Source organism: Lygodium microphyllum, chromosome 29 (assembly GCF_053477565.2).
Source record: "Lygodium microphyllum isolate KBCC chromosome 29, Lygodium_microphyllum_v1.1.10, whole genome shotgun sequence".
In the NCBI taxonomy this organism is placed as follows: domain Eukaryota; kingdom Viridiplantae; phylum Streptophyta; class Polypodiopsida; order Schizaeales; family Lygodiaceae; genus Lygodium; species Lygodium microphyllum.
This window is the reverse complement of record NC_141163.1, coordinates 61,820,611-61,964,789: the sequence shown is the minus strand read 5'-3', so window position 1 is coordinate 61,964,789 and position 144,179 is coordinate 61,820,611. Positions and strand designations below refer to the sequence as shown.

The 144,179-nt window shown below is 42.0% G+C and overlaps 1 protein-coding gene across 4 annotated transcripts; it reads left to right on the top strand.

The window, feature by feature from the left end:
- The first annotated feature begins 42,156 nt into the window (after positions 1–42,156).
- PK3 (serine/threonine protein kinase 3) lies at positions 42,157–136,160 on the top strand. 4 transcript variants are annotated; one of them, XM_087671709.1, is made up of 7 exons: positions 42,163–42,431; positions 42,530–42,807; positions 78,323–78,465; positions 107,953–108,096; positions 131,334–131,522; positions 132,174–132,298; positions 134,985–136,156. In XM_087671709.1, exons 2-7 carry the CDS (start codon positions 42,615–42,617, stop codon positions 135,205–135,207), a joined length of 1,017 nt encoding a protein of 338 aa, XP_087527835.1. In that variant the 5' UTR covers positions 42,163–42,431; positions 42,530–42,614; the 3' UTR covers positions 135,208–136,156. The 4 variants fall into 4 exon arrangements, with proteins under 4 accessions (XP_087527836.1, XP_087527835.1, XP_087527834.1 ...); XM_087671708.1 differs by having other exon boundaries at positions 42,163–42,807; positions 134,985–135,245; positions 135,455–136,154; XM_087671710.1 differs by having other exon boundaries at positions 42,157–42,807; positions 78,326–78,465; positions 134,985–136,160.
- Positions 136,161–144,179: the final 8,019 nt, after the last annotated feature.

Genomic DNA, 144,179 nt, shown 5'->3' with positions numbered 1-144,179 from the left:
TGAGCGTGTGGATTATGTGTCACTCCTACAGGAGTTTAGGGATATATTTGCATGTAGTTATGATGAATTGAAGGGGATTCCCCCCTTTTTTCCTATACATATGATCCCATTGAAAGAATGTAGTAAGCCAATGAGGCAAAAGATTAGATATATAGCTTTTGAGTTGAGAGGGACTCTTTTTGAGGAATTGATGCATTTAAGAAAGGTTGGTCTGATCTTTCCTATTGAACATACAAAATGGTTCTCATTGATGGAAATAAGAAAGAAAAAGAACAATCAAATTTGCTTGTGTATCGATTTTAAGGAATTGAATAAGGAGACAATGAAGGACTATTATCATTTGCCTTGATCAAATTTTAGAGCAACTCAGAGATATACTCTTTCATGCACTATTTTACAGGTTATATTCATATGATTATAGTTGAAGAGGATAAGTTAAAGACAATGTTCATTTTTTGTAGTTTTGCACACCATGTGATGGCTTTTGGCCTACATAATGCTCTTGGTTCTTAGCAAAGAATGGTTGACAAGACATTTGCTAATATATCCCCTAAGGAGCTGAAGGTTTTTATAGATAACTTGGGGGAAACTACCATAACGCATCATAGATAGCTGATTGTTCTATGCTTATGCTTTGAGCAACGTCATGTGTATTGCATTGCATTGAATCCTTGAAAGTGTGTATTACGGGTGCCTTATGGTTTGCTATTGGATCATGTCATGAGTCAATTGATATTGTCACACAGACCCTGAAAGGGTGGTTGTTATTGTGGCCCTAAGCCCACCCACTCACCCTAGGGAAGTTCACAGTTTGTTTCATTTGTGGGGTATTATCATTCATTCATTAATGCATTGGTTGAACATTTGTTACCCTTGACGAAACTTTTATCTCACAACCATATCTTTGAATGGATAGAAGCATGCAAAGTAGTGATTGAAGATGTTGAAATGGAATTATCCAAAGTGTTGGTTTTAAAAGCTCAAAAAAGGAGTGAGGTTTTCTATATATTCACGAGTGCGAGAAGCCATAGTATTAGTTGTTGCCTATCCCAAATTTGGGAGGCACACCTATTGACCTCAGCACAAGAAAAGTGAAAAAAAAGGGGGGAAAAGTGAGAAAGTGCAAGTTGGGACCTAAAAGCGGAGGCCCAGAATGAAACTGGACACAACAAAAGAAGCAGGAAGGGAAACGGCCGAAAGCACAAGGGCGGACTTATCTTCTTCTCTCCTTCTTGCTTGCTTGTGTGTGCTTGAGAGAGGGAGTGTGAGAGTGTGAGGGAGCGAGTCTGTGAGGGTTAGGGATTAAGTATAAGAAACTCTCCATCATCTTTGTTGTTCTTCTCTTATCTTATCTTGTGCCGCGCTGCTATGGAGGATGGAGATTAAAGGTGGAGGCTTAAGGTTGCTTGAGCTTGCATCACAAATCGTGGAGATATTGGTGTGCTTGAGGGAGGAGGCAACTCGTTTGGACATCAAGGCAAGTTCACTACACCCCGATAGGATCCAAGGTGCATTGGCTAGGTGAGAGATAGCCATAGGTGTTCGCTTAAAATGCTTGACAAGAGAGCATGTGAGCTTGGCACTATCTATCTATCTCGAAATGGTATTAGAGGCATGAGCCTCAAAATGGTATTAGAGCAATGAGCCTTGAGAGCATGTGAGCTTGGCATTGCAAGAGCTAGAATAGGAAGACAAAAGCCGACTGTCATCTGAAGCCTATGAAGAAATCTACCCTGCAATAGTGGGTGGCAGCCATAACCAACACTTGAAGGGTATGTATCAGTGAGTTTTGGAGGCTATGTTTGTCAGAGCCTATTGAGGAACCATTGAATCTATATCTACATAATTTAGTAATTAAATATATACTTAGCCTAAGCTTAGTGCAGCCTAGCCTAAAATGGCTTTAACATAGGCAAGCGTAGCCAACTATCCTGGCTTCACATATCCTAAGATGAATGAAAACCAATGAAGAATCATGTTTAAGAAATGGAAGAAACCTCTATTGTGCATTTAAAAACTCCTCAAAATACCCATTCACACGTCCATGTTCTCACATTTATACTCTTGGCTCTTGAGTTGCTAACTTATTCATATTGTCAATGGATAGATGGATGGGAAGGTTTCTCTTTGTTGTTGGCTCCTAAGATTTTAGGACTCATAAACCTATGACATAGTCTGCTATGAGGCACGTCAAATGAGTGTTAGGCTCTTAAAAGCCAGATGAAAAACTCGTTAACTCTTCTTGCAAAGTTAAGTCGTGTGTGGTTTCTTGTGTGTGTTTCTATTCTTTTGAATCCTTGGAATGATGTTAATTCAGCTTCATACTCTTGATAGCTTGGTCAATAACTTCTCTCTCATTGAGCGATGTTGTAGTGATTGGACTTTAGCTCTTAGTGGTAGCTTGGATGATCCCCCCCCCCCTTTGACTTAGAGTTTGTCCTATGGATAGATATGGAGCTAGCCTAATGTGTGTGTGGCCTAGGTGTGCAATGTGTACCAAGTCCTTGCAATGTCACAAAGCATTTCCTTAGTTTAACAAGCTCCTTGTTGAGTTCTTAAAGCATTATGGTGCTTTCTTTCAATACTTGATTTCATCAGCCTGCAAATCCTCAAGGCACTTTGCGATAGTTTGAATCCAAATTGCACAAGAGTGAGATGTGCAAACAATAGGCATTCTTTCATTCAAAAATTAGGGTGTACTTGTGCAAGCAATACCACATGTATCATAACGAACAAGAAAGTAATGTGTTAAGACTAGTTGTACACAAAGCAAGGACAAGATGCCTAGATGCAATGAGATGTGATTGATGTTATGCAAGGATGGACAAGTGTGTGCATGGAATTAGGTATGTTAAAGGTGGGAACAATTAGTGGCCTTTAAAGTTAGGGCTGCTAGCGATGCATTAATGAATTGACAAGCGTAGGAAAATGAAGATCATCCGGCATGGCACATGGACGAAGAGAATGTTGCAACATGCATTAGGCTATATATGGAAGAGACTCACACAAGTAGAAGGTTCAAGAGGGAATCAAGGGCTTGCAAGGGATCAAGTATCCAAGGGAAATTAGGATTTAAAGATTCAAGGGCTCCCATGCTTGATTGTTAGATCTTCCATGTGTCCCTTTCGACTACTAGTCCCTTGTCTTGCATCCTGAGTGTTGCCTAGTAGAGCAGAGCTATCTCTTATATTGTCATGATTCATAAAAACTGGTAGTAGCACTACTATTGTCTTTGTATTCATTGGTTGTCTTGAGTTTATGAAGGTTCTATGACCCCTCCACTAATTGTCCTCAAGTATTGTCGTTATCACTTTCATCTCTACTAAGACGATTGGGTTGTTTTCATATAGCAATATACATTTGTGTTTTTTTAGTTTTTGAGTACATTTGATATATGTTTTCATTATTGTGACTGTGTCGAGCTCTGCATAAAGGACGCTAAATGTAGAGTAGGATCTCAACGTCCACTTGTGTTGGTTTTGAGTATGACCACACTCCACTCTATGGTGATAGTGCTTGGACACAATTATACATGGTGACCATGGTCATCATTCCTTTGCATGTTAAACAAAACATATATGCGTTTGAAAGGTTTGGTCGATGTAGTTTTGACTCTAGGCCAAGTACGGTGGTCTAGGTTTGAGTAATGCTCCTAAGGCTCCTTCTATCCTTAGCAAGGATGTGTCCTGAGCGCAACAACCTTTTGTAGTTGTGTGAAGGTACCATTTGCATTCCACTCCCTAGATTGGTAGCAAATTCACCCTTTCCCAAATTGCTCCCACTATTCCACTAAACCTAATGAGTCACTTCTTAGCTTCTATCAAACTAGTTGTTGTCCCACCAATACTCCCAACTCAATCCTCACTTTTGACTCCAATAGCCCATCCACCCAATATTTCATTTTTGAAGTTCTCTAGATCTTCCAATGAGGATTTGGATGCCTTTATCTGTCAATTTGATGTTGTGTACATTATCAACTTCCCTAGTCAAGTCAATGAGCCTCATAAGGTTGTCGTATTTGAATTTTTGATGCAAAAAAGGTTACGACTTTTGGCTAATGGGGTAGAGTATGGCTGGCCCACATGGAATGCTACACTCATTGCATTCCATATTAGATTCTAACCTGACAGAATAGATGTGCAAAAGCTAGAAAGACTCCATAATCGTAAGCAAGGAGATTGATTAGTCCATGTGTATACTGCTAAGTTCACTACTCTCAATAGTAGAATTGACCCAAATTCCCAACCAAAAGATGAGATGTTAAATACATTGTATGTTTAAGGCTTCAACAAGCTTATTTAAAAGGCATTTTTTTTCAATGACTTGTTAAAAAATAGCGTAGGCCCATTTAACAAGAAAGCCCTTAGATTATAATAGTTTTTGTCTAAAGAAAAGTCGGGAAAAGGAAAGAAATCCAATAAGTTGACCCAAAAGAACCAAAATGATGACAATAGCAATTCCAATTCTGATACTAATCTAAAGGTAAAATCCAATAACGAGAAAAATCACTCTAAAGAGGAGGAAGAGAAAAAGCCCACCAAGATTAAAGAAGGAGGATAATGGCAAGAAAAGCTTTAAAGAAAAGAAAAATGAGGTAAAAAATCACTAGTACACACAATGCAATAACCTTGGACACATTTAGGCTGAATGTGGCCTAAACTAGAGATGGTGTAGTATTTGTAACATGGTCACTCATAACACCGGGCATTGCCAATACAATGGTAGGTACTAGATGGCTTACACAAATCAAGCTTCTATACCTGCTATCTCTTACACAAATCAAGAGTACCAACAACATGGTGATGGCCATGATATGAATGGTAAGAGAGGAAGAGGCTGAGGTAATTTTTGGCCATTCTCTATACATTATTTCTTTTGCATCGAGGAAGGACATTGGAGATCAGAGTGTTCGGAAGCTCAAGATTATGATACTAAGAAAAGGCAAGGACAAGGCCCGACACAAATGCTTAAAGTCAATAGAGTTGAAATTAAGGGATTGACACAACTCGATGTTCATGTGATAACCTGGTCATGCAATACATACAAGGAAGCTACATTGTGACCCACAAGAACTTCGTGGGTAAAGCAAGAGAAAGTTCATCATCAAGTGGTAGGATGGTCAACAGGAGAGCCGACAACAATGAAATATTCACCCCCTAAGCTCTCATCCGAAAGTTAAACCCAAAAATTGTTTTGGTAGCTCACATGCATGGAAAAATCCTCTGCAGTAGCAAAAGGATAATTGGAAAGATAAAACCTGACACAAATGAAAGTGAGCTGCATTATGATAATTATCCATAGTCTAATGTTGATACCCCGCTAGCTTTGGGAATATAACGACGTGTGAAGATAAGCCACACCCAGAATGGAGTCACTCAAACCCAAAATTGGCCATAGGCTTAGACTCTACAAAGTCAAAACTGTAGTAGGAATCTACACAGGAAGTAGCAACCCCAAGATAGGAGAAAAGAGAGGATTTGCAACCTAGTGGAGTTCAAAATTTAGATGGTAACCCTGGAATTCACAAAGGGAAGTAGCTAGAAGTTTATCCTCAAAAGCAAAAGAGTCGATTACCATATGATAACCCATTTTGCTAGCTCTCCATCAATGCTTTTGAGAAGACCAGGGTATATACTCAAAAGCATTGATGGAGAGCTAGCACAAAGCCATGATGGGTTCCCAAAGCATTGCTACATGCTCAAGGGTTTCACGTGGGATATTATTAGATTTGGTTCTTTCCAAAACCACCTGTAAATCCACCTGCACTGATCACAGCCCAAGTCCTATCAAAATCCAAGAAAAAGAGAAACAGATCCATATGTAAATGTAGGTCAAGGACCAATATGCTTGAGGAGCCGAAACAATCAAGTTAGTGATTGCTAAAAAGTGAGTTTTTGTAGCCCTCAAAAGAAGCTATTTGAAGTTGTTGCTCCACAAGAGCAACCCACGATGTCTGAGAAATCCATGAGTCAAGAGGAGGAGACTGAGTAGCCACTTCGTAGTGATGTTGCTCATGCTAAAATAGAAGGTCCTACGGATGAGACGATAGAGCCCTCAAGTGTTGACAAGCGTTAGCCCACCATTGTTGTTGCTAGTCCATCTTCCCAATTGATGTCTCCCAAACCAAAAGAACCTTTGTCACCTTAACCCAAACAAAAAATCCAATAGCAACAGCCTAGTGTAGTTGCTCACCCAAAGAAAAAGGATCCATAAGGAACAACTAAGAAAATATCAAAGGGATGACAATCTCCCTCTAGGAGAGTTGTCAAGAACATAGCTAGAAATTCCTAGACCGAAATTATTTCCCACCAATCTAAGGATCCAAGTGCACAATATTCTTTATCTATCACAATTGACCAATCCACCAAATCAAAAGTTACTACTTCCAATCTCAAGGTGAAACCCACACAATCACAGCCTTTGGTTGTGACCAAACCTGTCAGTGTAGCCAAGGAACAAACCTCTAGTGCTTCATCATCACAACAAAATATGAACTCTAGCCCAAAGAGCACAATGAATCCAATGATTCACAAATCTTTTTTCTTCTCAATTAAAAGCTCATGTACATTTAAATCCAATTAAGAGATCTCTATGGAGGCTCTAGAATGGGGCAACAAAAGGATCAATCCAAGGTTACAAGTTTCAAGAAACTACATGAAACACTATTGACTTCACTCACTCGTGCACATGTTCATGCTGACATTGGAATTCAGACTATTGAGGATGAGAATCCCTTAGAAAGGCCTTTGGCATGGTTAGAGCAATCACAAATTTGTTGGTGTTATCCAACAATCATGGGAGAAGTCATGAGGAAAACAACCAAGGCAGAGTAAGAGAAGCATCGCTTAATTCATGTGTTCCACCCCCTGGGCAATGTCAAACAAGTAGGGAGAAAGTTGCAACAATAGCCAAGAAAGAAAAAGTTCAAAGTGAGATTGAAAGGAAATGGTATTCAATTCAAGGTTTAGTTGCAAGCTATGTTGGGCAACGAAAGACATTATTCTAGACTTCCCTGCATGATCCAACATATGTAGCCATGCATCTTTGAGAGTGCTTGTGATTGTCCACAATGTCAATATTTCTAAACTTGCTGGAATAGATCCCTTGTGTGGCAAAACTCCTTTCAAAGGAAGAGCTGCACATTGCAATTTGATTGAGACAAAGCAACGTTATGATTGATGTCATCAGATATATTTTCTACCTCACATATGACCATAACTTCTTGATGGCCATGCTTCATTACAATACAATCCCACTTTCTACAAGTGGTTTACCTCAAGCATGAGTGACATAAAACCTCATCTTTCCTCTACTTCTGGCACCATCCAAAATGAATCTTCATTACATGATGTGTAGCAAACTAATGTATATAAAACTTCAACTCAAAAAGATATACAATCAAAAATAGTATGCTTGAGACTTTAGATTCTAAGTCTAAAGCTACTATTGCCCCTACTAACTCAACCTACCAATTAGACCCAATTATGCTAGCTAAATCCCTACACCCTTCAGAGAATGTTGCTCAGACTCACCTCTAGATTAGCCCTACAAAACCTGAGCCTCTTTCTAGCCTACGTGGGCCATTACATATCAGTGGAGCCCCAAGAGGAACACCAAGGAAAAGGGAATTCTCTTGCAAGAAAATCTATCTTGTAACATCAACAAGCTTTTTTTATTAGGTTTTATATGATCACAATGAAGAAAAGAACACCAGGCACAACAAATCTTCATGCAGCATCATGTAGATCTCCCACGGATTTGATAGAATCAACCATATTCTTCAATATCTTCACAAAATCCATCAATAGAACAAAGAAAGCAAAGGAATACACCATCTTTGAATGGAAATACATCACATAGTATTCATCTTCAATGTCTTCATAGTCTTCTCTCTCAATCTCTCACATACAATCACTCTGTTTTAGTAGAATTGGCTATCTCTGACTCTTTCTCTCTCTCTCTCCATCAGTAATACATCATATCCTCACTACAATGCTCAATAATCACTCTCAATAATCCTTCTTAGGTCGTGGATACCCCTCCCAAGAGGTGTGTCTGATATGAAGAGGCACCAAAGCCACTATAGTGTCCTTTCGTAGCTCACCACTGTCACTTCACTTTAGTCTTTACTTGAGTCTTCAACAGCTACTTCTTTGACTTCTTTTAGCTCTTTTGCACTTGTATTCACCTCTTTCCAAGGCTAGAAAACTTTCACAAGCTACACTCTCATCCATCAGAACACATACAGAAGCATACAGAAGGTCTATAGAAGCTCACCAGAGAGTTACAGAAGGTCAACAAAAAAGCATCAGAACCACATAACTCATACCAAAACCATTCCAAACTATCAAAAATCACTCAATAAGCTTTCAAACAATCTCAAACCCTATCAATCAATACCCATCTCTCCTTACAGAGAAAAAATAGAACAAAACAGAAGCTCAACAGAAGCTCAACAGAAGCAATCAGGACCAATTAGAACATATCAGAATATCATCAGAACTTCCCATCTCTACTAATAAACATCATGAGCTTAATAAAACCATTCCAACCTATCCAAAACATCTCAAACCACTTCCAAACCAATCAATCATCTCATAAAATCAACCATTCAGCTCTCAAAAACAACAAAAATCAGCTAAAAATAGGTCATTTCAACACTCAACATATCCCGACACTTAATAAGGAAGCGTCCTCGCGACCCAGGAAAAAGGGAATACAAGTTCATTCAAAAGCTCAACTTTGATCTTCAATAAATCTTTAAAAACAGTCCATCCAACCACGACCCCGACTTATCACTTGTATCTGATATAAAAATACAACGAAAGGAAAACCCTTTATACATTAACACTTCTTATTAAACTGGAAATCACAACAAACCTATAAAGGATATAAGAGGTTTCTTCTTCTTCTGCTGCATCAACATCTTCAACTATCAAACCACCAACACCATCACCACAATTCTCCAAAAATGTGGCTCGCACGAAAGCAAATCGAATAGCAACCACCACGATCTTATTACATAAATTAACCCACAACACAAGCACTACACACAACACAACCATCTGAATGACTCCTCCAAAAAGAGAGATTTATCATTAAAAATCATGCACCATACATGGCAAAGGTATCAATGAAGATGATCCCTCTTGAAAGATTGGTGATTTCGAAAACGATCCATGGACAAGGATTCATCTACAAATGTCTTGGGAGGATTCTGAAAAAACTGAAGGCAGCACATCCTTTCCAACAGGACAAGGTATCTGCTAGACAAACAGAGGGCATGAAAGTACAATACATCCAATTGCTGGGAATCAATGCTCCCATTGTTATTCATGCACAACTTTGGAATAGGCTTTGAATCATTATGAGAATGCCTATGCATATATGCCAAGTACCAAGTAAAATGAGCAGTTAAGCGCACAGAATGATCTGCAGACTGAGAATACTACTGAGCAAAATGCAGATAATTCTGATAAGCCTGACTAGCACTTATCCATTCTCTTGGGATCAATGGCCAATTGATTTGAGGTCCAGTAAGGGAATCATTTGAACTCCAGCCTCGTCTTCGAAGAATCTTCTGATCAAATCCTGGATACCCACTAACCAATTGAGGAGGATTAGGAATAGAAGTGTTAGGAGACGGAAGACGGACTAATGAAAGAGGATGAAGTGATGGATAGGCAAAATCATAAAATGAGGAATGGATTAAAGATGGATTTGCAGAAAATTGAGGAGATTCTGTTAAGAAAGGCGTTAAAAGATAAGCAGGAAAAGTTGATAGAATATCAGGGGATGGGGAAGAACAAGGATCAGGAGGTAGAAAAACTCGATCTTCAATAAAAGAACAATGGGTAAAGATAGGAATTTGAGGAGATCCTTGAGGTTGGAAAAGAAGGGGTAAAATGACTTTTGGGTTAGATTGAAAAAGGGAAATATAAGCATCATACCTATGAGCCATTTGTTGATAATGAGGTAAGCATGGTAAGGATGGGTCTAAAGCTGATCTATGATGATAGGCTTCAAAGAAAGAAGTATCAAATGGAGGTTGATTGGAAAGATAGGCTAAAAGATCCACCCTCAGTTGGTTAGTGTTCTGAGCATGAGCTGAAGCTTTGACCTGTCGGTGATTCAAAATGACAGAATCAACCATAGTGTGCCATGAAAACTTAGGACACTTAGCCACCTTTGAAAAATATCCATGGAACATCTCATCAATCCTCAACTCCAAATGTCAGACATACAAAGAAGCTTGCAATACCACATCTCCGACATACCAAGCCAAATCTTCCTCATCTAGAATCAGTAAATCACCCCTCAAATACATGTAGGACAGAAGCATCGTATCTAGAGTGACAGAGTCTTCAAAAACCATCCTCACGACTTCTATCAGCAAATCAGATGACCAGGCCCCACTCCATCCATCCTCTGGAATAGGTAAATCCATCGTGGAAAGCTTGATATAGAAGGCCAACTTCTGTTGTTGATAATGGACAAAAAAGGAATGATCTGGTGGAACATATTCTTGATACTGCTCAAAGGAAGACCGTAACAAATCCATACGAGATTGCAATCTTTCCATCTTGGCCTGAAATAAGGGACATAAGGTAGCTTGTCTCTGAAGAGCTGCCAAGTCTGCAGGGGATAAAAGAGAAACTGGTTGCATAGGACTTTGTGTATTAGACCGAGACTGAGCCAACTGATCTTTGAGTTGTTGGATTTGAGCATTGTCTGGTCTAAGATAGCTGTGGTGGATTTCAACTTCTCTGCTTGGGCAGCTATCTCCTCCTTCATCTCTTGGCTCTCCTTCTGTAACTTATCCCTCTCCTTTGTTACAGCAACCACTTGAGACCTAGCTTCTGCCAACTCAGCTTTCAACTTAGAGATTTCAGCTTTCTGAGTATCCACTAGCTTAGTCTACTGCTCCATTTGCATACAAAGGTCAAAGAATTTCTCTTGAGCAGAGGCTAACTCAGTAGTGGTCTTATTCAATTCCTCCTTAGACTGTTGAACTTCATCATAAAATGAAGAATATAATTGTTGGATACAGGCAGTCATCGAAAGTTCAATAGAACTCTGGATATCCTTGCACAGGAATGGAATAGCATCTCATGTTACCAGGAGGTGAACATAAGGAATAGTAAGGTCAAGCATCCCATCTCTATGGGCTCTAAAAAGATTTGGCGTCTGAAGGAATGCAGGCAAGCTGTTGCAAGACTGGGCAAGAATTGTCACTGGAACTAGAGGAATAGGCATTGAATCAGCCACCCTCTTGAGGCGTTTTCTCTGAATGACCAGGGGAGGAGGAGAATCATCATCCTCAATTATCACTTCATCATCTTCATTATGAGGCAGAGGAGGAACTTCTGGAGGATCAACTGGAGGTAAAGGAACTTCCTTTGCTGGGGCAGCATGTAGCAAGAAGACATAGAGGAAGGACCCAAATGTAACATTAGTCACATTTCCTCGAGTAGCTCGGATAAAGTGGTGATCCATCTTGGAGAGGAGGTAGGTACTCCAATCAATGGTGATGCCTTTCAAAATCATTCGTGAAGCTGTAAACAACTCCTTGGAAAGATAATGAGATGGTGATTTTGCAGGCATGAACATGTCCTGAAGGAATTGGCATATCTGTTTCCATAAGGGATTGGAAATCATGGAAACACCCACTCCTGACGTAGTAATGACCTTCTTTGGATCAAGAATATCTTGAGTCTGCTTCTGCAACAGCTTCAAAATATCATCATTGGTAAACAACTGTCTGGCAGCAGGGACAGACTCCCCATGATATGGCAGACCAAGAGCCTTGCCTAAACTCTTCGGTGTCAGAAGAACAGTAGTACCACGGACTGGACCAGACCTCTTGATGTAAGAGGTTAAAAACTCATCACAAAGGGAAGGATCATCTGGAACTAGGGGGGAAAAAAGGCTGACGAACTTGGACAAGCCCGCTTTAGCAACAACGTCCAAATCCAGTAACAAAGAATAATCATGGACATCCAAAGGAACATACTAAATCGGGGTAGGAGTACGAGAGGGCGCCATTCAGATGGTTATACACACACCACAAACACAGACAATCAAAGAGAATGTCTGCAAAGCAACAGACAAAAACCAAGGATAAGATATCAACCAAAGTGGTAAAACGTGACTCGACTAACTATCCCCAAGCAAACCACAGCCTAGAAAAAATTCGACATGACCTCTACACATATGCGACCGAAAGCTTCATGCTATGCAACATGCAAACACCCAAATCCCCGAATCAGGCAATAAAGAGAAAAAAAACTACACACCGTACCCTTAACCGTATCAAAGACATTGAACCAAAACATAACAACAACCCACACATATCAAGACCACAACTTTGATAATCAGGTTTGACCATGGAGACAACTCCGAAGACTTCGCGTACCCATCCCACAAAACGAGTTCATTAAAAAGGGGAAATAAATGCAGTGAGGGGGAATTAATTTAATGAAAGGTTAATTTTAGTAAATTATTAAGAAATGGGTGAATTTTTAATTAAGTGATAAACCTTAATAAGAAAACGGCGGTTCCTTCTTAAAATTTTAATTACAAATTATTAGGTTAGAGCGGTACTTTAATCCGAATCCCGGACTTCGATACCCAGACTGGGTCTCTAAATGCAAATTCATTTATTAAAAATTAAGGTGATGTGGAGCGTTTTTTTCCCAGCGCGTGCTCTTGTGACGGTTGGTTCATTTTAACTAAAAATATTAAAGTGCCTCTTAGGCACACTTAGAGCGCGCTAAGTGAACGACTGGTTAATTTTGAGTAAAAAATGGTGTGTTTAGTGCGAATGCTCATGCCATGGTGGTGTTTAGGGTTCATGTTAAAAATTAAATGTGAATTTTGGGGTAGCGAAAAAAATAAAAAATATAAAAGGAAAAATACCTAGAATTGGGTGTATGTAAATGCAATGAATGCGCACTTCTCAATCCCAAAATATACGTCAGCAATCCAAAAAGAACCAAGGTATCTAGATTTTTCTAGAATTTTCAGTTTGTGTTTTGAATTAAAGAGGATTTTGTATGAATTTAGCATTTAATGAAGTATTTTTACCATAAAATAATCATGGAATAAAATGACACATCATTTTCAGCTTGGAAAATATTTCAAAAATAAGTAAAAAAGTTAATGGAATTTTTAGGAATTTTTTTGCAATTAAATTGGAAGTTTTACCATTTTTAATGATTTTTTTTCATTTTGTGGATATTTTTAAAAGAATTTTTTATTTTAAAATTGTCTGAATTTTTTTTCTAAAATTTTCAGTTTAGAAAAATATGGCAATTTACTACAGAAAGATTGGGAATTTTTTTAAGATTTTTCTGTAATTTGTTTTGAATTTTAAGTGTTTTTTAATGATTTTTTGTAATTTTGCAATGTATTTTGAAGGTTTTTGGGTTTTGGAATGAAAAATCCGGGAATATACCCAAGAATAGACTGTGTGTTAGCTACGTGTGAACAGCCGGCTGCACACCACCTCATGGACTAGCTAACGCGCGTCCCCTCGTGTGAACATCCGCTAACGGACTCCCGCACCCGCACACGAGCAATCACGAACACAACCACACGTTCGTGTGTCAAGGGGCTGAGAAGAGGTGTCTATGGGTTTCTACGTGGTTCTTGAATTTCTGCTAGTGCTGCTGGTTTCGGCGGGTGAAAGGGGAGCTTATGGGGGGTTTCTGCAGGGGGAACATGGGCTTATGAGGAGTTTTCTGCAGGTCTGCGGGTGGGACGGGGGGGCTTATGGGGGGTTAGGTGGGTTGTGGGGTTGGTGGGGTGGGTTGTGTGCTTGTGGGGGGGGAAGAGGGGCTTGCAGGGAGGTGGGGGGAATGTGGGACTGTGGGGGGGAAGGGGGGCTTACAGGGAGGTGTTGTGGTGGGCACATGGTGGGGCATGGGTGGGCAGGAGGCCCAACGAAGGCGGGACGAAGGCGGTGGTGGGCAGGGGACCATGACGGCGTCAGAGGCGGACAGGGCGACGGGAGAGCTCCGACGGCGGACAGGCAGGAGGCCACGGGGCCACAGGGCGCGGGCAGGGGACGTCACAGCGGCCATAGGGTGGGGGCAGGGTGCAGCACTCGGCGGCGGACAGGAGCTGCACAGCGGGCACCAGAGGCGAGGCAGGACGCAGCAGCGCCAAGCGAGGAGAAGAGGGAGGCGGCCACAGGGACTCAGGGAAGAAGAGGGAGGGGCCACCCACAGGGCGTGGCGTCCAGGCGAGGGCGGGAGGAGAGGAGGGAGGGAGGAAGGAGAAAAGGAGGAGGAGGGAGAGGGAACTGGAGATGGAGAGGAGGAGTAGGAATGGAGAGGGAGATGGGGGTGGAGATGGAGGGGGGAGATGGCACGCAAGGAGAGGGAGATGGAGAGAGGTGGTTGGGGGGGAAGGGGTCGGGGAGAGAGAAAAGTGGGGGTAGGGGGGATAGGGAAGGGTGCACGGGAGGTGGGGTTGAAAGGGCGCCCGAGGGGTGGGTGGGTGCCCAGGGGTGATGCCCAAGGATGTGGGTAGGGGAAAGGGTGTGGGGGGGGGGGGGGGGGGGGGGGGTGCCCAGGGGTGGGAATGGGTGGCGTAGGGGGACCACGGGGTGCCCATGGGAGGAAATGGGCGGGGTGCCCATGGGGGAAGGGTAGGGGTAGGGTGAAAGGGTGTGGGGGGGTGCCCAGGGGTGGGAATGGGCGGGGTGGGCCATAAAAGAAAGGCGTACCCCCTTTTTACGCCTGCGGGACGGGGTAAAAAAATTTACCGTGACGGGATCGAAATAGGGCCGGGATGTCAGTACAGGGCACGCGGACGAGACTGGGGTGCATGGAGACGCGTGAAATCAAAAACAGGCACGTTCACGCGCGGGATGAGTCGTGCGAAAACACACAAAAATAAAGAAAAATGAATATCTCCCAATCCGGACGTCAAAACGAAATGTCGTAAAAATAAAAACTGGGCAGGACGGCAGGAGGAAGACAGGGAAAATGTGCAACGGGAGTTCCAGGGGGTAAAGGGCGTTCACTGTGTAAAAAACACAAAAAATGAGTCCAAAAACGCAATTAAAAATTAAGATCGGAAGATTCGTACATCGGAACAAGGTGCAGGAAGAAGGAAAAATGTGCAAAAAGATGTGTCTGACAATCCTATCACGTCAAAACATAGTTTCGACTGAGATAAGATGCATTCACATGGAAAAAACCCAAAAAACTGATCCGAAAATAGAATCGAAAATTAATATTGGACAAACCTCTTGCCAGAGTGACATGCAGTAAAAAGGAAAAATGTCCACAAGAAGGGGGGGTACAGTGTTGTCATATCAAAACACAATTTCGGCGGAAGTAGGAGGGATTCACATGCGAAAAACACTAAAAATACGTCCAAAAATACATTGAAAATTTAATAATTAAAAATCCAAAAGGCGAAAGAGGGTGGAGGAAAAAGGAAAAAGGTGGGGGAAGGCATGGGGGACACGACTGTCAAATCAAACTGGAATTCTGATGGAAACAGGGTAGGTTCACATGGAAAAATGGCAAAAGGACGCACGAAAAAGTCTCGAGAAACCGCAAAATTAATATTGGACAAACCGTGCATCAAAATGACACGGAGTAAAAAGGAAAAATGTTAGGGAAAAAGTGGCTATCAGGGCTATAACTTCAGATCACGGTTTCGAAGCAAGAAAAGCATGTTCACATGGAAAACCGTCTAATGTGCGCAAAATGCTTCAAAAATTAATAACTCGAAAACCGTGCACCAGAACAGGGGTGGGTAAAAAGGAAAAATGGTCACTTCAACAGGGTTGTAAAGTCAGATTGGAAGTCCGCTGAACGTAGGGTGCGTTCCCATGAAAACACAGCAAAATAAGAGAAAAAGAGAAATGGAAGAGGAACAGCCCCAAGGGAGGGGGGACAGTGGACGGGTGGGTGGGGAAGGGACCCCATCAGGGTAAAAGCAAGTCATGGCAGAGAGGCATTAGCAGGTTGAGGCATATGCAAAGGGGTATGCAATGTAGACGCGCAGGGAAGCGTCCCCACACTTAAAACCTTAACGGATAGGGTGAACCGAGCAACAGAGACCTAATACCACACAACAGACCAACCGCTAACGTCCCCACACTTAAAGCATGAATGTCACTAAGAAACAGAAGGTGTAGGGTTAGAAAAACTTGGCCCATATTGGTGAGGATAAGGGTTGATTGTCGATGGCACATCCATTGTCGTTGTGGGATGCAGGAGATACCAAGGTTCACTCCAGCACACGTCCTTCGTGGCAAGGACCACGCAGCAGCACCCAGGGAGGTAGCTGGTTGAAGGAATCGCAGGAAATTCGTTGATGGCGAGGGATATTACACTCAACTCACAATCACTCATATGGAATGAAAGAACAGTCACTCGCCCCATGACTAATATCACTCGAGGAAGAATGATTGAAACCCATATCTCGTACCCGGTTTAGAAATCGACAAGGGGGATGGTGCAGAGGGAGTATGCTAGGGTGCACAGCTGATGGTGCATTAGTGCGTCCAACCTGTCTGGCATAAGTGCAAGGAGAAAGGCAAGGGAGCCTTACAGTGTAGTGTACAGAACAGGGTGGTGTGTCCTATGTTGATGGCAGAGACCCATCCCGTGGGTGCATAGGGAAACGGGAACATACCTGACTCCAAGTGTCGTAACATCCCTCAATCTCACCTCTCGGTAATTGATTAAAGAAACTCCAGTCACACTCAGTCCACCCTCTGTCTCACGCTCTGCTCCTGCTGATAGATACAAGAGGGCAACCATGTCCTGAAACCCATTGATGTAATCCTCGCGGTCACTTGTGCAGAGGTTGTATGCCTTGTGCGCATTTGATGGTGCAATTGTGCATCCCGCCCTGTGCCGGCATACGGTGCGAGAAGGAAGGCCAAGGAGCCTTATGGTGCAGTGCACAGAAACAGATCGTGCTTTGTGCATTGAGAGACCCGTCCCGTGCATGCAACACTCCATTCACACTGCTCACCTCTCATTTGATTTGAAGGAAAAGACTGGTCTCTCGCCCCACCCTCTGTCTCACGCTCCGTTGATAATTACAGAGGGCAACCCATACTCACTTCCCCATCCGGTTAGGATGAAAGCTCGCATCACTCGATTGTTTGTCGATGAAGATTGCATCATCAGTCGTTGAAGAGGCATACCCAGGGAGGTAGCCATCAAATCGAACGTTGTGTTGGATAGGAACATGGAGTCTGCTAGAGGACAGTTAGACACTTTGCAGAGAGACCCAGGACACAGCGTACCAAGGGAGGCAGCTTCGGAACTAGATCATGGGGATATCAATTGATGAATCCACTTTCAGGACTGCTGGGTGTTGCCACCTTTTCCACAGCCAGCTTCTCGCCCAAGGGTGTTGACCACCTTTTCTTGAAACGAGGCCTGCTGTGACAGGGAATTTCTTCCTTTTCTCCCATAACAAATTTTTTTTCTTTTTTCCTGTTTTTTTCTTTTCTTTTCTTTTTCTCCTACTCCTGAGGGTGTTTCCACCTTTTCTCGAAAAATAGGTCGGCATGACAGGGACCTAAGTCCTTTTCTCCCATGACCGATATGTATATATTCTTTTTTTCTTTTTTTTTTCTTTCGAATTAAGCAAGGGAATGGTAGAAATACCACTTGTTAGAACCCACCTCGCCACTGCCGCTAGTGGAAAATAGAGGATAAGAGATCAGGGCTGGAAGGTGGGGCTGAGAGGACAGAGGGTTGCGTCCACCTCATCAGGAGTAGCTAAAGAACAGCTATCAGAAGTAGCATCATAAGAGTTAGAGTGCCACGCCAACGGGGGAAATGATCAGGTGACCGTGATTGTCAAGATCCCCAAGGAGGGAAGTACTTCTTCAGGTGATATCCATTGATCAGGAAGGGATCATCAGAGGCATCAACGGTCTGCACTTGGACAGAGCCATTAGGGTTGACAGCAAGTACCTTATATGGGCCCATCCACCGCTATTGAAGCTTGCCAGGAAACTTGCCAAATCATGAATCATAGGCTAGGACCAAATCACCTTCTCTGAACTCCTTGTGCTTGATGAAGCTGGCATGGTAAGCCTTGCGTCGAGCTTGCGTGGCTTCCATGCACTGTAGAGCCATCCTGCGAGTTTCATCCAAACATTCCAAGTGCAGGAGACGGCATTGCAGTGAATCATCGTCCCCCAAACGCTCTTTGATAGCCACTCTCAAAGATGGTAATTCCATTTCAATAGGGAAAACAGCTTCTCTACCATACACCAATTGGAAGGGTGTATGTCATGTTGTTGCTTTATGGGAGGTTCTATACGCCCAAAGGGCCTCTGTAAGTCGATCATCCCAATCACGACGATGTGCGGCAATTGTCCTTGTCAAGATCGAGTAGAGGATGTTCATGACTTTGACTTGGCCATTGGCTCTGGGGTAATAAGGAGTGGACTTGCGATGGCAGATCTTATACAGCTCTGTCAACTCTTCCATGACTTTATTAATGAAATGAGTACCTCTGTCACTTACCAACTCTAGGGGACTGCCAAAACGGGTGATGATATTCTCGTACATGAATAGGGCCACGCTGTTACCATCGTCCCACTTTAGGCTTTAGCTTCACACCACTTTGTGACATAATCTGTACATGTGAGGATGTATCTGTTCTGTTTCCTTCTGGTAGGAGGATCAATTGGGCCTACGAAGTCGATGCCCCACTTCTCAAAAGGCTTCAAAGAAAGGATAGGTTGCAGTGGCATGGCACTGGTCTTGGTGGGTTTCCCCATTCGTTGACAAGCATCACATCTTTTACAGTAATCATAGGCATCCTTATGAATGGTAGGCCACGAGTATCCTGCTAGCAGAGCCTTCCTGGCTGTGGCTTCTCCTGCAAAGTAGCCTCCACATGGCTCGTCATGGCAAGCCTTCAAAATAATCCCAATCTCATCTCCTACAACACATCTTCTGAGCACTTCATCTTTGCCTTTCTTGTACAGTGCACTGCCTAGCAGGGTGTAGGGGACTGATTCTAACATAAGCTTCTTCCTTTCCCGACTAGAAATACCAGGAGGGTACTGTTGGGTTGCCAGCAAATTGACAATGTCTGCATACCAGGGGGTTACAATTTCTACTAGGAATAGGGAAGCATCAGGGAGGTCTGGATCAGTCGGCTCCTCGTCTGCAGTTTGTGGGATACGCGATAGATGATCAGCCAGAACATGGGAACAACCAGGCTTAGTAATCACCTCAAAGTCGAACTCCTAAAATAGAAGGAGCCATCTCATCATTCGTCCTTTCACGCCTGCTTTGTTCATCAGGAAGGATAGGGCCTCATGATCCACATAAAATTTAAAGTGGGTAGACAACAGATAGTGGCAGAACTTCTCTAGGGCAAACACCATTGCCAAGCACTCCAGCTCCATCACTGTATAGTTCCGCTCTCTATTCGTGACTTTTCGGCTTGCATAATAGATCAACTGATCCAGCTTCAAGGAGCCCTTCTGGCAAAGAACTGTGCCTAAGCCTTCAATAAATGCATCAATGTGTACATGAAACTCTTTCATCCAATTAGGAGGTTGCAGAATGGGTGTCTCAATCAGACACTGCTTCAGAGTGTTGAAGGCTATGTCACATTCTTCCGTCCAAGTAAACTCTGCATCTTTCCTTAGAAGCTTGTGCAAGGAGGTTGCCTTTGTTGCAAAATGGGCTATGAACCTTCTATAGTAACCCACATGGCCTAGGAATCCCCTCAACTGTTTGAGGTTGGTGGGTGCTGTCAGAGCTGCAATCTTTTCGATCTTTGCAGGGTTTGTTGATATCCCTTGTTCAGAGACAATGTGGCCCAACAGAACTCCAGAAGAGACCCCAAAGATGCATTTATCGGGGTTGAGGAAAATCCCATACTCCCGGCATCGGTCAAAGCATTGTTCCAAATGTCCCCAATGTTCACGGATCAAATTATAGACACATAAGTCATCCAAATATACCTCAATAAAGTCTTGCAGATGATTTTGGAATGCGGCCATCATGACTCGCTGGAAAGTAGCAGGGGCATTGCAAAGCCCAAACGGCATCACTTGGTAAGCGTAGGTCCCCCATTCTGTGGTGAAGGTTGTTTTGAATTGGTCTTCTTCTGCTATCTGCATTTGGTTATATCCGTTGAATTCATCCAGAAGGGAATAAAGCTCATGTCCTGCCACTGTGTCCAACAAATGGTCTGTGAAAGGAATCGGAAAGTGATCCTTCTTCGTCATGGAATTCAACTTGCGGAAATCCACACATATACGAAGCTTGCCATTCTTCTTGGGTACCACCACGATGGGTGAAACCCATTCACTATTTGCCACTGGATAGATGAACTCGGCTTCCAGAAGCTTTAGCAGCTCTGCTTTCACCAATGTGGAATAATTTGGATTCATTCGCCTCTGTCGTTGATGTACTGGCTTGGCATCAGGCTCCAAGTCAATATGATGCTAACATATTGTGGGATCAATCCCCTTTAGGTCTTTGTAGGACCACGCAAACACGTCCAAATTCTCTTTCAACAAGTTGTACAAAGTTGATAATTTCTCTTCTGGGAGGCTGCTACCCATCTTCGAGTGGCGTTCAGTGCCATCTGCATCCACAAAAGTTAACTGCCTTTCACCTTCTACTTCATGGATGAAGGTCCTGCGGACTGCTTCTGGGTACAGATCCGACTCCTTCAAGGGGATGGTGTCCTCATCTGATGTCCCACTAGAACCAACTTCTTCTCTTGGTGGAGACTTAGGTTGCCTCTGGAGATGTTGAAATGGGATTAGAGTCGTTTCGGGTTTGGTTTCAAGATTAGTTACCTCTTGTTTTGAAGACTCATCTTCTGATGACACGTCCAGGAACATCACATAACAGGGACCCTCTGATGCCTGTTGGGTTTGTGGGACTGGTGCTTGTTGGCATGGTGCATCATCATCATCTTTCTTTGGCAAGGATGGTTGAGGACGGTATGAGCCACTGCTGAAAGACGGCTTGGTCTTCTTAATCCATTTCTTATAAAGATTTTGCATATGAGAAGATCCATTTATCAGACCAAATGGTACCATCGCCATCCTGTCCCACAGCATGAGCTCGTCTGCTTCTGGAACTTCTTCTTCATATGTATCCTCTTCGGGTGGGATAGATTCTTCCGTCTCGCTTTCATAACCTTCCTCTTCCATATCATCTCCATCCTCTTCTGTCTCTGTCTCTGGCTCTGGCTATGTCTCTGTCTTTGGCTCTGTCTCTGGCTCTGTCTCTGGCTCTGGCTCTGTAGGACTTCTGTAAGAGAAGAACAGGTTCTCCCTTTCATCTTCTGCCTCTGTCTCTGGCTATGCTATGGCCATATAACAGGGAGAGCAGTACATCCATGCTTCTATCTCACTGTCAGAAGTGATTTCGGAAATCATTCCTGGTTCAGGTAGGAAGTATTTACCCATTGACAGGGACTTTGCATCTGAGGAAGTTGGCTTACAGTATCCACTGTTAAGGAACGTGCCACTGTTTTCTTGGGAAGGATCTGTTTGAAAGCATCTTCGTCTGCTGATGTTCCATCTGTAGCCTCATTAGGGGAGTCCGAAGATAGTTCCAAGGAGGTGGATCCATGTCCTTTTTTAGCACCATAGAGCTTCAACACCACTTTGTTGGGTCCTTTACCCAAGGTCAAGGTTCCTTTGAACAAATCCGTCCTTGCTCTGGCTTCAAAAAGCCATGGTCTTGTTGGGGGTAAAGGTGCCTCCGCCGTGCCGCCCCGTGTATTACTACACTGACAGTACCTGCCACTGCACACTGCAGGTGGTGGGTGCCCGTCATGTCACTTTATTCTTTATTCTTTTAGTGACAGTTTGAATAAAGGAAGGCCCTGTCACACATTGTGACTGTTGGAGTTCCCATTTCTTGTCTCTCTCTTTCTTGCTCTTGCTCTCCCGCCACAGCTTGCATGCAAGCTTCAATCCTTCTCACCTTTCAATTGGTATCAAAGCTTGGCATTCTCTTGCTCGAGCTCGACTCGGTGCTTCCTGACCTTCGCATCGACTCGCTTCACGCATTGGGTCTCCATCCCGGCAGCCATAGCCGACCTCTCGAGCTCCCGACTCTCCCCGGCTTCCCGAGCTCCATCCCGGTCTTCTTGAGCTTCATCAGGGCCTTGCCCTTGAGGTATTGCTTCAGCATTTGCAGGCATTTGAGTGTATTCTCAGTTTGAAACAGGGCAGGAACAAAGGGCAGCCACTCTTCTTGAGCTCCATAGCTCATATCTTCCCTCCCCTTTGCATTGGGCCTTCATGGCTTGGTATGTGCCTACCTTGGGCCATCATTGAGCCCCCCCCCCCCCCCCAACCATCCTAACTCCACATCATTGGCAGCAACACTCCAGGCCTCAACACGCTGAATATGGTGCCCATTTTCAGACTTTGACTACCACATTTTACAGCTGAATGCTTTGTTGCTCATGGAGCACTCATCATTGGCCTATTTGGAGGGCATTTGAGCCATTTTTGGATGTCATTTTGATGCTTTGGCTTGACATTGAGGTTGGGAGATGATCATTCTCAGTTTTGAAACTATCATTCACTGCATAACAGTGCTGGAAACAAGGCAGCACCCCTGACACTGACATTTGTTGCTTATGCCTCATTCCATTGGAGCTATTTGATACCCGTATGCGGTCTTCTTCCTACCCGGATGTATTGGGGATGTATGCATTTGGTTTGACCATAATTTTGGCTTGAATTTGAGGCTGAAATCTACTGTTTAGAGCAGTAAATACATGCTGGAATAATAGTGGGCTGAAGGTACTTTACATGCTTTGGCACTTACCTACCGATACCGGATGTATGCTTTAAGCTTTGGCATGATGTCTCTGACATTTGGGGACGACTTGGAGCATATGTATGAGATTATGGGATTCTTTTGCTTCACATTAACTCTGTCTTCACTGGCATTTGGACCGACTTGGCATGCTCGTGGACTGCCTATGCCTCATGTCTCTGCTTGACAGTTAGGCTTTTGCATTACATGCTTTGGTTCATGACATATGCTATTTGGTTCATGTATGCCATACCGACATTTGGAGCTTGGATTTGGATGTATTTGAGCATTCCCGGCTTACTTGATCACTGATCTTGGTTGCTATTTGGATGTCATTGAATTGACCGAGAGCTTATTTGGGCTTATGTATTGCTTCATGGTTAATACGACCAGTGCTTCATGTATGTCATGCTCTCTTGGATGCTCTTGATGCATTGACAGGGTCACTTATCACTGGTGCTTTCTCTTGGGTTGTTTGAGCTTCTGAGCTCGCTTTGTACGCCTTTTGTGCCAGTGGGAGCATTTTACATGCTTGCTTGACCTTTGACAATTGCATGCTATTGGAGCACTTACATGTATTTGGAGCAGTTTATGTCTTGAGCAGCTACATACGCATTGAGACTTTGGGATCATGCTCCGATCTTTATGGATATGCATTGATGTACTCTTGGTTCACAGGATGCTTATGAGCTGAGTCTCATATTTGGAACTTTCTCTTTGAGTAGACACCTATTTGTGTCAGGTTTTGGCAGTTACAGGAACACTTTGCCTAGAGTGTCTGGGGGTGTGCCTTTCACTGGCAGATGTTATTTTGACATGCTTTGGTGTTGAGCTCATGTTCTTTTCACTGTCATTGGCCTTGCTTATGTCCGTTTCATGCCGGCTTTGGACCTAGCATTTTTTGCTTGACATTGGATCCTATTTTGGGACAGTTTGCTCTCTAGACTGCATACCTGCAATTTATTACAGCAAGCAGTTATTGGTGGACTGAGGTGTACTTTTCATGCTAAAATATATTGATTTGGTGTACCGCACCTAGTACTAAGTGAGCAGCAACTTTTGGCACACTTTGCTCGCCCTTTGGACCCCGCTTTGGTCATTTTTGGGCATTTTCTGCAGTAAAACAGCTAGCAGTTTTACATTGTCTGTGCATTTCCAGTCTGCATTATGGCGTCCTCTTCGACTGATAATGCCATATTTAACATCACAAAGTTGGATGGTACCAACTACTCTTATTGGAAGAGTCAAATTTTGCAGGTCTTGGTGCAGAAATCTCAAATTAAGCCACTTCGGTTGAGTGGGGAGTAGCCTCAAACTATGGACAATGACGACTGGCTTGAACTTGATGAGCTATGCAAGTCCACGATTGTATTGTCTCTCACTGAACAGGTACATTATAATGTATTTGAGAAAGCACAGAGTGCATGGGATCTATGGAATAAGATCAAGAATCTTTATGATAAGAAAAGTCCAGCAAGTCAGATGTACTGGTTGAAGCAGCTTATGGATCTGCGCATGAAGGATAATGCGACTATGTCTGCTCACTTGAGCCAGTTCCATGCTATACTGAAGAACCTGACTTCGTAGGATATCACCTTTGGAGAGGAAGTAACTCCTCTTTTCTTGCTTGGGACTCTGAATGAGTCATGGGATGTATTCCGCACTGCTCTTTGTGCCTCTAGTGCTACTCTAAAATTGGCAGATGTTGAGAGTGCTCTTCTTCAGGAAGAGGTGAATTGCAAAAACTTGGATGTCTCTTGTGGTAGTCATGCTTTGACAGTTAGAGGCAGGAATGACAGGTATGACCGTGGTAATGGCCGAGGCTGTAACTCGCAGAAGGGTCGGTCTAAATCTCGTGGCAAGTTGCGTAGTAAGTTGCATGGGCGCAATGCAAATGTCACTTGTCATCATTGTGGAAAAAAGGGCCATATTAGACCACAGTGTCATGAGTTGCGCAATGAGAAGTGCAAGGATAAGGGGAAAGATAAAGTGCAGGAGAAGTCCTTTGATCGTAGCATAGTACTTGCGAAGTCTAGCGTCAAGATTGAGGAAATTAATGCCACGCAGACTGAGGAGTCCGATGGTGGTGATGAGTTTATACTTGCAGCTAGTTCTTCTGATGCTTCACACTTGACTGAGACACCTAGTATGTATACACAGTGCTGGTTATTGGATTCAGGTGCGTCCTTCCATGTCACGCCTTACCGTGAGTGGTTTCACTCTTACCGTACTGTATCTGGATGAGTCAGACTTGGAGATGACAGGTCTCTTGATATTGTGGGCTGTGCGATATTCAGTTGCAGTTTTCCACTGGCAGTTCATTTTTGCTTAGGGATGTACATCATGTACCTGCGCTTATGCGCAGTCTTATGTCTGCAGGACAGCTGGATGATGCAGGATTTCATGTATGTTTTGGGGATTTTGCTTGGAAGATTACTCGTGGTGGTAGACTTGTGCTTGCTAGAGGCGCCAAGGCTGGCAGCCTCTATCCTCTTGTTGTATCTGGGTCCTCAGTTGACCATGTTTTGGCAGTGGGTTCTATCCCACATGTATCACTTTGGCATGCTCGTTTAGGGCACATGTCTTTGAAGGGAATGAAAATGTTATCTGGTTTGCAGTATCTTCCGCCTTTGGATTATGCATGTTTTGACTCGTGTGATCATTGTCTTTATGGTAAACAGAATAGGTCTACGCATAAGAAATCGGGTAGGTCACGCATGAGTGAGCCCTTGGCATTGGTGCATTCCGATGCTTGTGGGCCTATGCCTTGCATGTCTATGGGTGGCGCGAAGTACTTCGTTACCTTCATTGATGATTTTTCTAGGAAAGTGTGGGCTTATCCCATAAAGCAGAAGTCCGATGTCTTGGCAGTTTTTCAGAGATGGCTTGCTCTTATTGAGAACCAGACTGGGTATAGGCTGAAATGCCTTAGGACTGACAATGGGGGAGAATATGTCTCACGTGCTTTTGAGCAGTTTTGTGATGACAGGGGTATTAAGCGTCAGTTGACTGCCCCTTACACCCCACCCCAAAATGGTTTGGCTGAGCGCATGAACAGGACTATTCAGGAGTGTGTGCGCTCTATGCTTAGCCATGCATGCCTACCCTGGAGTTTTTGGGCTGAGGTAGTTAGTACGGCAGTGCATGTCATAAACCGATCGCCTTCTAGTGGATTGGATTTCCAGGTTGCAGAGGAAGTTTGGGCTGGTAAGCTACCCTCTTATGCGCATCTCCGTGTCTTTGGATGTGAGGCATTCTGCCATATGCCCAAGGACAAGAGAAGTAAATTGGATCCAAAGAGCATTAAATGCATATTCCTTGGCTATGGTGAGTCAGGAGAGATGGGCTATCGCCTATGGGATCCGCAGGCGCGGAAAATACTACACAGCCATGATGTCGTCTTCCATGAAGACAAGATGCACAGGCAGCCTGAGAAGGTGGTTGAGATCCGTAGAGTGATCTTTCAGGAGGAGCCTAGAGCTCCAGCACAGCCAGTAGTACATCCTGTAGCAGTTCCTCCACAGGGCCAAGGTGTTGGACAGGCAGTTAGACAGGCATCAAAGCGTGTGGTGAGACAGTCTACTAGAGATAGACGTCCACCTGACAGATTTCATCCCTCTATGCATTATGTTTTGGTTACAGATGCAGGAGAGCCTTTCACTTATGATGAGGCTATGCGCAGGGGTGACAGTCACTCCTAGGAGAGGGCTATGCAGTCTGAGATAGACTCCCTGCATAAGAATGAGACTTGGGATTTGGTTGCCTTGCCTAAGGGCAAGAAGGCTTTGCTATGCAAGTGGGTGTACAAGCTGAAAAGTACCCCTGGACACCCTAAGCCGGCATACAAGGCTAGATTGGTAGCAAAGGGTTTTAAGCAGGAACATGGTGTGGACTTTGATGAGGTCTTCTCTCCTGTGGTTAAGATGACCACCCTGCGCTTAGTTCTGGCTTTGGTTGCACAGCTTGACTTAGATCTATATCAGATGGATGTCAAGACGGCTTTTCTACATAGGGACTTGCATGATGAGATCTATATGGATCAGCCTAAGGGCTTTGCAGAACCTGGCAGGGAGCACCCCTAGTGTGCAAGTTGAAGAAAAGCTTGTATGGCTTGAAGCAGGCACCTAGGGAATGGTATCATAAGTTTGATGCCTTTATGTAGTCACAGGGCTACAGCAGGAGTGCTATGGATCCGTGTCTTTACAGAAAGAAAGCCCGTGATGGCAGTTTGCTTATCTTGGTACTCTATGTTGATGATATGCTGATAGCAGGGAAAGCTCATGATGAGGCCTCACATATACTTGGGATGCGCATTAAGCGCGATAGGCATTAGGGGCTTTTGTATCTCTCACAACGGGAGTACATTCATAAAGTCCTTCCGCATGCAGGACGTAAAGCCTATTGGCTATCCATTACCTTCTTATGTGAAGGTATCACAGGCCGATTGTCTGCAGACAGATGAGCAGAGGGCCGAGATGGCCAAGATCCCTTATGCTTCAGCCATGGGCAATTTGATGTATGCCATGATAGCCACTCGTCCAAATATTGCGCATGCAGTTGGTGTTGTGGCATGCTATATGGCTACACCTGGCAGCAGACATTGGGATGTCGTGAAGGGTATCATGAGGTACCTGAAGGGCACAGCAGATATGTGTATTTGCTATGGTAGCTAGGATACAGGGGTCGTGGGATACACTGATTCCGATTATGCAGGACATGTAGATAGTAGGAAGTCCACTTCTGGCTATGTATTCACCTATGATGGAGGGGCTATCTCTTGGATGTCCAGGGTTCAGAAGTGTACGGCTTTGTCTACCACTGAGGCCGAGTATGTTGCAGCCATTGAGGCTTGCAAGGAGGCCATATGGCTAGGCCGTCTAATTGCTGACCTTGGGATTGATGCTATACCTACACTGCATTTAGATTCTATGAGTGCCATTCAGTTGGCTAAGAATCCGATCTTCCATGCGAAGACAAAACACATTGAGGTGAGGTATCACTTCATACGTGGTGTTGTGGAGGACAAGTCTGTTGACCTTGTCAAGATCTCCACTGATGAGAATCCTGCAGATCTGCTCACAAAAAGCCTCACTACTGAGTGCTTTGCCTTCCTCAGGAGATTGATGGGCATTGGATGAGATGTTGCCTTTCCTCATCCCTTGTACCTATGTACATTTGTACTGTCTTTTCTTTTTTCTTTTCTCTCTCACTAGGGCAGATTCGCCTTTAAGTGGGAGGTTGTTGGGGGTAAAGGCGCCTCCACCATACTGCCCCGTGTATTACTACACTGACAGTACCCGCCACTGCACATTGTAGGTGGCGAGCGGCCATCACGTCACTTTATTCTTTATTCTTTTAGTGACAGTTTGAATAAAGGAAGGCCCAGTCACACATTGTGACTGTTGGAGTTCCCATTTCTTGTCTCTCTCTTTCTTGCTCTTGTTCTCCTGCCAAAGCTTGCATGCAAGCTTCGATCCTTCTCACCTTTCAGGTCTGCCCAATAACAGAGGGTAGGATGTACCATAAGAGTTTGGCTTCACCACCAGATAGGTTAGCCAATAATCTCTTCCAGCCACTGTAGTCTTCACATATGGGAGAATGCCCAAAGGCTTGATTCTGCTCTGATCCGCCAGTCTGATGAGCCATTGGGTTGATTGCACACCTTGTAGGCCTAGATCCTTCATTGTCACATCCGTCATAATGTTCACTGATGAGCCACCATCAATCAGTGCATTTGCAATAAAGCAGCCTTCTATCCACACGCCAGTCTCTGGGGTACCCGGATCTAGGAAGGCGTTAGCCACATCCACTTTTTTTTACAGGCTCTGGAGCTTTGTTGGATTTTGTTGCTATTGAGGGAGCAATCCTTAATCCACGTCTTCTTGTCAGTATACTTTTGAACCTTTTGCGGCAACTGGGAGACAACATCAATAATTGTCGGAATGTGAGGTTTGGTTTAAAGGTATCTAGATCTCTGACCAGATCGTATTCCTTAATAGGATTCACTGGCTTCTCTAACCGGTTAGGGAATGGGGCAACACCCATTTTCATTTTCCTTGTTTCTTCCAACAGGGGCATCATGGGGACTTCTTCTGCCACTTGTGGCACTTCCTCCTCTTCTATCCCCTAGACTTTTGGTCTTGTCCCTGCAATTGTCTTTGTAACTCTCTGTGGCACTGTGGTGCTCTGTACGGCACTATTAGGCTCTGTCATGTTCCGTTCTTCTGGTGGAAGATTGAACTTCACTGTTCTGGCAGGAGGATTATTTTCGTTCTGGATAGGTGGTTCCTTCTTCTTTGCACGCGTGATGGCAGCAACTTCCAATTTCACTAAATTGGAGGTAGGCTCTTGGGCCTTGGCCGGACTATCAGTAGCACTATTTTTCACTGGGGCTGGGCTTGGACAGTCTTTTGCAGTGTGGCCTTCTCCTTTGCATCGACTACATAAGGGCTTATAATCCACTGACCTTCTGGGATTTGGACAATTTGGTGAAATGTGTCCCTTTTCTCCGCATCTATAACACTCCACTTCTGATCTTTGACCACTGCCAGACTGTCTTCCTCTGTAACTTTGAGAGGGAAACCTGCTTGGACCGAAATTAGGACCAAACTCTCTAGGCTTGGGTCCAATATCCTGTGTTGTCATTTTGGATTCCAACAAGTTGAATCTTGCATCTTCTTCCTTCCTTCTCCTATCATGTATCTCCTTCAGAGAGCAAATATCCTCTGTATGGTTCTTCCGCAAATAGTAGGAACAGAAGGCTCCAAGAATGGTTGGTTTTCGTGTACATTCAGTGGCTAAATGGCCTGCTTGATGACACTTACCACACCAAGTATTTGATCGCATCACATCTCTTCCTGCTCCTGCCACGTATTCACTTTCAGCGTCTGTAGCTGCTCTGTAATCACATCCATCAACTCCTTTTTTATATTTTCAATTGAGTTAGATAAGTAATTCTTCAAGCTTTCTCCTCCTGAGGTATTGGCAGTAGGGTTCTGAGGAGTCTCTGTAATCACTGCATAAACAGGCTGGGCTGGTGCAGAGGGATCTCTATTCTGATTCTAATTCAGAGCTCCTGTTTGAACTGTTGGCTGTTGGCTCCAGTTGGTAGGGTTCCACTGTTGCTGATGATTTGGCATTGGGAAAATTGGTTGGGACCATTATTGTTGTGGTTGAGGCATCATTTGAGGCATGGATTGTGGCCATTGTGGATTTGGTGCACTGTACTGTGATACTGGGGGCATCTGTTGGTAAGGGTAAGGGACTGTCCCTGGGACTGCATTTGGTGGGTACATCATTCCTGGCATCAGAGGAGGTAGGACTCCTCTTCCTGGATTCATCGCCAATCTAGCTTCCACTTCATCGTACAGTCTTGCACCTTCTATTGCAGCTTGCAGTGTGGTTGGTCTTATAGCTCCACAAACTTACGGACTTCTGGTTGTAATCCTCTGAGAAACACCCCCTTCTGAATGCCATCATCTAGATTATGGTTAGTCCATCTCTTCAGGATGGATTCCATTCGTGAGACATAAGCTTCTACTCTTTCTTCAAAGGACTGACTTAGGTTCATAAATTCCTCTCACATCCGCTCTTCAAAACCTTCACACCTGAATTTAGTGAGGAAAGCCAACTTCAGGTCATCCCATGTACCAAAATTTCCTGTTGCTTGTCTCTCATACCACTGAAACGCCGCGCCCTTGAAAGTGGCGGGGAATATTGCTAACCAATGCTTGGGGGTTTTGGCATTGTTAGCTACACATGCTATCATAAACTCTGCTACATGAAGATCAGGATCTTCATTGTACTCTCCCTTAAAAATTGGCAATGGAACTACATTCGTTGGCCTGTCATCAATATTTCCAGGACGGATCTGGCTTGGAAGTGGACCTCCAGCAGGAGGAGGAAGGGCTTGACGTGCCATTGGGACTTCTGTAAAGAGTTCTGCAAGGGCGTCAAAGGCGGCTTCTGCTGTTGCAAGCTCGTTCTCAGCTTTGATTTTTGCTTTCTCTCTTCTCACGTACCTCTGGACTCGTTCTAACGCTTGCCTCTTTATTGCGTCATTCATCAGGGGGTTGGCTCCACTATGTCGTTAGTGCTCCACAGAGGGATAACAGAAGGCTTCAGTCTCTGGAGGACTCTCTTGCCAACATTTCTTCTACTTCTTCCTTTTCAACGTCTCTAAATTTTGCTTTCATGCCACTGCACAGAGGAAGGTATTCGGTTGTGAAGGTGTCAAAATGAATACGTCTAAGCATTGTGGTGGTGCCATCATCATAGTAATGCCAGCTTCTGATGGTTTCAATAGTGTATGTTGTGAAAAACACTCTGTCTACCAACTTCCAGTGGGTTGCTAATTGGACAAACAGAAGATTATCAGAACACCAAGCATCCCATGTATCTTGCTGTTGAGCATCCACGAACAAATTCCAACTCTTTTCCTTCTTGTCTTTGTGAACCTCCACAGACCAAGACTCCTGAAGCTTCTTCACAATCTCCCACTTGATGATGTCTAGAAACTTCTCAATGAATTCCAAATCTTCCATGTATGGTCATTTTCTCTGTTTCTACTCTTCAGTTTGTTCCCAAACAGTTTGCCACCAAGATACAAGTTTCTACTGCTTCAACAAGAAGAGGAAACTGTCCACCACATAGAGCATGCATCATGATAGTGATGTGTTTCCGCCATTGTGGGATGAACTTCTTGTGGAAAGTGGCTTTGATTATGAGAAATTCCAACTCTTCAATGGAAGAAGGAACTTTACAAACATCCATTGAATTCTTCTCTTCTTGGCAATGCCATTTCCTTCATTTTCAGCCTCTTCTGGTACTTGTTGATGGCAAGATTCCCTGGCTATGCACAAAAAACATGGAGCCCCAAGAGGAACACCAAGGAAAAGGGAATTCTCTTGCAAGAAAATCTATCTTGTAACATCAACAAGATTTTTTTATTAGGTTTTATATGATCACAATGAAGAAAAGAACACCATGCACAACAAATCTTCATGCAGCATCATGTAGATCTCCCACTGATTTGATAGAATCAACCATATTCTTCAATATCTTCACAAAATCCATCAATAGAACAAAGAAAGCAAAGGAATAAACCATCTTTGAATGGAAATACATCACATAGTATTCATCTTCAATGTCTTCATAGTCTTCTCTCTCAATCTCTCACATACAATCACTCTGTTTTAGTAGAATTGGCTATATCTGACTCTCTCTCTCTCTCTCTCTCTCTCTCTCTCTCTCTCTCTCTCTCTCCATCAATAATACATCATATCCTCACTACAATGCTTAATAATCACTCTCAATAATCCTTCTTAGGTCGTGGATACCCCTCCCAAGAGGTGTATCTGATATGAAGAGGCACCAGAGCCACTCTAGTGTCCTTTCGTAGCTCACCACTGTCACTTCACTTTAGCCTTTCCTTGAGTCTAAAGCAGCTACTTCTTTGACTTCTTTTAGCTCTTTTGCACTTGTATTCACCTCTTTCCAAGGCTAGAAAACTTTCACAAGCTACACTCTTATCCATCAGAACACATACAGAAGCATACAGAAGGTCTACAGAAGCTCATCAGAGAGTTACAGAAGGTCAACAAAAAGCATCAGAACCACATAACTCATACCAAAACCATTCCAAACCATCAAAAATCACTCAATAAGCTTTCAAAAAATCTCAAACCCTATCAATCAATATCCCATCTCTCCTTAAAGAGAAAAAACAGAACAAAACAGAAGCTCAACAGAAGCAATCAGGACCAATCAGAACATATCAGAATATCATCAGAACTTCCCATCTCTACTAATAAACATCGTGAGCTTAATAAAACCATTCCAACCTATCCAAAACACTCTCAAACCACTTCCAAACCAATCAATCATCTCATAAAATCAACCATTCAGCTCTCAAAAACAACAAAAATCAGCCAAAAAATAGGTCATTTCAACACAACAATCAGAAACACAAATCTAGAGCATGGTAGCTATGGAGGATGAAAGATGAAGACAAGACTCATTATGACATGGACTTAGATAGACTAACTGTTACACAAGTGAATTAGGTTCCAAGATGGAAGCTTGGACTCATAAAGACATTCTTGTGTAAGATGGATAATGACCTTAACAATGACTCAAACTAATAGTTCCATTACCTTAAAACGAGTGTCAAGTACATGCTTATATAGCATTTGGATAGTACCACTCTGCCTCATTGTGCTTATGGGATCCTGTCATCCCTTCCTAGATCATACATCATATGTCTATCTTCCATGCAAAGCCGCTTATGGGCAAGCCTCTTTTGGGCACACACCCAACCTCTATGGGCATACATATCAAGCTTCATTTGCTATTCTCAACACCCCCTATCAAATGATGAGTTCCTATCCTTACTGGCTTTTGGCCCCCCACATGATGACATGGCTTGGGAGACTAGCTCATAGGCAACCTAGTCAAGTTAAAGCTTGAAACTTTACATCTTTGGTAAGGGCTTTTATATCCACTATGGGAAACAAGATCCACTACGGGAAATAAAGATCCACTATGGGAAATTTTTTATTGTTAGTACCGGAATGTATCTTCTTCATCTTCTTTGTGCATCCTTTGTTTTTCTTGATCTTCTTGGTCTTCTTGGTTTTCTTTGTCTTCATGCTATTTTCCTTTGTTGTGCTCTTTATCCCATTTGTTGATGTGTGGTACGTGCCTTTTGCTCCAATCTTCTTGACACAATCTTTTTGCTCAATGCTTTTGTGATGCATATAAACATGTACATTACTTTGACTTGATAGGACTTGTTGAACCACTACATAGATCTTGGGATACATAGATTTTGGAGTTCCATTTGGCTTTGTGAGGTCATTACATTTCTTTGGGCATACAAGATGGATACATTTTTCTTTTGGCTTCATGACTTGATAGCACATCACTACATTAGCTTTGGATACATAGAATTTTGGGATTTCATATGGCTCTAACTCATGGCTTGACATTACATTGGATTTTCTCTTGAGATCATACAATATCTTGCCCTTCATTTTACTTTCTTTGTCGCTCTTCACTTTGCTTGCAACTTCCTTGACTTTCACTTTGCTCTTCTTGTCCCCCTCAAGCAAAGGTACCACCAACTTTGAGTTTTGTATGATGACCAAGGCAGCCGGAATGTCTTCAAAATTCTTCATGAGAGATATCCATATAAAAATCTTCTTGTTTGTCATTGACATAACTAGGAATCAGTATCCAATGACTGGGAATAACTAGCAATGAGTTTTCTTGAATGTATTAAAACCACAAGTGATGGCAGTGTCAAATCCCACTATGCAATTTCAAAATATACTAGCTTGATTCTTGATGTTCTTATTGCTTGATGTTTGATTCCTCTTGCTGATTTAGAGTGATGCTTTGCTGGGAACTGAGTGACTCAGTGAATCAAAGTAGCATGGACTTCTTTAAGATGAGAGAGGCAAGAAAGTGAAGAGATTTTTAAGCTTAAAAGGAGGAAGCTATGGCTTCCCTCTTAGGGTTTGCAAGCAGTTGGTTTTCCTTCTGGTGCAGCTTGTAGGAGAAGAATTTCTTTGAGATATTTTATGGGGAGAGGGCTTGGATATGGAGCTTTAAAAGCCTTATGGTTTTAGGGAGGATTACTTTATGTGCAAGGAGAACAACCGTACTAATTGAAAACGGTGCAAAACAAGCAGCAATCTCCAATTTTTGTAATGTTGGTGCATAGAGCAGCCAATGTCAGGCTCTGACGTGCCAGATAGTTGTGCCCTAAGCAAGAGAACAAGTCTCTAGGAGAGAGCTAGCTGAGATAGGCTCTAGTTAAGGAGATCCAAGATCTCCAAGTGCTATAGGTTGAGTAGTCTAGCTATGGCTACCAAACAATGAGTGTGAGTTCAAGTGAGAGATGAAGTCATACACTCAACCTAAGTTGAGCAAAAGTGAAGGAGGCAAAAGGACCAGTGTATAGAGCTGTGTCATGCTCACCATGGCTCTGATAATATGTTAGAAACACGGATCTAGAGCATGGAAGCTATGGAGGATGGAAGATGAAGACAATACTCATGATGACATGGACTTAGATAGACTAACTGTTACACAAGTGAATTGGGTTCCAAGATGGAAGCTTGGACTCATAAGGACATTCTTGTGTAAGATGGATAATGACACTGACAATGACTCAAACTAATAGTTCCATTACCTTAAAACGAGTGTCAAGTACATGCTTATATAGCATTTGGATAGTACCACTCTACTTCATTGTGCTTATGGGATTCTGTCATCTCTTCCTAGATCATACATCATATGTCTATCTTCCATGCAAAGCGGCTTATGGGCAAGCCTCTTTTGGGCACACATCCAGCCTCTATGGGCATAATATCGAGCATCATTTGCTATTCTCAACATTACATAGCATGGCTAGTCATTTGGCATAGAAATTCAAATCCTCTAAAATAGAATCACTACTCCAATTTGATGCCATATTCATCACTTATGCTAAGATGTTTGCAATGATTGATTTAGGCCTTGTTGATGATGAGACAAGTCAAATCCAAGTGGTATCGCACTTGGGAAGAGAGTGAATACCTCTACCACAAAATTCTCTTGGTTTAAGATGAATATGCTAAGACCCTTTCTTAGAAGCAATTTAGTCATGTCGATGTATTCCCTCTTATGCTTATATGCCCAAAATCTAAGTCCATTCTTGCAGAATTGGTTTTCTCACTAACTTGAACTTATTTGTGATGTCAATCATCTTATGACAATGGCTGAGCAGTGACATATAATACACTTCAATTTGAAAGGCCACTTCACTGCATTCTATCATCCTAACTCAGAATATGGACTTGACACAAGAGTTAAAATATCACCCATTGATGGAAAAGATTTTGATTGAATAGGAATTTCATATAGCTAGTCTCTTTACAAGACATTCCTTGCTTAGTGATCTGATTACTTACATTTGTGGACTAGCTATGAAACCATTTGACCTAGATGCTTTTGCTAAGCTAGAGTATAATCCAAATTTCTACAAGTGATGGATCCCAAAAAATACAAAATACTAACCCTTCTATATAACTAACCTTAGTTTCCTTGTATATGTTTTTCTTTTGTTGCACTAATAACAACCATAAAGGCCTTTGACTTTTGGAACGATGCTACATCTTATGCGGGAGTAATATGGTGGTGGATGCAAAATAGCAACAATGTCGAATCGTGATGCTTGGGTTATGAAGCCAACTTTGAGCCTTCAAGCTTTCAAACTACAACATGGGAAGGTAAGTTGGTGAGTTTACCACACCTTGAAGCTAGTCTTGTGTTCATTCTTTCTTGGAATAGAGGTGAGGATGCATGGTTAGTTAGAGTGTAGTGTCAAGAAACAAGGTGAGAGATTGTTGCTGAAGTGAGTTGCAACTTCGGAAACAATAGAAGTCTGTCCAATGTCTTAATTGTTGTGCATTTAGCCCAACAATTGCCTTGTTGCCTTGTTGACCTTAGTTTCTTTGTTTGTAGAGATAGTGTTTTTCCAAGATTTTCCTTCCCAAGTGAATACTGATGACTCCCTTTTGGGGGTAGCACATTTTCCCACAATGCCTTTGATTGGCTCACAGTGGAGGTGCTCACTTCTTTGTTGTGATTGTTTGACTTTGATGCTTCTTGTGGCTTGCATGCACAAGCCTTAGGATCTTGGGGTGTTTTCCACCCTTTTGGCACTTCTTGCTCATTTGAAGGCTTTTGGTCTCCATCATGGACTCTTGAGACATTTGTGTATGAAATGCCATGATCCCTACAAATATAAGTATCAAGAAATGTCATGAACTTGACTTCTACAATGATTCAATGCCATTGGCATGAAAGAGTTCTAGGGTTTCATGTGGGTCATCCCAAAGAGTTCTCAGGATTCGAGTGAGGTGATCCTATGATGATTGATCACATGGGATGCATGCATGCTTATCTACATGCATTCATCCCCATCGATTTCTTGGGGTGTAGAGGTCTTTGCTATAGTGTTTTGGCAACTATTGAAACCTCTCCGTCAAGCTAGTTTGGTAGGCATGGGAACGAGACCTAGCTTAGGCACTCATGCCTTATAGTGTCTTCAGGGTTGAAGTGTGCCACCTAGGGGAGGGTGTGAACTAGATCACCTCTAGCTTAGTCGGTTCATTGGCCATAAGATAAATGATAATATTAATGGTGCCATATGAAGAGTACATTTGTTTGAGCCTACCCATGGAAAAAGTAGTAGTTTCCCATGGCTATGGTCCTCCACCTACTCCATGGGGGCCTTAGACATAAACTTCTATATTTTCTTCCTTGCATGCACCTAGGTGGTGAAGACCACCACTCGTACACACAATAGCATGTAGTAAGGGCATTAATTGTCTAGGTGTGAACTCTCCTATGTTTGCACCCATGTCTCCTACTCCTCTCCACTCACTAGTCAAGTCTAGGAGACTTTAATGTTGACATCGTGCAACCCTCTCCATCCAGAACGTTATTGCCATAAGTCAACAGTGCCTTCAAGGCTCACAACTTCTCCCAACTACAATTCATAGATATTGTCTTTAATGCCTTTAGGCCTCACAACTTGTCCAATACTCAACTAAAACTCATTGATTCTTTATTTCCTTTAGGCCTCACAACTACAACTCGTACCATCTGTGGACTAAATCTCCACCTTTGTTCCAATAACTCATTCCTCTCCTTGAAAGTCTCTCTCATCACATTTTCCCACTAGCTTCATGTGATTTTTTTTTGGGCAAAATTTAACAAATTTGGCTATAAAAGAGGTTTAAAATGCAAAAATTTGGTTACAATTTATATGTAGAATACCACTTCTTGCCAAACATGGCTATAAGCTAAGTTTTTAAAGGTATTTTATAACTGAAAGTCACCTACATTGCAATTTAAAGAGGGATAGTACATCAAAATCTTCTCAACTTCCATATATATTTTTCTCATAAACCATCCATTTCATGTGTTGTTTAATATCGATAAGCAAGTGAGTGTGTGAATATGTATGTGTATGTGCCTTGTGTATAGATATGTATATCTTGCCTAAGATGACATGAATGTTCTTTGATCATCAAATCTTTGAGTATATATCTTAGTAGGGGCTCCCAAAAAAAAAACACTATAGTAGCTTCCCATCTTTTTTGTCTCCTTAACCCAGTCCCTCACCTTTCATAGACCTTTGCAATAACATTTTTTTTTAAAAGTTATGTTACAAAAAAAAAGGAATTTTAGATGTAAAAATTTTTAATGTTAATAACAATATTTTTCAAGTACAATTGGTGAGGACCTTATTTAATCCAATAGTGTTGCTAATTTACCTAAGCCTTTCTTTCCTAATTTCTCTACCTTACAAGCAATGATCCAATACCACTAAGCCTTATACACTACTTTTTCCCATTTACTTCTAGCCTAACTCCATCAAAGAAGAGTTTGATAATTGCCTCCCAAATAGCTTGAAGGGCTAGAAATCTAAGGGTTTGGAGACCAATTTGTTTAAGTCTCCCATGTGCAAAACCTTCACAAAATATACAAAAACATATACTAGTGTTGTTCTCTTCCTAAAAACCAAAACCAAGTAGGAACTCTTGCCATTATGGTCTCCCAAAATACATGCATCATGGTTTCTTCTACTCCACAAATATAGTTTCCATAAAAATCCCCCTTTTCTTAAGCCTCTCAATTGTCATAAGTGCTCCCATGACTACTCTTCAAGCAAAAATGCTAGGCAACTTCAAAGCCCAACATTGTTAAGCATTTCAACCAATCTATCTTTAGTGAGATTGCCACTCCCCAAGTTCTTCATACTGTTTCAACTTTGGGGTCCCTCTCAACAAGTAAGGCCTTGATTGCTCCAACATTGAGTGCTACTGGTACTTGCTCGATCCTTAACTTTTGGGGTCTCACTTACCCATTTAGTAGATGGCTTTTCACCTCAACAAATGAGGTGATCTTATCTATAAGTAAATCCCATGGCAACATAAAAATCTTGATCCATGTAAAAGTCTTGGAGAGCTTCCATCTAATCACCCCTATTCCAAAGGGGACCATTGTGGCATCTGACAAAAACCACTAACTAGGCTTGCAAACTCCTTCCTTGCCAAAAGCCTTCCTTTTCTCTCTAGAGTGACAACTACAGGTAGAGTAATGCATGACTAGAATACATTTTCTTCTTCCGAGTAGACTTTGAGTAATACCCTAAACTAGCAACTTAATGGGTTATAGATAATTCCTTGGACTTTAACTATATGAGTTGCCTGAACACAAAAAAATGTCTAGGTTCTTGAGACTCTAAGCCCTGGTCCATGATGTAAGGAACTCCCTCCTACCCCAATACTCAGTCACAAGAGGTGCAATGGTGCCTTTAATGTTTGGCCAAATATGAGTGATAATCTATGTTGTCATGCCATTAAATACTAGAAAATTTGTTAGTTTACAAGCTCTTCATGGCCATAGAAAACTCTATCATCTCAAATAAAGCCTTTGGTAAGGTTCTTATTATCTTTCTAGGATATCACTTAGGTGATAGAACCTAATATTATGTCTAAATCCCATTGCTCACAATTGTTGATGGAGGGAGTAGAAAAACTTTGTTTCTTACCCTTCTCAGATCAATAAGCCAAGTGTCATATTCCATCTATAATACCACTAGACTTTGTTTAAACCTTTTTCTCTTTAGGCTTTTGGTGAACTTTGGAGATACACATTGCAAGTCCAACCCTAGGCTTTTGTTGTAAAAAAGGTTGAGTCTCTTCACAACCCTCATTAGATCTACTTGCCTAAATATTCATGCTCAATGTGACATGCGAGTTTCTTCTACATCTAATTTTCTACCCTTTACTTTTTTGGCTATATGCATGAAAATTAGCTTTGAGCACTCCAATTCTCCTTTTTAGTTTATCACATAGCCATATGCCTCAGAGGAAAATGCATTGTTGAGTGTGGTGTTGCTTAGAAAACACTCTAAGGGATCCTCTTATTTTTTTGCTATGTCTTCATCTAGTATGTAAATGGCCCCTTCAATCGTGTAGTTAAAAATGGTTTGCTTAAAGTTCCTACCATTGGCCACCAACATTTGTGTTGTCTTGTAATTCTGCAAAGCTCAAAAGATCTAAGAGTTAGCACAATATAAGCATGATTAGAAGTCATGCAGCTAAATGTTGCCTCCCTTGACACCACAAGAGGAAGCCAATCCTCTCACCAATATAATACCATACATCAAACCTTGCCTAGCATCTTGAGTGGTTCAAAGATTTAAATGTCAATGGGCCTTCATTCATTTGCCCACATCTACTAAACTTAGTTGATTAGAAGTAACTTCCATGAATTTAAGTCTTCTCTATGTAGCCTGGAAATTGTGGTTGATGCATCAAGATCTCCTAGAATGATGTTAAGATCACCTCCAACTAAGTGTTAGAGGAATCCACATTCCCAAGGGCTACTAGGAGAGTTTACCTAAGCCTAGAATCATTAGCATAGGATGTGTACATGATCTAACCATGGTGACACATCCAAGTTTCAAACCACTAGCTCCTTCTATAAAGCAAGATTAATCTCTATATGTGAATTCCTTGCCACTTTGAGCATGAATCTTATGCTCTAGAACCAAAAACACATTAAAATTCCCAAGAAAGTTCTAATCCCCTTCATATTTAATGTTGCCAATTTAAGATGTTCCAGCATTGCTTCCATTGGGGTTTTAATTATTAACTAGCCTTTCAAAATGCTTATCTTTGCTTTTCAATACCCCTTGGTCAACAAATGAGGAATTGACTAAAACACCATCCTACTTATCTATGTCATTTGCATTGATTTATACGACAAAACCATCCAAAGGTGTAGCTCCATATGATTTGACTCCTTCTTGAATAGTCACTATTTGTATCTTATCAACAATCCATGGGTACTTGATCCAACATATTTAGTTGAGGATGGTGAATTCATTTGCTTTGCCATGGCTGCTCTTAGGAATTGAAGCTTTGTTACAAGAGATTTTAATCTAATGTGGCTTGACCCAAGTGCTCTCTAGCAAGCATGTTTTCTGTTTTGATGCCATTGTTTTCTCTTTGTGAATCCTAATCATTTGCCATTATTAGCATTCTCATGTTTGTTATTTTCGCATCGAAATTCTGGATTATCAGTTGTTAACTTCCTTTAACCACATTAGCTGAAAACAATTTGTTGGCATGGCATGGGTCTTTAGCACTTCATTGTTATCATTTGTGAGGGGGATTCCCTATAGTTATGACCTGAGTGGCCATAGTTACTCCATGCCAGTTTAAATCTAAGTTCATCAATGTATGGGATATTGATGTCCAAGAATTCAAGCTTTTTCCCTTGTGTCCCACAAAAGGTACAACCTATTCCAAAATGACCTTACAAGAGGAGTTATATAATAGCTCACCCAATCCATTAGTGATATTTGGCAAATTGATTTATAGATAGGTCGACAACTTTGAAAATCTCCACCCACACCAGACACTCATATTGGATACAACCACATCTAGTCTAATGGCCTACTATGGCACAATGTACACATATCCAAGACCTAGAAATAGATTCCTTGAGCCAACACCTTTTGGGATGCTTCCTTCTTGTCAAAGGCCACCTCAAAAAAACCAGTGCCTCCATAATAGATTTGAGACCTCCATTCTTTCTCCCTTGCGAAGTGTATTAAACCATGTTGCAACCTCCATGGCTTTAGGTGGCTTGCCTGTAAAGAAATTAAGAACAAATCTAGAGTTGTACATGAGAAAGTTGGAACAGACCTTGTTGCCATCCAAAATTTCCTTCTTCAACAAGCTTTTTGCTCTTTCCTCCATATTCTTCCTAATAGGCTCAACCAAACTCTCAAATCAAGTGAGGGTCTAAGCTTGATAGCTTCCTTTGTGTTGACTATAGTTTCATGTTGCTCTAAAGGCACAACAGAGGTGGTGCTAACACCATTCGTTGCTTCTTCTTCCCTCCATTTGTGCAAGGCATAGCCACACCACCAACATAGATCAATGCAACATTATCATTGAGGCTCTTGTCCCTCATCTTTTAATCCTCTACAAATGATCGTTTGGCTAGTTCCCATGCAATATAGATGATCATGTTGGCAAGTTCCCATGCAAAAAACTGCACGTGCTCATTATGTCATAAATCCATGCATGCAATAAATGTGACATGAAGGGCTCTAATGACACGTGTTGGTCGAAGAGCCAAAATCCCACTTTTAACTACTCTCTTAGTTTCATTACCAAGCTAGTAAAAAATTAGGAGTTTCTAGAGACAAATAGATTTTTTGTGCATTGAGTTTCACAGGTGTGTGAGTTCAAACCCTAGGCCGTGCTTCTCCACCACACAAGGAGGAAGGTTTAATGAGGTTTTCAAGATGTGTCCGACTTAATAACTTATTAAGTCTTGACCAAATCTATATATAATGATCTATATCTAATGATGGAGCTTGACCCAGATCAAAGCAGGTCATGTTGTTGCATTGATGGCGACTTCCATGCACACGCAATGATCTCCTCAGTGAAGGACTGCTGACTCGAATTTCCAATTGCCTGCACTCAGATCTGCTTCCCATATTGGAATTTGGCAGAGAGAACCTCCATCACCTTCCTTCAGGTTCGATCCGGGCGATCAAATTAAAATTAGAGTTACGTGATAATAAAGGGCTCTGTTGCAGTCATTTTTGCACAATCCTGCAAAATTCGTATTTGCAGAATCTCACAGAGCATTGGATCGGCACATACTATGGTGGCACTGCGACCAAAATAGCTACGTCACCCAGTTTTTGGCATCCCCAAAATGGGCTGCACTTTCTCGGGCTTGAATGCCTTGTACGATGCTGTGAGTGGAGGCTCTGATGTCTGGGTCAATGAACGGCGCTTCAGAATGGTCAGACAATTGGGTGAAGGCGGTTTCGCTTTCGTTTATTTGGTTAAGGAGCAGCCAGGAGGACGTCCTGCTAAGAAGCCTACCAACCCTCTATGTGTCAATGGTGAGTAGTACTCTCCACTATATGCACCTAGCAAATTCTTTTATTCTTCCGAAAGAAGGTGTGGCTAATTACATAACTCAGAAGAATTTTACAAAGAAGTACATGTGCTCAACACTCTAGCTGGAGCTGATATGCATCTAGCCAACTGATTATGAAGTCATGCATATTGGCAGTTGGTTTCATGCATTTGGCTGTTGATTATAAAATGACTCGATGGTTGAAGATCCATTAGGAGAGCTTGATAGACGAAGAATTCTTGAAAGATGAAATTAGGAACTATTTAACTTTTGATGCTTTAAGGGGACCATTGTTGACTTTTCGAAGCCTGTTTGGGAAGGCATTATTGCAACCAGGAAAAACAGTTTGCTTACAGGCAAGATCCCTACTATCAATGATATAGCACATGAATTTCAAGGACTACTTAATTTCAGCTGTTAAGGTGATAGAGAAACGCTGTCAATGGACAACATTTGCATTTGGAAATGGGCCTTGAGCATCTAAATTCTGTGGCATCTTTCCCTTTTGGTTTGTGATTTGTCCTTAAAACGTTGAAATGATTTGTAACCTTGTCGATGGCCATGCAAAACGGTAGAGAATGTAAGAAGAATAGTTATAGGGATCCCATTTTGAACTTCTGAAGACAGCCAAGGCTTGAGCTCGAAGTATAAGTTGAAAGGCAAAGGAAAAACCCCAACCCCCATAGTAGAGAGATTGAACGTCATCTTGTCCAGCTGTACATATGTAGCTCAAAACAATGCATGTATGTCTACCATATGGAACTTGTTGAGGGACAAAATTTGGTTTTGATTTCTCATGAGACTGCTGGAGCTTGGTAAAAAAGAAGAAAGCGATTTTATGTTGTTTATAATTTAGTCTAATGCATCTAGGCAACCTAAAGGGCATCCAAGGGAGTATTTCCAAGTTGGCAAACCTGTTGAAGAAGTAAGTAGAGTGGGTCTGGAGAGGATGGGGATGGAGGTGAGAAATTGGTCTTAGGTAGACCTGATTGGGGGCTGTGAATGTGATTCAGAGTGTTAAAAGTAATGCTAAAGTCTAGGTCTAGCTGGTTGGCCTTTTTTTTTTGGTGGGCGCATGTGGGGGTGAGGCATTAGGCTGTGTGACTTGATCATGGTAAGGGTGGGTGGGAAGGGAATTGTGAGAATGAAGCCCAAACAATGTGGTTATTGTCCTAGGCACAAGATGCCAAAGGCTGAACTTGTTCCACAGTTTTTTTTTTTTGGGGGGGCGGGGGGGTTTGCAAAGTGAAGTGCAAACTTGGCATACGTATAGAGATATTGATTGGATTGGGAAGACGTGATTCTTAGAACTTGGGGATGAGAGAGAGAGAGAGAGAGAGAGAGAGAGAGAGAGAGAGAGAGAGAGAGAGAGAGATGAAAATTTTTACGAAAAAAAAGAGAGAGATGAAATGATATATTAACATTTGTAAGAGGCCAAAATGACCTATGAGACCATGAGTTACAATCATTTGTACGAGGATACAATTGTCTGAAAAGAATAGTAAATGGAGGGTAAATGAATAGTGGAAGAAAATTAATAGCTATATGTTAAAAATAGAGAACTCTAGTTGATCATACAATCTCATGGGGGTATAGAGGGCCTAGCTCTAGCCCAAGCAATTATATCCCGTATCCATCTATGAGTGTGTCATTGATATTTGTGCCAAGGTCTAGGATGTCTGGATTGGCCAAGTTGGGCTGCTCCATCAATCGATACCCCCCATGTATGTGTAGATTGTGGTGGTGTCAGAGTACCGTTGTTGATCATCCCTTCTCTGGACTAAGATTGTGACCATGGTGAAGCCTCTTGAGCCTCCATTGTGAAGAAATCTGTAAGCTGCCTCTAGATAGGGTCTTGGTGTCCTAGACCTATTGTTCTCCTGAGGAGTGTCACGAAGCTGCCATATCTCAAGGAGGAAGAGGCCAAGGCATCACTGAATTGGTAAAATCCAAGCCTCTAGATAGTGGTTCAAATCCATCTCTAAAGAGAGAGTAAAAATGACCTTGAGTCTCATAATGTGCTAGGCAGTGGCAAATATAGTGGTCCTTTGTCTTTGGTTCTAGTTGACATATCTAGCATATGTGCTTCTTTGGTGGTATGGATCTATAATTACCAGTCTCAAGCTCTAGCTAATATGAAGAGGTGTGCAACTGGCCAATAGCACATTTGATTCCATGTGAGAGATGGGCGTCCATGTATCTTGGGTGAGTAATAAATCCATCATTTGTACATTGGAGAAGATGTTGTTTGTAGAAAGCCATCTTTGTCCCCAACTTGTACATTGGTTCCAACCATGTCCTCCTGGTGTTCAACTGGGTGAGATCCATCTCGATGACCTTGCCAATCTCTGAACGGCTCAAGGTAAGAGATGGTATGTCGAGGGAGTATTGGAAGGGGGATAGTTTTGTTGGGAGTAAAGGCGCCTCTATCTAGCCGCCCGTATATTACTACACTGATTATACCTGCGCCTGCACACTGCAGGCGGCGGGTGCCCCCATCATTGTCACTTCATTCTTTATTCTTTTAGTGACATTTGAATAAAGGAAAGGTCTGTCACACATTGTGATTGTTGGAGTTCCCACATTGTGTGTCTCTCTCTTGCTCTTGCTCCTTCCACAATAGCTCTTACTCCCGCTCATGCTTCCACTTCAGGACTCACCTCCCTTCAACTGGTATCAGAGCCTTCTTCTTCGTGAGCTCGAGCTTGCATACTCTCAACTTCCATTCGAATACGTGCAACAGTCATCTCTTTGTTGGTAGCCATGGCCACTTCGTTTGAGCTTCCTATCGGTTGCATTTTTCTTGGGTACTCTTTGAGCCTTCTCGAGCAAGTTGGAGCAGCCCCCATAGCCCTCACCTTGCTGGTGCAGCATTACGTTGTGTGAAACAGGCCCTTTTTTTAGCAGCAGCTTACGTTTTTCATCTCCTACAGCATATCTTCTTCATTGGGCAGCTATACAAGCACTTATACACTTGGTTTTGATACTTGGCATCGATCCTTCCACTCTTGGCATTCGATTTGAGTGCTAAGCTTCAGTTTTGGATTGTTATAATGGTCCACAAACTATCATAAAACAGGGCAGCACTTACCTTTGATGTCTACACTCATTGCCATTGGTTGGATGATGCCTGGTTATGCTCGGTTGATGTTTATCAGGGATGCTATGTCATTGCTTGGAGTTGATTTTGGACTGATTTAACTACTTCATTTACTCTGTTATGGCTGAGGTTTGCTAGTTGGAAATACAGGGCAGCACTCTATTTGATGCTTCTATGGTCAGCTTTGTTGGTCTTATGATGCCCGGTCATGTCGAAGTGATGTCTACTTGCATGGGAATGCTATGTCTATGTTATGGGTTGGATTTGGAGCTGATTTTGGTACTAAAATAGCTTGGTTTGACAGTGTATTCATTGTTGTATACAACAGGGCTGAACCTCTTTTGACAGGGATTTTATATGCCTATTGCTTCTGGCTATGATTTGGGTGTTCTATATGGACTCTTGATGTGTACCAGTGATGCTAGTACATTGGTATATCATATGCCCATGATTTGAGGTGGCTTTGATCTTCATTTGAGGGCTGATTTACTTAGTTTTGATAGTGAATTTATTGCTGTGATAACTAGGATTGAAGCCTATTTGTTCAGTGTATGCTCTACCTATTGGTCACGGGTGCTTCCCGGGTAACTCATGACTACACGGATGTATACGGAGGTTGGCACATGTCTTGTATTGCTCCGGAACGCCTTATGAGCTTCGGTCGAGCTCCGTCTTGGTTGGTAGTTGATTGACATTGGTCTATAGTGGCATGCTTTGTGACAGTCATTATGCCTATGGTCTATGCTTGACCCTTCGGTATATGTTTTGATGCATATGTCGGAAATGCATGCTCCTTACATTGTCTGTGTTTAATTGTCACTTGGAGCTTTAGTTGGGCGTTCATTTGCATACTTTGGAGCTCTTGGATACTTATTTGGGTTGTCAGAGATTTGACATTGACTGTTACATGATGTACTGGATGTTATAGGTGATGCTTGACCAATCCCTTACTCTGGATGCTCTGTTGGTATATGGTCTTGGCTCCACGAGGCCTTCTACATTCACATGCTATCTTTGAGCTTGGTTGCTCGATTGATATCGAGAGTGGGAGCTTCAAGCTATCTCTGGATATTGTAGAGCTGGTGGTTTATGCAATTGAGCTTCTTGAGTAGATGAGATTGGGATCTCTTACATGTGTATGCTCTTGATAGATACTTATCTGTATTGGATGCTTTTGGGCTGATTTGATCTGTCTTTTCTTTGAGCATACACTGACCTTTGTAAGGTATTTGGGTGTTTGGCTCATGGTTTAGTTGTATCACAATAGCCAATTGTTTTCCACAAAACTAAAAAGTGAAGTAGAAATAGAGAGAATGACTATCCATGGGATATTTGACTTTCATTGAAGAATTTCTAGACATCATCAAGTGGGAGATTGTGAAGAAGCTTTAGGAGTCATGGTCAATTGAAGTTCATAAGAATAAGAAGGAAAAGAGTTGGATTTTGTTCGTGGATGCTCAACAGTAAGATACATGGGATACTTGGTGTATTGAAAACCTTTAGTTTGTCCAATTGGCAACCCACTAGAAGCTAATAGACAGTGTGTTCTTGAGACCTAGATTTTAGGAGCTGATTTTGAGCGTGCTTGAAGCATTTGAGGCCGTTTTTTGAAGCAAGAAGTGCTCGGGAAGCGCCAAAGACCAAATTTTCATGAAAAATCAAATGGTGGCAGATGACAGTGTTTGTTACATGTCCGCTTTATGCAGGATCTGACGTGGTGGTCATACTTGACTTTGGATCACTGTTAGCTCATTGTTTACTCTCTTTTTCTCACTGCTGTGATTTATTACAGCAAGCTGTTTTGTGTGGAATGTGATGTATTTACGGAGCTTAGTCATGTCATTTTGATGTACTTTTGGTACTATTTGGTGGATAGCTGGTCATTTTAGCAGTTTCTCTTATTTTTAACTTGTTTTGGCTTGTTTATTACTAATTACAGCTGGCTGCTTTCAGCATAGTCTGTCTCTGTTTGACTCATTATGGCTGGTCATCTCAAAGATACGGCTTTGTTTAACATTGCCAAGTTGGATGGCACTAACTATGGGTACTGGAAGTCCCAAATATGGCAGGTTTTGGTACAAAAATTGTAGATTAAGCCACTAAGAAACAAATGTATTAAACTCGAGAACATGGATGATGATGACTGGGCTGATTTAGATGCACTATGTAAGTCCACTATCATTTTATCACTTTGAAGAGGTCCACAATAATGTTGTTGAAGATGAAGATCAGAGTGCATGGAATCTATGGGAAAAGATTCAGGAACTTTATGCAAAGTAGAGCCCTACTTCACAGATGTATTGGCTTAAATAGTTGATGGATCTCCGCATGAAGGAGGGGACCCCATTGTCTGCTCACTTTAACCAGTTTCATTCTATCATGAAGAATGTGCTTCAACAAGGTATTGAGTTTCAGGATAATTTGCATCCTTTGTTTCTGCTTGGTACTTTATCTGAGTCTTGGGATGTATTTTGCACTGTGATCTGTATCAACAAACTTGATGAGCTGAAATTGAAAGATGTAGCTAGTGCTCTTTTGACTGAAGAAATTAACAGGAAAAACAATGATGCTTCTCGCAGTTCACATGATTTATCTGTTAGAGGTAGCAGAAGTGGCAAGAAAGATAATGATCGTCATGGAAAGGACTCTCAAAAGTCCCGGTCTAAGTCACGTGGATGCAGCAAGTCCCATGGACGTAAGTCTGATCTTACATGCCATTATTGTGGGAAAGTAGGACACATACGGCCACAATGCTATAAGATGCGTGATGGCAAGGGCAAAGAAAAAGTGCAGGAGAAATCCAATGATCGGAGCATTATATTTGCAAAGTCTAGTGTAAAGATTGAGTAGATAAATGTCATGCAGCGTGAGGAGTCTGATGGTGACTACATCTTAGCAGTTTCTTCATGTGATACCTCTCAGTTGACCGAGGCTCAGTCTATGCATGCATAGTGTTGGCTCTTGGATTTGGATGCGTCTTTTCATGAATCCCCTACCATGAGTGGTTTCATACATAGTTGTTTGCTTACGATGTACGGTACTGAATCGTACGTATCCGTACAAATTCGTACGTTAAAATTGGTCCTTTTTTGCCACCTCGCCTGTTTGTCCTACATCCTGTGTCCCACGTTCTCTGCGGCTCCGCCTTTACTCCCCCGTGTTCTACTTGCTTGTGTGGCACTTTTTGAGGGGGTAGGAAGCTTTGGATACTTCATCCCACCCCCTTTTCCAGCACCCCCCCCGGTCCTCTTTGGATTCCATTCTAGCTGGCAGTCCCCTCTTTGACTGTTTGAACTTTGATCCTTCCCTCGTCTACAAAAAATGCTTCTCTCCTCCATATTTCCACACCAATTCAGCAAGCATTTACCATTCTCATCTTCCTTCCTTGGATCTTGAATGGACTTGTGACTTGTCATTCTCATCTCCCATCCCCTCTTTCCTACACCCTATCAAAGCATTTACCATTCTCAAATCTCATCTCCCATCCCCTCTATCCTACACCCTATCAAAGCATTTGCCATTCTCATCTCCCATCCTCTCTCTCTCACTCTTGCTCTTTCAACTTTATCCCAACCCTCGGGCCTCTCGAGTCTCCCTTCCTTTCAACTTTCAAGACTCAAGTTTCAAGAGTCGAGACTCGAGCATCTCACTTTCCCTCTTTCTCTCTCTCACTCTCCCTTGGGCCTCTTTATCCGTCATCGACACCATGACTCGTGAGAAGCACGAGGCCTTCAATTTGTACGTGATTCATGTGGAGAGGGATATAAAGAAGTACAACTCCCACCATTGGACATGCAAGTATTGTGGGAAGCGCTATACAAGTGGTGCAACTCAGCTTCTCCAACATCTTTCCAAGATAGGGGGGCAAGTTGCTTCATGCAAGGAGATCCCTCAAAACATCGCAGAGGAGATTCTTGCCAAGATGAGAGGGGAATCCACAAGAGGAGGAGGAAGTGGCTTATCAGCCAACTCCTATGCCTACTAACGAGGAAGCATCGAATGTGGGCGTATCTTCAACCGATGTGGGAGGCTTCTACCATTGGTGGTGGGAGCTCCACATCCCTTCACATTTGCATCCGGCTTTGGTAAAAGACAAAGATTGGAAGCTTATGTGGTGCTGGAGAGATAATCCTCTCTCTCTCAAGCTCCCGGTCATGTGCGTGGATCGGCCACCTTTCTTAGAGAAAGGCAACGATTTGTGGACATTGAAATTGCACACACGGTGATTGAGTGTAATCTTGCATTCAATGTCCTAAAGCAAGAGCAATGGAAGAAGATGATAAAAGCTATTGCCAATATGGGTCCATGTGAAGGATGGGCCAATGTCACGTACAACGACATGAGGACGAAAGAGATTGATGAAGAGAAGGAGAGGATTGATAGAGCCCTTAATCCTATTCGGGCCGTATGGATAAAATATGGTTGCTCCATTCTCATCGATGGATGGAGTGATCATAAGAAATGGGGTATCATCAATATACTCGTCTTATGTCCACTCAGCACTTACTTTTTGTGAGCTGTAGATACCGGTAAGAGGGGGAGGAAAACGACGGACGCATTCATCTACCACCACATTTGACAAGCTATCATTGAGGTATACATTGCCTTTTCAAAATTGTTTCACTTTTTTTCATTATGATAATTGATTTATGCATAACTATCTATCTCCCTATTCTAATTTCTTTCTAATATCTATCTTGATTCTCTCTTTCTCCCTGGGCCCCAAGGCCCCCAACCCCCAACCCCCATCTCTCTTCATTTTTGAATCTTGAAAGGCTCAACTCTCTCTTTCTCTCTCTAACCTCCAAGTATTGTTAGTATACTTATTTGTAATTTGTAAATTGTGGTTGTAGGTGGGCCCCTCAAATGTGGTGCAAGTTGTTACCGACAATATATCGAATTGTCGGCTCATGGGCCGTTTGCTTGAGACCGAGTTTCCCACGATCGTGTGGACTTCATGTGCAAGTTATTTTTTGGACTTGCTCATGGAGGACATTGGGAAGCTCAAATGGGTGAAGAGGGTGGTTCGCAAAGCTACATCAATTGTCACCTTCTTCACGGTAAAGGTAAAGGTGCTTGTGATGTATTGTGAGTATAGCACACTGGAGTTGAAGAAGCCTTCTTTAACTCGCTTTGCTTACATGTGGTTATTGCTAGAGCGTCTTTATGAGGTGCGTTCTACCTTGTGCCAGAGAGTGGTATCCACTCTATGGAATGAGTGGGATGAGCATGAGGCAGAGGAGGCCAAATCCATGCAGCGCTTGTGCCTTAATGAGTAGTTTTGGCAAAAAGTCCATGTTGTTGTCATTGTCGTGACTCCCTTTTATAGGGTGTTACATATAAGTGATTGTAAGGGGTCCACCAAGGGCCTTCTCGTTCACTTCTTTAGAGCGGCATTGGTGGAGGCATGTGCTTGTACAATGATCACAGAGACACAACGTGTATTTGTTTTAGAGAGAGCGGAGAGGAGATGGACATGGATGCATAAGCCCATCCATGGTTTTGCCGCATTGGTATATCTGGCCTACAAGTCGCCGGCGGTCATGGATGATAGAGAGTTCCGTTCGGACTAGCTTGCTTATTTGACTCGTGTGGTCCCAATGGATGACTACAATGCAGTGCTAGAGGAGCTAGGATGCTATGCAGATTAAAGAGGGTATGTGGCTTTTGCTTCTCCCACTTGATGGAGGAGAGAGTCACTTGTGAAGCCTTTATTTTGGTGGCAAAACTTTGGATACGCATTGGAGACCCTTCAGCCTTTAGCCATGAGGGTCCCTACTTAGGATTGCTCTTCGGATGCATGTGAGAGAAACTAGAGTGTCTATTCTCTCATTCACATAAAGATTCGCAATCGGCTTAGCACATGACAGTTAGAGCGGCTAGTCTATTGCCGCACTTACGCTTGGTGAGGGCTATGATGAGCATGGATAGTTCGAGGCAGGTAAAGTTTAAATACTTAACCATAACATTAAAAATTTTTTATTTTAAACTTTGAACTTTGAAGTTTATACTTTACAATTTAGACTTTAGCATTTACAATCTTACATGCATCACTGCATTGTGTAGGTGAATGTTGATACATTCAAGTTGATAGGTGACACTCTTTCGAGTATACATCAGGAGGTGGACGAGGAGGAGATGATTTTTGTAAAGCTCTATAGAGAGCTTATAGTAGCAGATACTCATATCACTCGTAGTCAGTGTGCTCATGGGCAAGGAGTTCGAGTAGGTGGTAGCAAGGGCATGGTCATTCGATGCCCTCCATCATCAAGGAGGGGTGGTTCAAGTGTCTTGCAGACATATGTAAGGTGGGGCTCTAGTAGCTCACATCCCGTGTCTCATGATGACATCTCCCCCTTGCCTACACAACCGCCACCTAGGGAGCCATCAATTGATGATGATGGTAACATCATTAGTGAGGATAAGTATGAGTGTGGCTCATCATCCGATGCCGAGGAGTCATCTTGAGACTCTCTTGATGAGTACTCAAATGGTTCTGATGATGATGATGATAGTGATGCCTCATCATAGATTCATAGGTCTCTCTCTTTTTTGTATCAGATATACTAGACTGTAGTTGTATCGCATGTTTTGCGCAGCCCATGCGACCGTGATGGTTACCCTCACGTGTTCATCTTATTATGTGATTAAATGGCTATTTCCACTTTTAAACATGTATTCTATGATCTATCATTTAATGATTTATGGTTTTTGTTATTTAAAAAATTATCTTAATTTTTTTTCGTACTAATATCTGTTAGCCTGCTCTTATTCAGTCTCAGTCTGTCATCTCCTGGTTGTGAGCTCCTGTCAGAGTCTGACAGGAGACAGAGGAGCTCTGTCAGTGTGTTTTTAGGCTGCTTTAGTCAGCATGCAGCCTTGGGCATTTTACAGCCCAATCTGGGCTGTTTCTGGGCTGACTGCCCATTATTTTGGGCAGTCGGACCAGATCTGGCCATAGTCGGCCAGATCTGGCTGGTCGGCCAAATCTGGCCAGGTCGGCCAGTTTGCTGGCTGGGGGCTATTTATAGCAGCCCCCCCAGTCAGTCCAGCATTCACTCTCTGCAGGTACAGCACTGCTTCCTCCGTCTCTGGCATTGGTGCTGCCTCTGCTTCCAGTCTGTCCTGGTTCCCTCACTGACGCTCCGAGCTGCGTGCAGGGACTGTTCTGTCCATTCCAGTGTATTCAGCATTCATCTCAGTCAGTGCAGACTTTCTTCCTTCATTCTCTGCTTCCTCTCTCCTCTCCTCTGTGTTCGTGTTCTTCTTTCGCTGCGCACTCTCACATGGTATCATCGCCTGATTGAGAGCACGGAGGACGAGAGAAATACCTTACCGCTGCTACCCACAGTTCCACAACAGCCAGGCGATTGCTTCAGGCGGCTGCCAACAGGTCCATCCCAGCCAGGCGACTGCATCAGGAGGCTGTACAGCCTGCGTTTGCTGTACACAGGGGCTGCCACGTCATCCAGTGACGCAGCAACCCTGCGTTTGCTGCCAGGCAACCTCTTCTGCTGCAGGGCGACCTTCCTACAGCCTGCGTTTTACTGCTCTGCAGGTCGTTTCTACCCCCGGCTGCTCCTTTCCTGCAGGCGACCTCTGTCTGGGCTTGTTCCCGGTGCTAGTGGTCTCGATTCTGGTGTTCGACATCAGATCTCTTTGCGTTTTGCAGATCCAGGTGTTTGTAGGCACTCTCTGCCTGCGTCTTGGTGGTTGGTGACCACATTGCTGGTCCTATTTCGTCAGCGGCACAACTTTCTTTGGTATTTTGCAGATTGGAAGATGTCTTACCAGTTTTCAGGCTTTGAAGACTTAGAGGATGAGCTTCTTTCTCATCATTCCTCTGAGCGGAGGCGGGACTATCGTGAAGTTCGACATCGGGAAGACCCTCCTCGCACTCGTCCTTCTTCAGTCCATGCATCTCAGAGGGTTCCATCTACTGCGAAGGTTTCTTCAGTGAAGACTGCATCAGATGTGCGGATGCCTTCCTTGATTCCCTCCATCCAGGTGCCGATTCTCCCTTCCTTTCCGAAGGAAGACAAGTTGGATGGTTCCAACTATTCCCTATGGTCATGCAAGGTGGCTTGCATCCTTGATACCTTTGATCTTTGGGAGCTTGTTTCTTCGCCCATCGACCGACCCCCCGTGAATTCGTCCGATGGCACCTCTATGGACCGTCCAGCCTTATGGGATAGGCTCAAGTCTAGAGCCCGTTCTTTTCTTTTTATGAGTCTCCATGATTCTGTTCTTGTACATGTTCACAGGTTAAAGACCGCGGCGGAAGTATGGACAAAGCTTGCGTCTTTGTATCAGCACAAGACATTTGCCCACAAGATTTCCCTGGAGAAGAAGTTGCGGATGCTCAGTCTTGATGGTTCTTCTTCCATGAAGGAGCACATCACGAAGATGGAGGATATGCGAGGCGAGCTAGCCTCTCTTGGTCGTCTGATATCGTCTGAGGATATGGCGATGATTATGTTGACTCAGCTGCCATCACCCCGTTATGATGTCTTCTACACCAGCCTCATCACTTCGAGGACCCGTGAGACTCTCCTATGGGAGGAGCTTTCCCCGCTTGTCTTGGAGCATGACGAGCGACTCAAAGAGGTGGGAGCCAGTGGCTCCACCAAGGCATTTACGGCTTCCACAGGTGGTGGCAAGAAGAAGAAACAAAAGAAGGAGAAGGCCAAGGACAAGAAGGAGGAGGACAAGAAGGATGCGAAGGAGAAGAAGCCCAAGTGTCCCCATTGTGGGAAGGGCACTCATCCCGAGGAGAAGTGTTGGCAGAAGTATCCCCATTTGAAACCTAAGGAGAAGGACTCGAAGGCGGTCCCCGCTACAACAGAATCTGCGTTTGTGCATCTCTTTGTTGAGGAAGACACTTAGCTTCTACCACACAGGAGAAGCCTTGGCTCGTCGACAGTGGGGCATCTTCACATATGACCTTCCGTCAGGATTGGCTTCAGGATCTTCGTTCCAGAGGGGGTACAGTCACCATTGGTGACAATTCTATAGTTCCTGTTCATGGAGTGGGGACTTTACCTATGTTTTCTGACAGGTGGTCTTCCTCCGCCAAAGTTCTCTATGTGCCTGATTTGGGTTTTAACCTATTATCTGTGCATGGTCTTACTCAGTTAGGTACCTGAGTCATTTTTACTCAGGATGCAGTCACAGTGGAGGATGCTTCTATAGGTGATGCTCTTTGGACAGGTACGCAGGAGGGTGGGCTTTATACGCTCACAGCCTTGGCTGCACGGACTTCCCATGAGCTTGGGCTGCTCTGGCATGCTCGGTATGGTCATTTGAACCTCGATTCTCTTCGCCGGGCTTCTAGGAGGAAGATGGTGGAGGGACTTCTTGATTTCCCTCCTCTTCACACTTTGTGCCCTAGCTGCTTGAGGGGCAAGCAGCATTGGCAGCCTCACCCGCAGGTTGCTTCTAGGCGGGCTTCTTCTCCGCTTGAGTTGGTACATACCGATCTTTGCGGACCTATGGGCACGGCCTCCCTTGGGAAGGCCAAGTATTTGATGCTGATTGTGGACGACTTTAGTCGTTATGTATGGCCTTATTTCTTGGAGTACAAGAGCGAGGCATACTCCCGTTTCTGTGAGTGGCAGGTGTTTGTGGAGACCCAAACAACTTCCAAGGTTCGTGGTGTTCGAGCTGATCACGGTGGAGACTTCACTTCTCACCTTTTCTCTCAGTTTTGCAGGGATCATGGTATTCGGGTGGAGTATTCCCATCCGAACACACCATTAGAGAATGGTGTGGTGGAGCGTGCGAATCGGACCATGATTGAGATGGCCCGATCTATGCTGGAGCATAGGAGTCTTCCTCATTTCCTTTGGGGTGAGGCGGTGGCTACAGCGGTGCATATACGCAACTGCTCTCCGACTTCGGCATTACAGGACATGACTCCATATGAGGCTTTCTTTGGGAAGAAGCCTTCCGTGTCCCATTTTCGCATCTTTGGGTGCGATGCTTTTGTCCATGTGGACAAGAAGAAGAGGAAGACGAAGTTCGACTCTAAGTCAAGAAAGCTTATCTTCGTTGGTTATAGTACGACCACGAAGGGATATCGGCTCTTCGACCCGACGACGCGGCAGGTTGAGGTGAGCAGGGATGTGATCTTTGATGAGGCTTCGGTCTCTGAGGATCCGATTGATGGTTCTATTTCAGATGTTTCTTCATCATCGACGGAAACCACCCCCCCCCCCCCCCCCCCCCCCCCACCTTCTCTCCCTTCACTTCCTTCCAGGATGCCTCTTAGCACCCCCCCTATTCCTCCTCCTTCGGCTTCCCTCTCCCCTTTGGTGGATGTGCCTTCGTCTACTACGAGCTCTTCTACCGCCTCTTCGGGATCTTCACGGGATATACAGCCTTCTTCAGATGCGGAGGATCTACCTTCCCTCGGTGAGGGGGAGTCCCTCTCCGATTTGGGTGCTTTACAGGTTCCGGAGACCCCCCGGTCTCCCTCACAGCAGCAGGAGTCTTTCAGGATTCCTTTATGGTATCGCCGGCTCATGCAGGATTCAGGTGTTACTCACTTTCTTGCTTCTTCTACAGGTCCACGTCGTTCAGCCCGTTTACAGGCCTAGCGGGACAGTTCACTATGTGTGAACTATGCTCTTATGTCACAGATTCTTCAGGATTCCGAGCCTTCCACTGTGGAGGAGGCTCTTGCACAGGATATTTGGAGACAGGCTATGCAGGCCGAGCTCGACTCCATCGAGCGAAATCATACGTGGGAGCTTGTACCGCGTCCCGCGAAACGGAAGGTGATTGGTGTGAAATGGGTCTTTAAGACCAAATATCTTGCAGATGGCTCCTTGGACAAGCACAAAGCTAGGCTTGTTGCCAAGGGTTTTGCCCAACGTGCAGGGTTGGATTACTTTGAGACTTTTGCTCCTACAGCTAGGATGTCTACCATCCGAGTGCTTTTGGCTCTTGCTGCTCACCACCGTTGGCCTGTCTATCAGATGGACGTCAAGTCTGCTTTTTTGAATGGCGTTCTTGAGGAGGAGATTTATGTTTCACAGCCTCCTAGTTTTCTTGTGCAGGGGAAGGAGGATCATGTCTACAGGCTGCGGAAGGCTCTTTATGGCCTAAAGCAGGCTCCTCGTGCTTGGTACCAGCGGATTGACCGCTTCTTTCTACAGAGTGGCTTTGCGCGCTCCGCTTATGATCCCAACCTCTACTTACGGGTTGTGGATTCTCTTTCGGTGTTCCTCATCTTGTATGTGGATGATCTTATCATTACAGGGAGCGACACTCAGCAGGTGGAGCATACACGGTCCATTCTACAGCAGGAGTTTGACATGACGGATCTAGGGATCCTTCACTTCTTTCTAGGTCTGGAGATCTATCAGATGGCACAGGGCATTTTTATCTCGCAGCACAGGTACATCTCCGAGCTTCTTTCGGAGTTTGATATGGCTGAGTGTCGGCCTATTTCATGCCCTATGGACCCTGAGTCCAAGCTTTTGACAGCTGGAGTTCCTCTTACCGATCCCACCCGTTATAGGTGCCTTGTCGGCTCTCTTATCTGGCTGCTTCACACTCAGCCGGATATCTCTTTTGTGGTGGCTTTATTGTCTTCCTTTATGCAGACTCCTACCCAAGATCACTGGCAGGCGGCCTTGCGGGTTCTTCGCTATTTGCAGGGGACTCGATCCTTTGGGATCATGTATGGAGATGGGATTACCCTTTCTGGATGGAGTGATTCTGATTGAGCAGGTGATGTGGATTCGCGACGATCCACTACAGGTTATGCTTTCACCCTTGGATCTGGTGCTGTCTCTTGGAGCAGCAAGAAGCAGCCTACTGTGGCACTTTCTTCTACAGAGGTTGAGTATCGGGCCCTATGTTCGACCGCTATGGAGGCAGTTTGGCTCCGTCGCTTACTCGTGGAGATTGGCTTTTCCCAGACCGGACCTACAGAGCTGCGCGTGGATAACCGGAGTACTCTTGCTCTGGCCAAGAACCCGGTGTTTCATGCTCGTACGAAGCACATTGAGGTTCAGTATCACTATGTTCGAGAGCGGATCGTGGATTCGGAGCTAGTGGTGGTCTATTGTCCTACGGCGGCCAATGCAGCTGATCTCTTTACGAAGCCGTTGCCTCAGGCTTCTTTGCTTCATCACATGCGGTTCTTGGGTCTTCAGACTCTCCCAGGAGTTGAGAGGGGGTGTTAGCCTGCTCTTATTCAGTCTCAGTCTGTCATCTCCTGGTTGTGAGCTCCTGTCAGAGTCTGACAGGAGACAGAGGAGCTCTGTCAGTGTGTTTTTAGGCTGCTTTAGTCAGCATGCAGCCTTGGGCATTTTACAGCCCAATCTGGGCTGTTTCTGGGCTGACTGCCCATTATTTTGGGCAGTCGGACCAGATCTGGCCATAGTCGGCCAGATCTGGCTGGTCGGCCAAATCTGGCCAGGTCGGCCAGTTTGGCTGGTCGGCCAGTTTGCTGGCTGGGGGCTATTTATAGCAGCCCCCCCAGTCAGTCCAGCATTCACTCTCTGCAGGTACAGCACTGCTTCCTCCGTCTCCGTCTCCGGCATTGGTGCTGCCTCTGCTTCCAGTCTGTCCTGGTTCCCTCACTGACGCTCCGAGCCGCGTGTAGGGACTGTTCTGTCCATTCCAGTGTATTCAGCATTCATCTCAGTCAGTGCAGACTTTCTTCCTTCATTCTCTGCTTCCTCTCTCCTCTCCTCTGTGTTCGTGTTCTTCTTTCGCTGCGCACTCTCACAATATCATACCGTACCTTATAAAATCACAAGGTATCATTTAGTACCGTATTTTATCGTACCGTTAACATATCGTACCTTTCGTACTTGACAACTATGGTTTCATACCTATCGCAGTGTATCTGGTACTGTGCGCTTAGGTGATGATCAGTCTCTTGCTATTGTTGACATTGGTGATGTCACTCTACAGTTTCCCTTTGGTAGCACTTTCGTTTTGCATAATGTATGTTATGTACCCGCACTGACTAAAAGCTTTATGTTTGGTGGGCAGCTTGATGATGCAGGTTATTATATATGCTTTGGTGATTCTGCATGGAAGATAACTTGTGGCAGGCTTGTTCTTGCAAGAGGTGCCAAGTTTGGCAGCCTCTACCCCTTAGTTGTATTAGGTACTACTGACCATGTTTTGTTAGTGGGTTCTATCCCACATGTATCTCTTTAGCATGCTCGTCTTGCGCATATGTCGCTTAAGGGAATGAAAATTCTCAGTGCTTTGTAGTATCTTCCGCCTTTTGACTACTCACATTTTGAGTTGTGTGATCATTGTTTATATGGTAGGTAGACTAGGAATTCACATAAAAAGTTTGGTATTCTACGCATGGGTGAGTCTTTGGCTCTTGTGCATTCAGATGTATGTGGACCCATGCCCTGTCAGTCATTAGGGCGTGCGAAGTACTTTGTCACATTTATTGACGATTATTCACGTAAGGTTTGGGTTTATCCCATAAAGCAGAAATTTGATGTCTTCGCCATCTTTCAGCGTTGGCTTGCTCTTGTCAAGAATTAGTCTGGGCATAGGTTGAAATGCCTAAGGACTGATAATGGGGGTGAGTATGTCTCACATGCCTTTGAGCGGGGTATTAAGCGTCAGTTGACCGCTTCTTACACCCCTCCCCAAAATGGTATGGCTGAGGGTATGAATATGACTATCTAGGAGAGGGTCTGCAGTATGCTTAGCCAAGTAGGCTTACCACAACATTTTTGGGTCGAGGCAGTCTCTACTGCCGTGCATCTCATTAACAGGTTACCTTGCAGTGATATTGACTTCTAGGTTGCAGAGGAGGTATGGACAGGAAAGCCTCCCTCATATGCCCATTTGCGTGTCTTTGGATGTGAGGCCTTTTGCCATGTGCCTAAGGATGAATGCAATAAGCTAGATCCTAAAAGTGTGAAAGGCATTTTCCTTAGCTATGAAGATGCAAGTGAGATGGGATATCGTCTTGGGATCTGCAAGCGTGAAAGGTGATCCGCAGCCATGATGTTGTGTTCCATGAGGACAAAATGCATATGAAGCCTAAGAAAGCTGTTGAGATATATGGGGCTATCTTTTAGGAGGAGCCCCTTGCTCCCGCACAACCAGCTAGATAGGCTGCACCAGCAGCTGATCCTTATGGCCAGGATATTAGACAGGATGTTGGATAGGTAGTATAGCCTGCATTGAGGCATTCTACTAGAGATAGACGACCTCCTGATCATTATGAGCCCTCCATAAATTGTCTTGGTTACAGATGCAGGAGAGTCTCTCACCTATGATGAGTCTATGCGCAGGGGTAACAGTCACTCCTGGGAGAGGGCTATGCAGTCTATGATTGACTCGTTGCATAAGAATCGTACGTGGGATTTGATTTCTTTGCCTTGTAAGTGGGTATACAAGTTGAAAAGTACCCTTGGACACCCTAGGCTAGCATACAAGGCCAGATTGGTAGCAAAGGGTTTTAATTTCTCTCTTGTGGTTAAGATGACTACTCTATGCTTAGTCTTGGCTTTGGCTGCACAACTTGACTTGGACTTGTATCAGTTGGATGCCAAGATGACTTTCTTACATACATGGGGACTTGCATGATGAGATATACATGGAGTAGCAGCCTAAGGGCTTTGTAGAGCCTGGTAGGGAATACCTAGTATGCAGATTGAGGGAGAGTCTTTATGGCTTGAAGCAGGCACCTAGGGGATGGTTGTCATAACTCTATAGAAACATAATTTTTATCATTTTTCATTAATTTGTCTATATAATGATTTATTAAATTTATTTCTTTTGCACTAATTAGATATAAAGAAAAGTACGTTGGAGCTGGCCACTGATGAGTGGTCACAGGTTATGGTGGACCCACACGGTGGGTTAGAGAAAAGATAGTTCACACTTCCACCTATATGGCTCGATTGGGCGCCACCAGAACTCACGCATATCAGGGTTAGACTCGCACACAGAAAGAATTGATGCCTTGAAGTGTGGGCTAGATCTGCTAGAATAGACAGTTACAATCAACAAGATGGCATGATCATGAAATGCTTGTACAATGTGCATGTGTGGGTTGAAAGCTTGAAATGCACATTTCTTTGCATAGGAAAGTCACATGAAGATTCTGATACCGTTTTTGCGATGTATACGGAAAAAGCTTTCATATGACACCCATATTGGGGGGGTCCCTAAATTTTAGGAGGTCCCTAAATTTTAGGAGCCTTGAATTAGCTTAAAAATGCTAGTCCTAAAAAATAGGGATGTCATTCTAAAAATAGTAAATTCTGTACTCTGGCTGTGCTTACTAAATTTGGTTGTTTCTATTCTTGACAGTATTCAGCCCAAAAAGGAAGGCCATAGAGAAGAGACAAGTGTCAAGACACTTGTCACACAAGTTTTCAAGTGTCCCACCACTTGTCACATCTCATGACATGTGGCTGGACACTTGTCTTGTGCTACTCCACTTTCCCCTTTTGTACTAGCTCTTCCCTCTCCTATAAATAAGAGCTTGCTTTTCTTCATTCAGCATCATTTTTCTTTGCTGTAAACTCATGTACAGCACCCACAGATAGCTAGAAACTGGCCCCATCCATCCCCATCATCATCCTCCACTTCTCCATTATCAAATTCCTCCATATTCCCTCTTCTATCACTGCTGTTTTACAGGACAGCAAGCCTGTAAATTCATTATAGCATCTCCTTCTCGAGCTCTTTCTTCCATTTTAGCAACAAGAAGCAATCCCTATCCATGTACTGCTGATCAACGATGAAGAAAGGCTGATTTCCCCTCTTTCTTCTCTCATACTGTAAAGAAATCAGTTCTTATCATTGCATAATAGATAATGCATGTGTGTCTGTACATCTTTGCATGATCTTGTGAGAGTGAGAATTACTTCTCCTCACTCTCAGGTTGATTGTAACTGAGCTCTTTCCTAAGGGACTTGGGTTGAGCAGAAATACATTCCTTCGGGGGGGGGGGGGGGTTGCCCATCTTCAACTCTCAATCTTGTCTCCATTACTTTTACATTTTCATGGCTGTAATTTTGTGAGTAATTTTCATTTTCAGCTTTAAGTGTTCATTCTCTTTTATATTAAATCTCGAAAACAAGCGAATATCATAATTGTTAAGCATACTACGTTGTTCGGGGTGTTTACAATGGTACCATAAATTTGATGCATTCATGCAGTCATAGGGCTACAGTTGTAGTGCTATGGATCCGCGCTTGTACATGAAGAAAGCTCGTGATGATTCATTACTAATTTTGGTACTCTATGTGGATAACATGCTTTTAGCAGGGGAAAGCTCATGATGAGCTAGATGCTCTTAAGGCTTAGCTCAAGAAGAGCTTTGAGATGAAAGATCTAGGACATGCCTCTCATATACTTGGTATGTGCATTATGCGTAATGGGTCTCAGGGACTACTCTATCTGTCATCACAGAAGGAGCATATCCATAAAGTCCTTGAGCGCTTCCGTACGTAGGATGCAAAGCCTATTGGCCGTCCATTGCCTTCTCATGTGAAGGTATTACAGGCCAATTGTCCGCAGACAGATGAGCAGAGGGCCGAGATGGCCAAGATTCCCTATGCATCTGTAGTGGGCAGTCTTATGTATGCCATGATAGCCACCCGTCTAGATATTGCATTTGCAGTTGGTGTTGGGGCACGTTGGGATATGAATTGGATAGTCCGCCTCTAACAACCCCTAAGACAACACCACAGGATAAAGACCAAGGATTTTCCCTTAACAAAATCCACGAGATAGTACCATTGAACACATGATCAAATATTCTTGATCACTCACTCCTTACTGAGACTTCAACTCAAAACTTAAGCAGTTTAAACCTTAAAGCTCAGAATTTACCATTTTTAGAGAGAAATCTGATGTGGAAACAACCATGGTTGAGACTCTGACAACACAAACTTTCAGATTCACACAACTCCTATTTTTTAGGGATGGCAGCTCTGTCAGAGTGCAGCGATGCGGAAGCGTGGGACCAAGACTAAGAGAGAGAGAACGCAGAGTGAAGAGAGAGAAAGAGACAGTGGAAGATGAAGATCTGCTGTATAAAGTATGCTGTATACAAAGATATGCAGATATGTACACGAGCGCAGTGCGCGGGGCTGCGTGTCTCCACCTCGACGGTGCAACTTGCTGTTCACCTCAAAGTCCGCTGCAGTCTGCATGATCTCCAACCTGAAATCTGCAGATAGAGATGAAATCTGCACCAGCCTCCAGCCTGAAACCTGCAATCAGTAGTGGCAGAAGACTGCTGGATATCGGCTATAAATAGCCAGAAACTGTGCGCCAAAAATAGGCAGGTTTAATGCAGCCGATTGGTGCAGTGCGAGGTTGGACTGCCACGTGGCAGTCCGACTGGTTAGTTCGACTGACCAGACCAGAATCTGATCGTTAAAACCCCCTCTCAGAGCCTGGGCGGGACAGAAGCTTGAGGGATCTGGCATGTCTTTGAAGTAGAGCCTGCGGAAGAGCCTTCGTAAACAAATCTGCAAGATTGTCCTTCATCTTGCAGTACTTCACAGTGATGGTCTCGTCGAGAAGCTTCTCTATGATGAAGTGGTAGTGGATTTCTATATGCTTCGTCCGAGCGTGGAAAACAGGATTCTGTGCCAAGGCAATGCAACTCTCATTGTCACATTGCAGCAAAGTAGGACAAGTCTGGGAGCAGCCAAGCTCCTCCAACAATCTCCGAAGCCACACAGCCTCACAGGTGGTGGAAGACGCGGCCCGATACTCCGCCTCAGTAGACGAAAGGGCTACCGTGGGTTGCTTCTTGCTACTCCATGAGATAACACCTGCACCCAAGGTAAAACAGTAACCTGTTGTAGATTGCCTGTGGTCCACATCACCAGCCCAATCCGAGTCGCTCCAACCTGCAAGTACAAGATCTGAACCACCTGTGCTTGCTGGATAATGAATCCCTAAATCAGAGGTCCCTCTCAAATACCAAAGTATCCTTTGGGTAGCCTGCCAATGCACTGTCTGAGGTTCACTCATGAACCCTGCCAACAGCCCAACAACAAAACAAAGATCAACACGAGTGTTGAGGAGCCAAATCAATGATCCAATCAACTGACGGTAGCGGGAAGCATCCGCCATGGGAGAAGCTGAATGTGAAGTGGCCTTCCAGTTCGAATCCATAGGAGTAGAAATGGTCCGACAATCCTCCTTTGCAAAAGAAACCAAGAGCTCCTGTACCTATCTCTGCTGAGAGATGAAAATCCCCCTCTGAGACTGATAAATCTCATGGCCCAAGAAGAAATGGAGGAGGCCCAAGTCCGTCATCTTGAACGTCTGATGTAAAGCTGCCTTCGTCTCTTTGACCTTCTGTGCATGATCACCTATGACAATCAAATCATCAACATACAACACAAAAAACACACAACCAGCCTCGGAAGTGTGTATATAAAGCTGCAGATCGGCCTTGGAACGCCGATATCCCAACTGTGACTGAAGGAACGAATCAATCTTCTCGTTCCATGCACGCGGAGCCTGCTTGAGGCCATACAAGTCCTTCTTCAACCTGTAGACTTTCCCATTTGAAGATCCAAAGCCAGGAGGCTGCTCTACATAGATCTCCTCCTTCAAATCACCATTGAGGAAGGTCGACTTCACATCTAACTGGTAGACAGGCCATCTCCTATGGCCGGCCAAGGCAAGAACAGCTTGAATAGTCGCCATACGAGCAGTGGGGGCAAAAGTGTCATGACAATCAATCCGTGGGCGCTGTGCAAAACCTTTAGTAACAAGGCGAGCCTTGTGCTTGTCCAAAGAACCATTGCTAAGGTACTTGGTCTTGAAGATCCATTTGACGCCAATCACCTTCTTATTTGAAAGTGGTCCTCTACCACTTACGACTAGATCAATATCACTCATAGATGGAGATCTACAATTCCAAGTGGTTTACTATGCCTTACAAGTGGTATACAACACTTTTAAGTGGTGTGTATCACTTTCAAGTGGTTTGCTACCATTTATAAAAGGTCAATTGCCACTAACAAATAGTATACCACTTGTAAATTCTTGCTAACTAAACTTGTATTGTAGATCGCTTGTGTATGCCTGCCATGCAAGTGATCATTTACACTTATACATGGTGCACTACCATTTGGAAGTGATACCCTACCATCCTTATAACTAGAGCTCTATCACTTATATGTGATGCACTATCATTTCCAAGTGGTTTGCTATGCCTTTCAAGTGGTGCGCTACCACTTAAAAGTAGTAGATCACCAGTATATCCACTACTTATTTGTGGAGGTGGATCACTTGTTTATGCCCAACACTTCCATACACAAGTGCCATTCCTCTCAATAGCCTCCAACTCGGCTTCCATAGCTTTCTTCCATGGTGCGGACTGTAAAGCCTCCTTTACGAAGGTGGGCTCTCGATCTTGTATAACACGGGTCATCAAACAATAGTTAGAGCAAACAAGCTCCGTAGAATGTGCCTGGTGCCTCCATGACCGCCGTGGACCATCCTGCGGTCCCCACTCCTCAGGGACCCCCTCGATCCTTGAATCATGGAGTGTGTCACGGGCCCAACGAGAAGGAGGCTGGACCTCTCCTCGTCTCTCTCCATCAGCTGAAGACTCTGGGATATCCACTGGTGATAACTCCTCGGGGGTGACCGGTGGAATAGTAGACTCTGTATTGGAAACAGAATCGGAATCAAAAGGTGCGGGCTCCAAAGGAACTATCTCGGGAGCCCAACTCTTCCCTGGATCTCCAAGTACGGGATGCTCCTTACCCGCTGCTATGGCTGGAACCTCCACGAACCGCACATCTCGACTGGTGTACACATCCCGCTTGATGGGATCATACAAATGATAGCCTTGGGACTGAGAGCTGTAGCCAACAAACACCTGTCTTCGGGAAGCTGCTTCAAATTTATCACGATGAGCCTTGGGAATGTGAACATAGGCATCACACCTAAAAACCCTAAAATAAGAAACATCGGGCTTAGCCCCAAAGTAAGCCTCAAAAGGTGTCATCCCATCAACGGCCAAGGTGGGGGATCGGTTAAGGATATGGACTGTAGTAGCCATAGCCTCGGCCCACAGAAACTGAGGTGTCTGTTGGTGCTCCATCATGGTGTGCGCCATCTCGATCACACTTCGGTTCTTCCTTTCAAGAATGCCATTTTCTTGAGGAGTGTTGGTGTTAGCAAACTCTTGGTGAATACCTTTATCTGCACAAAAACGAGCAAACTCATTAGAAACAAAAATTCACCACCCTTGTCGGATTGCAAGGTCTTCAATCTCCGGCCCGATCGGTTCTCCTTAAAGAGAAGCCAATCCTTGAAGTGGGAGAAAGCTTCTGACTTCAATGCCAAGAAATAGGTCCATGTCATCCTGTTGTAGTCATCTATGATCAACATGAAGTACGAGCTTCCTCTCAAGGACTCGTTCCTCATAGGGCCACAAAGATCCGTAGATACAAGCTCCATCGGTGAAGTAGACCGCCGCGAAGCTTTGTTGGGAATCGCATCCCTATGCTGTTTCCCACAAATGCAGGGGACGTATGGCTGCTGGCTCACCACTATGTCCGGCAACCCTCGAACAAGCTGTCCACGTGACACCCTCCGAAGATAATCATAGTTGAGGTGACCAAACCAAGCATGCCATAGTTCTGACTGTGTCCGAGAGGTAAGAAGAAGAGTAGGGAGGGCGGTAGAAGACGTCAATTTGTAGATGCCGTTCTCCTCATATCCTGATGAGAGAACCTTCCTTGACCCACGATCAAGGACTCGCACCGAATCACTGTCAAACTCCACCAAAAGTCCAAGGGAACAAATCTTATGAACCGAAAGTAGATGATACCCTAAACCTAGCATATGCAAGACCTCTGAGGTATGGGTACCACCACGTCCATCTGGAATAAGCTGCATCTCACCCCGTCCTGCAATAGACACCGAAGAGCTATCTCCAATGAGAATCTGCCCACGCAAAGGTCGCAATTGGGCAACACCAACTGATGGAGGAGTCATGTGCCGGGAGGCACCACTGTCAACGATCCACACTCGAGCCTGGGGAGCTGTCATCGCAGCATCAGAAGCATTCGGTGTAGAGTCCTCAATGACAGCTAGATGAAGAAACGCAGCTGATGAGGGTGCAGCCACCGCTCCAGAATCCTTCGTGTCATTCTTGTTGGTGTCCTTGTCTTTATTAGGGCAATCCTTCTTCCAATGGCCAGCCTTTCCACAAATATGGCATGTGGATTCTTTGTCCTTGTCCTTCTTTGACTTGTTGTCCTCCTTCTTCTTCTTTTGGTCCTTTCCCTTCTTCTGAGAGGTTTGACCTGTCAAGGCTTTCGACTTGGAAGCATGCTGTCCCTTCAGTTGTTCCTCTTGGTCCAAGACCATAGGAACCAACTCTTCCCACTGAAGAGTAGACTCACGTCCCAAAGCAATAAGGACGGAGTAGAAAGCACCGAATTGTGGCGGCAACTAGGACAAGAGTGTAATCGCCATGTCTTCAGAGGAAATCGGCTTCCCTGCATTCTGAACCTGCATCTGAAGCTGTCTAAGCTTGTTGATGTGCTCCCGCAACGAAGAAGACTTGTTCACAGACAAGGTCCGCATCTACACCTCCAAAGAAACCCGATTCATAAGGGTCATCCGGTTATACATCTGATTAAGCTTCAGTCATATCTCCCGAGCCACCGTCAAGTGCTCGATGTGAGCTATCACAGTTGTAGTACAAGACAGAAAAAGAAAAGAACGAATCCGGGCATTCAGTTTGTCCCAGTGAGACTGTGCCTTGGCCAACTCCGCATGAGCATCGGAAGAGAGTTTGGACTCATCTCTCATCGAGGGCCGGTCATCTCCTCCTGTACAAGCTCCGCTAAATCGTAGGACTCAAGGATGGCCAACATCATCACGCGCCAGATGTGGTAATTGTCGCCATCGAGCTTTTGATCTACGGGAAGAGCCGGTAAGACAGGCACCTTCCGGTCCATGATCGTCTGGAACTCCGAGTCAATCTTTGTAGACATCTTCACCTGTAATGCCTTCACAAACACAAAAGCAGCCCCCTCTGACTGTGAAAACGTAGCCTGCTAGGGCTCTTTCTTCCACGTCCCGTACCTTCTTCACCCGCTAGAGGTGATGAAAAAACAAAACCTGCACTTGAAAGCTGAAAACTCAGCCTTCCTACTCTTCAAACAGCAGCAAACAGCAGCAAACAGCAGCAAATCCACCAACTGGACTCCTTTCCCGCGCGCCCACGCTCGCTTCAGCCTTGCTCTGAGGTGTAGCCCTCCCGCTCGCCCTCAAACGCTGGAAACGCAGCCTTGTGTCACAATGGAAACTCCTCTTTAGGTTGGTTCTTCACTCAGCCAGCCCTTCTACACTGCTCTGATACCATGTCAGAGTGCAGTGATGCGGAAGCGTGGGACCAAGACTGAGAGAGAGAGAACGCAGAGAGAAGAGAGAGAAAGAGACAGTGGAAGATGAAGATCTGCTGTATACAAAGATATGCAGATATGTACACAGGCGTAGTGCGCGGGACTGCGAGTCTCCACCTCGACGGTGCAACCTGCTGTTCACCTCGAAGTCCGCTGCAGTCTGCACGATCTCCAACCTGAAATCTGCAGACCGAGATGAAATCTGCACGAGCCTCCAGCCTGAAACCTGCAATCAGTAGTGGCAGAAGACTGCTGGACATCGGCTATAAATAGCTAAAAACTGGGCGCCAAAAATAGGTAGGTCGGCTGCATTAAATGCAGCCGACTGGTGCAGTACCAGGTTGGATTGCCACGTGGCAGTCCGACTGACCAGACCAGAATCTGATCGCTAACAAGCTCTATGCGGAAACTGCCCCACAAAGCATGGTTGCCTCAAGCAGTGCAAAATCAATTGCAGATCCTTTTTGTTCTTCTTTTCTCAGAGCACATATAAATACAAATAAAAAACGCAGGTAACCAAAGCTTTATACAACGAATTTCATGCCAATTCAACTACTGCTACAAGCATTTCATTGTTGTAGACATTCCACTACTGCAACAAAACAGAGTTTACATTGATATAGCAATGGATAATCATGATGACTTTCATGGGAAACCAAGTTGGTGGTGTAGATACTGTTGAATTCACGTGTTGCCTCATGCAGCATAGAAATTGCCTCATAGAGCATTTCAGAAATACACTGCTGCTCTATACAGTAAACACATAACTTCTCTGCTCCAAGAAGCACAAACTTGCAAATGGGAGGACATTTTCTTTGATTTTAGATTATCATTTCAACATAACAACAAATACATCTCAACATATCTTGCATTGATGAAGATTTACGGAGCTTCGAACGTTATGAGCTCTAATTCATCATTTTCCTAGCTGCAAAACCTTTCGAATTTCCACCAACTCGAGTCTGTGCATTCAACACTTGCCCATAGTACATATTCTCTGCCACATACCTAGTTTAGATGTAGAGATCCTTTACTTTCATTCTTCTCTCTTGATGGAAAGCCTCACGCAAACAACTAACATACATCACTCTTAACACGACGAAGAACATCCCTCTGTTGTCTCTCACTCATATCCATATATCAAAACAAATTTGCATACTCTGTGCCCTACGCAGCAGTAGAAGAAAACAAGACAAAAGGAAGACTCTTATTGCCATCATTTGAAAACTGAGAACTCACATCAGCCAATTGGCTTCAACAGCCCCATCTTTAATATACCACCATCATGCTCCATGGCTCCGATAACTTCAGCTGCATGACCTCTTTCTTCAGATTTTTCCCTTCTCTTCAGACTGCAAGATTCTCTCTCTCTCTCTCTCTCTCTCTCTCTCTCTCTCTCTCTTTGATATGCTAATTGTCTTGTGTAGAACCCTCTTCTCCTCTCTTTTTTTTATAAAAAAACTCCTCACGTCTTTGCTTTTTCCCCTATTCTACCATGCTGCCCCCTTGCTTCCCCTCGGTTACTAGATGGCAAACATGCTCCCTGCCAAGTCAAATTCCACTTGAAGACTTAAAATCGGAAGCGAGAACATGTTCCCTGTATGAGGATATCTCTTTCTGCATGAGGCGCGTGTCTCAAAATTGAAATATCACAACCACATGTCGAATATGCATGGTACCACTTGGGATTTTCATCTATCAACCCGACTCCCGCTACGGGTAGGTGTTAGAAAGACAATAAAATGATATTTACATGTGTTACCCTACTCGATCCCACACAACATCATGTCCCTGGTCGCTCATTTTCACCCACCATGATTAGCCACCCCCTTGGTTTGGAACACAAAGTGTGAACAAACCTTTATTAAAAGCTTAACAAACATCTGACATAGACAAACTCCTTTTCGTGAAAATTTGCCTCATAGAGCACTGTACAAAACAACTCATAACTTTCTAACTAGGTCTCAGATTGCTGAGCTTCTCAAAGGAAAGTTGTAGCTCTCTTTCCAATATAGAATTGTATAGAGCAACTCAGAGCCAAATTCTTTGAGCTGCTGTCCTGAAACAGCTCTGCATAGCCCGCAGTCCTAAATTTTTGTATGCAGTCCGGTTCAGACATCGACCTTCCAGAGACCATAACTTTCACATTTTTGCTCGGATCAACACCAAACTTGACAGAGACCTTTAGTAGGTGTTAAAATCAACATACCTCAAAGATAGTAAATAATCTGAACATTCATTCCAAATTGATTCATGTGTCCCAACCGGCTATGCCACAAAGAAACACTCGGTTGCTTAGTTATGGCGACAACATAGTTATGCACACTAGATACATGCAAAGGATATAGAGTATCACTTTTGGACTTGGCAACAATGCGGGAGCCCTTACATATTTTCCATTTGCTATCCCCAAAGGTGGTGTGATAGCCTTTATCATCTAGTTGCCTTGTGCTTATTAAGCTTTTCTTGAGCTGAGGTACATGTCTTACATTATGCAAAACAAACACGGAACCATGCTGAAATTCGAGTTTCACACTGCCAATGCTTGCAATTTTACATGCATAGTTATCCCCCGAGTGGACAACACCACGTACTACATTGTAGTCAGAGAACCACTCATGATGTGGTGTGACATGAAAGGACACATTTGAATCAAGTATCCAAGTGTGAACATCATCCTCAGAATTTGCAATCAATGCATGTGTATCCAAAGAAGAAGCCAAAAGTACATCATCGTCATTGTCATTATCATGAGTGACTATATTAACCTCTTCTATTTTCACATTGCTCTTTTTGGCATGCTGGCTGTCCTTGTTTTCAGCCTTGTTGGCTTCATTGTTTTTGTTTTGCCCTTCTCTTTCTTCAGCTGAAAACAATCCCTTTTGTAGTGCCCCTTTTTGCCACAATGATAGCACTCCACATTCTTTCCACGAGATTTGCTGTGTGCTTTGCTTTTAGAACTGCTCTTATGCTAAAATCTACCTCTAGTGTGTAATGCATTTGAAGACTTGTTTGCTGAGTTATTCTGTCTATTGAGTTCTTCCATCAGCAAAGAACTCTCCACATCAGAGTATAACAGTTGAGCATTCAAATTACTCAAAGCTGTCTTGAAAGTATCCCAACTTTCAGGTAGAGTGCATAGCAAGAAGGTAGCTTTGAACTCTTCATCAATATGAAAATCTAGAGCAATTAGCTGCTGAAAATTGAGTTAAACTCATTCAAATGTACAAACATGGATGTACCCTCTTTCATGCGAAAGTCCATCAGTTTTTTCAGCCAATAAACCTTGCTGGCTACACTTTTCTGAGCATACAATTCTTCAAGCCTTTGCTACATTGCATATGTTGAATTTAGCTTCTCAATGTTGAAGAGCAAGTTGTCTGACACTGAGAGCTCAATGGTAGAGCGAGCAAGCTTGTCCAAGTCATCCCACTTGTCTTATTCCATGTCTGCTAGTTTGATTCCCTTTGTTTTGATGGGCTTTACATGTTTCTTCTGCACCAAGACATTATAGCATTGTTTTTGCAGATTGCAAAATTATGGGCATCCTCAAGCTTCTTAATGTGCAAAAGATTATTGCTGTCATTGTTTCCAGCCATAATTTGCAGTCCCAAATTGACTAACTAGTCACCAAAGGCAAGCCCAAATATGACACAAGTGACCACAGTGCACAAGAGTACTGACCAGCAATGAAAATCCCAAGATTGCAGAAATTTTCAGATCTGCAAATGAATTTTCAGAATTAAAAAAATGTCGTTTGCTGCACTTCTCAAGCAATTTCTGACACAATTAGAGACCAAGCTAATAGTTACATGTGAAATCCCCAAAATTTCACTGCAATTTCTGCTCCAAAGGCATTCTCGAGCAAAATTTGACAATTTGGGTCAAAAGCCCCAATTTTTTTTTGAGGATAATCTGTTCAAAATTGCATCAATTCAAGTGCCCAAGTGCATATACCAAGCAATTCTTGCACAAATTGATGAAATTCTGCAAAAGTCCCAAATTTTTCGGGTCTGGTGTGCACAAATTTCACTGAAATTGAAGAAATTTCATTGAAATATGAGAAGCCCTAAAATTTCACAGGCAATTGTGCACTGATTTTGCAATTTCTGAGTTAGGTTGTCCACTTTTGCATTAAAGTCCCCAAATCTGGGAAAAGTCCTAAATTTCTGGATCAAAAATTACACATTGTGCTTGTGCATATGAACGTTCGGCAAAGGGGAGAAGGAAAAATTGTGGAAATTTTACAAAAAATTGACAAAAAAGAAAACGTCCGGTCAACGTGTTGACCTGTCCGAGTGTCGTCAACACCTGCCCGTGTGTGCTGTCAACACCTCCTTGCGTGTGCCTTCAGCATGTTACGTCGGTGTTGTTCGTCCCGTTTGCCCGTTTTGTCAAGCTGCAGCATGTTAGTCTTGTTTGGCGTCTGTCTGCATGGGAGTGTGCGTGCGGCTTGTCTGTCATACCTGCCTATCGAGCCTGCCTGCAACTTGTCAATTGCACATCTTGACTGGCTTGCAATCTGTAGCACGCCCTGATTATCACTCGTTACCTCACGCTAGTTGCCTCACGCCTGTCACCTCCTCTGATACCAGTTTGTAGTTGTGGAGTCTGTGCGTGAGTTGAGCTAAGAGTGAAGGTGCAGAGAGTTGAGAGAGTAGTAGTGTGAGTGGGTGAGCACGACCACAATGGGTATATGGTACAATGACGAATGTACCACATTTAAAGTTTTGAATATATATAAAGTACAAAGTGTAAGGGCGCGTTCAAACCTGAATGTGGTAAAAGGTACAGTGAGCCTTTATTCTCAACAATCTGACACTAGGTACTACCTAGTACTTGTTAGGCATAACTTATTACAACTTTTGCCTTTGGCATCAACTGATATTTCGGGGTCTTGGATCCCACACTATGAAATAATTAACTTGTACCTCACATGTGCAAGTCACATTAGCACACTTGGTTAACTTTTCATTAAATGCTAAGCAAAGCAATAAAAATTCACGTCCTTGTGATAGACTATCCCCTTGAAACCCTTGCAATCATCCTTGATTGCATTGTAATGTGCCAAAGCATGTGGTTCTGCTACTAGAAATACATGGTAGCATCGTAGTTAAACAACATGTGCACCTATTGCTTTACCATACTCATGCCCTTTGCATGTGAAATTTGAGTCACTTAAACTAGTTACTATCCACACACATGAATCATTACCACTATTAACACCATAAGGGATACATCCACATGCCAAAATCCAACATTGTTTTGATCACCAAGGCATTGTAACACATAAACTAAGCATAAACAACACCTCATAGCAATGATGTACCACATGATAGTCATGTAAAGCATATATTAGCCGTACAAAGCACATGTAACTTATGCAATTATAATTTTCTTGCATCGCTTGCAAATATACATTGTATACCATCCATGTATCCCATACATGCCTTACAAGTGTAGATCACATCAAAATGTACATTCCGTGTATTCTATACATACTAGAGCGACCTTGCAAATATATAGTTTTAGGGCGTAGGTGTAAACCATACCATATACACACAAACTCACAATGACTAGTACACTAAATAGTGATTCCAATGGTAAAAATACTATCAATGTATAGTACCTTCGATGCAAATTAAGTACATCTGAGATCGACTACATAATCAAGCTATCCATTACTAGGGGAGTGGAGATGCAACCTACCCATTGAGCATCAAGCAATACTTTGGACCTTCTATGCTTTGTTGAATCTAAAAGAGCTCGATTCAAAATTGGCGCTAAGTGAAACACATCAAGGTAAAGTGCATCACACTGAGGATGATTTGCTAGGTCACACTCCATCCAATTGCATTCTTTCATAGGTGAAACAATGTTGAAGCTTCACCAAGAAGCACATAGAAACTTTACCTCTAACTTTACTTGCCTCAAAACCTCCACTAGGTTCTAGGTCTTTTTTCCTTTACCTCTAACTTTACTTGCTTCAAAACCTCCACTGGGTTCTAAGTCTTTTTCCCTCTTGACCATTGCAATGCTTTATACTTTTACATTGTTGCAATTGTAACTTAACTAATATGCAACATTATATCCAATTGACTAGCCCCTCGTGTGTACCTGACATGCTAGGAGCATCAAATGCATTAGGCAATATTCTTGTTTGCATACTTTGGATCATTGCAATGTGATTGTGCATGGAAATTTGCTTACTAGTAGCTATATCAAGATTCTTTTTCCCATACATTGCATGTATTACTAGCTATATTTTTCCTCATAACTTACACTATATGGAGAATTTGCATGACTAACATTAATACCACGAGTCCCAAGCACTATAACAGAGTGGGCTTCATATATGCATCACTAAAAAGTTGTCACTTTGTGCCCAAGCATCATGCCAACATTGCTATATATGGGGTTATGCATATTATCAGCCATACTTGCATACATTGGGCCTTGCACACCACACTTTGGTTGCTGCATATCATAAGGAGTTGTGCCATACATCTTTGTATGCGGTCCTTGACCCACCATAGCATGGAAACTAGTGCCACCAACAAAGTACCCTGACTGCCCCATCATTGCATACATGTCCTGCTGTCTAAAAAGCATTGGATTGGCACTTCCAAGTTGGCCTTGCATATGTATCGATTGCCCCACTGGTATCATTTTCTTATGCAAACTACCAACATTTGGAACATCATGTTGCTGTATTGGCTCTTCCTTCCGTGCATCTTGCTGTTCCAAAGCTCTTGAAGGCAATTTTCTCTTCTTGCCTTTGTTGCACTCCTTTAAAGGGTTCAAAAAGCACATGAAGTGAGGATCATTTGCCAATTGCACAAACACTTCAGCTGTTGTTCTTATTTGATCTTTAAACTGGTCCCCAAATTCCTCTTCCTCTTGCTAGTCATCAGCTTCTAAAGGCCTAGAAGGGCCAATATTTTGGTTTAAACCAAATTATCAGCTTATTGTTCATGGTATATGCCTTCTCCAAGATCAGACATTGCATTTCGCTAACACTTTGTGAAGTTTCAAATTGAGAGGTATCATTCTTGCTTGATCCATCTCACTATCTGAAGACATTTTTGTTGTAAATGCTCAATTGAATATGATTTCAGCACTAGAGCAAAGTATCTGACCTTCAATTAGGTGCCTCGAGTCCACCAATTCAAGGGATTTGATGGTACCTTGGCAATGGAACCTTGAAGCCAATCTTCCTCCTCGGATAGGGTGGTAATAACCCGATTTAACAATAATTACAGCAAATAGGCAATTCACATAAATTAAAATTCACACTTTACTACTTCAAGACATCTTGTTGATCCCAAAACAGAGTGTCCCTTACAGTGTTTCTTTAACTTTTACTGCAAATGGATGGAGTATAAACGAAATCCTCTAATTTCCATCACTTATCGAGGTGCCTCTTGTTGTTAAAACTGACCGACAAGTCTTTAAACCAATTTGCACCTTGGTTTTCTTAGGGATTGGCTTTCACCTTATTCCTTGAAAGACAAATTAAGCCCCAAATCTTATATGGACTGGTTGGCCTCTTGAATCTCTTTGAAATTTCTCAAATTCATTCTGGAATTCAAGTCTTAGGCCCTCAATTTTGAGCATGTGTCATGAGGAATCTTCAGTTTGGGACCACCAGAAGGGTTGCTGCCTCCGTCTATATGTTGTCATCTGCACCAAAAAGACCTTGGGCTTTTGTTATTTACACTTGGGCTCCAAATTGCTGTAGGACAGATCGGCGTAGCGGCAAATCATATCAACAATATCTCCTTGCTCTCTAACAACCTCCTTCTCTCTCACAATGGTTGGAATAGACTTCCACTAGCTCCCAAAAACATTTTTTTCCACTTGCATAGGCAAGTTTTACCAAGTGGCAGTCTTCTAATCCCCATTTTTAGCATTATCCAACTTATTAAATTAATTCTTAGAGTATTAATTCGAATGCTCTGAAAATTGATTTAATAATTATTCTAGTGGCCAAAAAAACAATTTTATTAGCCAATAATTAAATTGGCTAGGTCAAATTTTCTTCAAAGTATCCCTGAGTAGTTATTAGCTCTTAGACTGGTATTAATTAACTAATTAATGCCTAATTTCTAATGTCTCTATTAACATTAGCGGCCAATAAATTGGTCTAGGCTCAAATCTGACACTACGTACTACCTAGTTCTTGTTAAGCATAACTTATTACAACTTTTGCTTTTGGCATCAATTGATATTTCGGGGTCTTGGGTCCCACATTGTGAAATAATTAACTTGTACCTCCATGTGCAAGTCATATTAGTACATTTAATTAACTTTTAATTAAATGCTAAGCAAAGCAATAAAATTTCATGTCCTCGTGACATTAGCCTATTCAAAGCCTAGAAAACATAGCCATCTTTAAGCTCAAGTTCATGGAGCAATCTTTCAAAGAAATTTACCATGCAATTTGGTGCTGTTTCTCTCACAAACAGAGGGATTTCCGGTGATATAATGGTGAGAAAATCACTTTTTTATTGATAGTGTAGTCCAAAAAGCGCACAAGGCTCTATATCTCAGAGAAGAGGAGAAGATCTCATCCCTAGTGCTGTAATAGCTTGTTTTGATGAGAATCAACTTGAAAACAACACCAATACCTTTTGGTTATGGAGTTACATAGATGCCCTGTTGATTCCCCATGCCAAGAGGAGAAGAATGGCTACTGCCTTGACTCCCATACATGTTGTACTTGCATTCTCCATAGCTAGAAGAGATAAAAAGGGCAACAACCAAAAACGAAATTGGGTGTGGGATACTAAGAAGGGGGGAGAGAGAGTTGCAAATGGCAATACATGCGTTACTAGATGGATTTTTCTCTCTAGAATCTCGTTAAATCACAAGGGCAGACTATTTGACATGTAAAAGTTGCTCATTTGGCGATACTTTCATTGTAACTAAATTCTAAGGTCCAAACTTTCAATTCAGTGAGAGTTTCGCATTGAATCTTGTTCCTTTTGCCCTACCCTTGTGGCACATAGCCCATACACTTGTCCATTGCATACCCAATTTCAAATCCTTTATTGCTGATGCACTAGTGGCCATGCCTAGGGGTACCAAAATTAGAGTCCATTGTAATAAAAAATCTTTGGGTGAAGTTTAATCAAATCATTAAAGTTTATTTTTTATTCTGAAAGCATACCACCCCCAAATCCAACACAGGCATACTAAAAGGCTGATACATGTAACCAAGTAACTAAGCACACTTCTATTACTACATGTATTGCTAATGTATAGTTTTAAAAATGGTAGTCACTACACTAGTAATCAACCAAGCATTGTATAAATCAGAAGTGTTAGCCGCATTGATTATAGAAATTTCAAAGCTCACTGTCAATAAAGACAAAAGGGTGCAACAAAACCAAGGATAGGATGTTTTTGGAGAATGTATTTTTCATGTATCCTCTCAATATGAATACTTAAAACAGATATTGGCATTTAAGCTGCTTCACCTTTTGCTTGCTAAGGTAGTACCCACATGCAACATTTCCCCTCCTTTGATTAGTTAGGACTGAAATTGACCACCTCCAGTAAAGATGACCTCTGAAGGGTTGAGTATGAAGTTGATAACCTTGGTCTTAGTGAGTTCAAGGATTAAGTGGTAATTGTCCAGCTAACATTATAACTCCTCTTCAGAAGGTACTAGTTTGTTCAGCTAACAGTGTAATTCCTATAGAGCAGTTTTTTCTGAGCAATCTGTTGATCTTCTATGGACAGAAACAGTGTGTCAACACGTCTAAACAGTAAATGTTGGCTCTGCCTTCTTTCCTTTTTCCTTGTCTTGGTTGCTTTAATAATCTTGAATCTCATCAGTAGTGTCCTTGGGATTTACATCAGACACTCTGAAATTTTACCTGAATTGTACTCTCAAAGTTTGGCTATCCAGTTTTGTTAAAGCCGTGTAATCATAGTTGAAGACTGCAGTGCTCTCTTCTGAAATCCTCGCTAATTATTTGTTGCAGAAGATGGCATATATGCACTGAAGAAAGTGGTTATACAAACAGAGGAACAATTAGATCTTGTGAAGAAAGAGATTTACATCTCATCTTTATTTAATCACCCAAATTTACTGCCCCTGGTTGAACATTCTATCATTGCAGTGAAGGTACTGTGCTTGTAATGTCAATGTTGTGGTGTTTCCACAGAGCTCCTTATAAGACCTTATGGTTATTTTGGATGTTCTTTTGCTTTTTAGGCTTGTCAGAGATGTAATGACATCAATGCATTATGAAGAGAGGTTGAACTTGAAATAATTGCATAATAACATTCCCAAAAAAGAGGTTGCCAACCACTGTAGCATTTTGTCTTTGTGTGTGGAGGGGTGCTGGAATGTTGCCATTTGTTATGGGGCTTCTCTCTTCCAGATTTGTTTTCGATGACATTCTGAGGTTCAAAATACACTCAAAAGGTTGCACTATTTGATTTCTTTTGGGTGAAGTGTGTGAAGAGGAGCACGTGAGAATTGGGCATGCTATTGCCATACCATTACTTATATACACAGACCAACTTCCACAAGTGCCAAAGAATGAGAGTACAAACTTGCTTTCACATGAATGCCAGCTCATCAAGAACCTGTTGCTAGTACTTAATTACATGATATGTGGGATTGAGAGAACTGATCTTGTCAAAGTCCAGCAGAGTCGTAGACCCTGATAAGTCATAAACTGACATAGAATGCTGCACACTTGTGGGCCCGGGTTGCTGTCTGGCTATGGCATAGAGTAAAACCATAGCTCTACTTCTTAAAGATTGTAGCTTCCTGCAACACGAATACCAAGTCATAAAATGGCTAGGTCATGTGATGAGTATGATGATCTTGTTTGGAGTTGTAGAGGACGCAAGAGATCTGTGCAGCACCATCTGGACTAAACAAACCATAAGTATTGGAAGAGGGAAAAAAAACCTTCAGCTATTTTCCCTGCAAATTTGTGAAGTCCTATGTCATCCCAAGATGCTGTCTATATGTGTGGGGAGACAACCAAAGTCATTCAAGCACTAAGCATCCCCAACATTGCAACTATGTTCTTACATATCAATACAACCATATGTGCCATGGAAGGATCTGTGTGCAGTGAGTTGGTCTTTAATTGTGGACCTAGTTCCTTGATTAAGCACTAGATTATCCAATATAAGTCTCCAAGGCAAGTGGTCTCGTGCTTTGGGGAGGAGACTGGGCCTGCTGACATGCTGCCTAGCATTTGTCTTAAACTGAAGATCTCCTGGAAGGCTTGTAGCAGGGGGTCCTTCACATCCTTACTAGTAGGTGAAGAAGAACGCCTTGGATAGATCATCCTCTCCTTGGCATTTCTGCCTTATCCTGTGACTGAAAAGAGTGCAAAAGCTCATCCTTAGTGAATGGGGAAAGGAATGACCATCCCATCTCATCTATCACTAAGGAATGGGTGGAATCCCACACCAATTGCTTGCAATGGTCACTCAAGCTGAGACAGTTTCCTGTTGGAAAAGCTTTTTGTAGAAGTCATTGGCAAGTTCCATCATCTCCTCAAGCCATGATTGAACCCTCTTGAACTGATCATGTAAGCCAAGGATTTGGTGTTGGCAGCCATTTGTGTCATGTATGGTCATCACCTGCTTGTGAGCCTCAGTCTGAGTCAGACGAGGGCATTTGGAGCTCTAACACAGTGTTTGTCTGTATTGTATCAGTTCTAGCTACTTTAGGTGGAGCTGAAGAATGCTGCAATCTGAGAGCCCCTATAGAACATGGAAGAGAGTAACCTGCCCCTGCCTGGTGTGTGCAATAAATAGCAGGAATTGATGAAAGTTGGCCAACTTGGCGGACCTACTGACAGTTGTCTGCCGACTGCATTGTCCTCCATGGGACAGTAGGCCATTGCTAACTTGGAATCTACAATCTGTTCCCATACATAATGATACCTAACCTCAATGTGCTTCATGTGAGCATGAAACACAGTGTCATAAGGGAGATAACTCGATTAGGAGAGAACTTGATTACAAGAGAATACTCACAAGAGCATGGCTTGATTATAAGACAAAACTCGATACTAGATACTAATAGGACAAGACAAGAACTGGAAGAGGACTTACCTCGTAGGAGCCTCACAATTGGTGTTGGCAAGATTGAAGGGCTTATAGCTCAAGACCCCTATTTATGCTAGAATTGAGGAGGTGTAGGGGAAGCTTCTAGATGATGACATAAGCATCATTGACAAAAGTGATGTCATAAGCAATGTTGATGTAACCGTTGATGCGAGCTTTTTCTAGAACTTCCCTAAGAATTATCTAGAACCTTCTTAGAATTGTCTAGCACTTTCTTGAAAATATTCTAGAATCTTAGAGAAACTTCATGGTAGCTTGCATACTCCAAGGGCTGTCCTTGCTTGAGTGTCCATTACATCACTTGTCATGGGGTCGTGAAATTTTGGGATGCTCTAATCTTGTCAATAACATTTATTTAAGATACTAATCAAATGTGGACAAAAGTTGTAATAAGTTATGCCTGACAGGTATTAAGTGGTACCTGGCATAGAACAATCTATTGGCCACTAATGTCAGTGGTGACATTAGAGACTAGGCATTAATCAATTGACAATCCCCAAGAAAATCAAGGGGAAATTTGGTTTAGAGGCTTGCTGGTTAGTTTTGATAGCAAGAGGCACGTGGATTAGCGGAGGAGATCAAAGGATCTCAATTGTACTCCTTCCATTTGCAATATAAGATAAAGAAATACCGAAAGAGGCACCAATTTTGGGGCCAACAAGGTGTCCAATGTCAAAGATTAAAGTGGCAAAGTGTGTATTTTTAGTTGATGTGAATTTTATGGTTTAATCAGGTTATTTACCATCCTATTTGAGGAGAAAGACTGGTTTCAAGGTTCCATCACTTGGATACCATCAATTCCCTCGAAGTGCTGGGCTTGAGGCACCTGATTGAAGGTCAGAAGCTTTGCTCTAGTGCTGAAATTGTATTCAACTAAGAATTACAGCAAGAATGTCTTCAGATGGCAATGCTTAAGGGAAAGAAAGGCCTATAACCTAGTGGAGGTTTCGAGGCAAGTAAAGTTAGAGGTAAAGTTTCCATATGCTTCTTGGTGAAGCTTCAGTTGTTTCCCAAATACATGCAAAGTGGATGGAAGTGGATGACTTGGCAGACCATCCTCAATTGTTGCAACTTTACTGAGATGCCTTTCAGTTAGAGCTAACTTTAGTTCAAGCTTGTCAAAAGTGGATGTAGTGATGGAAGCGTGAAAAAAACTGCTGTAATAGATTGCTGAACACAAGATAAAAGAGAAACAATGCAAAAGAAAAGAACATTGCACAAAGAACTTAGAAGCAAAGAGATACTCGGGAAATGGAATCCAAATATCAATATATGAAATAGTATAGAACCAATGTGAGTCACTGGCTATGAAGGCATTGGTACTTACTTCCCTCCCTCCACCAGAACTTGTTAGATGATGAATGACAGATGATACATAATGACTGTGGGGAGGAGCCTGTATAAATAGGAAAAAATAATGCCATAAATGATGTTAGGTTGGCCATCATTAAATGTTGGTCGGCTAGCAATCAATGCCATAGACACCATCAAAATGACAAATAAAAAATACCTAAAATATCTAGAATGTGCCCAGTTTTCTTTGGAATACACAAACTCAACCATGAATTGACATATCTGCTAATACCCTCTCTCATATCATGGGTGATCTGATACAAAAGAAGATACACTAATTATGACCCATCATAGTACATACAACAAGGACCACTAGAGTAGAACCATGGATACCCAAGTAGTGGATGCGTAAGCCACCACCAAGGTGTCTCGGAGACAACTTGATGTTGATATCGATCGTATCAGATCTTGAAAATAGAAAAGAATCATAGCAGCTCTCAATATTTGTCAACAATGTCTCGTAGTAGCATATAAGACCAGCCTATCAAAAATGCCTTTCAATATATGTGATCATGGATTTCCCGCTTTTGGCTAGACAACCAAAGTGTCCTCTCATGTGAGCTCAGGCTAGGAGCCAATTCCTCTCTCTATCAAATAATCGGCTCATCATGAATTTGGATGTCAATCCCAGCTCCAAGATTTGAAACTACTAGCCTTTTGGTCAATGTGCTGGGAAACCCCTCTCGAAAACTTGTGCACTTGTATACTTGTATAGATGAGATATACCAACCCCATCTCACCACCCTTTCACACTTTCTCTTTGGCATTGGAGAGTTGTAAGGGATGACTGCATCATTTGTACTAGCAACTTGGAAGGGAGGCCCTTGCAGACATCGCTGGGGCCACAGAGTTGGGGCCTAAACTAGCACCAGGAGATGAGGAAGACTTGCTAGGAGAGTTGTCACCCTTTGTCACCATCCGCTCCTGCTCCTATTGGAAAGCTGCTAATGTCCTGTAGTCCTTTCGAAGGTGTCTCTTCTTGCCACAATAATAGCATGAAGACTTCTTCTTCTTCTGCCGTATGGCAGCCATCTCTGAAATGGGAACAACTGAAGCACCAAGAGGTCATCCTTACAGAAACCTAAAGTTGAACATAGCAAGTCTCCAACATAACACTTGTAGATGAGGAAAGAATGTCAGCATGTTGACCATTAGGAGGAGATGTCCGAGGAGCCATGAGGAGGGATATATATAGAAGATGAAGAAAGACAAGGGATCTACAGGGAGAAAAATATGCCAAAAAGATAGATTCACAAGGATTGCATGAGTTCTTTATAGTAAAGAAAGCACAAAGAGAAAAGATCAACTGAAATTAGAGTGTAGTGATGAGAACACGACAATTTGATGCACATGAACCCTCTCTAAAGCTGAACAATGTATCACAAAAGGAAAATATAGATGCATCACAGCCAAAAAAACAGCCTGAAACCTGTTTCTCAGCCTTGCACAAAAGCAAAAGAGCACAACGCAGATGTTGATCAAGAAAACACAGACACGAGCTGCATTAAATGTAGTCAACTTGCAGGAAAAAACAGGTAGCATCAGCTTGTGTCCCCAAAACACAGATGTGGAAGGGTCAGTAACAGGTCCCTAGCCCTGAAACAACCCCAAAAAATCGTAAACACAGATGACTAAAAATGCTGAGAAAATAGCAAAGAACAGGCCAAAAATTAGCAAAAGATGGCCGTCTAGGCTGCAAATTAGTCACAGCAGTAGGAACAGGTCCAAACAGTCGACAAAAAGTCAAAGTTCAGACCTGAAACAGTGCAAAACACTAGCAGGAACAATGATCCTGCGATCTAATACCATGTTAAAAGTGGATGCAGTGGTGGAAATGTGAAAAAAACTGCTGTAATAGATTGCTGAACAGGAGAGAAGAGAAACATTGCAAAAGAAAAGAACATTGCACAAAGAACTGAGATCAAAGAGATACTCGGGAAATGGAATCCATATACCAAGATATGAAACAATACAGAACCAATGTAAGTCACCGGTTGTGAAGGCATTGGCACCTTCTTCTCTCACTCCACTAGAACCTGTTAGATGATGAATGACAGGTGATACATAATGATTGTGGGGAAGAAGCTTGAATAAATAGGCAAAAATAATGCCATCAATGATGCCAAGTTGGCTAGTAATAAATGCCATAAACACCATCAAAATGACAAATAAAAAATACCTAAAATATCTAAAATGTGCCTAGACCTCTATGGAATGCACAGACTCAACTATAAACTGACAAATTTGCTAACAGGGCTCGGTTAGGTTTAATAGAGCAAGGGTCCATAGCATTGCTTGATGCTCAAGGGGAAGCTAGCACTTCCACTCCACTAGTTTTGGATAGCTCTCGTATGTAGTGGATTTCAGATGTATTTAGTATGCATCCAAGGTACAGTGTTGATAGTATATTTGCCATGAGGTCACTACTTAGTGCACTAGTCATTGTGAGATGTATGCAGATGAGTATGAGTTTCACCTGGGCACTGAAACTATACTTTTGCATTAGTTTAGGCATGAGCTTTTGCCTCAATTTTGAGATTAAATTTTGATTAGTTTCAGCTTAGTTTTTGATAAGTTTGAGGACCGTTTATGGTCGCTTTTGGGATCAGTTTTGCATCGATTATAAATTAGTTTTTGCAATTAGTTTGTGATCTGTTTAAGGTTACATTTGCAGTAGTTTGTGATTAGTTCTCAGATAAGCAAGTGATCAGTTTATGATCAGTTTTCAATGGTTTATAGTTGGTTCCATGGACAACAACATGTTAGTAAATGCCATTGATAATTTCAGTCATGGTTTATGCTGAGAATATGCTTTATGATGGTTTTGAAGTTAGAAGAGTTGAGAAACATGAGGTATGGATACATTCAATGGGTTTCTAGTATCAATTATGGGCTAATTCTTAGTATTATGTGATGTTTATGCTGGTTGAAAATTTTCAGCAAGGTTTGGGGCATATAGCATGTTTAGACAATAGTGGTCAATGTTGTGATTGTGATGCCTTACGGAAATTCCAGTGTAGTATGCTTTTGGTTTGGCACTATGTAGTGCAATTGAGGATGATTGCAGGGATTTCAAGGGGGAGGTTGGTCACAGGGTTGTGAAGTTTTGAGATGCTCTAATCTTGTCGATAATATTTAATTAAGATATTAATCAAATGTGCAAGGTTGTTTAACACATGCGATGCACATGGCAATTATTTCATGGTAACAGGACCGAAGATCGTGAGATATTAGTTGGTGCCAAAGGCAAAATTTGTAATAAGTTATGCTTGGTAGGTACTAGGTGGTACTTACTCATTGTTAGATTTTGGCCTAGAACAATTTATTGGCCACTAATGTCAGTAGTGACATTAGAGACTAGGCATTAATTAATTAATTAATGTCAGTCTAAGGATCAATAACTACTCAAGGATACTTGGAAGACAAATTGGTCTAGCCAATTTAATTATTAATTGGTGGTATTAATTTTTTGAGCATTAGAATAATTATTAAATTAATTTTAAAATTCCGTTTCTAGCGATTGACGGAAGTCTATTTCAGCCATTGTGAAAGAGGAGGTTGCAAGAGAGCAAGGAGAGGCTGCTGATGTGATTTCCAGCCATCGGGAATCAGTTCTACAGCATGTGAAAACAATTTGGAGCCCTCTAGGTGCAGGTGACAGCAACCCAAGGCCCTTTGGTGCAAATGATAGTATATTAGAGGGGGCAGCAATATTTCTGGTGGTCCTAATCTATAGGTGACAGCTTTCATGGCTATTTGAGCATGGTTAAGTTATCTTAGTATTTCTCAGCAATTTGAGCCATTAGAGGAAGGGATTTCAATCACTCACTGTTATAAAACCTAATTTACAATAGAAAATAGAGTTTAGATAGTTGCCTCAGGATGCATGCTTAGAATTGAGAGCCTAGGACTTGAATTCCAGTAGTTGAAATTGAGGAATTTTAGGAAGATTCAAGAGGCCAGCTATTCAATATCAGATTTGGAGCTAAATTTGTCTTTCAAGGAACAGGGTGAAGACCAATCCCCAAGCAAACCAAGGGGAAAATTAGTTTGGAGACTTGCCAGTCAGTTTTGACAGCAAGAGGCACTTGGATTAGCGGAGGAGATCAATGGATCTCAACCGTACTTCTTCCATTTGCAATATAAGATAAAGAAATATCAAAAGAGGCGTCAGTTTTGGAGCCAACAAGGTGTCCAATATCCAAGATTAAAGTGGTAAAGTGTGTATTTTCAATTGACGTGAATTTTATACTTGCTGTAATTAGTGCTTAATCAGATTATTTATCACCCTATCCAAGGAGGAAGGTTGGTTTCAGTACCCCATTCTAGCATCTAGTTCCACGAGAGGTGGTGGCGTGCTTTTGAATAGACCTTGGCTTGGTTGGGTATTGAAGATGAAGCTAGTTTCCACATTTGTTTACTTGCATCATAGCCCCTCCAATGGACAAGATACTGTAATTTACCTTTTGAAACTCTTGAATCCAAGATTTTGTTTACTTCATATTCTTGGTGATCTTTAATTATGGTTGGAGGCAATTGCTTTGGTATTCTTTTAGGGATATTGGATGTATGGTATGGCTCCAAGATTGAAACATGGAATACAGGATGGATTTTCATGGACGAGGGAAGCTGGAGACGATAAGTGACTAGATTTACTCGGCCAAGAATCTTGAAGGGCCCAAGTCGTTGATAATCCAGTTTCTGGGAGGGGCGAGAAAAGCGTAGATCACATTAAAGAAGGCAAACTTGATCTTCAATTTTACATGATGGGTGTTACATGCGAAGCTTGTAAGCATTTCTCTTATATTTCTCTTGAGCTTGTTTGATATGTGCGTGCAACTCTTTATGAATATTAAAGAGGTGTTGAGTTAAGTCTATAGTAGTTGGATTCTTCTCCTACGATCTTACATGATTGTCTATCCTTGGGTGTTGACCATAATTAGCAAAGAATGGTGTGAATTGAGTGGAGGCATGGAAGGAATTATTGTAGGCAAAGTCAACAAGGGGTAATAGATCTACCCGATTGTCTTGATGATAGTTGATTGTGTATCTAAGATATTACTCCAAGACTTGATTCACTCTTTTTGTTTGTCCATCACTTTGTGGGTGATTGACTAAAGAAAGATTCACTCGTTTTCCCAAATGTGTAAAGAGACTTCTCCAAAACCCAGATATAAACTAGGGGAACCGCGATCGTAGACAATATCATCAGGTAGCCCGTGGTGCCGATATGCTTGTTTCGAGAAGAGCCTTTCTATTCTTCTCCATTGACGCTCTTGGTTTTTGGGATAAAGTGTGTTATTTTTGTGGGTCAATCAACCACCACTAAGATGGAATCATACCCTTTGAAAAAAGGTAGTTCGACAATGAAGTCCATGGATAAAGATGATCATGGCTTACTTGGAATAGGTAGTGTTTGAAGAAGGCTATGAGGTCAATGACGAGGGACTTTGGCTCGATTGCACGTATCACAAGGATGCACAAAGTCCTTGACTAGTTTCCACGTTTGTGGCCACAAAAAATCCCTTGAAACCAGATCGATTGTCTTGTTAACTCCAAAATGCCATGTTGAGGGGAGACTATGTCTCTTTTTGAGTATCTCCACTTGTAAAGGACTGGGAGAAATATAGAAGAGTCCTTTGTAATAGAGCAGCCCATCAATCTCCTAGAAATCCCTTTGAGTTTGTTCTTGGTGTTTATGTAATTGTCTCCTTATGTCCTTGGTGAATGAGTCCTTTGTAATTTCCTTCTTGACCTTTGATAAGAATCCAAAGTCTTCTGGGGCTGTGCCGATAACTGCTCTTAACTTCCATTGCTTAGGTTTCAAGATCTTAGATAACTAAATTCTGTTGGTCATGGGCTTCATCACCTTCTTTTGGTGCCAAGTAGAATCTTTGAGATAAAGCATCTGGCTTCTCTTATTGGTGGCCAGGCCTATAGGTAATGACAAAGTCAAATCTAGAGAGGAAACCACTCCATCTTGCTTAGTGATGATTCAAGACATGAGAAGTCATAAAATATTTCAGATTCTTGTGATCTGTATAGATAGTGATCTTATGAGGGGCGCCTTCAAGTAGGTGTCGCCAGGTCTCCAAGGAGTGCACAATAGTTAGAGTTCTTTATCATGAATGTCATGGTTGATTTTTGCAGCAGAGAATTTTCTTGAATAGAAAGCTCTTGGATGAACTCGATCGTCATCACCGATTTGGGATAGAAATAGATCCAAGTGCAAAATTTGAGGCATCTATCTCCATGCTAAGGGGCTTCAATGGATTTATATAAATGAGAATGGGTGCTAAGGTGAAGGCTTGCTTTAATATGTGAAAAGCTTGTTCAGCCTTTTGATCCCATACAAACTTGTCCTTTCCAGTTAGGTTGGTTAGAGGGACAACAATTTCAGAGTAATTCTTAATAAAGATTCGATAAAAATTTGCAAATCCCAAAAAGCATTGAACATCTTGCATAAATGAAGGAGTCTCCCATTCTACCTTCTTAGGGTCTATAGAAATTCTCTTCTAAAAAATGACATACCCCAAAAACTCAACTTTAGTTTGATGGAAAGAACACTTTTCCAGCTTTGCATACAAGTATACTTTCCACAATTTATTGAAGACTATTTTGATGTGATGCTTATGCTCTTCTTGGTTCTTGGAAAAGATCAAGATGACATCCAAATAGATCACAATAAAGTCGTCCAAGTATTCTTGAAAGATATCATTCATCATATGTTGGAAAACCGTTGGAGCATTCGTGAGGCTAAATGGCATGACAATATATTTAAAATGCCCATAACTTGTGCGGAAAAGCTGTCTTCCATTCATCACCTTCCTTTATCCTGACAAGATTATAAGAGCTATGAAGATCTATCTTAGTGAAGACTTGGCTTTTTAAAGTCATTTAGGGAGTTTTGGAATCAAAGGAAGAGGGTAGCAATTCTTGATAGTAATCTTATTGAGCCCTCTATAATCCACACACATACGAAGGGATCCATCTTTTTCTTGATGAATAGAATTGGAGCATTTGCTGGAGATTTTGAATGATATATGAATTCCTTGGCAAGATTCTCATCAACATATTTCCTAAGCTTTGCTAATTCATCTTGGGATAGCTTATAAATGGGGCCGAAAGGAGGTTGAGCTCCTTGTTGTAAATCTATTGCACAATCATAAGGTTAGTGTTTTGGTAGCATGTCTACGTTTTTTTTTCAAACACATCCTTGAACTTTGCATGTTGAGCTGAGAGTGTGTCCAAGCTTTCATCCTTTGGCTTCTCCATTGGAATTGCATAAATAAAAAAGGACGGGTCTTTCTTTGCTTGAAGCATGAACACCTTTGCCCCAATGTATATTAGTCGAGAATTCTTCCTTTTATTATTTTGTATTGGCCTTGGTTCAACCTTTCTAGACCTCCAATTGGTGTCGGGGTTATGTAGTTCTAGCCAAGGTAGCCCACTAACAACAAGACTATTTGGGCAATGGATAATGTTGAAGGCTATATTTAATACAAGACTCCTTAGGGTAACTTTTATGGTTTGAGTCTCATAACTTACACCTCTTGAAGCAAGAGGTTGACCATCAATTACTTTTGCACATACTGACTTTGCTTTCCTTAGAAGTTGTATACCATGTTGCGCTACAAATTTCTTGTCCATGAAGCATGCTGTGGCTTCAAAGTCTAACAAAGCTTGTCCATCTATTTGTCTTCCCTCTAGGTGAATCTTTATTGGTAGCATAAAGCTAAATGTTGGACCTGTAGATAGAAGGAGATTTTTTTGGGTTTCTTGAAGCTTTATCTAACCGCATAGTCTCTACTAAGGCTAGACGTCGACATTTCCCAATAGTGATGGAGTAGTGGCACCGTAAATTCTCATCTTTTCTTAGTCAGGACAATATTAGCTATGTGTCCTGACTGGCCACAATACACGCGTGGTCCATTAATGCACCACCTTGTTTTTTTGGAGTTGTCAATTGCTTGAACCGCGTCATATCGATTTAGATACTTAGTCTTCTTGGACAGTTAGGTCTTCAAAAGTCTTTGTCCGCGTCATATCAATTTGCATAGGCTCTTTCTTAGATACTTAATCTTCTTGGGCAGTTAGGTCTTCAAAAGTCTTTATCATGCTTGAATTCAAAGTGGCTCCTTGATGTCTTTCTTGTCTTTTCTCAAACAGGCTGTTGTCACATTCAATTACTTGAGAGAGAAATTCACTAAGTGTATACATCTTTGGCATCGTGAGAAAAAGATTTTTAACATCGTCTTTCAATGTAATAAAGCATAAATGCCTTAATCTAGGGTAATAATAAAAGGTGGAGGTATAGTATGCGTAGCATCTTTTTGCCATTTTACAAACATTACTTGTTTGAGGTCTCAACCTCCCACCATCTAAGAGGGTGAATACTCTTGGCCACCATAGCTTGGGGTGCATACCTTACTACAGCCTCTCATCATTTGATTCTCAACCAATATTGGTAATACCATTTTTTGCCAAGCCACCTTGGCTATGGCTTCTTGGTATTTTATGTCTATTTCTTGTATTTTCAGTTTAAAAGCTTGTTGTGGAATTTAGCTTTATTACATTGGTATCAAAGAATTTCTTCAAGGGAATTTAGCTTTATTACATTGGTATCAGAGAATTTCTTGTATTTTCCCTTGAAGAAATTTCTTGGAATTTCTCTTGAAGAAATTTAGCTTCAAGAAAAGTGATTTTCTTGGAATTTAGCTTTATTACATTGGTATCAGAGAATTTCTTGTATTTTCCCTTGAAGTGATTTTCTTGGAATTTCTTCAAAGAATCAAAGGTCTTTTACTCTAACAAGTATCCTAGAGCTTCCTCAACACTCAAGGGACTGACATTGAAGCCTTCTTGGACGTGAAGCTTCAAAATATGGTGGCTATGGAGTCAAAACAGGGCAGCAAGCTTCAAGAATCCAATTCTTGGATTATCTTCTTCAATTTCATGGGGCTTTTGTTGTCTACAACCCCGGAAAGGTTCAATTGAAGGTATTCTTCAGCGATTTGGTTTACATTGGAGGAATTCTTAAAGTTTCAAAGCATTTTCAGCCTTTGTACATGGCAATGTCTGAAAATTCATGGAATCCATGATTTTAATAAGAAATTACATGCATCAAAGCTCAAAGGATCTTCTCCAATAAGCTATTGTGGATTTCTATCAAGTCATGGACTTCTTTTGATTGCATTGGAGCAATCTTATTGATCGGGAGTTGAAGATTACTTGGGAGCAATCATATTGGACAAATCCTTCTTGAAGATTGGCCTATTGATTTAAATCTTGGTCTATTGATGGGGTCTTATGCTTAAGGTTGATTGATTGGATTCATCCACTACTTTCCATCTGCATTAAAGAGGTAATTCTAGTACTTTCAACTTAATCTCTCTTTTATCCAATTGTTGAACCGGTCCTATTGTTCATAAGAGAGAATGAGTGTAGTAGAACCTCTTAATTCCTATTGAAGACATGTAGAATTCAGCCCAGGACTGATTATGATTGCTTGATGAGTTCTTTTCTGGCCATTCAAATGTTGAAGCTCAATTGATTGCATAAATGCTACTCACTGTCTACTTGACTTGGATTTTTGTTGGATGGTTGAGCATTGATGCTATAGGACTAAAACAATGATGAAAATGGTAAGTGGGAACATTGTAAAAGCAGCGAGTCACTGCAAAAGGGTAATGCCCTATTCATAGCCCTTTTCAATTCAGTCATTTTCCAATACCCACTTGCATTTCATTAAAAGTTCAAAGGCTTTTTCAGTCAATGCATAGCATCCTTGTTTGATTAGCCATTAGAATGTACTTGCCATATTGGTTCCCGTGAGGAAAAGCGGATGCCATGCGAGTCGGGAAGACAAAAGAGAGGTGACCATCCCTTCCCGATTAAGACCCTGAAGGGGTGTACAACCCGGCTTGAGGTGGAACTTTGCATACCCCTCTTGTCTCGGAGCCCATGCTATTTTCAAATTTAGATGTAAGTACATTTCCATTATCAGAGTTTGGCCCAAGTACAGCATTGATCAACAATAATCAGGGTTCCATAACTGGTTGGTGAACCATTGGAAGAGGGGCAGAGTATCTTCTATTTTCAGGACACCTACAGGTGTTTAACAGATAAAACAGCAGGTATATACCCATTTACAGGTTGTTCTTGAGCCCTACAGATGCCCCATAACCCTCTCCTGGTTGCTACAGTGGTTTATAAGGGTTTCCTTCACTTAGAGTATTCCTACAGGGTCAAACAAGGTTTCCACAGGGTGTTAACAGGTTGTAGGAATTCTCTGGACAGGTACACAGTTCCTATTACAGAAAATTTTATCGTGATCTGATTTGGGATCTTAATAGCTTGATTTGAAGAGGGGATCCTAAGCTTTGATTAAAATAAAAAAGTTTGTTGATCCGACATCGGGAGCAAAAGTTATGGCCAATTTACTGACAGGGGGTCTAGTGGACAGGCTGTTTGGAATACATTGTTTGAGTTCATTCTACCCATATACCTTATTGCAAGCTGAGATATTACCAAATCTGGTATATTCCCATATAATAAACATTCCATAGAGCTATTAAACATTGGGATTGGTGCCATATTCAGAGAGAAACAAGGGGTTTAGTGACAAACTGTCTACTACTACAGCACTGTTTCCTAATGGCCAAGAATAAGAAGAAAGACCCTATTACTGAGGCATTGAATGATGGTGTCAGAGTCTTCCAAGAGGATCAAAATTACACAATTGAAGCCCATAATGTTGATCAAGTAGATAAAGAATTAAGCATTGGGATTGCTCATAGCACACATCAAGGACATCAAGACATACATGAAGAGCATATAGGGAATGATTATCTCCTATTGTCAAAAGAGCTGGGACATGTCAATGAAGGCCTTTCTAAGGATTTGAAGGCTTTGAATGAAGGTTTAATCCATATGAATCAAGGTTTGTTGCAAGGGATGGCATAGGTAAACCAAGGAATCTCTGAATTGTAGCAAAGCAATAAATTCTTATTCCAAGAGCTCATCTCAGCCATAAAGGAAATCGGAAGTAAACCACAAAGTGAATCTCAAAATATTGAAGACTTCCATGCGATTCCCTTTGTTGGTAATTCTTCCCATCCAAGCAAAGAAAAGTTTCAGCCAGTAATGCACACCTTTGAAAGGGGAGAGCCATTTAGAGTCAGGGGCAACCATCATCCTTTACAAATTCATGGTATTCATACCCCAAGGCCTCAGTTTAGCAATCCAAAGGATAATCATAAACATGAAGGGGAACAGGACAACACTCCATGGGATAGTGATTATCATGGATGTGACCCCTTCTACAAGAATTTTTATCATCAGCCCTCAAATGCACAAAAAGAAACTGTAGTCAATAATCAAGTTCATGAAGGTGGAAGGGATGATGAGCGAAGATCAGCCCATGACATCCCAAACCAAGAGCGTGTTTCAAATGGACAACCCTTATCTCATTTCATAGAGACAACAATCTCATGGGCAGTCATCTTACAATGAAAAAGAATATAAAGAGAAGATTAATATCACTAATTTCAAAGGAGATAATGCATCACCTTCGGAATGGAAGGAGTGGATCAATAAGCTTGAATTGTACTTCACCCTTTACCCTAGAAGTGAAGAGGCCAAAATTTATTTCGCGGTCCTTCATCTTGAAGGTTATGCCCATACTTGGTGGCGTTACATGCAAAAGATTGGGCAAAGTTTTGACTCTGGGGAGGAGTTCAAGCAAGCGATGATTGATGTCTTTGTGTCTCCTTTGGAAAAAGAAAGGCTTCAAAGAAGATGGTATGTGTGCGCTCAAAGGGGAATGTCCGTTAGAAACTATTCCAATGCCTACTTGAATCTTTCCATGTATATTGAAGGTATTTCAGATTTTGCTAAGCTGAAGAAATACATTTTTAGTCTTGACCTTGCCCTATCATATCAGAGGTAGAAGCTCAACAACCAAAAACATTACATGAGGCCATATGATTGGCTGAAAGATACTCTTTGAAGTACAAAAGAGATGAAGGAAATTTTCAGCAAAGAAGTATGGCTAATAATGTTTTCAATCAACCTACAAAGTATGGGCAAGTTTTCAGCCAATCAAGAGACTCTTTTAGACAAGAAAACAGAGATTATAACAGTCCAAACAGTTATAACAGCAAAGTGCCAACATTTCCCACTGTTTATGCCTCTAAACAGAGTGGAAAATTTGTATAAAAATAGGAGTAAACTTTCAGAAATGTGGCTGAGCCAAGAAGTACTTTTTCAAGAGCTGAAAATGCTTCTAAACTGCCCCAAAACAGTTCTAACAGCAACTTCCTTCCTCACGACAAGCTTCAGGAAATGCATGCAAAAGTAAGCTGAAGTGTAAAGCTAAGAACTCAAAAATAAACATGGTGATCACTCAGGAAGTGGAAGTTGAAAAAGAAGAAGATCAAGAGGGAAATTTACTGTATGTTGATGCATACCCGATGGTTGAAGAGATTCATGAAGAGGAGCATGCCACCAGCGAAGAATTCTATGATCCCATGGATGGATTTCCTTTTGATCCAGGTGGTCATCATGATTCTCATGTTTCCTTGTATACCATCTCACATGATGCACGGATCGGTTGCAAAGGGAAAAATACACTTAGACTCAAAGATTTCATTAATGGCAAGGTTGCGCACATACTAATGGATACGACACAGCACTCGTAGCTTCGTCAACACCAAATCTTTGAATGGGCTGAAGTTGCTACCCATTGATATGGATTCTTCCTTGCGGATACAAGTTGCCAACGATGCATATGAGTCTAGTAAAGAAGTGTGTCCGTATACTTCAATTGAGTTATTGCCCTCTTACACAATAGAAGTAGATTTGATCACTTTGGATATGGGGCCTATTGACATTGTCATTGGTTGTAATTGGCTGAAAACACTTGGCAAATTTACCTTGGGCTTAGAGCAAATGCTAATGGATGGATCATTTCGCATGTGTATTGATTATCGGGATTTGAATAAGTCAACGGTCAAGAATAGGTATCCTATTCCCCGAATTGATGATCTTTTGGATGAGCTTAAAGATGCAAAGGTCTTCACCAAAATAGATCTTCGATCGAGTTATCATCAAATTCAAATGAAGGAAAGAGATGAGTTCAAAACAGCCTTTAGAACTGAAAGAGGGTTATACCACTTCTTGGTTATGCCATTTGCACTTTCCAATGCATCCACTACTTTTCATGCCCTCATGAATAAAATTTTGCAGCCCTTATTGTTCAAAATAATTCTTGTTTTCTTTGATGATATCCTAATCTATAGTAAATCCAAGGATGAGCAAAATATGAGAGAGGTCTTTGATACTTTACGAAGACACACACTCTTTGCCAAGATGACGAAGTGTTCTTTCATGGAAGATGAAGTTGAATACTTAGGTCATGTTGTGGGAGAACAAGGGATTAGAATGGACCCCAATAAGGTAAAATGTGTTAAAGAATGGCCTACTCCTACAAATGCAACCTCTTTGAAAGGATTCCTTGGGTTGTCATCTTTCTATAGAAGGTTCATTAAGAATTATGCTCATGTGGTGGCTCCATTGACGGATAGGCTTAAAAAGGAAGCTTTATTTTGGGACTCCATCGCCGATCAAAGTTTCAATGAGCTGAAATCTCTTCTAATTTCAGCACCCATCCTTGTATGTCCGGATTTCTCTAAGGAGTTTATCATATGTGCGGATGCTAGTGAAAGAGGAATTGGGGCTGTTTTATGTCAAGATCATGGAGTCATAGCTTATGAGAGCCAAAAGCTTGATGATAAGGAGCGTCAACTACATGTTTATGAGCAAGAGATGTTAGCAATATTGCATGCTATCAAAAAGTGGCATCATTACATTTATGACAGCCATTTCAAGGTCAAAAGCGATCACCGTGTGTTGAAATATTTTCTTTTACAATCAAATTTATCTCCTAAGCAACGAAGATGGTTAGCTACTCTTCAAGGATATGACTTTGAAATATCTTATATGGCGGGAAAAGACAATGTGGTGGCGGATGCCTTATCAAGAATGTGGGCATGTTCCATTTCTACCATTTCAACCGTGTATAAGGATTGGATCCATGATATTCAAGAGGAGTATTTGCTTGATGAGTAAGCATCAAAGATGATGAAGGAATTTCAGCAAGGCAAAGGAGAAGAGTATCCAAATTTCAAATGGCACAACGGTCTTTTATGGTATCATGGTAGAGTATTCTTGACACCACAATCTTCTTTAAAAGACCGTATCTTGCATGAGATACACTCTTCACCCTTAGCGGGACACCATGGGTTGTTCAAAACATTTGAGAATATCCATAAGAGTTTCTATTGGAAGGGCATTTGGAGAGATGTTAAGGATTATGTTATGCAATGTATTCCATGTCAACAAAATAAAGATTTCTCTTTTCTACACGGTGGTTTACTTCAACCACTTCCTATTCCTCAAGGCAAGTGGATTGATATTACAATGGATTTTATTGTGGGCTTACCTACAACAAAGCATGGATGGAATAGCATTTATGTGGTGGTGGACCGGTTGACTAAATCAGCTCATTTTATCCCTACCAAGGCTCAATTTACAACAAAACAAGTGGCTGAACAGTTCATGGAATGTGTTTTTAAGCTTCATGGTATGCCATTGAAGATAGTATCCGATCGTGATACTAAGGTCATGGGAAGCTTTTGGAGGAGTTTATTCACTTCTATGGGAACAATTTTGACTTCTAGCATGGCACATCATCCCCAAACCGATGGCCAAACGGCGCGTGTCAATAAATGATTGGAAGTCTATTTTCGTCATTTTTGCCATGACACTCGAGCTTTATGGGATCATTGGTTACATCTTGTTGAATTCTGTTATAATAACATTCATCATATGAGCATTAGCATGTCACCATTTGAAGCGCTTTATGGATTCAAAGTGCAAATACCTTCAGCCCTTTTTCATGAGGACATGAACCCACAAGCCAAGGCTGAAGTTGAGAAAATGGAAGCTCTTTTGCATCAATGCAAGGAAAACATTCAGAAGGCACAAGATGTTATGAAGGCTTATGCTGATGAAAAGTGGAGACCTTTGGAGTTTGAAGAAGGAGATTGGGTATTTCTCAAAGTGCCTAAATCTAGGTATGCTTCTCTCAAAGGTGGTCATAATAAGTTGGCTTATCGTTACTATGGGCCTTATCAAATTCTCAAATGAGTTGGTGAGTTTGCATACAAGCTTGATTTGCCTTCTTCAACAAGGATTCATTCTACCTTCTATGTTTCCCAACTTAAGAGATATGTGGGTCCATCCATAAAGGTTTTAGAAGAGTTACCTCCCATGGATGAAGATGGTCTTATAATTTATGGGCCTAAAAAGGTTATTGGCAAAAGAGAAAAAGTTTTAAGGAACCGTTCGCTGCTGGAGTACCTTATTAAATGGCGAGGTTTGCCCATGGAGGAGTCTACTTGGAAATCATCATCATGCCTTGATTCTTTTCCATGGCTTTTGCAGGAAACAGAGTAATATCTGAACAGGACAGTTTGCTGTATTAAATTTCTGTCATAAAAATAATTGCTCTATGGTCATCAAAATTGGATTTTTATGGCATGGCTGGATACTAGGGATTGTCCTCTACATTTCTATAGCTCATCCATGACGATTGGACATTCCTTCTTCAAGTTATGGCCATTCTTGTGCAGCAGCCTGTTTTGGACAGTTTCCAGTAGTATATTCAAATTTCATACCTATACTTCATTAATATATGAGATCTTCTTCAGCTTGGAGTTTCATTACAGCACGGATTCATCATTTACAAGCTTGGTCCTCATTCCACACATTGGCATGAAAGAGTTGTTACCAATGGTGATTGAATCCCCTTTGGAATGAAGACCTTGAAACCAATCCTAATGGTAAGTCAAATAGAAAGTGGCCCCATTGTCAACAAGCCATGGCTTCTCCTTAGTGAAGGAAGCAAGAGGGGTATCCTCCACCTCAAATAGATGCACAAAAACAGACTCTGTAGTAGCAGGGTAAGCCTTCGAGACCTTCAAACCATCCTCCGGCTTCTGTGGGCACTTCTCCTTGGGATGAGTGCCCTTCCTACACTATGGACACTTGGGCTTAGACTTCTCATCCTATTTCTTTGAGTTATTTGCCTTCTTGTTTCCCCCTTCTGTACTTACAGTAAAAGCTTTAGTAGAGCTGGATCCATTGGCTCCTATCTCTTTCAGATGCTCATCATGATCCAAGACAAGTGGAGCTAACTCCTCCCAAAGAAGAATCTTATGTGCTCTTGATGTCAGAAGTTTAGTGTAGAAGATATCATACTTAGGAGATGGTAGTTGTGTAAGGACGTGTCAGAGTGCAGCGATGTGGAAGCGTAGGACAAAGACTGAGAGAGAGTGAACACAAAGAGGAGAGAGAGAGAGAGAGAGAGAGAGAGAGAGAGAGAGAGAGAGAGAGAAAAGGAGATAGTGTAAACGCAGAAAATCTGCGGTGTAGTATGGTGTATAAGAGTGCAGAAATACACAAGGGGGCAGAGAAAATATCTGCGTATGTCTTCGACTTGATGACCTTGATTTCCGTCAGTCCGAGCACAATCTGTCTCAGCCAACAGATCTCAAGATCAGAATTTGAAGTCACTGAATAATGTGTAAACAATGTGCTGGAGGACTGCTATATAAAGCAGAAATAAAAGGCATAAAATAAATAGGACGGCTGCATTAAATGCAGCCGACTGCAATAAAATAATGCCAAAAAACAGTCCGACTGCACTGCAGGCTGCCATGTGGCACCTGCGCAGTCTGCAGCCTGCCCAGGGGATGACTCAAATGCTAACACCCCCTCGCAGATCCTAGACGAGGCATCAGACTGAGGGATCGGGAATGCTGCCGAAGATAAGCCTAGGGAAGTGCCTTTGTAAACAAATCTGCTAGGTTATCCTCCGTCTTGCAATACTCCACATCAATGGCCTTCTCCCGAATGAAATGATATTGGATCTCAATGTGCTTCGTCCGGGGATGGAATACGAGATTCCGTACCAAGGCAATGCAACTCTAATTGTTGCACCGTAGAAGAGTAGGACGAGTCTGGGGGTAGCCAAGCTCCTCCAACAATCTCCGAAGCCACACAACCTCACATGTGGTGGAAGACGTAGGTCGATACTCCGCCTCAGTAGAAGAAAGGGCTACTGTGGGCTACTTCTTGCTACTCCAAGAGATAACACCTGTACCCAAGATAAAGCAGTAGCCTGTAGTAGACTGTCGGTGGTCCACATCGTCAGCCCAATCCGAGTCACTCCAACCTGCAAGAACCAGATATGAAGCATTTGTACCTGCGGGATACGAGTGTTGAGAAGCCAAATTAAGGATCCAATCAACTGACGGTAGCGTGAAGCATCCATCACGGGAGAATTTGAGTGTGAAGTGGCCTTCCAATTTGGATCCATAGGAGTAGTAATGGGCTGACAAGTTTCCATCTCAAAAGTCACCAGGAACTCCTGAATGTACCTCTACTGAGAGATGAAAATCCCCCTTTGAGACTGATAAATATTGTGACCCAAGAAGAAATGAAGAATCCCCAAATCCGTCATCTCGAATGCTTGATGTAAAGGTGTCTTGGTCTCTTGGACCTTTTGTGCATGATCCCTTGTCAAAATCAAATCATCAACATACAACACAAACAACACACGACTAACCTCGGAAGTGTGCACATAAAGCTGCGGATCGGTCTTGGAGCGCCGATATTCCAACTTCGACTAAAGAAACGAGTCAATCTTCTCGTTCCATGCATGCGGAGCCTGCTTGAGGCCATACAAGGCCTTCTTCAACGTGTAAGCTTTTCCATCTGAGGATCCAAAGACAGGAGGTTGCTCAACATAGATCTCCTTTGCAAGTCACCATTTAGAAATGCCGATTTCACATCCAACTGATAAAAATGCCATCTTCTATGGCCAGCCAAGGCAAGAACAACTCGAATAGTCACCATATGAGCAGTGGGGGCAAAAGTATCATGGAAATCAATACTTGGGCGCTGAGAAAAACCTTTAGCAACAAGGCGAGCCTTGTGCTTATCCAAAGAACCATCGCTAAGATACTTGGTCTTGAAGACCCACTTGACACCAATCACCTTCTTGTGAGAGGGACGAGGCACAAGAGACCAAGTGCCATTCCTCTCAATAGCCTCCAACTCGGCTTCCATGGCCTTCCGCCAATGGTCAGACTGCAAAGCCTCCTTCACTGAAGTGGGCTCTCGATCTTGCATAACACGGGTTAGTAAACAATAGTTGGAGCAGACAAGCTCCGAAGAATGTGCCTGATTCCTTTGTGACCTCCGCGGTCCATCCTGCGGTTCCCACTCCTCAGGGACCCCCTCGATCCCTGAATCACGGAGTGTGTCACGGGTCCAACGAGGAGGAGGATGAACCTCTCCCCATTGCTCTCCATCTGCTGAAGACTCAGAAACATCCACTTGCGGAAGCTCCTCGGGGGTGGCCGGTGGAAGAGAAGGCTCTGAATCCGAAGAAGAATCTCTATCAAGAGGCTCTGGCTCCAAGGAAATTGTCTCGAGAGCCCAACTCTCCCCAAGATCTCCAAGGACGGGGTGCTCCTTACCCCCCTATGTGGCCGGTACTTCCATGAACCGCACATCTCGGCTCGTGTAGACATCCTGCTTAACGAGATCAAACAAACGATAACCTTGGGATTGGGAGCTATAGTCAACAAAAACCTGTCGTCGGGAAGCCGCCTCGAACTTATCACACTGCATCTTTGGAATGTGCATATAAGCGTCACACCCAACGATCCTGAAATAAGAGACATCAGGCTTAGTCTCGAAGTAAGCCTCAAAAGGTGTCATCTTGTCAATGGCCGAAGTGGGAGATCCATTAAGGATGTGAATTGCGGTAGCCACGGCCTCGGCCCATAGAAACTGAGGTGTCTGTTGATGCTCCATCATGATGTGTGCCATCTCGATCACACTTTGGTTCTTCCGCTCCAAAATGCCATTCTCTTGGGAAGTGTTGGTATTAGCAAACTTCTGGTGAATGCCCCTATTTGCACAAAAACGAGCAAACTCATTAGACATAAATTCACCTCCCTTGTCTAAACGCAAGGTCTTCAGTCGGCCGGCCAGAATGGTTTTCCTCAAAGAGAAGCCAATCCTTGAAATGAGAGAAAGCCTTCGACTTTAAAGTCAAGAAATAGGCCCAAGTCATCTTGCTGTAGTCATCTATGATCAACATGAAGTACAAGCTCCCCTTTAGGGACTCAGTCCTCATCGGGCCACAAAGATCCGTAGATACAAGCTCCATGGGTGAAGTAGACCTCCTAGAAGCTTTGTTAGGAATTGCATCCCAATGCAGTTCCCGATGGCTCACCACTATGTCCGGCAATCCTTGGACAAACGACCCTTGTGACGCCTTCCAAAGGTACTCGTAGTTCAGGTGGCCAAACCGATGCCATAGCTCGGACTGTTTTTGAGAAGTAAGAAGAAGAGAAGTAAGAGCTGAAGAAGACTTCAATTTGTAGACTCCATTCTCCTCATACCCTGCAGAGAGAACTTCCTCGATCCACGATCAAGGACTCCAATAGTATCACTGTCAAACTCCACTAAGAGGCCAAGAGCATAAATCTTATGAACCAAAAGTAAATGATATCCCAATCTTGGCACATGCGACACTTCAGAGGTATGGATACCACCACGTCCATTTAGAATAAGCTGCATCTCACCCCGCGCAGCAATAGACACAAAAGAGTTGTCTCCAATGAGAATCTGTCCACGCGAAGGTCGCAAATGGGCAACACCAACAGAAGAAGGAGTCATGTGCCGTGAGGCACCACTATCCATAATCCACTCTCGAGCCTGGGGAGCTGTCATCGCAGCATCAGAAGTTGTCGGTGTAGAGTCCTCAATGACTGCTAAGTGTAGAAAAGCAGCTAATGAGGGTGCAACCACCGCTCCAGAGTCCTTCGTGTCCTTCTTCTTGGTATCCTTCTTGTCTTTGTCGAGGCAATCCTTCTTCCAGTGACCGGTCTTTCCACAAATATGGCAAGTCGATTCCTTCTCCTCGTCCTTCTTGGATTTGTTGTCCTTCTTCTTCTTCTTCTTTTGGTCCTTCCCCTTCTTCTGAGAGGCTTGACCAACCAATGCCTCCGATTTGGAAGCATTCTGTCTCTTTAATTGTTCCTCTTGGTCCAAGACCATAGGAACCAACTCTTCCCATCGAAGAGTCGACTTCCGCCCTGAAGCAATAAGAGCAGAATAAAAAGTACCGAATCGTGGCAGCAACTGGGATAGTAAAGTGATCGCCATATCTTCGGAGGAAATAGGCTTTCCCGCATTTTGAACCTGCATCTGAAGCTGCCGAAGCTTGTTGATGTGTTTTCAAAGCGAAGAAGACTTATTCACGGACAAAGTCCGCATCTGCACCTCCAAAGAAACCCTCTTCATCAAGGTCATCCGGTTGTATATTTGGTCGAGCTCCAGCCTTATCTCATGAGCCACCGTCAAGTGCTCGATGTGAGCTATCACGCCTGTGGTGCAAGACAGAAACAGAAAAGATCGAATCTTGGCATTCAGTTTGTCCCAATGAGACAGGGCCTTGGTCAACTCCGCACAAGCATTGGAAGAGAGTTTGGACTTATCCCTCACCGAGGGCTTGTTAATCTCCTCCATCACCGATTCCGCCAAATCATAAGACTCTAAAATGGCCAACATCATCACCCGCTAGATGCGGTAATTATCACCATCAAGCTTTTGATCTGATGGAAGAGCCGGTAGAACAGGCACCTTCTTGTCCATGATCGCGTGGAACTCCAATTCAGTCTCTGTAGACATGTTAACGTGCAATACCTGCACAAATGCAAAAGCAGCCCCCTTTGACTGTGAAAACACAGTCTTCTAGGATTGATTCCTCCGCTGCCCAAACCTTCTTCACCCGCCAGAGGCGATGAAAAGGTAAAATTTGCAATGGAAGGCCTCAAACACAGCCTTGTTCCCCTTCGAACAGCAATAACCTGCAGCAAATTCACCGATTAGACTCCTTTCCCGCATGCCCATGCTTGCTTCAGCCTTGATCCGATGCGCAGCCCTCCCGCTCGCCCTCGAATCCTGGAAACACAGCCTTGTGTCATGCTGAAATCTCCTCTTCAGATAGGTTCAGCCCTCAGTCAGTCCATCTTCACCGCTTTGATACCATGTCAGAGTGCAGCGATGCGGAAGTGTAGGACAAAGACTAAGAGAGAGTGAATACAAAGAGAAGAGAGAGAGAGAGAGAGAGAGAGAGAGAGAGAGAGAGAGAGAGAGAGAGAGGAGACAGTGTAAACGTAGAAAATCTGCGGTGTAGTATGCTGCATTAGAGTGCAAAAATACACAAGGGGGCAAAGGAAATATCTGCGTATGTCTCAGACTTGATGACCTCGATCTCCGTCAGACCCAGCACACTTTGTCTCAGCCAACAGATCTCAAGATCAGAATCTGAAATCACTGAATAATTCGTAAACAATGTGCTGGAGGATTGCTATATAAAGCAGAAATAAAAGGCATAAAATAAACAGGTTTGCTGCATTAAATGCAGCCGATTGCAATAAAATAATGCCAAAAACAGTCGACTGCACTGCAGTCTGCCACGTGGCACCTGCGCAGTCTGCAGCTTGTCCAGGGGATGACTCAAATGCTATCAGGACCATGGCCTTATCCTCCAAAGGTATTGTCCATCCAAGGGATGCAAGCTCATTCCTCATCCTCCATTTTGTTGATGTGATCCTTCATGGAAGGAGAGTTATCAACTAAGAGCATGCAAAGTTTCTTCTCCAAGGTGAGACAATGGGCAAAGGTCTTTTGATGATAAAGAGGAAAACTTTATCTACACTTCCATTGCTGTCTTAAACTTGCACACACGAACAAGGACAAAGCCTTGAAGGCTCATAAAGAGAGAAGGCTGGGCTTGAGAATTGAGCCTATCCCAAAGGGTTGCATGATCCATAGGTGAGCCAATAGCAGGATCCATGACAGGCCAAGGAATAGAGGTAGTGACAAAAGCTTAGTAACATGGAACGGGGATTGGGAACGGAGACGGGGACGGGGGACGGCTAAAAGCAAGGAACGGGGACGGGGTGGGACACAGGAGGGAACGGCATAAATAAATAGCATTTGAAAATGTATGCATGTGATGTGGTGGATGGATGTGTGGGCATAGTAATAGGGGATGCCCATTTTGTAGCTTCCCATCCCAGTCCCACATCCCAGTCCCATGCCCATGTTAGAGCCCCCTCTCATGGTAACAGGGGATGGCAATTTATTATTCTTGTCCCGGTGGGCCCGCCCCTATTCCCATCCCTATCTGCAAAACCAGTCCCATGTTATTGTGTGTGTGGGTGAATGTATACTACCAGAGAGAACATACAAAAAAACCACCCCCTAAAAGATACCCACTCAAAAAAAGAAGTCAAAAACGTCCCCTAACAGGGGACGTGACAAGGGGACGGCCGGGACAGGACGGCTGTTGGGGACGGGACAGGGGACGTCCCCATCCCATTTTGGCGTCCCCATTCGGCCCATCCATTCGGGACGGTGTTCCCGCGTTCTAGGGCCTCGGGACGGCCGCTCCCTGTTACTATGGACAAAAGCCTAAAGATTGAAGGTGTCAAGAATACTCCACTTTGCAAGATTGAAGGGAGTAATTTGATCCAACCGAATGGTCTTCTTTGGGGAGAGAAGGAAGAATGGGCACTTGAACAAAAGGTTCCATCGTAGGCATTTGAGGGTCAAAAGGACAAGTCCTATGGGAGACATGAAGAGAGGGAGGAGGAGAGGGCTGCTTCGATCTATGTGATTGGTCAAGAGAGGGTTCCCATTTTAGAATGGGGTTTGGACCTGTGATCTTCGCGATGATCACTCCGTCATTAAAGCCTTGGAACTGGTGATATTCCATGTCTCTTAACCTATGTCTAGTAGGAATAGACTCCTCATCTAAGCCATGAAAGCCTTGGAACTGGTGAAATTCCATGTCTCTAAACTTGCAAAGACACTAAATTGGCTGAAATAGAGCCCGAATGGAGAGAATAAGCAGCTACACCTGCAAGGAAATAGGTGTAGATGTGCTGTCTTTGTTGAAAGCATTTGTAATATGCTAAAAATCTGCATTCTCTACAGCAAACAGCAGGCTGAATTTGTGTTTTCAGTAGTGAGGTGGTCTTCAATGAAGAAAACCTGTGTCTTCACTTAGGCGATGATGCCAATTGAGAGAGTGCAACAAAAGAGGAACACGAACACGGAGAGATAAGGAGAAGAGAGAAGATAGTAGGAAGGAAGAGAAATCTGTACTGAATCTGAAATGAATGCTGAATACAATGGTGGACTGATCAGTCCCTGCATGCAGCCCAAAGAGTCAGTTTGGGCACCGAATCGGGCTGGAAAATGATGACAGCACCGGAGACGGTGACTGACTGTGCAGCCAGCAGTCCTTGAAGGAGATGGAGAAGAATGCTGCAATCTGAGAGCACATGCAGAAGACAAGAGAGTAACCTGCCCCTGCCTAGTGCCTAAAATGATGAAATCTGGCTGCCAACCTGTTAGCTCCTCCTCTCACATTGGGTTGCTTCTATCGGTGGTATCATAGCTGCTTGTTATTGCTGCCGCCATCAAACAAGAGAACTTCCAGCTGAAGGTGCTGTATGTCTGCCATGTGCACTCGGCATAGTCAACTACCATCATTTCTTAGACTAGCCTTAGGGTAGTGGATGACCTGATTTAACTTAGATTACAGCAAGCAATAAATTAACAGATCTGAAAATAATACTTTACCCACTTAATCTTGAACAGCCAATACCTGATCGGTCTCAACAACTGGGGTGCCCTTGCAGTTTCTTTAACTTGTATTGCTCCAATTTGAAGTACATAGAGATATAATGAGAACAAAAAGTAGAGTGCAAGAAACGAATTCATCATCCATGAGTTGAGCCTCTTATTAGGCAAGTACAAGAGTTGAAAGCCAATCCAACTAACTTGAAAATCACCATCTAAAATACCACTAGCTACCTAAAATGTTTCACCAAACTTGGCTCCCCTTTCCACTATAGTAGTGATAATTCTGATGCTCTTAGATTTCCACTAACTGGAACTAGGATAAATCCTACACTCCCCTTTAGACTAGTTCCATTTGACCAATAGTATGATGCCTTGACTGCTAAAGAAAATGTCTACTACTACTATCATCAAATTACTATTCCAAGTATGTCTGCTTGGTCTTACAACTTGGATATTATTCCAAGAAAGCATTGAGTCTGACATCTTGGCCACTTAGCTACTATTACAAGGATGCTTTGGCCAAAAATTATCACAAAACTAGGGAGATTTTATTGCTGCTCCAAAAGGAAAGTCTAAAAAGCCCAATCATACTCATGGTTATTATCACTAGTAACAATTGTGACAACATTGGCCTCTCCATTGTCTTGAGTTTCTTCAACTGCATTTGCTTGCTCTTTCTTCCTGAAGCAATAATGAGCTGAATGCCCAATCTTACCACGTATGGAGCACTTCATTTTCAAGTGGCAATCCTTCTCCAAATGTCCAAGCTCACCACAATGATTGCAAGAAGTCTTGCCCTTGGATCTTGAAGTAGATCCATTCTTCACATACATAGTTGAATCCATGTAATTGTCATGATTTGCAAATCCTCTTTCCTCTTGATAGATAGAGGATTCAACTTTTATCAAAGAGATATTTGGAATATTGTTTAGAGTGGTAACAAGGTTACCATAGCTTGGTGGAACTCTTCAGACATCTTCAGAAATAGTCCCCTTGACTAACGATTTGGGAAGAAGGGCTCATTCCCAAGTCCATACTCAGACGAAACTCAATCAGTAGCCACACAAGAGTACCCTTTCCCTTTGCTCCAGATGTTTCTTATAGAATGTCTCATGCTTCTTTAGAGGTATCACAATGATGATTGTGGTGAATATAATCATCTTCCAAACTAAGCACTAGCGTGGCTTGTGCCTTCTATTTCCTTTTCTTATGGAGCTCTAGGGCATTTCTCCTTCCTATTTACAACATTTCACCACCCCTTCTTGATAAGTAAAGAACTTTGTTTTTACAGACCAAGTGTGGTAATTGAGTTCATTCAATTTCATGAGATAGTCTTTCTGTTGCCCCATGCTGAACTTTATCAAAATGAAAAAATTGAAATGAAGTTCTTCTTAGTGGATAAAGCTTCTCTTTTAGTGAAAAGATTCACTATGCAAGAATAAGTGGAGAAATCTACTGTTAGTGAAGAAATTGCAGATTAGAAGAAGATGATGATTATGCCATCTAAATAGAGGAGCATAATAAACTGCATGATTTCTTCTTGATAGAAAATTTAGATAATTATCAGAGAACAAAAGGTTTGATGTAGAAGAGGGATAAATATTCAAAATATGGAGCTTTATTAAAATCCTAGCTATGGCAGTTCTGACAGACTGTGAGTAATTCAGTTCCAGAGAGCAGAAGAGAGAGAGTTTTTGAGAGAGCCTTGGCTGGTAATAGGGGACTATATGGGTTACAAAAGCTTCAATAGATCTTGCTGGATAATGCACAGTGGCAGCAGCGTGAAAAGTATGATGTCAGCTCTACAGAAACTGTGCCTTTCCTGATAACAATGTCCATGCTGGAGCTCTTATGGAGCAATGTAGAGTGAACTGTGAAAGAAATGAATCCATTATTCATGAGTGGAGCATCTTTATAGGCAAGTACAAAAGTTGAAAGCCAATTCAATTAACTAGAAAACCACCATCTAAAATACCACTGGCTACCAAAAAGGTTTCACCAAACTTTCCTTTCTACCATAACAAAGATAGTTCCTATGCTAGATTTCCACTAACTGGAACTAGGATGACTCCAACAGAGAACATGCATTAGACTGTGGACACTCAAAGCTCTAGAGTAAACACAAATACACAATATGTGATTTTTGAAACTTTAGTTTGGTACGAAGAGGCAAAGTTGCTTCTCCTGTTTTGTACTTTTCCATCAATAAATTGTGGTATGAGGTTTTGCACATGATCTATTGAACTTGTAGCTTGATGCTTCAGGTGCTATTTATCCAGCAGTTCTACTTGAAAAGCCGTTTTGAACAAAAATTTTGAGCTTTGAATGACGGTCTGTTTGTATGCAATTAATTCAACAGGGTCCGCAAGGTGGTACTTGGAGTAAAGAAGCCTATTTGTTATTTCCAGTCCATTTGGATGGCACTTTGCTCGATGTGCTGACAATGATGCAAGGCAGAAAGGAGTTTTTCTCCTGTCAAGTTGTGCTTAGTATTTTCAGACAGGTTAGTTGATTGTTACTGTTTTCATATTTTTTGATAAGGAGAATGATACATTCTGGCTTAATTTGTTTTGATACATGCACATGCCTTGCCAAGTTGCATATTGCACTTCATATATATTTAAATTTTGATGCACATGGGACACTCCCTCAAAGCTGCTAATTGTAGAATCCAACATAAATAGTTTCTTTTTTTGCAGTAGCAAATTGGAACATAAATCGTTTCTTCTTTTGCAGTATTTGAAACTGTTTGATTTGCTGTTTTGGGCCACAAAAGAGTGGCTAAATATATTCCTTATAGAAAAATCTGGTAGAAGAACTCACAGCAATGCTGGAGGTACATCCAAATTATACAAAGCCTCTCATGCAGTTGGGAGGAAATGGTGAAAAGAAACCAATGCAGAGGAGTGTAGATCTGCCTGGGGGGCATGAGGAAGGGGAAGGGTTACTATCCCATGGCAGGAATGGCTGTTTCTTCCCAAAGTTGTGAAGGACAAGCTGCCTAAACTCCTATTGGTTATGCAAGTCACCCTGAACCCAATGTCCTTTGAGTGAATGAGTAATGGAAAGACAAAACTCTAGAGTGAATGTTGCCCATTGTTGACTGACTAAACATATGTAATTGTCTTTTTCTTGGCAAACTTCCTTTAGCGACTGATATGGCCCAATAATATATATGTAAATATTTGCTAGGGATCTATTTCAGTGAAGGTGTGTAGTATGTACTTTGCATTGTGGAATTCTTGAATTGCATCTTACACATACCATGTACACACAGAAACTGTTAAGAGCTTTCTGCTCTTCTTTGGCAAACAAATTGTGTACACATTGTATTGGTCACCAAATGAGAATTAACAAAGTCCATTTGACATTGTAGTTGGGTTTGGGGTGAAGTTGTATATTTTTGTGATACATGTAGGGAGAACCTTTGGATTTAGCAGCTTCACTTGTGCAAATAATTAGAGGCGATGGTAATCTTACCAAGGGAGCACAAGTGTTCACCCTAGAGCGGCCAAAACATCAGACAAAGGGTGGCATGTTGGCTGCTGAATGGCCTACTAAGTCCTGCAAAGGCGGATGGAAACATAGTGGAGGATCTTGTTTTCTTTTCTTTTTTTTTGAGGGATTTTGTTTAATTTTCAAAAGATTTATCATTAAATGAGTGGTTTCAATGAGTTTGCGACCTATTAAATATCCGTGCCCCAAAGAAACAAGGATAAGGGATGATCAGTGCCAAGACCTTCATAAAATAGACAAGCTATTCCTACGCCTATTGGTTGTTCATGATGAAGAAAAGTGGAATGTGGGGAGTGTGTGGTAGATGCAAAAAAGATAGGTGGAAGCAAGCTAGGCAAGCTGAGCAAGCAAAGCAAGCAAGGGAGACTTCCCTTGGAGATTGCCATGGGAGATGTTGCAATCATGGTGATGTTAGCCATTGTCTTGATGCACTATGTTTGCCCTTAGCATGGTTTAGAACCTTAGTCATAGTAGTTCTATGTGTAAAGCAGTCTTAAAATGCCTCATGAAGTGTAGTTTGTAGGTAGTTGTAAAACGTGACGTGAAGAGATATTGTGTGTCTTTCTCACGTATGGATCATCATTCTTGATCATGACCAATTGTATGTTGGAGTTTCTTGCTTAGCAATACAATATGACAGTGGTGGGCACCATGACTCATATCTCTGGTTTTGCTCTTTTCTAGCATATTCTCTAGTTTATGTATTTGATTTACTAAGTTTCGTGTTGAAGTATGTGTTCTCATGTTCCTATGTTAGTATCTTTGAGTTTCTTACTAGTTTCTTGATGAGGCATTAGGTATTTTCTGCATTACCTGATGCAGTTTACTCTATTCTTGTATGAGGCAGTTTAGTCCTATTATGCATTCGGCATAGATTTGGGGTTTAAACACTTTGGTGATCTTGCCATGCTTTCTTGAATCTCTGGTGTGGAAGTTTAACAGAAAAACGCATTTGATTTGATGCTAGAAATTTGAAGCTCTGTCAAAACACGATCGTGTTTTGGGGAAGAAAACCTAATTTCTTGTATGTAGTCTGAAAGGTTTTCTGTGTGCAGGTCATATTATTCTTTTCTTGATCGTGCCATTGCTTCTCTATATTTATGTATTGAAATACTAGCAAAAATGACAAAAGGATTGATGATGGAAATTAGATATTTCTGTATGAAGTAGTAATATATTTTCAAAAGCAAGATGATATAATCTTGCTTTGGTTGTGTTGCATTTATGGTTCTAAAGCTTGACAAAAAAGGTCTTTGTTTGATGTTAGAAGTCCAGAATTTGTGCAGAGGCTTGAAGCAGTATTTGATTGCTTGAAGTGGCATGATCTTGCCATTGTCATCCTAAATCTGCGGTGTGAAGCTTTGTGAAAAACAACTTTGTTTTATGGATGAAAAATGAATTTTCTGTATGGAGTTCAAAGGGTTTTCAGTGTGTATATCTTGTCATTGCTTCTCTGTATCTCTGGTTTAAGACACCATAAAAAACGACTTTGTTTGATGGAAAAAATTCGGATTTTCTATATGAAACAGCGATACATTTTATACAACAAGATGATGCAATTCCATCATTCTTACCCTACATCACTTATTTTAAACCCTAACCAAAAAATGTTTCTGTTTAATGTCAGAAATCTGCAATTTTTTTGTCATAACCTAAAGTAGTGACAATTGCCTGAAGTAGTGATATATTACCTAAAGCAGGATGATACATTTCACAGGGTTACTTTTGCCTTTCTTATTGTATGACAAACAATTACTCTTATTTTGTCTAGCGCAAGTCTTGGGAATTGATGAAACCATTAGCAAAGCAACAACAACAAGAATTTCAAAAAATTGCAGAAGGAGAAGCATGAAGATTTTCAATCCTAGATGAAAATAGAGACAGATTGTTCACAAAGATATTTCAAAATGCAAGAATTATTTTAAAAATACCCTCTTTGTAACAAACTCCGGCTAAATCTAGTGAGAAAGAGGAAGCACTTTCTTTTACTTGCCACAAGAAGCCGATGGAGAATTAACGAGAGAGCATTTAGGTTTCATTTTTTGTTCTGAAGTTTAAAATTTGAGTGCAATGGGTAAATCGAAGGAGAAGCAAAAAGGGTGCAAAGTTTGCTTTGAGTCTGTACATACTTCAAAGAATTGTTTTTATGTTCATGGGTTGTGCGAAGAAGGAAAATCCCGCAAGTATTTTTGCATATTTGATTTATGCAATGAGTTTGATGGTATTCGCACGAGGTTTTCATTAGCAGCAGCAGAGAAGGGTTCAAGTTCGAAGAGGATAAAGCATGGGAGAAGTTGGATTCTTTCGAGGATATTCTCATGATGCTTATGAATGGTATGATAATCATGAAGGCAAGAAAGTTAGGTCTTGTTCAAGTGTTAAGCATATTGGGAGATGCTTACAGTAGTTGAAAAGCTCAAGGAAAGATATGAAGATGTTTTGAATTTTGATTCTAATTCAAGTTCAAGTGATGATGATGATGATTGGTGCTCTTTACCCATGGACTTGCCAAAGATTGAGTTAAAGGGAGCAAGAGAGGACAAGAGTAAAGAAGCCAAGAATCTTGGAGTGCCCTAAACCCAACAAAGCAATTTGCCAACGGAAGAATGGATCATCACACACTTTACATCAATAATCTTAGGGTATTTTTTATATTTTGATATTTTTCAAATTGCCATAATCAATCTCCAGTGAGCTCTAATCAAGAAGAAAACAAGCTAATAATAATCTGATTGGTGATTAAGAAGATCAGTTATGTATTTAAGAAGATGATGTTGTTATGGATGATAAGTTTGAGGATATGGTTTTCGCAATGAGGATATCATTGTGGATGATTTTCTTGGTTCTCTTATTGATGTTAAGGAAGATAATGCAACTACTAAGTTGGATTTCCATGAATGAACTTTGCTGGAACTTGAAGAAGTGCCAGTACTTGTAGTGCAAAATGCACGATCTTTGGATGTATTTGTTCAAGATACCTATCTTCCAACATGCAAGATAATACTTCAAGTATTGTATTGCTCGATTTGAAGAACAAGTCAATGTTGCGCTACAGGAATTGCAGAATTGTGAGATTAGCATTGTAATTCCTTTGAAGGAAGAGCAAGATTACAAGATTGGTACTATATTTCCTTTGCAAGAGTTGGTTGAATATAAAGAATTGCAGAATGCAGTCAGTTTGCATGGTTTTTTTGAAGTTACGCATGAGGTACACTCTATGATTCAATCTCCAACTAAGATGATTTATTGGTTTTTTGTTGAGCTTGAAAAGGAGAGAAATGTGGCCAATGTTGTAGCAATTGAAGCTTTATCTGTTATTAATCAGCTTCAAGAGGAGAAAGCATTACTATAGCAGTAGGTTTCTTAACTGAGGAATGCAATGGATTTTCAAGTTTCTTATCGTTTTGAAGTCATTAATGCTCTTGAGGAAGTTGTTTTGTAGAAGAATAATGAAATTGCTGATTTGCATACACAGTTGGTATTTTTTCATGCTTCAAGTCAAGATGTTATTCTTGAGAATCTCTATGCATTGAGTGATCAAGTTGTTGATATTTCAATTCAAACTACTATTTCTGAAGTTCTTGAGGACTCTGATTAGTCTATCACTGAAGTTGGAACATCTGGAAGTATGCAAGTATCTACAGTGGATATCTATGCAGTTCATATTGCAGCAAGAATGGTTGATGTTATTCATGTTGGTTGGTTTTTGAGCATGAAAGTGCTGATGCTGTATGAGGTGGATACTTGTAGGAAGAGTATGTTATAGTTTTCTGTATCAAGAAAGCTTCCGAATGATCTGCAAGAACCTAAATTTCAGCAATTCCTATTGCCGGACTCTAAATTCTTGCAACAGTATTTTGACTTCCTACAGCGATAGTTTGGATTTTTCCTTTACCTATAGCAGCAAGCTGAATTTTTCCTGAACCTACAATAGCAACCAGCATTTCTGCTATTCCTATAGTAGCAACCAACATTTCTCCTATTCTTACAACAACAATCTATATTCTTGCAACTCTTACAGCAACAAGAAGTGCTACAGCAAGCTAAAAAAACAGCAATCACAAGATCAACAGTCTCAAGAGTTTGACAATCAGCAAATACATGTTACGTTAGTTTGGATTGACGCTGAAAAAGATTATTTAAATAATCTGATGCAGTGTACCATTGGAGTAGTAATCTACTTATTTTGTTATGGTTCTATATCTTCATTCTCTATGATATGTTATGGATGTCATTGTATATGGTGAGTTCTTAGTCTTGGCATATTTCATTGAAACGGTTGGACTATAGAACCATGGCTCATTACCTATCAGTAGTTATGTAGCCACTTTCATCTTGGCTATAATGTAAGGAAACATTGTTAAACTTGCAATTAATGGATGTAGGCTCCGAATACTAATTCAAGTAGATTACGATGAGCCACAAAAGGATTCAAAGGTTCAACAAGTAGTTGGAATCGATTTTATGCAAGTCATTAGTGCAGTGCCTGAAGCAACAGTAGTGCGGATGGACATTATGATGATTTGTTAGTTTTATGAGATAACTTGATACAAGAAAGTAGTGACCTGATATAGGAAAGTAGCTATTTAGAGCAAGTAATCATTAATACCATGCAACAAAGTCAGGATATTGATAAAGAGATTCAGATGTTACTAGATTTGAATGTAGATCCTGATAGATCAGTGTTTATGTAAATTGTTGTTACCATGATGAAGAATGCTTTGGTTAATGCTATGTATGATCAGTGGATTGTCATTATAGGGAGAATGTCTTAGGGTTTGAAGCCTCAAAACAAAGCTGAAAATCAGTTGTTTGAAGTTGATACTTTGGTTAATGTTATGTATAATCAGTGGATTGTCATTATAGGGAGAATGTCTTAGGGTTTGAAGCCTCAAAACAAAGCTGAAAATCAGTTGTCTGAAGTTGATGCCATAAGATTTGATATTAGTGAAGTTTTGTAAGATATTAGTCAACAAGTTAAGATAAGTGAACTTGCTCCAGAAAAATTCAGCAAATGGAAGTTGTACATTTCACATCACATGATTATAATGTGCAAGAGCAATCATATGTGATGTTTACTAGTGAGTCTCATGATGCTTATGAGCAACCTAGCTCATGAGATGTTTTGGTAGCCCACTCAGATTTTGTATCTCCATCATACTATGACATGCATGCCTTTATTTTGTCTTGACTATCTCTTGACTACATTATGCAACTACAATAGAGGGCTATAAGTATACTACTAGAGAGGCTCTACTTATCATTTCTCTTTGTGGCTTACTTCATGGTGCACGGCTGTAAGGCATAATTTTTCTCATTTGGTTTGTCAATTTTGGATAAGGCATTTGACACTATGATATGACGTGTAAGGGTTTGGGTCATGTTTGTGCTAGCCATCCAAACTAGGTTGTGCCACTTATTAGTTGTTGGCCTGACACACTATGTTTGCCCTTAACATGGTTTAGAACCTTAGTCATAATAGTTCTATGTGTAAAGCAGTCTTAAAATGCCTCATGAAGTTGTATGCCTCATGAAGTGCAGTTTGTAGGTAGTTGTAAAACGTGACCTGAAGAGGTATCATGTGTCTTTCTCATGTATGGATCATTATTCTTGATCATGACCAGTTGTATGTTGGAGTTTCTTGCTTAGTAATATAATACGATAGTGGGCGCTATGACTCATATCTTTGTTTCTGCTCTTTCTAACATATTCTTTAATTTATGTATTTGATTTATTGAGTATTAGTGTTGAAGTATTGTTCTCATGTTTCTATGTCATTATCTCTGAGTCATAGTTGCCTCCATATGACATATGGTACTGTCCGTACGGTACGATCCATATGGTACTGTATGTATCCGTATGAATTCGTATGTGATTTTGGGCCTATTTGGGCCACCTCACCTGCGCGTCCTGCATCCTGTGTCTCACGTTTCTTGCGCCCCCGCCTTTACTCCTACGTGTTTCACCTACATGCGTGGTACTTTTTGGGAGGGTGGGAAGCATTAGATACCTCCCTCCCCCCCTCAAAGCACTTACCATTCTCATCTTCCTCTCTTCAATCTTGATTCTTGAATGGACTTGTGATTTGTCATTCTCGAATCTCACCTCCCATCCCCTCTTTCCCGCACCCTATCAAAGCATTTGTAATTCTCAAATCTCATCTCCCATCCCCTCTATTCTGCGGACCGCATCCTATCAAAGCATTTGCCATTCTCATCTCCCATCCCCTCTCTCTCACTCTTGCTCTTTCAACTTTACCCCAACCCTCGGGCCTCTCGAGTCTCCCTTCATTTCAACTTTCAAGACTCAAGTTTCAAGAGTTGAGACTCTAAGCATCTCTCTCTCTCTCTCTCTCTCTCTCTCTCTCTCTCTCGGGCCTCTTTGTCCATCATCGGTACCATGACTCGTGAGAAGCACAAGGCCTTTAATTTGCATGCGATCCATGTGGAGAGGGACACAGAGAAGTCCGTTGGACATGCAAGTATTGCGGGAAGTGCTATACAAGTGGTGCAACTCGGCTTCTCCAACATCTTTCCAAGATGGGGGGACAAGTTGCTCCATACAAGGAGATCCCTCAAAATATCATGGAGGAGATTCTCACCAAGATGAGAGGGGGATCCACAAGAGGAGAAGGAAGTGGCTTATCCGCACCAACTCCTATGCCTACCAACGAGGAAGCATGAAATGTGGACGTATCTTCAACCAATGCGGGAGAGGCCTCTACCATTGGTGGTGGGGCATAGAAACATGAAATGGGGAATGGAAACGGAGAATGGGGATGGAGATGTTGACGAGGATGCCAAACTTAGGGAATGGGGATGTGGAAATAGGAATGAGATTATAAATTTAAAAATTATTTAAAAATAATGATATTTCATTCATAATTAATATGGATTACTAAAGTCAAAGTCTATAATCCACAATGACAAATTAATATTTCAATTAATTCATGTGATGTCGTAGGTAGAGCCAAGATAGGCATGTGAGTGAGAGACAGACAAGCTACAGGTGAAGGTGGTGGGAGACAGGTGCGTGATTTGGTAGGTGGTAAACTGGGCCAATCAACTGGTCACTTTGCAGGTAAGTTTTGTGCCACGTGGCATTCAGGAATGTGACAAGGAACGTCCCACCCAATAGGGCTGCGATTTGGAACAGATTTCGGTTTGAAACGGCATTTCGGCATCTTGGGGGGACCATTCCGACCATTTCTTGTCACTATATGGTGGGGACTCCACATCTGCATCCGGCTCTGGTAGAAGACAAAGAGTGGAAGCTCACGCAGTGCCGGAGAGACAATCCCCTCTCTCTCAAGCTTCCGGTCATGTGCGTTGATCGGTTGCCTTTCTCTAAGAAAGGCAAGGACTTGCGGACATTGAAATTGCACACACGGTGATTGAGTGCAATCTTGCATTAAATGGTCTAAAGCAAGAGCAATGGAAGAAGATGGTAAAAGCCATTGCCAATGTGAGTCTGTGTAAAGGATAGACTGGTGTTATATACAACGACATGAGGACGAAAAAGATTGATGAAGAGAAGGAGAGGATTGATAGAGCCCTTGATCCTATTCAAGCCGTATGGATAAAATATGGTTACTCCAGTCTCACCGACAGATGGAGTGATCGTAAGAAATGGGGCATCATTAACATACTCGTTTCATGTCCACTTGGCACTTACTTTTTGTGGGCCGTAGATACTGGCAAGAGGGGGAGGAAAATGAGGGCGCATTCATCTACCGCCACTTTCAACAAGCTATCATTGAGGTATACATTGCAATTTGCCTTTTAAATTTGTTTCACTTTCTTTCATTATGATAATATCATGATTCATAATTGAAATTTGGTTTATGCATAACTATATATCTTCCTATTCTAATAATTATTTTCTCTCTAGTATCTATGATCTATCTCGATTCTCTCTTTCCCCTCGGGCCGCAAGGCCCCCAACCCTCGGGCCGCAAGGCCCCCAACCCTCGGGCCCCATCTCTCTTCATTCTTGAATCTTGAAAGTTGAAAGTTGAAACTTGAAACTTGAAAGGCTCAAGTTTCAACTCTCTCTAGACTCTTTCTCTCTCTAACCTCCATTTTTCAAGTATTATTAGTAATAAGTATACTTGTTATTTGTAAATTGTGGTTGTAGGTGGGCCCCTCAAATGTGGTGCAAGTTGTTACTGACAATGCATCGAATTGTTGGCCCATGGGCCGTTTACTTGAGGCCGAGTTCCCTATGATTGTGTAGACTCCATGTGCAAGTCATTGTTTGGACTTGCTCATGGAGGACATTGGGAAGCTCAAGTGGGTGAAGAGGGTGGTCTCCAAAGCTACATCAATTGTCACATTCTTCACGGTAAAGGTAAAGGTGCTTGCGATATATCGTGAGTATAGCACACTGGAGTTGAAGAAGCCTTCTTCAACTCGCTTTGCTTACATGTGGTTATTGTTGGAGCACCTTTATGAGGTGCGGTTGATAGTGCTGTCCACTCTATGGAATGAGTGGGATGAGTATGAGACAAAGGAGGCCAAAGCCATGCAACGCTTGTGCCTTAATAAGCAGTTTTGGCAAAAAGTCTGTGCCGTTGTCATTGTCGTCATGACTCCCTTTTATAGGGTGTTACGTATGAGTGATTGCGAGGGGTCCACCATGGGCCTTCTTGTTCACTTCTTTAGAGCGACATTGGTGGAGGCACGTGCTTGTACAGTGATCACAGAGACAGAGTGTGCACATATTTTAGAGATAGTAGAGAGGAGATAGGCATGAATGCATAAGCCCATCCATGGTTTTGCCGCACTGGTACATCTGGCCTACAAGTCGCTGGCGATCATGGATGATAGAGAGTTTTATTCAGACCAGCTTGCTTATTTGACTCGTGTGGTCCCTGTGGATGACCACAATGTAGTGCTGGAGGAGCTAGGATGCTATGCAGATCAGAGAGGGCATGTGGCTTTTGCTTCTCCCACTTGTTGGAGGAGAGAGTCACTTGTGAAGCCTTTATTTTGGTGGCAAAACTTTGGATATGCATTGGAGACCCTTCGGCCCTTAGCCACGAGGGTCCTTGCCTAGGATTGCTCTTCGGGTGCATGTGAGAGAAATTGGAGTGCCTATTCTCTCATTCACACAAAGATTCGCAATCGGCTTAGCACATGATAGTTAGAGAAGCTAGTTTATTGCCACACTAACTTATGCATGATGAGGGCTATGATGAGCACGGGTAGTCCAAAGCAGGTAAAGTTTAAACACTTAACCAGAACATTTAAAATTTGTTGTTTTAACTTTTAAACTTTGAACTTTGAAGTTTATACTTTACAATTTAGACTTCAACATTTACAATGATCAACCTTACGTGTATCACTACATTGTGTAGGTGAATCTCTTCCAAGTATACATGAGGAGGTGGACGAGGAGGAGATGATTTTTGCAGAGCTCTATAGAGAGCTTATAACAGCAGATATTCGTGACACTTGCAGTGAACATGCTCGTGGGGAGGAGTTCGAGTAGGTGGTAGCAAGGGTATGGTCATTCGATGCCCTTCATCATCGAGGAGGGGTGGTTCGAGTGGCTTACAGGCATATGTAAGGCGGGGCTCTAGTAGCTCATATTCGGTGCCTCATGATGACATCCCCCCCTTGCCTACACAATCACCACCTAGGGAGCCATCATTTGATAATGATGGTAACCTTATTAGTGAGGATGAGTATGAGTGTGTCTCATCATTGGATTCCGAGGAGTCATCTTCAGACTCTCTTGATGAGCACTCAGATGGTTCTGATGATAATGACAATGATGATGATAGTGATGCCCTATTATAGATTCATAGGTGTCTCTTTTTTTTGTATCAGATATACTAGACTATAGTTATATCGCATGTTTTGCATAGCCCATGCGACCGTAATGGTCACGCTCATGTATTTATCTTATTCTGTAATGAAATGGCTATTTTCACTTTAAACATGTATTCTATGATCTATCATTTAATGATTTATGGTTTTTGTTATTTAAAACATCCTCTTAAATTTTTTTCGTACTAATATCGTACCATACCTTATAAAATCATAAGGTACCATTTAGTACCGTATTTTATCATACCGTATCGTATTGTACCTTTCGTACCTAACAACTATGCTCTGAGTTTCTTACTAGTTGCTTGATGAGGCATTAGGTATTTTTTGCATTGCCTGATGCAGTTTACTCTATTCCTGTATGAGGCAGTTTAGTCCTATTATGCATTTGGCATAGATTTGGGGTTGAAATAGGTGAATGTAGAGTTGACCACTCCAAAGGACTAAAAGGGGATAAATATGAACAGATGCATGTTTACAAGCACAGAATGCTGATACATTGGAGTTATGCAAGAGGCAATGCAAATGATCATGCTCATGAAAAATAGGATGCAATGGTGCCACTTGGATAGTACTCTCATAGGAGAATTGTTTACTTGCCTAAGCACCCTTTTACAATCACCGTCATCCTGATGATGCAGATGATGATACAAAGTACAAAATAAATACATAGTCTTTGAATCAAACTGTAAACAATATCATACCACCATCAAGAGAAAAGCCACCCCCTTGCAAAGTGAAAGGGAAAGTTGGAGGGATTTATCCTCTTCCCAATCAATCCAAAGCACAAGGGAGAGTGTATCATGAAGACAAATATGTGCGAGGATCGAGATAGAGTACAACTAAGATGTGCACAGTGAGAGAGGGGGTATAGTGCAGAGTTTAGAGTAGAGAACGAGAAAGAGAGTAAGAGCATGACTATCAATGTGTGGGTACAATGATAAAGTGTACCACTTTAGGTTTTTTGATTTTATATATATATATATATATATATATATATATATATATATATATATATATATATATATATATATATAAAGTATAAGTGTAAGGGTGCATACATACACGAACACCGTAAAAGGCATAGTGAGTCTTTATTCCCAACAATCTCCCACCTAAAGGCAACATGCCTAAAGGTAGAGGAAAGAATCAGCTAAGTCTATGTATGTATAAAGCTGAAATATACATATACTATCCAACCCCCATCATTTGGCAGCAATGAGCATACCGCTTTACTGGAAGATCCTTCATGAGAAGACCTGCAGGGTTATTATCTGTATGTACCTTGACTAGCTCAATGCTCTTGCTATCAAGTACATTCCTGAATCATAACATAACATAAGACTCACAAAGAATCTCAAAAACACTACCAGATTTATCATGTGACAAGTCTATTTCTCATGAGCTCAACTCATTTGGAAAAACCAAACCATAGCATAGCATAACCAAGCATAAACCATTGCTAAAACATCAATGGCATCATAACATATGTTGTTGTCCATGGAACCAGATGTAAACCATTGAAAATTGAGCATAATCTGATCATAAACTGATCACTTGCTGATCTGAGAACTGATCACAAACAGCTGCAAATGTGACCCCAAATTGAACACAAACTCATTGCAAAAATTGATTAGCAATCAATGCAAAAACTGATGCAAAATTGATCCCAAAAGTGACCATAAATGGTTCTCAAGCTAATCAAAAACTAACCTGAAACTGATCAGAATTTGTCTCAAAATTGAGGCAAAATTCATGCTAAAATTGATCATAAGCTGATACAAAAGTATAGTTCTAGTGCATGGGTGAAACTCATACTCATCTGCATACATCTCACAGTGACTAGTACACTAAGTAGTGACCTCACGGCAAACAAACTGTCAGTGCAGTACCTTGGATGCATGCCGAATACATCATAAATCCACTACCTACGAGAGTTGTCCATAACTGAAGGAGTGGAAGTGCTACCTTTCCCTTGAGCATGAGGCAATACTCCGGGTCCTTGCTCTGTTGAACCTGATGGAGCCTGAACTAAAGTCGGCTCTGATTGAAAGGCATCTAGGTAAAGCTGCAACAATTGAGGATGGTTTGCTAAGTCATCCTCTTCCATCGATTCGGCATCCATTGGTGAATAATTTTGAAAATTTACCAAGTATCTCATGGAAACTTTACCTTTGACATTTTTTTTCTTATGTGCCAAAATCTGCTTGGGTACCAAAATCTCATCTAGCTCCTTAACCTCAGGCTAAATTTCAGCAGTCATATCCTTTGGTACATCACCATGAAAAGGCCTCAACAAACTAACATGAAAGGCATTGTGTATCCGCCGATGTGGAGGTAATTTTAGCCGATATGCCACATCGCCGATCTTCTTCAACACCTAGAAGGGCCCATGGTATCTCATACTCAACTTCGAATATAATCTTTCTCTTCCTTTTATCTTTTTCAGCCTTGCCTTTTCAAAACAAAGCAATACATAATTACCCTTTGCAAACTGCAAAGCACGTTTGTGGCAATTAGCTGCCCTCTTTTGCTTTTCTTGCGTTAAATCCACCATGTCTAGCATGTCTCAGCTCATAGAGTCTACTGCTACAGCCGATGCTTTGCTGTATGGAAAGGATTTGGGCTTCCTAGAGAGTGGGGAGAAGCCGAATCAAAAGTTATTTAAGGTTGAGAAAAGGAGCAGATCTTAAAATCAGCATGAAAAGAGGCCAAAACAACAAAGAAAGCGCTCGAAAACATTGGCACAATGTAGGGAATTGATGGCTGCAAATAAATGTTTTGCTAGGCAACTTCCATTCTCGAGTGTCTTTGCGCCATCTTTGACCATTAGATTGACGTTAGGTACAATTAAACGCCACTTTCCTAATGTCACCAAATTGACACTTATCGCCAAATGAATGATCTAGGTCAACAACTGGCACTAGATACCACCAAGTACCTGTGCGGCATAACTTATAGCAACTTTTGCCTTTGACATCCCGTGATTTCCTCAGGTCTCAGGTTCGTAAATTTACTCTAAACCCAGTTACATCTCACATGCGTAACATTTACTTAACCATGTGAATGAAAATTAATCCACATGTTAAGTGAGGTTTCTAAAATACATATCCTCATGACATCAGCTCAAGAAGAGCTCTGAGATGAAAGATCTGGGACATGCCTCTCATATACTTGGTATGTGTATTACGCGTAACAAGTCTCAGGGACTACTCTATTTGTCACAAAAGGAGTATATTTCTAGAGTCCTTGAGCACTTCCATATGCAGGATGTGAATCCTATTGGCTGTCCATTGCCTTTTCATGTGAAGGTATCACAGACCGATTGTTTGTAGACAGATGAGCAGAGGGCCAAGATTCCCTATGCATCCGCAGTGGGCAGTCTTATGTATGCCATGATAGCTACCCGTCCAAATATTGCATTTGCAGTTAGTGTTGTGGCACATTATATGGCTACACTCGGTAAGAGACATTGGGATACTGTGAAGGGTATCATGAGGTACCTGAAGGGTACTGTTGATATGTGCATATGTTATAGTAGCTAGGATACAGGAGTCATGGGATACACTGACTCTGACTATGCAGAACATGCAGATAGTAGGAAGTCCACTTTTGGCTATGTGTTCACTTTTGCTGGAGATGCTGTTTCATGGATGTCTAGAGTGTAGAAATGCATGGCCTTTTCTACTACAGAGGCCGAGTACGTTGCAGCGACTAAGGCTTGCAAGGAGGCCATTTGGTTGGGTCGTTTGGTTGCTGACCTTGGTATTGTAGATGCTACCTTTACACTGCATTCAGATTCTACGAGTGCTATCCAGTTAGCCAAGAATCCCGTCTTCCATTCGAAGACGAAACACATTGAGGTGAGGTATCACTTCATTTGTGAGGTCATTGAGGACAGATCTATTGACCTTGTCAAGATCTCAATTGACCAGAATCCTGCAGACTTGCTCACGAAAAGCCTCTCTACAGAGCGCTTTGCCTTCCTTAGGAGGTTGATGGGTGTTGGATGAGATGACATCTTGCCTTATTTCTGTTGTATCTATGTATATGTTGTACTCTCTTTTCTTTTTTCTTTTCACTCCTCACTAAGGCAGATTCGCCTTTAAGTGGGAGGTTGGGAGGAGTAAAGGCGCCTTTGCCTAGCCGCCCATCATAGTTGTCAGGTAGGAAAGGTACAATACGGTACGGTACGATAAAGTATGGTACTAATTGGTACTTTATGATTTTATAAGGTACAGTACGATATTAGTACAAAAAAAAAGAGATGATTTTTAAAATAACAAAAACCATAAATCATTAAATGATAGATCATAGAATACATGTTTAAAGTGAAAATAGCCATTTCATTACAGAATAAGATGAATACATGAGGGTGACCATCGCGGTCGCGACTTGCATGGGCTACGCAAAACATGCGCTACATCATACAACTACAGTCTAGTATATCTAATATAATAAAAAAAAAGAGACCTATGTCATATGAATGATGAATCTATGATGAGGCATTACTATCATCATCATCAGAACCATATGAGTGCTCATCAAGAGAGTTTGAAGATCACTCCTCTGCATCCGATGATGAGACAGACTCGTACTCATCCTCACTGATGAGGTTACCATCATCATCAAATGATGGCTTCCTAGGTGGTGGCTGTATAGGCAAGGGGGGATGTCATCACGAGGCACAGGATGTGAGCTACTAGAGTCCCGCCTTATATATGTTTTCAAGCCACTTGAACCACCCCTCCTCAATGATGGAGGGCGTCAAATGACCATGCCCTTGCTACCACCTACTTGAATTTCTCACCCACGAGCACGCCAATTGTGAGTGTCACGAGTATCTATTGCTATACGCTCTCTATAGAGTATTGCAAAAATCATCTCCTCCTCGTTGTCCACCTCCTTATGTACACTCGGAAGAGTGTCGCCCGTCAACTTGAATTTATTAACATTCACCTACACAATGCAGTGATGCATGTAAGATTGATCATGATTCATTGTAAATACCAAACGCGAAAGTCTAAATTGTAAAGTATAAAGTTAAAACTTCAAAGTTCAAAGTTTAAAAGTTAAAACAACAAATTTTAAATGTTATGGTTAAGTGTTTAAGCTTTACCTGCCTTGGATTATCCATGCTCATCATAGCCCTCATCATGCGTAAGTTAGTGCGGCAATAGACTAGCTTCTCTAACTGTCGTGTGCTAAGCCGATTTCGAATCTTTGTGTAAATGAGAGAATAAGTACTCCAGTTTCTCTTACATGCACCCGAAGAGCAATCCTGGGCAAGGACCCTCATGGCTAAGGGCTGAAGGGTCTCCTGTGAGTATCCAAAGTTTTGCCACCAAAATAAAGGCTTCACAAGTGACTCTCTCCTCCAACAAGTGGAAGAAGAAAAAGCCACATGCCCTTTTTGATCTACATAGCATGTCGGCTCGGTCAGAAAGTGTGTCATGTGGTATAGGCCATTAGGGTGTGCCTCACTACGAGCAATCACTAAACCAGTCAGAGAGTCAAGCATCTCAACTATGGTCACTGTAAAGAAAACCGCTCGCCCCAACCGGCAAAGCTACTGAACAGATAACAAGTTCACCCCAAGCTGAGGGACATGATATACATTGTCCAGCATAGCCAGATCTAGACTCTTATCAGTGGCAAAACTGATGCAACCTTGTGCCTGAATCTTGACCGAGGAGTTGTTTCCTATGCGGATCTGCCTGGCTGTAGGGGCTCGGGTATGGAAGATGTCCTCTATAGGAGTCATGTGATGTGTAGCTCCACTGTCCACAATCCAAACAGAAGCTGAAGTGCTTGGCTGTGTCAAGTGGGCCTCTAACCTCGTCGGGAGGCAACTCACAGTTATGGACGAAACTCGCATTTGATGTCTCTATGGAGACGATGTGGGCCTTTGCAAACCAGTTAGACAAGCCCTCTGGAGTTGAGAACGTTGTCGACTGAGATGGCTGTGCGGTAGTAGTGTGAGTCTGACCTTTAAATTACCCCTTGCTATCACCCTGTCTCCCTTGCAGGGAGTTGCCCGACTGAGGGGCGGGGGTCTGAGACTTAGGTTTTGGTGTTGTGCCTCTTGCCTTTGATCGACACTCCTCGTCAACATGGCCAGCCTTTTGACAATGTTGACAATACCTATTCTTTTTAGGTACATTCTGCCACCCAAGTTTGAGAGATTGGGATGTTCATTGTGATTTCCCGGATTGATTTTGATTGTGATTTTGATTTTGAGTGGAGATTTGGTTTTGTTTTCCCTTCCTTTGTTGCCCTTTCTGAGAATGAGCAACAAGAGTCCCCTATGAAGAGGAATTCATATGAAAGTGATCGAACAATCGTGCGTAATACAACAGCTGACACTCAAATTCATAGAATGTAGGCATGGTAGGTTTTGAAATTATGCCTTTCACAAAATTGAAGTATTTCCTAGGAAGTTTGTTTAGGAACAATGTGACCTGATCGTCAGAGGGCTTAGGAGTCCCTGTAGTGGAGAATTCAACGAGGAGATGCCGAAACTCAGCCAACTTGACTTTCAAGTCATCCCGGTCAGTGATTTTGAAAAACTGAAGCTCATGGTCAAGATTAATACGACGGGTCCTATTCCGAGTCGCATAGCGGTCAGTCAAGTGTGCCCATCACTCTGAGGCTAAGTCAAAATGCTGATGCTGAGAATGAAACTTAGGCATTTAGCCCTACATCAGCTCGACAATAGCGGAGGCATTCCTAGCCTTCCATGAGCGGACAACCTCGTATGGAACAAGTGTGGGATTAGGTTGGGGTTTCAACCCTTGCACAAGATCCCATAGGTTCTGGGAGTCAATGACATGTCTCATCAAGTTCGACCAAGTAGTAAAGTTTGACCCGTTAAAACGAGTCTTGTCATTAAATGCATGCTTGGCAGAAGACGAGCTAGAACCATGAGGTGTCGAGTAGGTATGATAAGATGAATGTGGTGGATAAAATTATGAATGGTAAGATGGTGGAGGTGGATGTGTCTGATAAGGAGTTGGAAAAGATGGGTAGGCAGAAGTAGGTTGTGAGTGTCCAATGAGTGCCGATTGAGGTGGAGGCACTGGAACATGAATGTTTCCATAAGGAGCTCGTGTATGTGAAGGCACTGGGACATGGAAGCCCTGTGCAAAGTGAGGCTGGGGCACAACAGTATGACCACAAGGTCCACTAGGGAAAGCCATGGAGGCAAAATGTGGAGTCAACTGATTCACACTCGGGAGAGACTGGGGGAGGATACCCAGACTGTAATGATCCCGAAAGTGTGTGTGAAGTAGGTGGAACACCACCTAGTAGAGGTAAGGACAAGGTCCTAAAGGATGTGCCTATGTTTCCATAACCCCCTGGTGTGATGTGCGGTGTGATATAAGGTGTCTAAAATGGAAAAGTAAATGGTGTGAATGGAAGTGGAGAAGCAGCAGATGAATGTGGTGGGATGGGTGGGTTTTGAAAATGAGGTGTAGATGCATTTTATTCACTTTTATCATTTAATGATTGGAAATGAAAATGTGAAGATGATGATGTACCATGCAATGAAGAAAAAAGAACACAAAATTCATTCTGATTTTGTGAAGTAGACTGAAAAGGAAGGTTAGAAGAAGAGGTACTTGGCTTTTTCTTATAATCCCCACGACGTGTGTTAACATACAAGAATTTGTTCTCAAGAGGACCTTTTCTGTAGTCAACAGATTGTACTCTTTCTTCCACATGATCTTTATCAGAATATTGCAAAGCAGAAGAAGTAAAAGAAGAAGGCACAAAAGATGAATCTAACGTACCTTGCATCAGAGTGGATGAAATAAATGAACATATACTCTGGGTCTTGTTTTCCAACAGGGGGCCCATCCCTGATGGAGGTCTCGACGGCCCTGCAATATCATCAAACTTACGCGCAAAATCTGAAGAGAGAAATTCATGCATACCTTCATTTAGGAGATTTTCTTGAAGGGCAATCCTTTGATCGAGCTTCTCAATTTTCTTTCGTCTATAAGCTTTGATCAATTTATATCCTTCAGAGGTCAGCTTACCTAGCTCTTCTTCCACGTAATCAGAAGTATCATCCACCATGTCGAAACTTTGTGGAGCAAGCTGATCAGCCCACTCTTGCTCAGTTCTCTGCATAGTTGGTCTTGGAGACTGAATCGGTGTTGTTGTATTCGAAATCATTTGAACCTACTGTTGTTCTTTCTTCTTGTGTAGAGCTTTTAGATCAAAGACCTAGGTTTCTCAGAGAATACCAGGCTCTGATACCATATTAAGAAATACCCTACAAAGCATAGACTGATAAAAGAAAACAGTTAGGGTTGGGTAACTCAGAGACAATGAACACAGTGAATAAATGAAGTGATATAACCACTGAATAATACGATGCTCATGCAGCAAACACACTATGTAGTGAATGAATACTAAACCTCAAACTCCTGTATCTCAAGGATCAGGGCAGGGGTAATGATTTGGAGAGTGTGTCGTACTCTGAACGGATCCCGAATTGCAACAAGGCAGCCTCCAAATATCGAACACCAGCAAACGCAACAGTGAGAAGCTGGATCTGATGTAGACAGTAGTGAGGAGAGAGAAAGACTAAAAACGCAAGCAGGACAGCCTGTAGGAGAGAGAAGGCCTAAAAAAGTAGGCAGCAGGTGAGAGAAAGACTAAAAACGTAGGCAGGACAGCCTGCAGGAGAGAGAAAGACTGAAAACGTAGGCAGCAGGACTGTGATGACGTGGGAGGCTGTACGGCAACAGGTCTGCACAGGAATAGTAGTCGCTTGACTAAAATCAGCTCCAAACTGCGTGAAGAGGGCTGGAAATCAGGCGCGAACTGATGGAGACAGCAATGGACAGCTTCGGCTGAGATGTCCTCCGCGAACGGGGTGTGGGCATCAAGCTGAAACACCTGAAATCTGCAAAAAACAAGGTTAAGGGAAGAGTGGAGGTTGGCTGCCAATTTATAGAAAATTAGGGTTCTAGATCCTCTCCCACTTAACTCTCTCGATCCGCTCCCCATTTTAGGGTTTTGGCTAAAATAAGCCTAAAATAAGCATGCTTTGGGGCTGTTTAAGTGACTAAGTGCATTTCTTAGCACAACATGGGCGTCTATCAGTGTTACTTCATTCTTTATTCTTTCTGTGACATTTGAATAAAGGGAAGGCTGGTCATACATTGTGATTGTTGGAGTTCCCACATTGTGTGTGCCTCTCTTTCTCTTACTTTTATTCCACCATAGCTTTTTCTCCCACTTGTGCTTCCACTTCAGGGCTCACCTCCCTTCCGATGTGTACTAAGCCCTTTCGAGCCACAAGAGAATCAACTAGTACCATGGCCTCCTTGTGACCACTGCAATGTGCTATGGAGGTTGCTTCTACTTCTTTTAGGGTTTCAGGAATGCCACCTGAACAACTTGCGGTTCTGCAGTCTGCTCCATTGAGAGACAGTGGTTGTTGGATACCGTCCCCTTGGCAGTCCGCTCCTTCAAGAGATAGTGGTTGTTCAACACCCTCCATTACTTCGGCTCCGCAATCCACTCCACTAAGAGAGAGTGACTGTTGCCCACTCAGCTGGAGTCTCCCTTTTTCCCACCCTCGACTTCTTAGGTTCGAGAGGCCACCTATGGGAGTTCTTTGATATTTTCGATACTCTAGATACCTTCTTCAGTAGGACCAACGGCATTGATTCGGAGTCCATGATCCATAAGTATTTGCATTCCCTATTTCTCGTAGAGGGGAATGTACTCTCTTTGCCCTTAGAGGAGGCTTCTACTTGTTCAGCTTTAGAGAGGGGCCCTTCCCCACCACCTTCAAAGGGGGACACCTCCTCATCATGACGTTTGTCACCCACCATTTACTCTTTTGGGATGGCTGTCCTTGAGTAGTCATTTCTCCTTGTGATACCCAAGATCTTTAGAGACTACCTAGAATGGGGTCTTGGAGGTCTAACCTTGACTTGGTGACGAGACCTTAAAATTCCTTCCAGCATGGAGTTACAGAGCTAGTGGCTTCTCTATGAGGTGGAGTCCAATTCTATAGTACATCCCGTCTACTGTTCCTTACTATAGGTTACCTTTAGAATGGAACTCTTGGAGCTTTGGGATCCTCTACCTCTTCATCGATTCTCTCTTCGCTTCTCTTTCTTAATCCCTTTTTGGGCGTGAGAAGGGGTGTTGAGAAACCATTTCTTCAGTTCACATACGTCATTTTAGGGCTGGTGCCTACATTTTGGCCACTTTTTCAGTGGGCGCCCACATAGTGGTGCACCACCCTAGACAGCTTATACCTATAAATAGATAGTCACTTCATTCATTCTACACTCCTACCACCACTCTCTTCAGTCATTTTTCACCCCTCTTCTTCCATCATTAGACACCCTTCACTTCTCTCACTAGTCCCTTCCACTACCCTCAACCTTTCAGGAGGACATTGCGGTTGATGGCTCGTGGTTGTCTTCACCCTTCCTCTTCTCCTTCAGGCACCCTATTCTAGCATTAGGCCTTACGTTTGGAGCATCTTCCACTTAGTGTCACCATCATCTACTTGGGAACAACACCCTTCTCGTTGAGGCTCCACCTTCACTTGTATTTTTTAGTTTGGAGGCCTTCTCCTTGCTTGGTGTTAGCATCCTAGCCTTTGGCGATAGTCTCCATCACCGAGCGTGAGTGATTTCATCACTTGTCTATCACAAGGGCTGGTGGGACATGCATTTTTGCAGCTTGGCTCCGTCTCCATCACCTAGTGTCACTCATCTATCATAGGGGCTGTTGGGACCTGCATTTTTGCAGCTTAGCTTCTCCTCCATCACTTGATATCACTTGTCTGTCTCACAGAGGTTGTTGGGATGTGCGTTTCTTGTAGCCCGGATCATCCTCCATCATCTAGCGTCATCATTATCCACCTGGCATCAACATCTGGGCTGGTCTCCTTGCGTTTGATAGCTGCGACACTCTGGGATTTGCATTTTGCTACTCAGGTCACTCCTTGGCATCAAAGGATTGTATTTTACTCCCTCAATAGTTGGTGATCATTTTCCACATCTCCGATGGCATTAGAGGATTGTGGTCCACTCCCTCGATAGTTGTCTTTCACCTTCTAGTGATTATTTCGATAGCCTATTGTCCGGAGGACTGCATTTCGCTCCCTTCACTATGTAGGTTCCCACAGGTGTTGCCGCTTGATTCAGACAAGATAGTGCAGCTATCTTTTGAGCTTTTGCTCCATTGTATTAGCTTTTCTTCTCATAGCATGATTCTGTGCATCATCACCGTGTTCTTGTGTTTCTAAGTTTCTCTTCTCTCTCATTGTTTGTTGTACAAACTCTGTGTTACTCCTTGCAAACCCTATTGTCTCTTTGCACTGTCGCCTATTTTGACATGGTATCAAAGCATACATGTTATTTTTGACAGCACTTGGATAAAGCCTTGATATGGTGGAAATCACACCTTGGTAAAACTTGGAAAAAAAACCCTGGAAGGAAAGGTGTTTTTTGAAGATGTATAATTGGAGTGTTCCCTATGGGGCAAACATTGGTGAAATGATCCATTGCCCTGCCTTGTTGTTTGCCTCACATCCACTTGAGACGGTACTACATCTAGTTTGGTATCGCCCAAAAACTTGGATGTTATTGGATGATCCTTTTCAAGAATTGCATGCCAGATTTCTAGATCAAGCATTCGGGAAATTCTTCTAGCTATGTGGAAGGTTTTCTTGAAGGATACCTCATTATTACCTCTTCTTTGATTGGGTCAAACATTGGGCTTTGTAGACTGACCTGTTAGGATACCTCATTATTACCTCTTCTTTGATTGGGTCAAATATTGGGCTTTGTAGACTGTGACCTGTTAGGACTCAAAAGGAATTGTGTTTTTACGAGTACTTGGTCATTCGGTTGTATATATGCCTATTTCAGAATTTTGCTGTGGCAATAGCTATATGATTGTTACGACACTTGTGATGACTGATCTAGATGCTTTTGCTATGGATGTGTTTTACCTCTGTCTAATCTCTTTGACAATTTTGACTTAATGAGATAATGAGCAATAAATTTACAAGAGGTTCTCTGTGCGCATGCGCGCGTTCTTTAATTTGGGGGGGGGGGGGGGGGGGGAGAGATGGGCACATGTGCACACGTGTGCATCTGCATGTGCTAATACATACTATTTTCTGTGCAAGCTTTCAGTAACCTAGTGTTTTATTAGGCAGTATGTTAAAATGGTTTATCGTATATCATTAAATTAAATATTTTCTGTTAGTCACAAATCACGAGCAAGGTTGTAAGACTTATTTTTGGTTGAATTAATTTGCTTTTCCTGCCCGCTTGTTTTTTTTGGTTTGTATTACTCACTGGATTGCTGATGTGTTTTTTTGGAAAATGTCCTTTTATTGCAGATTTGTGCTGGCCTAGAGCAAATGCATACATCAGATCCTCCATATGCACACAATGATCTCAAGCCAGGGAATGTACTACTTTCAAACAGAAAAGATGGTGGAGCTCCACATGCTGTTATAATGGATTTTGGTAGTGCAGCACCTGCACGAAGGTCTATCCAATCACGTGCAGAAGCACTTGAATTACAGGTGAATTTTGAGAAGTGACTTAAGTTCAACGTTTTGAATTCTTGTTTTGTAGCTCCCTTTGTCCAGAGAGGCACCTAAAATCAAATTTTCTGTCGTGTTCATCCAAATTTGGCATTTTTATTTCTTGATACTCTCTGATCTATGGACTTTGAAGCTTTCTGTTTTCCAGCATCATAGTATCAAGAGATGTACATTAACTTTTTTGCCAGTGAGTTAAATTTTCCGGGTGTAGTGCCTTCCAGTTTAGCATTATACAGATGTACCTTTTGGTTTTTGTGATGCATTACTTGAACTTTGGCAATTTCTCATTCTCAGACTGTATTGTGATATCTAGTCTCTTATTACCCCTTTTTGATTAGCACACAACTTGACCACGCCTGTACCACTAATATGACACAAATATATCTGCCATTTCATACTGATCCTGCAAATATGTGGAAAGTTCAGTGTCTCTGTTGTCATGTCCACTGGTTATGTAGAAATGTGCTGTGAGCTGATACAGACTGGATATGTAAAACAGTCTACTCCTGTGAGCTGACACTGATGTGATGCTGACTCTAGCAAATAAAAATTGAAGGCATGAAATGTGGATGCTTTTCTAGTGTATGTCTCTTAGACTTGTGGAGTCTCTGAAATAATATTTTAATGCAGGAATGGGCTGCTCAGCACTGTTCTGCCCCATACCGAGCTCCAGAGCTTTGGGATTGTTCAAGCCACTGTGACATTGATGAAAGAACTGATATCTGGTCTCTTGGATGTACACTGTATGCAATTATGTAAGAATCACATCGACCTTGTGTTACCTTGACTTTGTTTTCTTTTTATAAATCTAGGTGCACTCTCCACTCTCCTGGATTTTTAAATCTTTTGTTCTTTCAGGTATAGTAAATTTATATCAGAATTCTGCATGATCCGTTTATAACTTATCTGCTGTGCACTCTAATCCTGGTGCACATAAATGTGTTGGAATTCTGCACAAGTCTGTTTATACCTCGTTATCTGCTATGCACTTAGTTCTAATCCCGGTACATAAAGTGTTGCCAAAAAATTGAACTGATTTACCAAGGAAAGACAATGAATCAGTGGAAATTTTTCTGAATTTAAGAGATACACCCGCTTATAACCACCTTGTGACAGACCTGCCTGCAGCAGATGAACCAGGTGACAACCATGTGAGAGAGTGTGTTAGAATGAGTGATTATTATAGATCAATATGACTAGCTTGGAGATGGCCATTCAAGTGAGCAAGAAGTTTCGGACAAGTTAGCAGAGAAGATGGTCAAAGCTGTATTATTACTGGGTTAGAATAAAGTAGAACTTTTGTTAAAACCACAGTAACCTTCCTCAATAAGCTGCCACTCGCACTAATCACAATTTGCATAGCATAGCCATCCACTTTAACAAGCTGTGTAAGTGACAAGGGCAGGTGTGGTATGAACCTATGTGGAAAACCTGCTTTATTCCCTTGAGTAACTGTTCGGTTCTGCCAAAGCAGCTAGCAAAAACATGATGAAATGGAAACCCCAAGGCCTGCATATCTGGATGCAAACTTCAACTTTGTTACCACAGAAACTAGTTGCTCCAACCAGGCATCCGTTTTCAAGTCCTCTCTGATTTTGAGGCCACCCTGCTGCCTGGCCAGTCCATTATCTTCACAGGGACATCCACTGCACGATGGCATGCCCCTTTAAAGAATGGGCAACCTTCAAATACTGCCGGTATCCTAACCACTTAGAAACAGCATTTTTATGAGGATTATGCTTGGAGTATTAAGGGACAGTTTTGTAAATGTACAGAAGAAGCTCTATTGTCTTCTCAGCTAGAGCATGTACTGTGCTGGGGTGCTGCATGTCGCTAGTCATCTCCTTGGCCAGTTCCTCAGTAATGTGCCAATGTTCTCACATACTCTAATCAGAGGTGACAGCTAGTCCTAGTGTCTGACAAAACAGTCAGCCACACCTGCTTAGCAGGAGGGGAAGTTCTGATGGTGGTGCAAAAGGTCAACAGTTACCAGCAGGGGATCAGACAACAATGAACCCAGCTCGTATCTTATATGCCCTTTAAAATGGTGAGAGATGGGCCAATATCCAGTTCTTTCTGGAATCTTTCTGGTTGCTGATACCCCGGCCTTCAACACATTGAATAAGAAGCACAAGTTCGACTTCCTCTCCTTTACACTGCCACTCAAATACCATCTGAAGCAGCCAGAATTTATCTCTGCCAGTGTAGGCTAAGTTCTTGCTATTATGTATGGCCTAGGGTATGGATGAAGTCTTGTAGATAAGGCTTCAGGCTCAACCTAATTACTTTGGCCATGATCTCGTAGTCTGTCCCAACAACTCTGACAGTCTGCATTACCTAATGTCCATTCAGTCCCGGCCATTTGGAATAAGATGGATCATACCCTCTTTTCTCTGCTAGACTATCTGTATTCATGATCTTCTGGAAGGCTAGAAATATTCCCTACTGCAGTACCTCCGAAGATCTCTCTTGGGACTGAGGCTATCAGTAGCTTCTCTCCTGTTGAAGGTGCCACAAAGGAATGGCTGAGACAATGAAGTTGTGTGGATGGAAAGGCAGGCCACAAAGGAATTGCTGGGCCAATGAAGTTGTATGGATGGAAAGGCAGGCTGGATCTAGTCTTGACAATAGTCCTGGTGTGCTTTTAATGCCCACACCAAAGCTATAGCCTCCAAAGATGCAAATACACCTTTAGAGTGGTCCAACCCATTGCACCCTTATTTAGGCAGGTAGCAGATACCATTATAGGATATCAGGCAGCAGATGCCACTGTAGGACATAATAAACACACCCCACAAGGTGTGGGACTGCTATTTGGAGTCAATTTGTGAAGGGCTTGGCACAACCTTGTATGATCTCCACCCTGTTTAAACTCTCCATTCTGAGCATTACCACACCGTCCTATATGCACAAAGTGGACTTTTTTTTTTTTTCGGGGGGGGGGGGGGGGGGGTGTGGTGTGCGCGGGGCATGAGGCATGTGGGATTGTTTGTACTGAGCTCTGAGCTCTATAACAGGTAGCTTTCTGCATTATTTTACCACTCAGCTGCACCAGTCAGCTGTTTTCAGTTCTGCCTTTTGACAGTAATGGACCCAACATGACTATCTGGACTTTTAAGCCACCATGCTAGAATATGTCCCTTTGCTGGACAGCAATGGATCCAGAAAGTTTATTTACAAGCTGTGGCTGAATGCCGACAATGCTAGGAATTCTTGCTCTATGGGCTTCCTTATGGCAGCATCATTCTGGTTCGTATGTCCATAAAAATCCACATGGTGTAGTTAAACAATGTTTATACACTTAAGATAATGTGATTGTAACAGATAAGGCTTTTTATGAGGGTCTTTTTTGTAAGCATGTTTCATACTTTGAATAGGTTTTAAAAGTATCTGTTTGGCCCAAAGAAGTATAGATGACTAACGGTAGCTTTTTACTTTCAGGTATGGTGTATCACCTTTTGAATATGCATTGGGGGAATCTGGAGGAAGCCTGCAACTAGCAGCAATGAGTGGGCAAGTAAAGTGGCCAGAAGGCCCTAAACTACCATATCCTGAATCGTTACATCAGTTTGTAACATGGATGCTCCAACCACAAGTACAACTTCGCCCAACCATTGAAGATGTCATCATTCATGTTGACAAACTTATTTCAAAAGTGCCCTAAAAGCTCTGCAAGAATGGATGAATTCACAAAGATAAAAGGTAAATCTAAGCCGAAGGTATCATTTATCCATGCATGGAGGGCAATACTATGATGACCTTTGCTGCTTCTACGTTGTAGAAGAGTTGAGCTGTTAATATCTTTCTGACTTCTGTAATGTTAAAGTCCTGGATTTCATGACGGTTGTAATCTTGGGTATTCTTATTTTGTATCGAGTGTTTATCCAATTTTATCGAATCACCTGATGCAGCTGCAATGGACGGCAATCCTCTATCCAGCCTTTTGGGTATCACGACCTTTCATTGACCCAGGGAACACATTATTTGACAAACCTACAGAATATTAACAAATCCTGGGGTGGCAACTCTTAAAGCAAAAGGAATCAGGTTCTCAGTGCAGGAAAGGTAAGCCAAGGTACAGTTGGAGAATCCTTGTTTATGAAGAAGCCATGATTGACAGCGTGATGGTTTTGGTTTTATAGCCTTCCTTTCTTGGTACATTACTGAGTCCTTGCTGTTAGTGCTTTACATATACAGACTAGTTGAAATTTCAGTATGGCAATGCCCTAGTTAAAGGAGAAGTAAAACCTTCTCTTTTCATTTGAAGACAAAGAGGACAACAGTAGTTGTGGTGTGCTTGGGTGAAAATAAGCCTTACAGCTACTTTGGATGACTTGGAGTGACCTTCAAAACTTCTCTAGAAGTGACAGAATAGAGTGATGAGATTAGTAACAATAGCTTGTGCCATGTTTAAGGAACGAGCTCTGGAGCATTGTAAGGCAATTTGGCTATTTTAAAATTGTTTTGCCTATCAAATGGTTTTCAAAATAGCGGGTATGCGATATTAACATTTGGTGTGAATCTCTAGTGTGGATTGAGATGACAACTAACCTTTAGATGTACAAGGATGACAAACTATAATTAGCTAGTAGTCAATTAATCCCTGACAAAGTACAATAAATCCTAATTATTAAATATGTTTACAGAAGAGTAATGTTAATGCAGCTATCAATCCATCTAAACTATGAAAAATGATAACCAATGACTTGTGCTTGCAAATGATTTGACATGAGCAATGGTTAGCCCCTTGATATTCATTAGCTATAATCCCAATTTAGGGGTGGCTCCTATTGTATGTTAACCACTTGGTTAATTAATGTACAATGTTAGCCATCAAATCATGCGCGTTCAAATGCAATGTTGATGAATGGTGTAAAGATAACAAATGTCATAATTAATCATCTCAAGTGTTTGATGTCAATTGATTATAGCTAGAATCTCTCAAGAGATGAGCAACTTATATCAAGCTACTCAATTATAACTTGATTTTCTTATGGAATTAGTTGATAAGATCAAGCTTAACCAAGCAAGCCTCATGTATGAGGGAATGTTGTGTTGATTGTACGGGATGAGTATCTGCTACGTACATTTATCTCAATGAAAATGATCAAGGATGTTGCAAGTTTTGTTGCATAATGAGCGTGGTCCTAGAGGAATAAGGTTAGGGATTTTCAGAGCCTTTTTGTTAGTTGTTTTTTTAATATTTGAAAAAATTCATGATGACAAAGTACATAGACATAACATTTTTGCATTTTAAAGATTACTTATGCACTTAATATGAGATGGATTGTAGAGCTATATGGTTATCAAACAAGAAGGCTATATGGTTATCTACTCTCACTCAATCACTACTACCACAAGGATTGCAATGAACGAGGACATGGACATGGAGGTTATTAATCTTGCCCTCATGAATGGAATGTTTGATGTTTAAAACAATCAAATTATCAAGCCATAGGTTAAAAATGATGGTTGTAATAACAATTACATTGAAGCAAGGTTAGTCATTGTGGAAAGAAAAGGATACACTCATGAAGTAAATGAAACTACATTGTTGATTTCTTTTTGTAGCATGCTTTAAAGTGTGTTTGAGGTTATCTGATTTTCCTTACCAACTTCCTTGTGTTGGTAGAGCTAGGGAGGGGCATTCATAAGGTTAGGGAGTATTTAAGATGCCCTCACATCTTAGAAAGTAAGTCACCAATAGGGTGGATAGCAATCATTAGTGGGGCAAACTAAGTCATGGCTTAGGTGGTGAAAATAAAAATTGGTCATCAATGGGGCTTACTAAGATGCTGGCTAGATAGTGTTCTTGCGAAAAGACTTGCCTAGCGTTGTGGGTATGGGCTAGATTTATAGTGATTGGATCTCACCCTAATGTTCCAATATCTTTTCAAAAGCAACATTCACTAGGTCGCTCTACGGTTGGGATTCTCTTAAAGAGACTCTGCATGTGGATGACGTAGTCTTGGATATCCTCCTTGTCCTTCTAACTGACATTCATCAATCTAATGATGAGGTTGTCAGAGTATCCTGCCTCAGAGAATCCCTTGATGAAGAGACTCTTGTGGGTATTAAAGTCATTGCGCTCGGCATTGTCTAAACTAGTGTACCACATCCGTCCTTTGTCTCCTAGGCAAAGTCCGAAAGCTTGTACGCGTTGAGCAAGGTTCGTGAGGCCATTCGCCTTGCATACTCATCCACTCTCTCAAATTGTTGTTGGTAATAGTTTTAAGGGGCTCTCAACATTAGTTCTTTCACGCTTTGGGCTGCCATAGCCTAATTTTCACTCTACATAATGGCAAATGCCGATGATGTTATACTCATCCACCATGGTTTCTTCTCACCTTTCTTCCCAGAATGCCTTGAGAGGCCTTGTATGTATGATTTGATTGTATGTAACTCTAGTAAATTGTTGAGCATTTGTATTTCCTTGTTCTTTTGAGTAATACAATCAACACCACCTTTTTTGCAAAAAAAGACAGGTCAACCATGAAAGTTTGGGCTTTACTGGTCAAGCTGTCTTTTCTTTTTGCAAAAAAACGGTTATGAAAGAACGAGGCTTGTCAAAAGGTTAAGATCTAATTAGCCAACAACAAGAATCCATTCAAACTCCTCACTTTTTTGGATTGTTCCCTTGTGAAAATATCCATATGGTGACTAAGAGAAGAGACCATGACACTTAGTGGAGGACATCAAGGAGAATAGAAACAACACCCTAGGCATCTCATGAAGCAAGGAGGGATGTTGCAAAAATCGGTCAATAACAATCATGCTCTTAGAAAATGTATAGTTGAATTACAAGAAATATTAGGATATGAGCATTTGTGAATGTAGTGGTTTCCAATGAATAAGAAAGGAATGCATAAGTAGATATGGAATAGGATTTAATGCTACTGTGATCCAGTTTACAAGGGGGAAAGAGTGAGCTCTTTTGGGGCTTTCCATGGTGGTTTACGACTCTTGTGCATTCACTATTTGTGTTGGCATGATTGAGTACCTGTGAGGTGATGGTTGTGGATAGATATCAAGCTCCTAATAAGCATGTCATTTTGAGACCTTTACTTCATGAGGGCCACATGATGCTTAAATTTTGCCCTTGTTGAAAGAAGATTGCTATATGAAAGGATTTTATTTAGATCTTGGTATGATGCATACCATTTTTTAAATAAAAATTAAAGCAATAATATTATATTATCAGAGGTAAAAGTAATTATAATTATAGGTAAAACCTATACATTAGCTACTAGATTTTTCCAAGTCTACCCATGAGAGTACTAGTAGAGTCTCTCAACTTCCCTTTTCTATCCATAATGGCTACCATTGCCCTTCTACCAAAAGAAGCTTCATTTTGCACTTCCATATGAACCTAAGGGCGAGGGCTCTAATCACATTCAATAACTTCAATGTCTAATCATCAATGCCAGCTGAGTCACCAAAATACTTATATTTTCTTTGAGATTGGCAGCTTTCAACCATCTCTTTACTGAGCTAGTAAAAGCTACATTTGGTCTTGCCTGAGTGCTACCATATAGGTAGCTACACATATGCTACCCTTTAGGTAGCTACCTACATGGTGCCACATTAGTAGATTCCAATTTGAGTCACCATTCTTTGAGTGTTGATTCCATATAAGGAGCTAGATGCAAGCACATTGTCCCCCAATTATTGTCTACCACAAAGCTAGTTGAAGACCTTATGTTATTAGTAACACAATGTGGGATTTGTCAAGAAGATGCACAAGGTGTATTGAAAAACATTTTCTCCCCATGTGCGTTCAACACACATCCTTTTTATTAGGGGAGACGCGAGTATTGTTTGTTCAAAAAGACACTACTAATTTCTTGTTCACTGATTGCATCCTTTATGCCTAGTTGTTCATGGTAATGTATACTTCTTCAATCTATCTCTAGTTACATAAAAGTTGTATCAATGTGTTCCTTGACCTTTTGATGCTATTAAAATAATTAATGTTGTAACATTCGCAACCATCATGATAATTGCCCTCTTTAAACATCATTCTCTAGAGCTTTTACATTTCCCGATGATGTTTAGATTGTCTCTTAGAGTTGTTAAGAAAAAATGTTTCTAGACATTTGCAATGGCTTGGAAACATCTAATATGTAAACCTTGCACAAACATACGTTGAAAATAGTTTTTGAGAATTTGTAAATTTCATTGTCAAGACCCTATATGTACATTGCTTGTAGTGGTTCACAAAAGTTGTTGAAATCATTTGACACTCTAGATCACTCAACTTGGGCAAAATCTGAAAGTTAGATGTTGCTTCCCCTACTTCTTCTTTAGGAAATAATCTCGCTTTCTCTTCACCTCCTACTCCTTGATAAGAGTTTTCTTATTTGGCTCACAATCACATAAAATATCTTTGTCATATGGATTGATCCTAGCTACTAAGAGCAATGCTTGGCGCATCCATTTTTCTTGTTGCTCCATTTGGAACTTTGTGCGCGCGCGTGCCTATGTACATGTGTGTTGGGATAAGCCACACACACACAGAATATACTTGCTTCAACCCTTGAGAAAGAGAGAGCATTATTTTTTAAGAAAATGGTGGGATCAAATTTCTTTTTTTTAAACAACCGCATTTTTTGTGCCTAATTCCAATACTAGAATACTAGTAGTATCCGAGACACATTAAGTCCACATTATTATGCATATGCCCAATATGCAATATGCCATGTAGGTGCTAGAATTCCCCACTAGAGTATTGTAAATCTCTTTGTCCTTTATCTTATCAATGGACACTATAGCTACAACTTTTGGATTCAATCATTCTATAGTGGGGATTCTCTTATAGAGACTTCAGATGTTAGTCACATAGTCCTTTACAATCTCATTCTCCCTTTAGCTCACATTCATAAGCTTAATTATTAGTGTGTTTGCGTAGTCATCTTCAAAGAATTGCTTTATGAAAAGATGTTTGAGCAAGAAAAACTTGGCTTTATCTATGGTATTCAAGCTTGTAAACCAAGTCCCCCTTCTCATCAAGACAATCTAAAAGCTTGTGCATTTTGGTCAATATCACTGTGATTATTAGCCTCATAGAGTTGTTCAAATTGTTCCACAAAAAATTGTTCCGCAAAGTTGTAGGGGCATCCCTTGCTATTTGTTTGTTCAATTGCTTTGTGACTATCAAAATTTTGGATCCATCCCATGTGGTTGGTATTAGACCTAGAAGATTCAATAGTATAGTTCCTATAACTACTCAAGTTTGCACAATCATCTAGAAGATTTTTTAGAAGAATTTGGAGCAAGTTATCATCGCAAATTATTGGAACTCGTAGTAATTCAATCTTCTTTTCTCTATCCATTTCCTTATCCTTTTACTATTTAGCATTGTGTTGTCTTCTTTTCAATTCTAGCAATCCCATTGATAAATTAGGTATACCTCTAGCAACAACTATGGTTTCCTCAAGAAGTTTATTAGTAAATCTTTCTCAAATTTTTACACCAGGAGCCCCATGGTACTCATTACATTGATCTTGCAAGGTTTTAAGGATGTGGTTGATCCTTTGGTCCTTCATCCTAGCTTGCACTTATTGCTTTTGAGTAATGAGCTCATTGATTGTCACAAACGAGAGGGATGGGAGTCTAGTTTAGAAATTATTTCCTAATAGGAGACACTTCTAAATCTACATGCAAATTTGTACAAGGTCAAGTATAAACAATGATACTACAATTTTACCTTTCAGTCTTCATTTGTCTTGATGGGCGTCTTTAGCTATGTGTTTGAAGAAAGGGTTTGAGTATGAAGCTTTAGTATCCCTCTAGTTCTTTGCAAATATATTTTTTCAGACTTTAAGAGAGATGGTAGTTCTCGACTACGGACTACTTTTGGCCTTTAACCTTTTTGACTTGTATTATTTGCAGTACTTTATGGACACACTATTGTTTTGGTCATGAAGACATTGTATTATTACTTGCAATTGTTTTATGGATTGCACACATGGAAATGTAATTGCAATACCATAGGCTATGTCCAACTAGACTAAGGCAGATTATGTATCAAATAATGATCAGCCAAGAGCCCAAAAAATGGATAGGATACCCAAAAGAGGGTGCAAACTCTAATTCACAGTGGTGGAAACCCTATGAGAGCAGATTTTAAAGACCCTTTTCGAAGTAGAAAAAAGTCCGAGAGGCCGTAAAAGACCAAATTTTCATGCAAAATGAAATGGTTGTGGATCGATGAGTTGGAGTTTTCCTAGATGGAGTTCGATGACAGGAAGCCAATGCAAGTATGGGTTCGTCGATCGGAGTCCGTTTGACTCCCCATTTAATCCCTGCAAGGTTACGCATTATGAAGCAGCTACATGATCTGGGAGTCAAAAAGTGCATGGCGGGTGCCAACTTTATAGATTTCAATGTCACAAAGCCAACCGTACAGACGGATCTCGAATTCGAGCTCGTTTACCCTCCCCCCTCCCCCAAAAGCGAAAAATCCACTTGCCTACGGTGTGAAAACTTGAGGATTGAACTGGATATTTTAATGTTAAGCCTTAATAACTTGATTAAGAGGGCCATAAACACAAAAAAAGGTTTTTGGGGAGGAGGGGGCACCAATTTTTCGGCACATCCTTTCATGGCCAAAAAATGAGTTTTTTTAATCATGGGAATTAGGAGGAATGCTCTGGGCCATGAGATCTTGAATTTTTTTGCTCGTCATCGCTCCAAAAATAATCAAATTTGATGCATTAAACAAAGAGATCTATTTTTAGCATTTCTCTCTCCTCTCTCCCCTCTCCTCTTATTGCTTGTTTCTATGGATCAATTCATGAGAGAAGGGGGTGAGTTTGATGAAAGATGCTAAGGGAATAATGATGCCAGAGCGAAGGAGATCGTAGATGAAGCTATGAGAGAGTGTTAGCAGTGGCCAAGAATGAGCATCAGCAGTCTCCCAACCGTGAAATATGCGTCTCCAAAAGTGTGTTTCTATGCGTAAGTAGTAGATTTCTTCATTTTATGATAGATGTTTGATGAAATTATTTGGAAATGGTTGCCTTTGATTGATAATGTTGAAATCTATCAGAAATCTTGAAAAAAACTGGAAAATTTAGTCATATGATAAATCTTGTCAGAACGCGCAAAACCTGCAATTATGCGGTTTTTATAGAAATGATAAATTTTGGGGATTTTGTTGTGATTTTGGGGTTCATGTGGATTAGAAAAGAATAAAAAATCAATTCTCAGTGATTGTGATCAGTGCCAACCCATAAATTAGAAATATCAAAATTTTTATCTAAATAAATGAAGAAAAATAGTGGAAAAATGGAAAAAATATGTTTTTACATTAGAAAATTAAGGAAAACTATGCTTTACGTTCGTGGATGCATGACATGACTAGAGCACGAGGGATAAGCCTCATTTTAGTCGTGTCTTTGTGTTAAAGTATAATTTTTACCGCTTTTATAAGAAAAATACATGAAAAAATGTATTCTACACCTATCAACCTATGCATAACCTAAACATTAGGGAGAAGGAGAGGCTTTGAGGGTGCTTAGTTATTGATAACATTCAAAATTCTGGTCTATTTTCTTGTACATACCATATAGGATGTTTATAATTTAAGTTTAAGAGGGTCTAGCAGCACGAGAATGCTCGGTGCTAATCCTTAGCAACACAGCATTACGTGTAGGCTGAAATCATGGAAAGAAATATTTTTGCACGTCACAATGCTGATTTGTAAATCATAAAATGTTTGAGCACTATGGTCATTCACAATTTCATTGCACATATCACATGGTATCATTACTGATGCAATACAATTATTTTCTTATACATATGACCCACGTGGAGTGTGCAAGGAGGTACCTTAAGCTGTAGGTTTAGATGATCGGTTTCCTTGGTGACTATTTAGTGGGAAGGGAAGGTAACAATTCAAAACAAACAGGAAATTTATGATAGAAGTTAGGGTAGTGTGTCCCTTAGACGCTCCTGGGTCGTGAGGCCCAGGGGGTGTGTTCTTTGAGTGTAGAGAGACCCTGCTAGTTCTTAGAGCTAGTGCCATGCCCATTTTAGGTCACAATATCCTAAAACACAAAAGGGACACAAACTCAAAAAAACAAAAACATGGTATCATCCTAGAGAAGGGCCATAACCCTAACCTTAATTTCAATCTATGTAAGGGAGGGAAGTCGTAATTGTAGTTACTCTTTTTGTGCATCCATACTGTGAAATCTCTATCAATGCAACTATTGAGTACTTATTCACTTCTTCTATTCTATCATCTTTCCTCCATTGTTGAGAGCGAGGAAGAGTGAGTGAGTGAGAGATGTGTTTGGGTGAAGGACTAAATTAGAGAAGCTCTATATCTTCTTCTTCTCTCATCGTGGGCATACTTTGTGGTGGCTACTAAGGAGTGATAGCATCGAATTGTGTTGCTTAGGTCATAGAACTGCCTTTAAGCACTCAAGCTTTTGGACTATGATGCAGGAAGGTAAGCTGGTGAGTTCGCTATACCTTGAAGCTAGTCTTGAGTGCTTGATTTCTAGGGTTAAACAAAAGAATGTATGGTTAATTAGAGTGGAGTATCAAGAAGATTAGATGAGAGATTGTTGCCAAAGTGAGTTGCAACTTCTAAAACAATAGAAGTGCATCCAATGTCTTGACTAATGT

Bases quoted from the DNA above. Each gene is read 5' to 3' on its own strand.
- PK3 (XM_087671709.1), top strand. From the start codon at position 42,615: ATGGGCTGCACTTTCTCGGGCTTGAATGCCTTGTACGATGCTGTGAGT. The intron at 42,808-78,322 runs GTGAGTAGTACT...TATTTGTTGCAG, and splicing joins CAACCCTCTATGTGTCAATG to AAGATGGCATATATGCACTG. The intron at 108,097-131,333 runs GTTAGTTGATTG...CTTTTATTGCAG, and splicing joins TGCTTAGTATTTTCAGACAG to ATTTGTGCTGGCCTAGAGCA.